Source organism: Artibeus jamaicensis, unplaced genomic scaffold (genome assembly GCF_021234435.1).
Source record: "Artibeus jamaicensis isolate MK-2021 breed Jamaican fruit bat unplaced genomic scaffold, CSHL_Jam_final contig_482, whole genome shotgun sequence".
Taxonomy (NCBI): Eukaryota; Metazoa; Chordata; class Mammalia; order Chiroptera; family Phyllostomidae; genus Artibeus; species Artibeus jamaicensis.
In genome coordinates, this window is record NW_026521857.1 from 3770310 (window position 1) to 3914488 (window position 144179).

The 144179-nt window shown below is 44.1% G+C and overlaps 1 protein-coding gene and 1 pseudogene across 1 annotated transcript; one reads left to right on the forward strand and one right to left on the reverse strand.

Moving 5' to 3' along the window:
• Window positions 1-23287: 23287 nt before the first annotated feature.
• LOC119051281 (5'-nucleotidase domain-containing protein 2-like) lies at window positions 23288-46319 on the reverse strand (annotated as a pseudogene).
• A 28151-nt stretch (window positions 46320-74470) lies between these two features.
• LOC119051280 (40S ribosomal protein S5-like) lies at window positions 74471-74874 on the forward strand. The gene has a single exon (XM_037147957.2). It carries the CDS (start codon window positions 74471-74473, stop codon window positions 74795-74797), a length of 327 nt encoding a protein of 108 aa, XP_037003852.2. The 3' UTR covers window positions 74798-74874.
• The last annotated feature ends 69305 nt before the right edge of the window (window positions 74875-144179 follow it).

The following is a 144179-nucleotide window of genomic DNA, read 5'->3' on the forward strand; positions in this document are numbered from 1 at the left end:
ATTCAATCTCTTATTGTTGATTATCGATGTTTTTTTCTCTTTCTTCTTCCTCCTTCTCCTGCTGTCTTCTATTATAAATGGAGCACTGATAAACATTCTTGTACTTATGTATCTGTGCACTTGCTTGATCAGTTCTTTAGGAAATATTCTAGAGATGAAATGATTGGTTCAAAGGAAAAGCGCATTTGACAAATACATTTTAAGGCATTTAGCATGTTTTCTTTTCATCCAACATCAGCCCTGAAGGTCAAAAATTGTTCTTCAAACATGGATGTTGATGTTGCCTCTTCCAAGAAGCCTTTCCTGACACTAAAGCCATGAGGAGGTGCCTCCCACTTGCCTGCCCAGCACCTGTTTTCTCCATCCCAGCAATCGCCATGCGTACCTGTGATTGCCTTGGACTAAGAGGGAGCACCGAGCTTCCTGAGGCATGTGTCTGAGTCTGTCCGCAGTTCTCAAAATGTATGTTAAATGAATGACTGAAAAGGAATCCTGACAGCCTTTATAGCTTGATGGCTGTTGCACAACTAAACATCCTCAACTAAACTCAGGCAAAAAAATAGAGAGGGAATTTCTAATAACCTTTTAGTCCTCATGTGAGGATATATTTACTGATTTTAGAAAGAGATAAAGGGGGGAGAGAGACAGAGAGAGAAACATCAATACGAGAGAGAAACATTTATTGGTTGCATTCCGTATGTGTCCTGACCAGGAACTGAACCTGCAACCTTATGGTGTACCAACTGAGCCATCCAGCCAGGGCAAGCTGAGTATAGTTTTGATGGTTCTTCACCTTGGATGACAAATACATGACACAAACATTGTGATCCCCCCCCCCCCCCACCCATGGCTGCTCTCCCAGGCTGTGTCACTATATTTTCAGTCACTGCACTCTTCCTAACCCTTCTCCAGTTCCCAGGGCCTCACAGTCAGGGCTGCTGGGTTGCACCACTCCAGCAGGACTCTATGGGAATATATCCCCCACCCTGGGAAGTAATAAAATGTAGCATCACCACCTTGTGGACAGGGCACAGTATGTGCATGCTAAAAACTGTTGAATGAACCCAGATATGGCCTCTGAATCCTTCCCAACATAGCACTTCAAACAGCTACTACACAGTGATCAGGTTTGGAATGCAAGACGAGGCTATTTGCTATGCCTGCATCAGAGAAACACAGTAAGAGGCTGCCAACACAGAACATATTTAATCATCTTTGCACAAGTGTGTGTTGGGTACATGCATAATGTGTATGAAAATACAGTTTGCTTAGAACATGCAATTCTCTCTTCTCCCTCCCAACCGATCCCTCCCTAAATATACAGTTTCATGAAAACCACACCTGCGACCGCTTACTGGAATGGGAAGGGGTCCAACGTGTGTTCTCAAATTTATAACGCTTGCCCATGAATTTCTAAACCACGGTTCCTGTTGTACACTACGGTGCCTGGCAGAAAGGAACAAAATATTTATACCCGGGCCTAACAGCGTTTTCATTGGCTCTCACAACCTGCGTCTGATTGCGTCCACGGTCATGGACATTGCCCTGCTCTCCCTCCCTGACCATTTCTCTTCTCCCCCATCACTGCCCACTGCCCCATCTTGTTAGCCTGAGGGAAGAATGAGACGTTATTCGCACTGCAGTAGAATTTGGCAAAATCCATCACTTGTTAATCTTTCCATGAAAATCAATTGGAAAAGTAGTCTGGGAGAGGGAGGGAGAATTTGCACATTTTATTTCTGTCCTCCAGGGTCTGTTGGTGTTGCTCAGCTTCATGACAGGCGAGGAGAGGCACTGTTTTACTTGCCGTGGAACATTTGGAAGAAATGTGGAAGTCCCAGTGTAAAGACCATTGCACAACAGACATCTTTTCAATCCAGTTCCCCATTTCTCTCTTCTGGAAAATAGCATTCATTTAGAAATGTCCTGTTTCTACCACATAGAAAACTATCTTACCTTCTCACCTGTCCTTCCCTGTGCAGACCCCTCAGCACCTTGGGGCTTAGTTGGGAGGCTCTAAAATGATGACATTTTATTATTTCTAGGAACTTACACTGAGTTTATAGTTTTAATGGCTCTACTGTCTATCTTGAGTCTGTAGCCTCTTTTGCTGATGAACAGGAGGTAAACTTTTAATTTTTATTTTAAAACATGTAAGGACATATTTTTAAAAGATTTTATTTATTTATTTTCAGAGAGAGGGGAAGGGGAGGAGAAAGAGGGAGAGAAACATCAGTGTGTGGTTGCCCGTCATTGGGGACCTGGCCTACAACTCAGGCTTGTGACCTGGCTAGGACTCGAATCAGCAACCCTTTGGTTCACAGGCCCACACTTCATCCACTGAGCCACACTGGCCAGGGCCTGAGGTAAACGGTTTAACTTGGCAAAAAAGAAAACAATAGCAGGCAAGAGAAGGGAAGGAAAATACTTGGCGTAGATAAACTGGAGTTTGGTTCAGTTAGGACCAAGGCACTGGGTTATTAAAAGATCCTGAACTAGATAAAATTTGGCCCTATGTTTTGTGATAAAGTTAAGACTATCCTACGGAAAATGCAAAACAGCCTTCATTGGAAGATTTTAAAACCAATTGAATGTCTTTAAACACTTTTGGAACTGACAGGATTTCTGCTGGTGAAAGACTGATGAAAGCAAGAACTTCAAGTTGCCTATCAGTTCACACAACCGTCGGAAGCAGTCCACAATATGAATTAAATTAATCAAAGTGGGGAAAAAGCTAATGACCCACTTGGGAACAAAAATAGCTCCTTAATGAAAGAAATGGAGTTAAGAAATTTATAGAATATTGGCTGATGTGCCCTTTGGAAATTATAAATTTGCAAAATTCCCTTATGTAATTATTAGTTGGAGTCAAATTATCAGCAAATCTGACCCTGGGGATGTGATAGGAAGGAGCATGTTAGAAGACCCAAACCCTTGCTCGCTCTTTGAAGGTGGAGCAGCTCTTGCTGCCTGAAAGCAGCGTGAGCTGGAGGCTGGGTAGAGTCTGAGTCAACACTGGGTTGGTTTTTCTCAGTTTTTTGTTAAAGCTCGTTGAGTGTTGGTTTCCTTTCTGTCTAGTTTTCAGACATTGGGCTCTGGAGAGCAGTAATCCTCCAGCCAGACTTTCTGAGAAGGTTCATGCTCAGGTAAGACATGAATTTTCCAAGACAATTTGACAGGCAGCTGGTCTGGGTAGATGTCTTGCTTTAACAATGCTTGTAGATGAAGCTGGGAGTGTTGCGGTGCAGGGTGCAGGGAGAGGATGCAGGCAGGCCCGCCTCACATACAAATGGTACCAGGAAACGGTCCTCAAGGGGGGTGACCGGCAGCTGAGCGTGGCTGTCTCAGTACACTCCTCCAATGACCTTATCCCCGACTGTTTAAGGACCTGGGAGTGCTGGGAGGGGCGCATGCAGCCTCTGCAAACTGATCCCTTCCCTGTCTCGTCTCTTTAGTGTCCAGGCAGCACAACAGGCTCTCGATACTGGATGTTGTCCTAAGTGGGACGGAGCACAGGTCCTGGTGAGCACAGCCCCCGCTTCACCATTTGTGAGCAGAGAGTCCTGGATCCAATACTTAAATCTGCAAAACTTTAATTTTTTCTTTGTTCCACAGGATGGAATTGTAACAGCTGTCTCATGGGGTTGCTTTGAGGACTACACAACACAAATAGGTAAAATGCTTATCTCAGTCTCTCAATAAATGTTCATAATCTTCATCATCTTAAGTGAATGATCAATAATAGTTCTTAAGCAATAATTATTTCAGTGCCACCTAAAAATGAATCTGTATTATGTATGTGTTTGGCCCTGTCTTGCGTGTTTAGAGGGAGGTACTATATAACTCCTTATTTGATAAACAAAGACAAGGACTTTAGAGGCACAATAACAGGGACTATGGCTCAAAAGAGAAATCACATACTCCGTGGTTGCCAAGGAGGGCCAAGAGAAGACCCTGGCTGTGGGGCTTTGTCTTTGACAGGATCCAGCCTCCCTTCTCATCTCAGCCAGCCAGCCTCCACAGACCTCGGGACTGCAGAGTGGGAATCCAGTGAGCTGCCTGAAGCTCGTGCTCACTAAGAATTTATGGAAGATTTTATTGCTATTTCCAACTGAGAACTTTTCTTCAATCATTTATGGAAAACATAAAAGCCAGTGGGAATCAAATAGGATAAAACAGGGTTGGAACCATTCTTCCAGATGTTGCACACAGCTGTTTTTTGCTTAAGCAGTGGGAGCAAGCGAGGAGAATATTCATTTGCTACTCGGGTCAGAGACAGCACACTGGAAAATCTCTCTTCCATAATTCATCTGGTCCCAAATAGAATGTGAGGTCAAATTTCAGGCCCTCGGCCTTTTTGACAGTCTTCTTCTTCTTTTTATCTCATGGGACTGCTATGAAAACTAGAAAGGAATCTATTCCATAAAGGAAAAAAATTCTTTCTCTGGGGTGGCGGGTATCGCGATTCCAGAAACAAAATGGAATGCCCCGAAGGCTGCCTCACGTGCCAGAACGCAGCTGCCTCTGCCCTCCGAGTCCACTCCGAGGAGCCAGTGGAGCCTTAGTCTGGGAACAAAGGGAACATTGGGAACGATCTTGATCCTAAACTTCATGATTCATGTGCAGGAGCAAAGATTTTTTTTTAACTGACCATCCTTTGAACTTCCATTGCCCCTGTCACCCAAAGGGCTTGACGGGGGTTGAGAACAGGCAGCCAGCCAGGCTGTTCTTCTGTCTCGATGACTATATAGATAGAAGCCTCTCTGGGGACTCAGTACCAAGAAGGCCTCGGTCCATCCCACACGGGCTATCTTTGAGTGTCCGGAAGAACGTGACTCTCACTGCCAGCAACAGAACTTCCTTACACTGTCTCAAGTCCATGTGTAACTGTAGACAGGACCACATGTGGGCGTTGATATAAGATTGGCACAATCACATGTTCAGTGTTCTTGTTTTCTGGTCCTAACACAAAGCCTGTTCTTCCTTTGGGGATATAACCCTGGAATGGTCCAGAGAGAGCTGAGTCCCTGCCTGAAGCTGGTGTGGTGGTGGTGTGGGGTGGGCTGGGAAGGTATAGGTAGCAGAGGCTGTCTCCTGGTAGAAAGCTGTGCTGGCTGATTCTGGGGACCCGGCCTCCTGAAAGCAGGGGAAAAGCCTGGGCTTGTACACTAATTGTCATCATGCCAAAGGGTCTAGCAGAGAGGCCAATGAAACAGAAGGATGATTCTTTAAAAGATGCAAGCATTTGCTTTTAAAGTGGGATAGGGGAAGGGTGGAATTAAAAAAGCCCTTGAGTCTGCTCATGGGAAAGATTTTAGGGAGTGATGTGGAACATAAAGGAAGTTTTAGGGGAGGACCAGAGACATTTAGAGCCTCACTGTTGTTCTTTTTGGGAATTCTTGTGAGCGATGGAAAAAGAGATGCTGGGGAAGAAAAAGCAGGAGTGAGAGAAGTCTGAGATGGAAAGGTAAAGGAGTCATGTGATTAGCAGAGTGGTTCTCAAACTTCAGCATGATTAAAAATAATATATATTCATTGAGGAAGGTGACTATTAAGTACATTTTCCCAGGGCCTGTTGAGGGTACAATGCAATAGGTCCAGGAATCTGTGTTTACAAATCCCCCTTTGTGATCATGATGTGAGTACTCTGCAGACCACGCCTTTAGAACCACCAGATTAGAGTCGTATTTGCTTAGGAGACACAGGTGGAGAACCAAGACTCTCAGGAAAACTCCTACCGGGCACCCAGAATGACTGAGGGCAGATGTTGCAAGAGCAGCAGCTGCCAAGGTGGCAGGTCTGTGTCTTGCAGGATCAGGCTGCAGTGCTCACGAGGATCTGCAGGGTCCCAGTGTGGACACAAGGACAGTGTGGAATGCATGGGAGGCTGGCGTGGAATGCGTGAGAAAGTTGCTCTGGGACTCCTGGCTCTACCAGTGTGCAGATCATTTAATGGTTTGCAAATGATTTAAAATCCCCCCACCAGAGTTCCCAGAGTAACTCCTCTTTATTCCCACCACAGAGGAACTGTGCTGTCCAACTGGTAACAGGCAAGGAGCCCACTGTACTGGGTGCTCGGGCCAGAACCTCGCTGGAAGTGACTCTGGAGTAGTTACTGCTTAGGAACTAACTAATTATTCATTATAATCCTAACAACAATTAAGGTTGTGTGGAATTCTTTCCATGGCCTGCCTTTTGCCTGCAGAGCCCATTTCTCAAATACCTCATTAGTCTTTTTATAGTCCTTTTTTCCTACATATTTTTCTTCTAAAATTAGTTTTATGTAAAAAAGAATTATGGTGAGAAATGTATTTATTTTCGCCAATAGGTGGCAATACTCAAGTTTCCCCTCTCCCTTCCCCCACACCCGCCCCTGTGAACTGCTTATTTCTCTTTTTCTACTTAAATATCCAAATCTATTATTATACTGGGATTTGGCTTCTTTATTCAGGTAAAAGTAGCTAAATAAAGACACGTACTTAGAAACTCATAACATTATACATTTAAGTGCCAGAATAAACTATAAGTTAAAATTGAATTCCTGATTTTTACCATGGATAAAGTTCAGAAATACTACCAAAGTTAAAAAAAAAGGTCCAGGAAAAAATGAAACCCTGTGATACAATGAATTGTACTAATGATTTTACATACTTAACATTTTAACCCTTACACAAACAAAACTGCCTGAATGGAAGGAGAGAGGTGAAATTATGATAAGTGCCCTTAAAACACAGCTGCTCATCACACTGCACCTTTTCCTGATGTCTCACTTAGCCTTCCCCAACGTCCTGGGGCAGGGGCTTAAGCTGCTGTGCACCTCCCAACTGCTGTGCTTAAATTGCTTCCGGAAGCGCAGAGCCCTCCTCGCTGCTGCAGATTTAGCTCCGGCCTGGGGAGTAGGTGCGGAGAAGTCATTTGCATCAAAAAACGCTGGCTGTCTATTCCCATTAGAACAAACACTTCGTGTTTTAGTGCAAATCGTTTTAAAAGGGCAGATAACTTATGGATGCAGGAAGGGTAATCCACAAAGATGTATGCAATTTTGTTCAGTTGGATGTCCTCGGGGCAAAAACATCAAGGATAACAAGTGTACTAAATACAAACAGACACAATCATAAAATATGACACCCGTGATTAAAATAACCCTTTTCAACAGTCCTCTACCCTTTGGAGAGAAGCTGCCCTGTTAACATCAAGACCTCCTCATTTCCTAAATTCAGAGGCAGGTTAAAACAATTATATTTTTCTGTCTTGACTGTATTCTTAAAAGGTTGTGAGATTCTGGGGCTTTAATCAGACTAGCCTAGAAAAAGAGCTGGTCAGTGAGGGATTAGCTCAAGGGTTGGGAGCTCAGGCTTTGGAGCAGATGGATCAGGTTTTGAATCCCAGGTCTGATACTTAACATACTATCTTCTCTGAAGCCTAGGGGGCTTCATGTACAATTGGGAAATTGAGTTGTTGAGAGGATTAAACACAACACAGCAAAACCAGAAACCCAGAGGTAAAGAGCTCCGTGCGTGGCATAGTGGCCTGGAATAAAAAAAAAGTGTATTGTGTGTTTTTCTGCCCTTAGTGCCTGTTTACAGAAAAGATTCGAGAGTGGAAAATCACAAGTACATGATGGGAAAAGATTTTTATGGTTTCAGAAAAAAATGCACCAAGATAGGGGTAACTATAGATAGTAAGAGGAAAATGGACTCACATAACGATGTAAGTCTGTGGCTGGCACTAATACAGGGTGCAGCCAGGGGGGCCCCCCAAAAAAAAAGATTTGGAAAGGTGTCCAGAATTCAAAGTGTATAGAAATATTGGAGAGACATATAAGATGTCCTCACCGCGCCCCCCCCCAGGGGGGAAGGGATGAATGGAGCCAGGCCATTGAGAGCTGTTTTGCACAGCAACAGTTTTGCAGCTAACCTCTGGAATGGTTATTTAACATATCTATAACCTTTAACTGGTTTCATAGATATGTTAAATAGGAGTGGCCAAGTTTGGGGCCGAGGCAGAGGGGAGAAGGTGGTGGCAGGGACTCAAGATGGGAACTAAGGGCTGCTCTCCGGAGTGAGAAGGGCTTGGACTCAGAATGTAACAAGGGGCTGCGCTCCTGAGTGAGAAGGCCTGTGTGAGAGCTTGAAAAAGACTGGCTCCAGGACATGAAGGGTCCCCGCTTGGCCAGATGGGGGAGAGCCACGCGGTTTCAGCAGAGTGAGGACCCCCTCTTGGTGAGGTGAAAGAGGGAGCCACGTGGTTTTGGCAGGGTGTGGAACCCCTCTTTCCCAGGTGAAAGGGAAGAACCACGCAGCTTTGCCAGAATGGAGATCCCTGCAGCCAGGTGAAGAAGAAAGCCACATGCTTTTGGTGGAGTGCGGACTCCTGCAGCCTTGGTAGAAGAGGCCCACGCAGCTTTGGGGTGCCCCCTTTGGCCGCGTGGCCTGAAAAAGCAAGAGAGACTTTGACTAGAACTGGGTACAAAGGACTCTTGCCAGTGGACCATGAGAAGGTACCACAGTACTTTGGATTAACTCGAGATCCTGCCTGCATGGTGACACAGCTGAAGGTGCCAGTGGCCTGCAACACAGACGTGTGCTCTTTTCCTGATTTACAGTACCTGGAGTTGGGACAGTGGGAGAAGGGAGCGCTGTGTGAGTGTAGGTGTACAACCTAAAGGACTTTGATATTTTAGTGGTGGCATTAGGCCTGAATAGCATTAAATAAACATTTTGTTTCCTTTTCACTAATCTCTGGCATTAAGAGATGTCTTTCCAATTGGCGGCGGACAGAAGGGCCCAGTAGATTTTAGTGTTTTGTTTTCGGGAGGGGCCCCTGTTGTATAGCAGTTTTGGGCATCCCTAGGTGGGCCAAATATTGTATTGCCCCTCCCTCGGACCTCCTCCTCTTGTTCGGTAACAGCACAACTGTTCATTGCTAAGGCGGAGGTACACCTACTCCTTTTCTCTGAGAATAACAGTTAACAGCTATCAAGCACTTACTTGGTGCCCGGTGCCATTCTAAATGCTTCCTAGGCATTGTTTCATTCATTCTTCACAACATCTTCATGAATAGGAACTAACAGTATTCCCAATACACAGGTCAGGAAACACAGAGACAGAGCAGTTAAGTAATTTGTTTAAGGTCACGCAGCTAGTAAGTAGTGGAACCGGAATTTAAATTCTAGCACTTTTACCGTCTATCTTCTCAGCCACCGCGCTGCGTGCTTTGGGTACTTACTGTATATCCCTCACAGCATCATGCGTGCACAGTGCTCTGCACCTCGTGGGCATCGAACATTTATTCAATGCTTATTTAAAGGATCAGCATTTTCTCTCAACATGGGGCAGAATGAAAAGCGCTGACTTGTTTCTATTAGATTTTAGGAAAATAGTCCAGGAAACGGCTGAGCCAGAGGACAGATGGCATCCTATCAAAGACCAATGGGCTAACGCCATGCATGCAGCCTTACGGGGCAGTGAACAAGTGACCATGATACAGGGTGCCGCCAAGAGGGGGGCCGCAAAAAGGGATTTGGAATGGGGTCCAGAACTCAAGGTGTCTAGGAAATATTGGAGAGACATAAGATGTTCTTCCCCTTTCCCCCACAGGTGTGAGTTGGGGGAAGGGACACATGGAGCAGGAACATGCAGGGCTGTTTTGTACAGCCACAGCCTTGCAGCTAATCCATGGCATGGTCATTTAACATATCTATAGCCTTTGGTGGATCACTTGGATATGTTAAATGGCTGGGGCCAGGCTTGGAGCCAGGGGGTTGGAAGTCACTTCTGCCCCTAAGATGTAACTGGGGGGCGGGTCCCCCAAGTTACAGTGCCTGTGTGGGAGCTTGGAGAAGATTGGCTCCAGGACATGGGGCCACACCTGCCCAGACTCATGATGGCAGCCCAGTAAATTTGGAATAATACAGGAATACTGGCAGGTGTAACTGACTGTGGGAGGAGTAAGAAATGGGGGTATGGAGGAAGGTTGGTGTGGGGATTTAAACCCAGACACAGCAGCCATTGAGGGAGAGCCATGCGTTTTTGGCAGAGTGAAGACCCCCTCCTGGCCAGGTGAAGGAGAGAACCACGTGGCTTTGCCAGAGTGGGGACCCTTGCAGCCAATTGAGGAAGAAAGCCACATGCTTTTGGCAGAGTGCAGACCCCTACAGCTTTGGTAGAGGAAGTCCACACGGCTTTGGGGTGCTCCCTTTGGCCAAGTGGCCTGGGAAGCAGGAGAGACTTTGCCTGGAAAAATGGGTACAAAGAACTCTTGCCAATGGACCGTGAGAAGGTGCCACATGACTTTGTATTAATTGAAGATCCTGCCTGAACGGCGACATAGCTGATGGTGCTAGTGGCCTGGAAACACAGACTTGTGCTCTTTTCCTGAGTTATGGTACCCTGAATTAGGGCAGGGGGAGAAGGGAGCTGTGTGTGTGTGTGTGTGTGTGTGTGTGTGTGTAGGTGGATATCCTGAAGAACTTTGATATTTTAATGAAGATGTTAGGTTACTAAATTAAGTCTGTATAGCATTAATAAACATTTCCTTTCCTTTTCACAAATCTCTGGCATTGAGAGATGTCTTTCTAATTGGCAACGGACAATTTAGCCCAGTAGGTGGTCCAGACGGTATTAGTATACCATCCTCTGGAGTCTGGCCGGTGTGTCTGTTCTGTAACAAACACACACTTAATTCTTCAATTCAGACCCAGAAAAATACTAGCAGACAATGCATGCTGATGAAAAATCACCCTCAACACAGTACCTACAGAATGGCCTAGAAGGTTAAGATCCATGTACAATTATCATAGTTAACATCTTGTAAAATGATCATGGTTTCATGGAAAGACCACAGGGTTCGAGTCTGATTAGACCTAAATCAGATACCTAACGCCAAGTCTTAGAAGCTAGGTGACCTTGGGTATATTATTTAGTCTCTCTGAGCCTTGTTAGCCCAATTTGAAAAGGGAGGAGATAATAAAAATAGCATTTGCTCCCAGCTTTATCACAGGAGATAAAAATATATGAAGCTGTTGTGTTAGCAGTAAACCAATGGAGAAACATGCATTATTAAGGTAACACCAGCTACTGTAACAGAATCCCCACCTCCCCCCACACACATATCTGTTATGTAATGCCACAGACACTTTTTCCCCAAAATGGGACTTGTTAATACTAAGGTAGCTTCATTCTGTATGAAAATTTAGAGATGCCAACTCTGTCTTGTGGTTCCTCTGTTCCCACAAGTCTGCTGTGGAAGGGGAAAGAGTGTGGAGAAGCCCCTGTGGGAATTTCCTATAGACCAAGAAGTGGCTCAGTCCATGGCTGTACCTACGTGTAAGGGATGCTGGGAAATTTAGTCTAGCAACGTGGCCAGGCACAAAAGGAAACAGTTCTGTGATTGCATTTCCGGCCTCCATCTTTTCACAGATTCGGTGAGTTAAAGCATAGGCGAGGGCTTTGTTTATCATAAAAAATGATAGAAACATTACCATAGATAATGGTAATATGATTACCTTACCATTGTTTACACAGATGTCTGTGATTGTTTACATAGATATCTAAACACAGGAGAATTTCAAATAATGGGAACTTAAAGCTCTCATTCAATTTTTTTAATCCTTACCAGAGGACATTTTTCTTTCCTTTGTTTTTGGAGAGAGAGGAAGGAAGAGAGATATATGTCCATGCAAGAGAGTAGCATCAATCGGTTGCCTCTCACACGCATCCAGACCAGGGATCATATGTGTCCGGACCAAGGGTCCTATCCATCCATGCCTGGACCAGGAGCAAACCCTCAGCCTAGGTATTATATGTGCCCAGACTGGGAATCAAACCCTCAACCTTTCGGTTACAGGATGATGCTCCAAACACCAGCCAGGGCTGCTTGTTATTGTTATTATTGTTTTGTTTTAAATATCAATACCAAAAACAGAACAGTTTGCTGAGGCACATGGTGTGTGGTGATGGTCCCACCAGAACAGCAGCCTCGTGCTGATTCCGTGTGGGTAGTAATGAGCAGATTAAAGATGACTCTACTAGAGGCCATTTAATCTTGAACAAAACTCACAAATCTCAAAGCACAATGCTGCACATTGCCTACTGTGAAGCAGACTCATCAGATAGAGAGGTCGAGAGAAATTTGAAAAACAAGGCATAGCAGAGTTCAGCCAATGATACAGATAGTTCTTTGCCAAAGAGCCGTTGCCTCCTCTTTCCCTTCAGTCTGTGGATGCCACAACAGCACCTTCTGAGGAGAAGTGAGTTTGCCGTTCCTCCACATGCAACCATAAGGGTTTGCCGGTGGAGAAAAATGCCATATATTTTAAATTATAACATGCTTTTTGCTTGTTTAGGCCATTTTTAAGGAAGTGAGTATGCATCAAATATACCAATTTTCCAGAAAAGAACTTCAAAAGTGACACGTTCATTTTATTTCCATCAGTAAATATTTTGGGTTTTCTTTTTAACATGTTATTTTTGTTTTAAGGTAAGCCTAGACGTACAGTCAATGGATGCAGAATGATGACAGATTTGTGATACATTCTCCGGTGGCTTCCAATGGGATATGTGTGTTACATAAAGTGTTCTCTAAGTCATATCCTTCTTAATTCCTTTATTTTTTTTTACCATTTTTTAAATTTCTCAGATTTTGTGCTATTCTTCACTTGAGAAAATACCTTTTTTTCAATTATTGTACTCTTTGGAGGCAAAAGATAAATTCTATGACTACTTGATCTAAAATTAACATAGTACATCATCTTGTCACTCTGCTTCACTGCATTATTTTTTTAACCTCTTATATATTTGTGTTTATTGTTAGTTTGCACCTACTTGAATATAAGCTCCATGAGGCCAGGAATTTTGGATGTCTTTGTTTTCTGTGCTTGGTCCCTGGAATAGTGCCTGCAACCTACTAGATGTTCGATAACATCGGCTAAATATGTACGTACATGAAAATTAGGTTGGGCTTTCTGGATCAGTGTTCGTTTGCTGTGTATATTATTTCATCTTAACATAAGGGATTTTTGTGTTTTAAGAAAATAGAGGTATTCCTTGGAAAACCTACACGAGGATATTGGTAATTTTAGGTAGTGAAAGGAAAATGAAATTTTAAAATGATCTAAGTTTGTGGATCATAGTGATATAACAATTGTTCATAACCAAAGCTGATGTACATCTGCTTTGTTTATCTAAGAACAGCAGTTAACAGCCATCATACACTTACTTGGTACCAGGTGCCATTCTAAGCACTTTATCTGTGTTATTTCATTTAATTCTCATATCTTCATGATGTGGTGTCTCAGAAAACTATCTTGGCCCTGCCCAGGCACCGGCATTCATGTTAGTACAAATGTCCCCTCACCATGTCCCCACCTGGCATAGGTGTGCAGTTACTCTCTGGTTTCCCCGCCCAGGCTCAGCCAATTTGAGAGCCACACTCTTTCCACATAGTTTGGATAGAGTAACATGGGAAACATGAGGAGAAAATGTATACAGGGACAAGTTAAATCACCAGCTTCCGAGGAGTAAATAGTTCTCACAGGAAAAGGGCACTGTGATCTTGGGTAGAGAGTGGGGAAAGTTGGGAGACAAATTTAAGAAACATTTAGAAATTGGGACTTCCGCCAAGATGGAGAAGTAGGTGGAGGGTCCACCTCGCCTCTGTGAACAACCAAATCTAAGAACAACTATTTTTAACAGCAGTCACAACCAAGCCACACGGAAAATTGACAATACGGAGTCCAAAGGACAACTAGATACTCGGCTGGACCGGTACAAGGAGCGAGGCCAGCAGCGGAGCAGGTTAGCAAGAAAAAATTCCCGGGGCGGTGCGCGGTGCGCGCAGGCAACCAAGGGCGCTGATCGCCAGCGAGCTGGCTGCCGGAGAGCACAGGGAAGAGGCGCGGTGGGTCGCTCAGTCGCGCGCATTTACGTGCGGAGAAACCAGTGAGAAGGGAAACCTGCGCGGTGCAGCAGGCTCACAAAATTAGGATCGGATAAGCAAGCCCGAGGCGTTTGAGTGACTGGATGCGCTGGGCTAGCGGAGAGGAACGCCATTGCTCCCTCTCTGACCCCGCCCCCCACACACAGCGTCACAAACCAGCGACCTGGGTCGCCCCGTCCTGGTAAACAACTAAGGCTTCGCTCCGCTCACTTAACAGCGCGAACAGACCAAAAATGGCTTTAGGACAACTCAGAGCCCCAGAACCGATAGACCTAAGTGATGAAGAAATAGCCAGTCTTTCAGATGCACAGTTCAAAACACTGGTTATAAGGATCCTTACAGAACTGGTTGACTTTAGCCACAAATTAGAGAAACATATGGAAGCTAAATTAATTGAAATGAATGGGGATACAAAAGATTCCAATAGTAATGGAAAGAAAATTGGGACTCAAATCAAGGGAGAGAACCGGACAGAAGAAAAAGATGATCAAGCAGAAAGGAATGAAGAAATAAGAATTCAGAAAAATGAGGAGAGGCTTGGGAACCTCCAGGACATCTTTAAACGTTCCAACATCCGAATTATAGGGGTACCAGAAGGGGGGAAAGGCACAACCACCAGTTGAAAAATTATTTGAACAAATAATAAAGGAGAATTTCCCCAAGATGGCAAAGGAAATAGACTTCCGAGAGATCCAGGAAGCTCGGAGAGTCCCGAGGGAAGTTGGACCCGGGAAGGAACACACCAAGGCACATCATAATTACATTAGCCAAGATTAAAATGAAGGAGAGAATCCTAGAAGCAGCAAGAGATAAGGGGACAGTCACCTACAAAGGAGTTCCCATCAGACTGTCAGCTGATTTCTCAAAAGAGACCTTACAGGCAAGAAGGGGCTGGACAGAGGTATTCCAAGTCATGAAATCCAAAGACCTACAACCAAGATTGCTCTACCCAGCAAAACTTTCATTTAGAATGGAAGGACAGATAAAGTGCTTCTCAGATAAGACCAAATTCAAGGAGTTCATCATCACCAAGCCCTTACTATATGAAATGTTAAAGGGACTTACCTAAGAAAAAGAAGATAAAAAAGATGAACAGTGAAAGGACAGCAAACTCACAGTTATTAAGAACCACACCTAAAACAAAAGCAAACTAAGAGGATAGCTAGATCAGGAGCAGAACCATAGAAATGAAGATCTCATGGAGGGTAAGCAACAGGGGAGTGGGAGGAGGGGAAGGGGGGGAGAAGGTACAGAAAATAAGTAGTATAGACAGTAGATAGAAAATAGATGGGGGGAGGGTAAGAATAGGGGGGGAAATACAGAATCTAAAGAATTTGAGACACATGTTCATGAACTAAAGGGGGAAATGGTGGGGGAGGGGTATGCAGGGTGGAGGGGAAGGGAGGGGGGAATAGAGCAAATGTAATGGCATAATCAATAAAAAATAAAAAAAAAGAAACATTTAGTGCTTTTCGGTTATACAAAGTTTTTCATTTCATTATCATTGGCCAATAAATAAATAAATACACACATATACTATAAAACATGGTAAAAATACTTTCCATTTTGTAAAGGATTTACTGACCATTCTTCTTAGAGGAAGAACTGACTCTGAAAATGCCTGTTTGGGGCAGGTGAGACTCTTTAGAAATGGATAGAAGATGAGGATTAGGGAGAAGAGTTCACTGCGTTGGGGAGAAAGGTTGGGTGAAGAGGAGAGAGAGTGAAAACCCAGTAAGATGGCTGGACCTGGGGCGGTGAGGGCCAGGAAGGCCCCACGGCAGCTGTGGTAGTGAGTCTTCAAGATGGTCCCCAACAATCCCTGCTTCTTGGTCTTCACGCCCAGTATCCACACACTGTGACCATCTCCCACATTGTGCCACACTTGGTCTGTGTGATTAAATAGAATGTGGCAGGAGCGATGGTATATCACTTCCAAGGTGAGATTATAAATGACTATGGCCTGGCCCTGGCTGGATAGCTCAGCTGGTTAGAGTGTCATCCCAATATGCCAAGGTTTGATCCCCAGTCAGAGTGCGTATAAAAAGCAACCAATCAATGCATAAATAAGTGGAACAACAAATTGATGTTTTTCTCTCTCTCCCTTCCTCTCTCTCTAAAGTCAATTAAAAATTTAAAAAACAACAACCACGGCTTCTGTCTTGGACTTTGGTCTCTCTCACTCTTTCTCTCTCTCCCTTCCTCCCACCCCCCGGGAGAAGTCGATTGCCACTCTGTGAAAAGCCAGGGAGAAGCCCATGTGTGGAATAGCAACGCAGAGTGGATGCCAAGGCCTGATGGTGGGTGGCTAGTGGGGACTCGGGATTTAATGCAAATCTTTACTTTTCCAGGCCCTAGGAACCCAGAGAAGGAGAATCATGAGCATTAACTGTAGGAGAGACAAGAATGAGCATTGCATATGAACTCTCCACACACAGACTTGCTGAAACACACTGTCCTTCCTACCAGTTTCCTCTTTCCCTGTACCTCAGATCTAGGGGGCTCCTATGTTCCTTTGAATGCGAACATTTTTTTTTTGGCCAGCCTCTTTGGTTGTGGCTACTTTCACTGTTACTACTATGTTGCATCTCAGCAGAGACGCATTTCCAAGGGTGAGGCTTCTCCCAGACGCCAGGCTGCTGCTGGTGCATGTGTTGGCTCACTGCTATCATCACAAATGGGGACACGGGAGCCCTGTCAGCAGCCTCTGTTGCCACTGGGATGGAAGGTGGGTCTCTTCTCACAGAGGTAGCATTTTTTTATTGAACTCCTTGTTCTTGCTGCTTTTAATTTTTTTAAACTATCCCTTTTTTTCGATGAAAGCGTTCCTGGCTGAATCAGAGGACAATAAATGGGTCTACTCAGTATCACACCCCAGAGAATCCCACCGCACCAATCTTCAATGTGTGCTTAAGATGGAAGCAGGAACAGCTCCTTCCAGCTGGAAGCTCTCCAGGGAATTTCCTGGGAGTTAGGCAGCAAGCAGCCTTTGCCCCTGACTGTTTTCCATGTACTTTTTTCCAGGGTCCCTGGCTCAGCTTCCAGTTCCACCTGCTCTTTACCACTCCGCCCGGCAGACCCAGTGTTCTCATAGGGCAAGCAATCCCTGCTTTTGTTCATGAGAGCTGGACAAAGACCGGATTTTAGAGCTGGAAGGAATCTTAGAAAGATATCTAATTTTGCTCCCTTGCTTTCCGCAGAACTAGAGAGGTGAAGTAATTTGTCTGTAGGTTCACATCTACTTAGGGGCAGAGCTGGAATCAATTTTCGGCCTCCTAGCATCTAAGTCAGAGTTCTTTTCACTGCAACGTTCACTCATTTCTCCAGAGGGATTCCCCAAATAGTAATTATCACCTCAGGGAACTGAGAGTGGTTTTCTGTAATATACATGTGGTCAGCAAAATACGGGGCAGTTTTAAAGTAACTAAAAATAGATGAGAAGTACATCTTTATCTACAAAATTGAATTTATGAGAGGAAGTATAATTTATATCCACCCTACAGATTCAAGATTAATCTAATATAAACAAGTAATGGTGAATTAACTCTTCCACTTTATTCTTGAGAATATGTATAATTGCTTTTTCTCCCTTGAAAATGAGTAAGATTTTTTATTGTTTCTGACAGCTTCAGGATTTTCAAGACAAAATGTGCAGTTTCTTGAGGTTGATATTCCATTCAATCCATTAAACACATGTTAATCATTTGCGTAGTTTAAGAACATCACACTTTTCTCTCTTAGGTTTCTGGGATGACTGGACTTGCCAGAGAGATGCTGAGGAGAAGGCCAGAGCCCTGGTGGGCCCGAGGAGGCGGTGAGATCACCAAGAACTGGAACTGTGTGTAACCTGTCCCTGGATCAGGGTGGCCCCTCCCTGTATAATTTGCTGCTTTTCGCTTTAAACATTGTGTAAAGCAGCCATGACTCAAGGTCTGTGGAAATTCTCTTTGCATCAGCAGGGTCATTTCGTCACAGGGACTCTATGTCTCTGGTCACGCGGTGCGCAGTGTTTCACGGAGCACTCAGACACACTGCAGGTGTGCATGAAGGAACGATGACGCCCGGTGTGGGGAACCGGAAACCCGCCGGGGCTTCCCCCTGTCTGGAGACCCCCAGTTCCTGAGAAAGAAGGTTCCATTGCTATTCCTCATCTACCTGTGGCATTGTGATATTTGGGCACTGATTGGAAGATTTAGAAGCCAGGCTTGGTTAATGGCAGGGGTGTCAAACTCATTTGCACCGGGGCCACATCAGCCTCGCAGGTGCCTTCAGAGGGCTGGGTGTAATTTTAGGACTGTGTACATGTAACTGCTCCTTAACAGTTATGCAAGAGCTTGGTGCTGCTGCTGGGTAGAAACAAGGTGCAAAGTTGGATAAAACAAGATTCGGCCTTGTGTTTGCCAGCTGTGGTTTAACGAATGTGTGAGAGGAACAGGAAGGCCTTGGTCTGGCGTCACTGAGTTCCCCTTGTCACACCTACCTGGGTGTTTTGGGGGGCAGCTGTTGCCTCCTGGATGCTCACTGGTAGGACATGGCCACTGGCCAAAAGTCTAACCTCTTAACTTACCAGTCCTCACAGGGATGGGCACGCTGTCTGTGAAGGGCGCCTCCCTCCAGGTAGACGGTTCTGCTCTCTGCTGTTTCGGCAACCACTTAGGCACCACTCTCTAAGGGACAGAGAGTGGGAACCTATGTAGCGGTGATCTCTGTGAGCAGCTCCCAGGATGTCAAAGTGACAATTTGATATAAGAAAAAATTCAGTTGCTTTTCTTTCTGGATGAACTCTAAGGCAGTCCATTAATGTGAAATGGGTGAGTACAACTTGGGAGCTGGGGGAGACTAGGTGGAAATATCAAGTCTGCCACTCACTGTGTGTGTGAGGCCTTGGACAAGTTTCAGAACATCTCTAAGCCCAGTTTTCTTACCTGAAAAGAAGGGGAAATGACAATACATACATCATGGGGCTGTTACAATGAAAAACTGATGAAGAATGCAAAGGGCTGGACTCAGAAAACATTACCTGTTGTCATCGTTGAGCTTTGTGATTCGGAAGATGACACAGTCTAGCGCCCTCATTTTCCAGATAAACAATCTTCAGCCTCAGAGATGTGATTGTTATGTTCTGAGTGCCACACAGGCATAGATAATGATAGTTAAGATGAGCTCTTTGGCCCCCTGAAATGCCTTTCAATGCCTTTCTACATCATGCTTTGAGTCAAATTTGAACTGTGCCTCCAAAATATACTGTGTATTTTTCCAAATACTTCTGATGAATGAAAGTGAATATAACCTTGTTTTATTTGTTGCCTACAACTTTGGATGGTATGCTCTATAACATCAAATCATGTGCAAATATGTGTTTAATAAATGATTGTTGACTAAATGAGGAAAGCTAAAGTTAGAGTTGATGGTGCCATGCAAGTTCATAGTAAAGACAATGCATTGTTTCCCCAAAAGACACAGTGAGGATAGCGAGTCTCGAAGACTGACATTTGAACTTATTTTTACCCTATTGTTTGCTGTTCCAAGAACAACAAGGAAACTCTTTTTAAAGAAGTGGGTGTAGTGAAAGTCAGACTGTACCAACTTGTTTGAACTGTGGGATTGACATAGAAGATCTGCCTGCCGACAGGATTGTGGGACCAAAGGTCACTAAGAAGGTGGATCCTGTGTAACAGCTGGATACCACATTGTCTACTGCCTGGAATAAAATCCCCTCTGCTCCTGCTCTGAAGCACAGCTTCAGACCAATTACTTAGGCCCAGAGTATACTTCCGATTCCAGCCTTAACAGACAAGTGCTGAGCCCATCAAGTTTTATTGCAGTCAATACATCTCCCTTCCAGAAGCAACTGGTCACAGCCATTTCCAACACAAAGCTGCTTGGGCCACCCTTTCTTCTTTTTATAGTCTGTTTCCAGACACTCAGTGACCCATAAAGTTAACTTATAACCAGGCCTCAGCCATGACCAGAGCTGTTGTCCTTGTGTGCACCCCTGGAGTCTCTTGGCTTCCCAGGCAGGGCCCATTGCCATTTCCCAGGGCGTGCGCGCTCGCAGGCAATGAATCACGCTGTTGGCCCCTCGTGGGGTCATGGCTTTTGGTCCATCCCCAGGACCTCGGTCCTTAACCCAAACTGTTTCTTCAAATATTCTCCAGACTCTGAGATTTCTGGTTTGGCCTCACGAATGTCCATACTGTGTTTAATGCCCAGCAGAACCCTTATTAACGGAGACGTGGCTCCTGGGGTCAAGGCCCACGGAGGGCTCCAGCCACCTGTGCAAACAAAACAAAGATTCAGTCGATATTTCTAGCTTCATGTCCTGGTGGTGTCGTTTACAACCAAATTAACTGTCTTCTTCACCTCCCCTTCCTCTCTGAATAGGGTGAGTATATTTATATGGTAGTGTGATGGTGAAACTTGGCCTGTAGTCAGGCAGAAATTTGAGAGTTACTTAATTTAAAGAAACTTATTCTGGTGTGGGGTTCATAAATGATTCCATGCCTGTGATTACTCAGTCACTTGACCTCCTAATTTAGAGGTTTGGATATGTTAGTAAAGTTCCTTGATTTTATCAGTGTTGTGAATAGTTAAAAGCAGGGCTAGGGTTAGAACTCATATCTGCTCACTCTCAGTCAGATGTTTTTCTCATTATACAATACTATGCTCCATCAAAATCTAATTTCATTTTGTGGCAGAAAGATTGACTTCACAAATAGGGAGAGGGTAATGAAATGGGTTTTGGTTTCAGTAAAGCTGGTAACTATTTCCCACAATATATTAATAAATGAAAAAATAAAATAGGAGTTAAATCTCATCGTAGAAATACACAGTGTTAGAGAATTCTGATTTACAGAGTGTTAGGACTAGAAGGCACTTTATAAAATAATTATCTGGCACCGTTGGTTTCACATGTTGCTCAGTGCAACTGTAGGGCACAGAGGTGCTTCACAGACCTTCTCTAAACAGGGAAGAGAGTATGCAGGACTCAGAGCCTTCTGCCGCAGGGCCGCAAGAGCGAGCCGGGCTTCATCTGATCTATATGTTGGGGTTTTATGTTAGACTTTATGCTAAAAGATGAATCCACTTTTAAAGACAGTTTGTAAAACTTAAATCTAGTTCAGCCCTGGCTGGGCTGCTCAGCTGGCTGGAGCGTGTTCCTGATCAGCCAGGGTTATGGCTGTGGGACTCACACAGGAATCAGCCACTGGGTGCATGGATGCGTGCAACAACAAATCGGTGTTTCTCTCTCTAAGAAAAAAAATTAATAAAATTTAGTTCAAACCCTTAACACAAGTGAGAAAACGGTGCCCTTGAATTGTTTCCTTGTGTGGTTGCAAAGCAAGAACCAACCACCCCATTCTAGGGATGAGGGAACCAAAATTCAATTCTTAAGAGATTTGTAGAAAGTTATGGATTTCATCAAGTGACAGATCCAGGGCCGGCACCAGGTGTATGTTTTTTATTGCTAGCCTGTGACTTCTCATCTCCTCGAATTATTTAATAATATTAAACATGTGGGTGATCTTATTGCTCCATGATCAAATTAAACTCCAAAAGGAATGAGGAACCAAATGGGGGAGGGTGAGGGAGCAGAAAAAGAGAAAACAACAATTAACTAATGTGGGGTAGGGGACTTACTCCTGGAATATGGAAAGAGGTTGATCCATTCTCCCTTCCTTTCTTTATGAGTCCTTTTCATTATGCAAGTTCCTTGCAGCAAAGCTATATCCCCACTACCTGAACAAATGTCCGGCACCTAGTTGGAGCTCAATAAATATTTGTTGAATCCTCATGACATCTTCAAAACCCTTTGCTGGTCAAGAACTAGAGTATGACATGTTTAAAGATCAATATATGTCAAATGAGCATAAACATAACTATTGAGTATAGTAGCTTTATTTCGACACATAGTGAGTGCACAAGGCCTGTTCACTGAATGAATCCAAGAACTCAACTGGCAGTGCTGAAATAAAGGAAGAAAACATGATGCAGAGTGGCTCCCCTACTCAAAGCTGCCCTGTCCTGGTGAATCCTCATGGTGCTTGGTACAAGGCCAAGTTCCCAGTGGCAGCTGGCACCACTGACCTCTGTCCCTGACAGAGGAAAGTACACAACCTACCCATAAACTGCTGGGTTGATGTTCAATTGCCCTCTGGGGTAGCCTGACCCTAAATGAGCTCTAACAGAAACAAATAAAACTTGGAATCAGAACGTTTTTATTATATCTTACTCGAGTGGTTAGCATTTGTTGTAGACTATCAAAGGGTACTGTATGACATCTTTCCCTGGGGAACTTTAAGAATAGGATGGCCAGACGCTGCAGGGAGAAATATTCTTGTCTCACCTTACAATGGTATCACAGCTTACACAGTCTTTCAGAGTCTTGAGGCAGGACAATGTATTAGGTGCTCTTACGAGGCCATCTGCTATTTGTATTTGTTTCACAGAAAGAAAACACAGGATGAACTCCCCAAAACAAAAGAAGTAAAAGAGCATCGCAAGACGACAGACACACACACGTGCACCCCATTAACGGGATGAAATGTGTGACCATGAGACCAGAAGAGTGAGAATCTAATGGAAACCATGCTCGCCTCTCTTGGTCCTGGTTTTACCCATGTCCTGGGACATACCTCTGACATTTGGTGTTGTGGGCTGGTTTATGTCAACATGGTAGGATTACTGTACAAGTTATTAGATGTACTTTTGGATGTGGCTTTCCATTTACATAATTAAAACCAACTACTAAGCTGCAGTTTTCCTCTGACCCAATTACTGACTTTCTTCTCTGGCCTCTTGGGGCCAGTGTTTTAGATCCACGAGGGGCTAAGGATGGTTCTGTCTTCAAACCTGCACGAACCAGACAATGCTATGAACTTCATTATTCTTTCTGTTTTAATACCCTTATTGGATCCAGGTGGTAGTCCCCAGTCTCCAGCACAACAAGTGGCTGGTGCAGGGAGGGAAATCAGCCTGGGCTCCAGGCGGGGATCCCTGCCTGCTCGTCCTCCGCTTCCCACCCCGCCGCCCCTAGGGTTACTGCTTTAGAGCGTGGGATTTGGGAAGTCCTATTTTAAAGCACTCTGCTGTTTTCCACCTCTTGCTCGTCCACTCTGCGCCACGGATCTCCAAGCTGAGACCGCCTCACACTGCCATTACCAGCCCTACTCAGCCGGGGCAATTGCCTGCCTCCACTCCCCGCTGCCTCTCCCTCGGGCTTCGCGCACGCACAACTTGACTCGCATTCCCATTGGCTGCTGCCTGTTGCTAACCCACGTGACTGGCGCCGGGGCGCCCCGCCCCCGAACCCCGCCCCCGCGGGCTCCGGCGCGTTCCGGAGAGACTCTCAGCGCTCCGTTGCCAGCCCAGGCAGCACGCGCCACCGATGCCCACAAGGTGGCAGTGCCGCGCTACTTGTGTCGCGCCTGGGGTCCAACAGCAGCGCGGGGAGTTCCTTGCTAGCACGGACCTCCAGCAAAAGTTTTAATGAAGGCAAACACAGCCGGGCCTCGGGCTCTCCCAGACCTCGGGTCTGCAGCCCTCCGATTTGGGGGATCGTCCGGGTGATTTACACTTCATTGCTTCGATGGCATCTCACGTCGCCCCCAACTCAGAATAAGGATTTGGGGCGTGTGATTGAAGTAGGTCTGTGGAAGTTTTCAGGAGTGTTTTGTTTGTTTTGCTTTAGAGACCTTATGCTGAGAATTGATTCTTAAAGAGACACACCAACAATCCGACAGCAATTCTTTGTGTCTTTCCTTGAGAGCCTTCCTTACTAGAGAAGCAATCCACAACCTCCCTTCCGTGGTAAAAGATCTAAACCTGCAGCATTTCAGAAGTCCCTCCCTGCACTGTGTCCTGGGGTTCTGACTGGCTAAAGGAGAGGAAGACACCAGACGGGGAGCCTGCTGCTCTGCAGCTGTCCCGGGATGCCCTTAATTCCAGGCACACGGAGAGATAAGCTCCTTTGACCTCATTTGACCCTGCTGCAGGCGCCAGGCATTCTCATTTAGTGTGTGAGGCATGGCAGGGTCCACTTTTCTCTCGCTCACTGGAATGTTTTTTTCCTTCTGTCACTTTTCTCATTGACTTATGGCTGGACCTATGTCCCCCACTGCTGTCTAAGCCCTCTCCAATCCCTCACTTCCAAGCTATATGATTAGAGGCTAGGGACCCAGGAGAAGCCAGCAGTGGACTTTTTTTTAAAGAGAGGTGTCCACATATTGTGCTTTTTCATCTACTTCAAGGTAAATGAGGATGGCTCCAGAGAACCACCTGGTGTCTCCTGGAGTTTGGGGTTCACTTATGTGACCTGAGAGTACAGAGCTGTTTGCAGTGGCCAGAGAAGGAGGTAGCTGGGAACAGCCTGTACTTCCATGAGCTGGCAAGGTAAACATGCACCAAGTAGTCTTCCTGTTGGCAAAGTGGACCTGCTTCCCCTGGTAGGGGCAGGGTAGGGTGAACAGCACAAACAATGACGCACGGAAGAAAAGTGAGTGGCTGCCCTGGAAGGGGACCTCTAACAGTGGGGAAGGGGTATAAAAAATCCTACAGAAGTACCCCACAAGGGAAAGTGGCAGCACTTGTACATTTGTTACCAACCCCAGTCACAGTTGAGCCCTCCTTGAAGAGCTTTCTTTGTCCTTTGGGTCCGGAGAGACCTGTACCACCAGCCAGTGACTGGAGAAGACTGAAGATCCAAGAAGAAACCAACACTGGTCATGTCCTCCCAACTGTCACTTCCCAAACCTCAGCCAGCTTCCAGTTGTCGCTGGTACCGACGTGGTAAGTTTTAATTTTGACCAGAGTAAACTTTTCAATGTCTGAAAAGTGAGGCGATTCACAAATCCCAGATGGGCCAGGTAAACTGGTCAAAGCAATTTCATTCAGAGGTGAGAATAATAACATGGATAGCGGCAAATATTCGTACTTTGAGTTTACCATGTATTGACTCATTTAGTCTTCATAACGATTTTGAGGAATAGATAGTCTTACTATTCCTATTTTATAGATGAAGAGGCTGAGACCCACTGATGTTAAGTAGGCTGAGACCCACTGATGTTAAGTAAGTAGTGCAAGGTCCATAGCTAGTAAATGGAAAAACCAGGAGTGGAATACAGACTTCGGAGTCCAGGTGTGGAACTAAAGTGCTTCCCTACCTGTGAATTTTTTGTCCTATTCTTAACCAAACTTTACCCAATTCCTAGACCCAGATCTAATTGTTCTGTCTAATAACCCTTCTTGGTTCTACCAGCTGAAAGAGCCCGCCTTGCTCTGTTTTCAGGGGTGTGGTCCTGGCTGCAGAGTGGCCATTGCCTTAGAGGCATCTAAGGGGGAATCAGCTTCAGAACCTGTGGCAACTGCTCTTTTGAAGGTGGACATGATGTTTATAAACGTCCGGAAGTCATTTGGAGTACAGAGAAAAAGCCAGTGATCAAGCTAAAGGAAACCATTTTTTGGTAGAAGGAAATAGAGTGCACTCTAACTGAATGAGACTGGATTTCTTCAGTGGTTCTAAACACTGCATCTAAATGGAAGCCCAAAGGAGAAAGCCCCCCGCGCCCCCCAAAGGTGAGTCATGGCTGCCTTGCTAGAAAGCATGTATTCTAAGGAATCTTTGCGGGTTAAAACCCATTTGGAAGTGTACGTTCTTTTTAACAATACGTGTATTTTCTAATCATGCTCATCACTTTATATTTAAGTCTCATTTATGTTCTTTTGATACAGCTAGATGATGCAATGTGAGGAAAAAGATTGTATCTTTTAGTTCTTTCATATTTCCTTTCACATGAAGTATGTAACTTGGTGACGTGCACATGGTAAATATGAAACACGTATGTTAAATTGACAAAGAACCTTGTATATTGGGGAAACTTTCTACTTGCGAAAAATCAAGTGGGGATTCAGGGCCATGCAGATGAGCCTGGGTGCAAGGCTGAAGAAAAGGTACAAGCGTAGAATAACATGAGAAGTACTTGGCCTATTTGAAAAGAGTGTCTCACGGGGACAGAGTTTATCTAGTGGAATCATGGGAGATATAATTAGAAAGGGATGTTTTATGGGCAGATTTAATCTTTATCTTCTAGGCCAGTTGTTCTAATTTTTTTTATCTTTAGAGAATTTTTCTCTGCTCTGCCCTAAGTAGGACCCCTAAACAGAAACACAATATAGAGCAGATAAAAGTAAAAGGTCTCCGGCTGAAGTCGTGGGAGACAGGGCTGGGGACTGGCTCCCTCAACACTATCCCTCAGACACATACCCCAGGCACCTCTGGGGAATCCTCGGGCTCCTCCAAAGCAATTTGAACCACTAGTATAGGCACTGGGGAGCCCTTGAATGGTGTGTTCCTTTTGCATCTTTATATAAGTACAGTCCCCAGCTTCCTGACAGTTCCCAATCCTGCTCTTCACAACTTCCAATCTCCCTTCTTTCCCAGGAGCGTTGTGAGACCACTGTCCTGTGGCATACCCTACCCAACAGCCATGCCCCTTTCTCCCTTGCCAATGGGCCCTGACTTTAGTCTGAGAGCCATGCACCCAGTGACACCGTTGAATCATGATTGCTCTAAGGCAGGAATTGGTCAAATCCAGCTGCCGACTCTTTTGGTAGATAAAATTTTATTGGAACAGACACTCATTTGTTTACCTCTTATCTGCAGCTGCTTTCATGCTACAATAGCAGAATCGAATAGTTGTGGCATTGAGCCTCTGGCTGGGAAAGACTAAATAATTTACTATCTGTCCCTTAACAAAAAAAGTTTTTAGGCAACTGTGGTACTCCCATTCTTCTATGCCAGGATTAGGGGTAGACATAATAACTTTTGACCAGAAAAAGTCAAAAGAAATGTAAGGTAAAGTTTTCTGGAAGCATCTAAAAATATTTTTTTTTCTTGATAGGGAAGAGAAACTCAAGGAAAAAGTTTTTTTTGTCCTCTTCCCTTCTATCACATGAGGATGTACTGCCTGGAGCTGTGGCAGCCATGTTGTTATCATGAGCCATAGTCAATGAGCCTGATTTCTTCATGGCATCATTAAGTCACCACACCTACTTCAGACCATCTACCTTCATAATTTTTACTGAGCAAACGATCAAAATCCTTAGGGTTTAAGCAAGTCTTCGGTGGGTTTTTGTCATTTGCCACTTTATGTAGAATAAGTTAGGGTATTTTGCTTGAAGTTTAAGAGCAAAAGGCAGAATGTTCTTGTGGAAATTGTGCAATGGAGTGAAGTATAACAAATCTAATGGCTACTGATAATGATGACTAATAATTATTGAAAGCTTGTAGTGTGCCAGTCACTATGCCAAGTACTTCACGCTCATTTTATCATTATCACAAAATCCTGTGGAGACACTTTTGTTATGGCCTCCATTTTCCAGATGAGGAAAGTCAGGTTTCAGAGAAATTTAATGACTATTTCAATGTCACACAATTAAGTGGTAGAGTTCAAACTTATGCCCAGGTCTGCTGAGTTCAAAAGCGAGTATCTTAACCATGACTTTCTACTGCTGTCTCTACTAACAGACCTGAGTTCCAATTCCAGCTCATCCACTTAGCAAGCAAGTTCCTTAATCTTCTTGAGCCTCCGATTTTCTGTAACATTCTGAAGATAACACAATACCTGTCTCAAAAAGGAAGAGTTTCTGCCCAGTGCCTGAGACACAGAGGGTCACTATTTTCCTTACGTGCTCGTTTCTTTAGGGGTGAATGGACGGCAGTAAGTAAGCAAGAGGAGTAGCCAAGGGACAGAAAAGATAGTAGCCAAGGAACACAAAACAGACTCAAGTGAGCAGAGAAAGACACAGCAATTCCTGAAACATCAAAGGGGGCCTGGAGCAGGGTCAACAAGGGAGAGCGAGATACAGAGAGAACCAGGACATTCACTCCCAGCTATGGGAGCGTTTGAACAAGAACTTGGCGGCCTTATGGTCGGCTGTGGCCTGAGAGCGCTTTCTAGTCTGCTGTCCTGTCTCAAGTTTCTTTGAATAATTCTAAAGAACCAAACAAAAGGAAATTCCTTGAGTTGTTATTATTCCCCTTCCTATAAAACTGAGTCATTGTGCAGAAGCAAGTGCTCTTCAAAGTGTAGATCATTGGTCCCATGGCCATTAATTAGCACATTGGTGTTTTTCTTACTGTGATAAGGCCATTTGCCCACGATGAATGGGAATCCGAGGACTCTGAGAAGGATCAGAGATTACCTTTGTGGTTAGTAGCTTTATTTTAGTGATTTCCTCTTTGAGCTTTACTATACAATTTTTAATGGAAAAGAATAATCAGGACCAGTCCACTCAAAGAGCTTATGGAAAACATATATGAAATTTAGAGTTTAAAAAAACAGATTTAACTGTTAGGACTATTCTTTAAAAGAGAACAAAGGAAAGCCAGGAAAACAACCCCAATGGCTTATTATGTAACATCCAGATGTTCAGCATCAACCAGGCCAGATGACGGGGTGACATTTTCACTCTTCATCTGGTTGCTTTGGCCTCACTCTAGATGCAGTGAAAGAGAGAGAGTCGTGTGAGAAGCTTGCTGGAGCGGCCTCATCCTTTCTGTCCATGTGCTCTTCAAGAGGCCCTGCATCTTTAAGTTTAGATGCGGCTGATTCTTAATCAACACATTCCGTAGACCCAGCACGGGCTTGAGAAACTTGCGGGAATCATCAAATATTGGTTTCAGGTAGACAAAGCAGTGGATGGAAGAAATGTTTCCTTCTCATTCAGATGTTTTAGGCTCAGATAGACCTAAAATTGTCACATCGTAAACATAGTAATCTAACATAATATTAAAATATGCCTCGGGGCTTGTAACGAGTGACAGCTGCTCTTCAGAGTGATAGATAGATGCCCACATTTCAACTTGCTTTGTTTGTCAGCGTGTACGTTTGTTCCTGCCAGAAATGCCAGCGCAGGGCAGCAAGCACATTCTGCTAGAATACAAAAACCGAGACCTGATTAGTGGAAGCGCTTGTTGAAAAAGCATTTTCACTGCACACTAATCTCTACATATCCTGTGGGGAAATCCTTTCAATCCCATACCTGATAAATAAATCTGGCAAGTGAATAAACACTCTGTAAGTCTCTTACTGATATATAATTCCACCTGTTATGTGAGTTCTGCCGGCCTCTGAGCTCAGGCTGCATTGTGTACCTTTCAGACTGACCTGGAACAAAGCCTGCCGAGGAAGAGAAACGTGTGCCGCGACCCTGCCTGGCACTGAGCACTTGACTGCAACCTTTCATAGGAGCCAAGGGGGTGTTCAGGGCTAATGTTGACGTCCTGGATTATGGTTGTTATTATTTGGCACTTTTGTTGAACTTGAATACTCCACTAGGCATTGTATAATACTGCAGATCAGAAACATTATGCTCTTTTTCCTCTGGTTTTCCACTTAGGGCAAGGGTAGGGGTCCTGCTGCTGCTACAAAATCCTTTCTAAAAGTTAGAATGGAGTCTCAGTGCAAACACTTGTTCTCCTTTAAAGCCCGTGCGGTCTCTCGGCCATTCTGCAGGAGTCTTGCAATGCTGCTCCACTGCCGTTCAGACACCCCGCATTACAGTGATTACCGTGTAGCTTCCTGAGGGCACAGCCTATGCTTGGCACGTCCATTATAAATTAGCCATTCATCAGTAATTAATGACTGAATGGACTTCAGTCCTTTGTAAGTTTGTGTGCATTTGTGTGTGAGGCATTGCCGGAGAACGATATTTAGGTTCCATTAAATTAGGGATTTATTTCTAAATGAATTAGGAAAATTCTCTCAAGTCTTTGGTACGACTCCAAAAGATGGCAAAGGGCCGCTGGCCACACGTAGTAACAGGGCAAACTATGTCAGTACCAGTGCGCTGCCCCAAGGCATGTCTCTTGTATCTGAAAAAGCACTGTGCTCAGGAAACCCCCTAGACGTCCCATCGGCTCACTGGACGTACACATGCACACATCAAACAGACCTTTACAAACCTCAGATGATTCAGGTTCACTGAGTGATGTACACAAGGAGCCACATGTGCATACTGTTGAAACAAGTTTCACGATGATAATGGTAAAAGAATCAGACCGATTGATTGATGTCTTATCAACAAAAGAACTCCCATTGGTTTTCCATTGCTGCCTAACGAATTACCCCCAAACTTAATGATTTAATACAGCAATTATTTATTACCTCAGTTTCTGAGGGTCAGGAATCTGGGTGTGGCCCCTGGAGGTGGTCGGGGTCTCATGAGGCTGCAGTCAGAATGTCGACAGGGGCTGTGTTCATCCGAAGGTTTGACTGGGGCTAGAAGATCTGCTTTCGGGATGGTGCACTCACATGGCCATTGGCAGGGGACCTCGGTTCCTCAGGACGTGGGCCCCTGCATAGGCTGCTTGACTGTCCTCATGATGTGCTGTTGCTTCCCCCTACTGGGTGGTCCGATAGAAGGAGCAAGGAGGATATCACAGGGCCTTTTATGATTTGGTCTCCAGAGTTGCCCACCATCCCTTCTCCTTTATTCTGTGCCTTAGAAATGAGTCTCTGAGTCCAGCCAGTATTTGAGGGGAGGAGAAGGCTTCACCTATTGAAGGGAGGAGCACCAGAAACTTTGTGAACATATTTTAAATACACCGCAGAGCTGTTGCTTGCATTTGACAAGGATGTTTTAAGCACCAGCTGGCCTTTCCCAGTTGAATGTGTAAATCCTACTTGCTCTTCACTCCATGAGGAGTCTGCCGAGGGTTACCCACTATGAGAAAGAAGTCATCTGAAAATCAGGACCTGTGGTTCACAGTGTTCGACCTTATAGCTTCCGCTTCGAAACCAGTTTTGTTTTCTCTGCCTGCAACACAGAGAGGCTGCTCGCTGACATCCATCTGCAGCCCCTCTGAAGGAGAGCGACAGTGATGCTTACTAGTAGCCATACTAAGTGTTCCACGAATACAAATTCATTAAATTCTCACAACCACCCCATGAGCCAGATGTTCTTATCATCATCCCGATTTTACAGATGGAGACATAGAAGGCTGAAGTCATTTGCCCCTGGTCACCTAGTCAGTATATAGCGACACAGGGATCTGAACGCAGGAAGTCTGCTTTCTCCACTGGGTTGGAGTGCCTCTCCCTTCAGGTGAACTGGCTTTCTCCACCCAGAACGCCTAAAAGTCAGGTTTATATGTATGTTGTGTAGCTTCTGCTTTAAGTCAGAATATTTCAAAAACAGTCTACAGCCCTGGCTGGTGTGGCTCAGTGGATTGAGCACGGGCCTGTGAAGCAAAGGGTCGCTGGTTCGATTCCCAATCAGGGCACATGCCTGGGTTGCAGGCCAGGTCTCCAGTAGAGGACAGGTGAGAGGCAACCACACAGTGATGTTTCTCTCCCACTCTTTCTCCTTCCCTTCCCCTCTCTCTATAAATAAATAAATAAAATATATATTTTTTTAAAAAAACAGCTCTGCAGAGTAGGACAGGACTGAAACCTGGTATTTCTCACCAGCACCACCCCTGGGCTCTGGTTCAGACCTCCCCGCTGCCATCCCTCATTCTGGGTTCAGGAAACCGTTCTCTGTCCTGCCTCTTCAAGCCTGGGGATGTTGATGGCTTCCTGCCTGTGGCAGGCAGGATGATGGCCCCTCTTACATGTCCGTCCTAATCCCTGGAACCTGTAAATGTGGCCAAGGAATTTTGTGGGTCTTAAGATCTTAAGAAGGATAGATTATCCTGGATTACCCAGATGTGCAAGCATCCTTATAAATGAGAGTCAGAGTCGGAAGGGATTTGAGGGTGCTGCGCTGCTGGCTTTGAAGCTGGAGGAAGGGGCCTTGAGCTAAGGAGAGTGAGCAGCTTCTGGCAGTTGGAAGCAGCAAGGAAACAGATTCTCCTGAGAGGCTCCAGAAGGAGTGAGGTCCTGCTGGCACCTTGATTTTAGCCCAGTAAGAATCATTTTGTACTTCCAACCTCCAGAACTATGAGATAACAAATCTGTGTAATTTTCAGGAAAAAAAAAAAACACCTCTTCAAAGATGATGAGAATTCACCCTGCTGTTTTTGTGTGGTACAATACCAGAAGAAGAAACTATATCTTACTAGAGATTATATAATTATATACATTGAATACATGCTTAAATTCCAACTATATAAGCCCTGCCTTCAAGAAACTAAGAAACTCATTGGGGAGAAAGTATATACACCCATAAGACAAACATAAGACTCCAGCAACTTTATTTAAGGGCAAATGTGTGCAGTGCTGATAACGCGCACTGGGAAAGCGTGAAACCAGGTTGGAGAACTGCCGGAGCCACCCAGCATCTTCTGAACCTAGCTGTTATCTTCCCACTATGTCAAAGGGCCGTGTGGGAAGCCATAAAATCATCTTGCTGACAGGCAGTCCCCAGACACACGATGTTCTAGAAGGTGTAAAACGATCCCCTTCCTTCCCCACTGGCCACCCTTTAATTGATTTACAGCAGCCTCTGATGAGTCCCCACTCTCTCTCTCTCACTTTTCTGTGCCATGCTGCGGCATCCACAACGGTCCAGAGATGGGGACCCATGCTCCAAGTTCCACGTGTGTGAAGTGAATCCAGAAATTCACGTACTTACTTCTCCCCCAGGGGTCTCCCTGGCACTCAACTTTGGTTCACCAGCCTTCTGAGATGAATACCCACAAGATACGGAAGCTTTCTCCATCTCATACCATTACTTCCCACAGCCTAACTTTTACTCACCAGGGTGCAAAGGGGTGAGTATCATAAAGAGGATGGACAATGAAGCACTCACCTGTGCCATGCCGCCTTCAGGGTCTGATGGAGTCTGATGAAGGGCTGGGGTGTGAGCCGGTGGGGTAACAGTTAAGAGCATCTCTGGCAGGGAGGAAGTACCCCAGAGCCCAGACGGTAGGAACAGGCTTGTGGTACAGTACTTGGCGCAGGTGGAGGGCTTCTCTAGGGAATATGGAAAAGATTGCAGGAGGCAAACGCGATGAAATTCGGATGTGCTGGGCATCCTGTAGTGATGAGTACACCTTCGGGGACCCATTCAAGGAAGTGATTGAATTACGTTATTTTCCCTTTTCAGCCCAGGCTGGGGCACTATTCAGGTGTGGCTAGAGAGATGGAAGGTGGTTTCTGGAGGGCCCCCCAGGACCACACGTGGGAAATTCCCAGCATCCCCCGCGCCCATGCTTCTCCCTACAGAGTTAGGAGTTAGTGCTGCCCTGGACATTCTGCCCCAGAAATCCCACGGGTGATTGCCAGGCCTCAGCAACAGTGGACATACGGACTAGGCGGCACCACATCCTGGTGCACGCAGGTATGTTCCAGGTGGGCTGCTGGGCTATTTGTCACATTTTCCAGGAGGCTGCCCGGAGCCCCACACCTGCTGTGATTTTTGCAGCTGGGCACACAGGTGTGTCCGACCATGTAAGGGATGATCTCGGGGCCAGCTGTCACCTTGCACTCTCATGAAAAACCGTTTGCTTTTCTAATATTCACTGCTGAATCTGTGCTCCCTGCTATGTGGATACCACATATAAACTATTTCAACCATGGTCTGTATGTTTAGAGACTAAGCCGTGAGTGCCTTTTTCCGAGCGAGCGTTTCATGAGGTCTGTTCGGAGGGGCTGGGTTGCATTTTGTTCCTCAGACAGAGTGTGGCATTTCTCTGGTCCCCAAGCTCTGGTGTGGAGAGGACGGTCTGATGTGGTGGCAGCGTCTCATTCAGAATTTCTGTCACTTCTGTAAGTGGAAAGAGGGATAGTTACATGTCCTGTAGATAGACGGGGTCCTTACTAAAATATTATTTGCGCTAGAGTGGAAGGTAGTGTGAGAAGTGTCCCTCTTGGCCTCCAGCCAATGAGATCTAGTGGATTGCCCAGAGGGTCTCGCTGCGGAGCTGAGCCACTCGTAGTTGGTTTCCGTGGGTCCCGGCTCCACCGGCAGAATGTGGCCACAGTGAGAACCCTTGTCCACAGTTCCTAAACCCAGAAATGAGAGAAAAATTTCGAGATTGTCCCAGTCTGTACTGCAACGAGAGGGGGAGGCTGCTAGATACAGTTGGGTGTATTAGGCAAAGTGGTTACTGCTTTTAGCTCTATTTAGAGGGTGACTTTTGGCTCTCCTGCTTTCTGGTCTTCCACACAGCTTCCGTAGTGAGACAACCCAATTTGCATTTAAGAGTGAGGTCAGATGACTGGGATTTGAACCCAGGGCCACTCCCTCCCACCGTGAGACCCAGGCAGGAGTTATTTAACATCTCTGAGCCTTGATTTTACGATCTGGAAAATGATAACAACAACAATCAAATCTATCTCTCACAGGCAATTTTAAATGAAAATTAAATTTTAAATTTTGAAATAAAAGCATAGAATTCACATGAATTTTTCAGTACCTGGCACTAAATAAGCAATCAAAATGCTATATTTTCTTATTCGTTAGAGTAGTAGTAATATATTTGTATTGTTTGTAATGAATTATAAGATTTAGAGTACATAAAATAGAGGTAATGCTGATGATAGCAAAATTTTAAAAAATGTAAAACCATCCCAACTTTTGGGTAGTAATTGGGAACGAAGCGTTTGCTTAGTCCTTTGTAGACATCAGCACTAGACTCAGCTCTGACGAGCTCTGTGGGCAGCCCATGGGAGAAACCCTGCCACCTGCTCTGGCGGGCACACGCAGGTGTGTGTGTGTTCACTAGCACACTGCTGCATGCAGTAGACAACTGCGTATAGCAGAGGGAAGCCTTCTGGGCTGTGGAATGAGAGTGTCTCGGGAGAAAAAGCTTCCTCGTTGGTGCTTCCTGATGGACGCGCAGCCCACAGAAGGACCTCTTTCGCACTCCAAAGCCACGTGAAGGCCCGGGGCTGATGGTCTTTCAACAACACTTTTTTCTTCCTTTGGATTGCTCTAAGCAAGGTGCCCAGGCATCTAGAAAATTAAATGAGAGAAATAAAATAATGTATCCTCTTTCCCCCTTGGAGTGAGGCATCCCTGCAGAAATAAAGTGAACCAAGATACTTACAGTAGGATCTGTGTAGGTTTTGGGGAACAAAAAGTGACAGCAATCATGTGTATGGCTTAAAATAGCTACACTTCAGGGTAGACCTGAAGTGCAAGAGAAATTACACCAGTGATCGTCCCAGCCACTTAAAGGAAGTTACCCTCTCCACTCAGCATCTAAATCGACTTGCCTTCTGATTGCAAATCTCTCACTTTGGCTACGCAGACAGTATCAAACAGCAATGTGCAGGAAAATTGAATTGGAAAGGGACAGAAAAGTTGGAAAACAAGGCGTATTATTAACTTTGATTGGAGTTCACACCTTTGGTTCACAAGGTGATTCTCAATAGCATCCTTCCAAGGGCGAGCTTGCAGGCGCCTGCAGGCGTGGGAGCCCAGGGAAGCTGGAGCCAGGGTGGAGAGGTGCGCCTCCAGCGCTGGGGGAGCTGGACTGTGTCTGAGAGCACGTGCTTCGTGTCACTCTTTCTCAGGAGCTCCAATGGTTCCAGAAGGATCTTTTATACTTCAGAAAATAAGACAGGTGCAGAATCAGGATTGTTCCAGGAGGAAGAAATAGTCATCGCAGTCTGTAGCACAGGAAACATTTTGGTGTGTTAGGGAAATTGAATGGAGAGCAGTATGCACGGAGAAGACAGAGCGGGGGTGGGGGGGGAGGCAGGCCGTAGGGAAGAGAGCCAGGCAAGGGCTGTTCCCTGCCGGGCAGCGCAGATTTTTATTGCAAGTTCAGTAAACCATGGAGGACCTTTACACTGAGGAATTACAAATGACGGGACACACGCTCACATTTAGGAAGATCTCTGAGTAACTTCGGGACACTCCCTGAAATGATAAGCTGTCAATAGTCCTCATCAATATTCATTCCAAGATCTGGGAGGCTGGCTGGGATAGTAGGGACCAGCCCGTTCCCCAATATCTCTGCTGGAGGGCACAGCACTTCAGAAGCCTCGCCTCACCACCTTCTGTGCCAAACAGGTCTTTATTAAACTTTGAGCTTGCAGTCTTCAGGAGACAGGGAAATATTCTGTATCTCTAGCTCCAGGTTGAGATATTGAAGGGGAAGGTCACAGATGAAATTTCATCCTGGAGATCATTTGAATTAGAAAGTCCCAAAAGTGTAACTAAGCTGGAGAGAACATAGAGACCACTTGGGACTAAGAAGTCTTCAAAAAGCCATTGAAGTTTTTTCCAGGTCCTTTTATGCCAGTCCAAATCTGGCTACCCTGATGTGTATGAAAGCAACAGAGCCTACTGTAAGGCTGCACCTCTCTGAAGCAAAAAAAAAAAAAAGGAAAGTATAGGTATACACCTTCGTTAGCTTAGGTTTAGTTGCACTGCAGTAACCAACAGCCTCTACTTTCAATGTCTTTGCACAAAAGCAAGGTCTTTTTCTCCCTCCGGCCACAGTTTGCAGGCCACCTGGACATTGCACTGTTATTTTGTTTCAGAATTTAGGCTGAAGGAGCGGCCCCATCTGGGTCATGCTGGCCTCATGGCAGAGGCAGAGGGCAAGGGCGAGACCATGTGTTAGCTTTCAAAGCTTCTGGCAAGAGGTGGCACTGGCCACAGTAAGTTACATGGTCAAGCCCCGTGTGAGCAGGGAGGGAAGTGTAATTGTTCTGCAAAGACCAGGGTGTAGGGAGGGGCACTGGATATTGTAAACAGAGAGTACAATGTAACAATGCCATTTTGCCTCTCTTCAGTTTTTACCAACTTTAAAGTGGAAATTCAGTAACATCTTACTTTACAAAGCTGAAAACTTTCAGATACTGTAATTCAGAATTTGATTCAGTCTCTGAGTGTTGTCATCACAAACATTCCTTTTTAAGGATAATTTCTCAAAGTCGGATATGAGCAGTTCAGAAATGATTAGACCCAATTTTACAAAAAGAAAAGAATATTGAATAAAACAGAGTTCTCAATGCCTAGTCTGGTTTTATGCCAATCTCTCCAAAATTTGAGACTGACTGTTAGAAGAACTTTTATGCAGAAAAAAGAGAAAGAAACTTGCATTTCTTTCTTCAAGTTAGAGTGAATGAAATGAAAAGAATTTATTGGTAACATAATTCTATTCAACATTATGTTTCATTTAAGAAAGTCCGGATTATGTGGTTAGCTATAGAATATGAAACTTTATTTTCACCAAGGAGGGAAAAAAATCCAGTTTATTTATGTGAGTCAAGAAAAATAGATGCCAAACATCAAATGCACGTCACACAGTTAAGGATTTCTGAGTTGTTGCCTAGGTAAGAATCATGCGTTAACGCAGCGGCCCATGTTCACTACCTCTTTGTTTCTACCCCATCCACCCAACCCCGCCCCAGGGTCTGTTCTCCACCCAGCAGCCAGTGTGGGCATTCTAAGACTTGGAGTCTATCATGTCCTTCTCAGAAGGCGCGCAGAACCCTCTAAGGAGACCCAAAGCTTTTTCTGTGGTGTTCTGTATCTGCCTTTCAGCCCTGCTTCCCGCTTCTCACCTCCCCCTAATTCCACGGCAGCCACATTGGCCTCCTGGCTCTTCCTCTAACCTGCCAAGCCTCTGCTGTCTCAGGGCCTTTGCACTGGCTGTTCCCTCTTCTAGGGACACTCTGCTTCCAGAAATCCACATGGCTAGTTCCTTTGCTTTCTCTAAGAGGCCTTCTCTGACCTTATTTAAAACAGCACCTACATTGTCTCTGCCCCTTTTTACCCTGCTTTATTTTTTTCTTTGCATGTTTCACTACCTGACATCATACGCACACAGCATCTCTATCTCCTTTCAGTAGATCGTCATCGCTAAGAGAGTAGGCATTTCATTTCATTCACTCTTTTATCCCTGGTGCTAAGGACAGCAAATGGCACATAGTGGATGCATAATAAAATTTGTTGGATGAATTAAAGGAACTATTGCTATATTTTTCATTTTATCAGATCTGTGCAAGTATTTAGTGTGTCAATGGCACAGAAACTAGTAAAAATATATTTCCCTGACTAGAAGATTCACTACATAAAAATGTTTTAAGAAAACCTACCTATTAAGTGTTTTTAAAAAAAGACAGAACACACAGGCCTATAATTTTCCCTCTTTCTGTTAATTTTCTCCTGCAAAGTCTTCATGTTTACGTACCCAGAAGCATGACATGAGATCACAGAATTCTGAATAATGGGTTGGACGAAACATGAAAGGGTGGTCTGATATTTTTCCATATGCAGGATTAACTGTCCTTTGTAAATTGAGTATAGTGGTTATAGTTATAACAACAATTAGGAGAGTAAAAAGAATGGCAAATACAGGGGTGACCAGGGGGTGGGAAACTACAGCTGAGCGGCGCAAAAGCAAACGTGGGGCCTAAACAGGTTGGAAGGACGGCTGCTGGGACGGCTGGGTGGAAGTAAGAAATGACTCACCGGGCCAAGACCAGCCTCCTTAGGACTCCGGACCTCATGTGGCCCAGACCAACAAGCCCAGGATCAGGGCAGATTTCCCGTGGCCTCGAAAAACCATGTCCTGAGTCCCCCCTCTTCGGTTTCGATAAAGACAACTGCAGCTGCTCTTCTCCCCTCACAGTCACCCGTGGTACACTGGTGACACCGCACACACGATCTGTGCCACCTGCAGCTGTCGTCCACACAGGGAGCGGGTGAGTGACAGCGCAAGGTGAGGGCTGATGTCCAGCTTCCCGCTCTAACTCGGAGATGCTGCAGGATGTGGGTCACGCTGTGAGTTGCGTTCTGTCCACCTCGGCCCACTCACTGAGAGAATAGCAGGATGGAAAGGATGGGTTGGATTTTCTTTGAAGATGTGATGAACCCCTTACAATGATGATCAATTATTCAGATGCTTTAATGATTGAGAGTGGAGGTGGTTGTGATTGGTAAAGTACCACCCCAAATGGGAGGCCTTGCCCCGGGGGCGGGAGTGGATTCTTGCAATGCTGCCCTGAGGAAGAGATCCCAGGTCCAGGGGCCTTCGCGGCCTTCCTTGCCAAGTTGGAGCACGTGGTGCCTGCAGGGTTTATTCTTGGCTGGCAGGGCCTGGAATTGGCTGGCCGAGGCTGTATCGCACCATGAAGCACATGCTTCTCCTCCAGCTGTGGGCTGATAGCAGCATCTTTCTCACAGGCCCCCCCAACTGAGATCAGGTAGCTTTGGGCAGCTGGGCCCTGGTGATGGACTTAAAGTTCCCCATTGCCCTCACCTTTTTCAGAAAGCCCAGGGGCTGGGTGCTTGTCCTAAAAGTCAAAGAAAGGATATTCACACACGTCAAATGCATAATCTGGTGCCTAATAGACGCCATCTCACTTAGCCTTGGAACAACCTTGCCCCGTGAATCCTATCACCCTCACCTCAGGGGCACAGAAGAAGTTACCATTCAGAGAACTGTCCCCATTCGTCAACACTCCCCTGCCCTCCCTTCCACACCTACTCTACCTCAAACCCACCAGGCACTGGGGCACCAACACAGAAGCCCTGACTCTGTCCTGGGGGAAACCAACAATAGCACCATGCTATTATGGAACTCGTTCCACTGAGGACACTCTTACTTTAAAGCCCTAAGCTTAAATTACTTTAGAATTTCATTTTTTAAAGGCTCCATGTATAAATCCCCAGAGCAGATCCCCCAAGTGAGAGTGCACCCTAAGTCTACAGCCTCATTCTCGGGGAGCGGGGGAGGGTTTAGGTATCTGAGGCCATACCACTCAGCTGACTGAGCCCCAAGCTATTGCCACTGAGGTCACTTATTTATTCTGTAATGTATTTCTACTTTGCCTCACACCGAAAGGACTTACGTCTTTCTGCTGCCCCTTTTGGGTGGCTTTTCCACCTGTGAGCTTTCTCGGGAAAGTGGTGTGCTTGGGAGTAAGTCCTCTAACCAGGTGCCCCGTGTCTGGTCCAGGAACACCATCCCCGGGGCAGAAAATGGGAGGAGGCAGGACTCTGCTTTGCTCCCCTGCCCCCTTGTGCTGTGAAATGGGGCAAAGCACTTCTGCCTTTCTCTGCACCTACATTTATAAAATGGACACAATGACCTCTTTCCTTGTAATGCAAGTGCCAGTGTTATTGACTTGGTACTCGTCAAGAAGAATTTCTCTGAGACTCCCATGCTGCCATCCTACCAGTGTGTCAAGAGCCAGCCCTGTCCGCTGTTAGTTCCTGTGGATGAAATGCTGTAATCCCCCTATTATTAGACCCTCTCTAGTCCACAGGGAGGAGGAGGAACACATCAGGGGAAACCAGGAATCCAGTCACTGCTCACAAAAAGGAGGTGGTAGTCTTCTGCTTCTCGGTGTTCCCATCCCTGCCTTACAACTGGAGACTTCGGCCCCCAGTGCTGTGGGAAAATAATCAAGAGCGTGGATATCAGCTGCAAGGGGCGTTGGAGTTTCCCACAGGACGAATGCCTGTGGAGAGAGAAGCAGTCCAGTGCTGGGTCAAGCTCGCTGGACTAACTCTCTGGCCCAGGTGGAGATACTGGGCTGCTCAATTGCTTGCTCGCTTGCTTTCTCTCTCCTTCTCTCTTCCACACCTTCTTTCCAGCAAAAACCGTTGTCTATAAAACTTTCCGTCTCTGACACTCTGCCACTATTTTTTTCTGCCTCAGTTCCTGCTTCTTGCCTTGTTGCCAGAGAAACCAGCAGAAAAAAGGAAACTTAGACACCAAGAGCACATCTCATATGCTTTAGGGGAAGAGAGGCCGATATTTGAATACAGTGGAACCTAGAGCTGGGCGTCTCTGGGCGTGTCCGAGCAAAGCAGCAACACCTTCGTCTAGCAGCACAGGGGCGTCGTTGGCAGGCAACCCAGGGAGGTGGAACAAATAGCTCTCAAAAATTGGAAAACACAGGTTCTTTGAACATAGGCTTCATCTTTTTTTAAATTTATTTTTTATTGATTATGCTGTTACAGTTGTTCTATTCCCCCCTTCATTCCCCTCCACCCTACCCCCATCCCCACCATTACCCCCCCTTTATTTTATGACCATGTGGCTCAAGTTCTTTAGATTCTATATTTCCCATGCTGTTCTTGCCCCCTCCCCATCAATTTTCTATCTACTGTCTATGCTACTTATTTTCTGTACCTTCTCCCCCCTTCTCCTCCCACCCCCCCGTTGCTAACCCTCCTTGAGATCCACGAATATGGGCTTCATCTTGAGCCAACTCTGTGACTTTGGGCAAGTCACTCAGTATCTCCAGACCCCAGAGTTCTCCGTCATAAACAGTGAGATAAGAATATCAGTGTCACAGAATTTTTGTGTGTATTCATTCATTGACTCAGCACATGTGTCTTGAGTGCTTGCATGCCAGGCACGGTGCTAGGTATTGGGCTCCTCAGGCCTTGCCTCCAATCAGTATGTTTCCAGTTTGCGGGGGGGAATGAACAGGAAATAACAAAAACAATAGTGTTGGATGAGTATAGTATGCTCCAATAGGAGTGAGGAAAGAGAGAGGAGTCACAGAAGTAGCACACTGTCCCCTCCTGTGCCCGAAGGAGGCCACAGCTAAAGTAAGAACTGACCTATGGCTGAAGCTGGCAGGCAGAGGGCTGCATAAACTGGAGAGGGTGTTACCGATGGATTCAGAACAGCTGGAATTGGGGGAGGGAGGAAAAGCAGCAAAGGTAAGGGGCACAGTGCTGGTGGAGTGATGGGTGCATGCCTGGAGATTTAGGCAGGCGCACCATGCTGGAATGGCGGTAGGAGATTCAAACAGCATTCTGGAGCAACATGGAGCCTTTGAATACTTTTAAGTGAAGGGAAGGCAAAATCCTATTTGTACTACAGAGAAGTCCCTTTAGCTGCAGTGTGGAAACTGAATTAAAGTATTTGGTGTCTATTGCCCACTTGTCCTCCCAGACCCACTTGCTACCCTTCTGTGCCCCAGTAGGCTGATCTACTTTGGAATGCATCAACAGGCCGCTCTGTTCTCTGGTTTCTGGATGGAGTCAGCCCATAGAAGGCAGGAGCGGGAGATGGGAGTGAGGAGGAAAACCAGGAGTCTGAGGTGTTATAGACACTAATGAAAGAGGGCTTGAGGAAGGAGGAAAGTACAAGCAGCGACTGCAGATATGAATGTGGAAAAGTGCAATTAGATCCAAGCGCAAAGACATGGCTGATCTTGGTGGATCTTGGCAAAGCCATTCCAACAGAGTCTCTGGAGACCAGAGGCAAGGTTCACATACAAGTGAATTGGTTATCTGAGGGGGTTGGCATATGGTGGTTTGCAGGTCTCTGTAAAGTCAGGGCTGAGGTCTGCTGGGATGGGGGGACTTGAGGATAACCACAAGGAGAGGCCTTCACGGAGTGTGTGCGTGTCTTTCTTTTCCTGCTCTCTGGCAGGAGCAACAAGCACCTCAGATCCTGGGGCCTGTTTTCTGGGTGAGGAGAGCTGGGGTCACAGAAGGGAGATAGAAAACTACAGAAACAGAGCATCCTTGTGCCAGTCCCAGCACCTGCACCCCCGGGCCCAGCACTCTGAGAGCTTGGGTTTCCCTTCTTCAGAGAAGGTTCTTCCAAGTGGATGAATGATGCTCTGGCCAGAGCAGTCGAAGCCCTCTCTCCTTCCAGAGGCCTTTTCCTTTACCGAAGCCATCCCGAGAGATATGAAAAGGCAGAGTTTCGATTCCATAAATATTGGTTGAGTGTTTAGGTACATCTCAGAACTGTACAAAAAGCAGTCTGGGTGTGCAGGGCCCACGTCTCTCACTTTTTTTAAGTTGTAGTAAAATGCACATAACATAAAATTGACCATCTTCACTATTTTCAAGTGTACAGTTCAGTTATGTTCAGTTTATTCATGTTATTGGGTATCCAGTCTCATACATTTTCATCTCGCAAAATGGAAAGTCAGTGCCTGCTAAACAGTAAGTGCCCATTTCCCCTTCCCTTCAGCCTCTGGCAGCCCCCATCCTGGTTTCTGTCTCTGTGAGTCCAGCTGTTCTACACACCTCCTATAAGTGGGGTTTCACAGTGTTTGTCCTGTTGTGACTGGCTTATTTCACTCAACACAATGTCCTCAAGGTTCATCCACGTTTCAGCCTGCGTCAGAGCCTCCTTTCTTTTTAAAGCTGAACAATATGCCGTGAAATGGACATACTGCAGTTTGCTTATCCATTCACCTACCAGCGGGCCTGTGGGTTGCTTCCCTGTTTGGCTGCTGTAAATTATGCTGTTATAATCATGGGGGCACAGATATCTTTTGGAGTCCCTGTTTTCAGTTCTTTGGTGTATATATCCAGAAATCGAGGGTCCTAGGATATTTGCACTTAAAAACATACTTAATTTTATTTTACTGTCAGTTTAAACCTCAGTGATTAATGGAGTTTTTTGGTTTGTTTTTTCAGTGAAAGAGACTATTTTTACTGCTTGTCTGGACAGACACCCAGAATAGGCAGGGCAGGAGGGGCTGGCATATAGTTTCACACGTAAAGGTGCCCTCCGTGGGTGTGGGCCATGTCGCCAGAAGGGCATCTTCATGCAGCCGGTGCAGACCTGGTGCATGCAGAGTGGCATCGCGTGCTGTGGGTGTGAAGGTGAAGTGTACTGGTAGTTGAGCAAGCAGCTGAGGGATGCCACGCAGAGGTCTGAGAAGTGCAGGAGGTGCTCTGAGAAGTAGGTGGGGTTGCAGAAGGTGTGGAGGATGCTCCCAAAGCAGGGAGTGTTGAACAGGGTCTTGGTAATGAACCCACCTCAGCTCCTGCTGTATTTTCACCGAGGCAGCCAGCACCTGCAGATTTGCATCATGCACCTGCACATCCATCTGCATGCACCCCAGCAGGCCTGGGAGCACCTGCTACCTTTTCACTGAGTATATGCTCAGGATGCAGATGTCATGCTCCAGCTTGGGGATACTGGCACCTGTGTGCACCAGCCCTGCCAAAGCCTGAGATCCTCCAGATCCCTGTGGAAGTGATTTCTGAAGTAGAGCACACTGGGGCTGTGTCATTCTGTCAGGCACAGAAAGGCAAACAGGTTTCCTGGTCAGTAGATCTTGCCCTTTTCAGGTTGCGATGTAGTCCCACTGCCCCGAGCCTTTATAATCAAGTTTTCTGAAAGACTTGTGTTGGTCAGTGAAAAACCAAGGCTTGTTCTCCTGGATGATGGCCACTGCAGAGAGTTGGCATCAGCTGGAAACCACCACGTGTGAATTTCCTTGCCTGCGGGGCCAAAAGGACTGTTGGTGCTAAGGAACAGGTGTTTCCACTGGCCCCTTCACGGCTCAGGAAATCAATGTCTCCCTCCCTCCCAGATGTACTTCTCCATGTCCCATTCGATTCACTGGCACATGAGGCCTTTCATGTGCATGTCTCCAATGTGCCTGTCACATCCTTTAGAGGCCCAGGAAGTGGTCTGCTTCGTGGGAGAACAGGGCCATCTCTGGGAGTGAGACATCCATGACCTGCTTGATGGAGGGACTCTTGCCTAGAAGTCTCTTATCTGGAACAGTGGAATGTGCTGCGTGTCCCCATACAGGTAGAGCCCCTCCTCAAGTGTCCAGCATATGCTGGAGGCCCCTGGCGGCCATTCCAAGTTGCACATGATGGAAGGTGTCAATCTTCATCAGAAAGCTCTTCTGAACTGAATGTCCTGGTGGAAGCCACAGATGACAAATTTGAGGTTGTGTTCATACTTTCCAGTGTGGTGGTGCTCAGTCAGGATGTCACACGTGGCACTGAGTCCCTTTGGGTGCAATGTAGACCTCAGCATTGTGTGGGTCGATGTTGGTGGTGTAGGTGGACCCTGGGATCAGGAGACCGCAGATCTCTGGGGACATGAGGATGTGCACCAGTCTCTGAAGTTCCTGGTAAAGAGCACACGGAGACAGAGTTTAGCGCCCACCTGCCAGATCAGTAGGCGCCAGGATCCAAGGTCCACAGCCAGAGCAGGAGGATGAAGGTCTGCTGGTCGGCTGCCTGCAGTGTCTTGGCCACATCAACCAGTGTCCAGTGGCCACCCACCGCCCTGCACCCTCCGTGCCTGGTGCGCACCACCTGAGCAGCCCCCAGCAATCAGCCAGGCTGCCACTCTCCAACGGCAATGTCTTTTAAAAAAATGGTATTGCCTTATGTCATATTTGGCTTTATTTTTTAAATTTTAAAATTTTAATTATTGTTCAAGTACAGTTTTCTGTCTTTTACTCCCATCCCAGCCCACCCTCTGAGAGCTCCCTTCTCCCATTTCCACCTCCCTTAGTCGTTGTCCCTGTGTCCTTTATACTTGCTCCTGTAAACCCTTCCCCTTTTCCCCTGAGATTCCCTCCCCTCTCCCCTCTGGTCACTGTCAGCCTGTTCTCTATTTCAGTGTCTTTGGTTATATTTTGCTTGCTTCTTTGTTTTGTTGTTTAGGTTCCTGTTAAGGGTGAGATCATGTGTTATTTGTCTTTCACCACCTGGCTTATTTCACTCAGCATAATGCTTTCCAATAGCAACTTCTTTAAATTGTGTTTTTAACTGATGGTATACATTATTTCTGTTCTTTATTGTACGACTTGGGATCTCTGAAACCTATAAGAGACTATCATGAGAGAACCCTGGAGTACTGGAATATTCCTTTGGAATACTTTTCTACTCATCAGACATTTACTTCCTTATTTATCACCTGGCAACTGGTGGTAGCCATGGGCAACTATTGCCAGTATGGCGGTCTTATTTCATTAGCATAATGTCAGGCTTTGTCCGTGTTATAGTATGTGTCAGAATTACTTTCCTTTTTAAGGTTGCATGTCTCCCACTTTCCCTTGGAGCATGTTTCTCAGTTCCAAAGGCCTTTCATACCCATTTTCCCCTTTCACCCTCATTTTCTCCATATTGCATCCAGGAAGTGGTTGTTACCCCCAGGTTGCAGCTGAGGAAGCAAGCCCAGCAGCCTCAGGACCACACAGAGAGCGCGGTCCTGGGAACGTAGGTCTCTGGGCCACTGTGCGTTCCCCGGCGCACAGCTCTACATGCAGAACCCTGCACAGTTGTGTATGCCACACCCCATATTCCATGCAGCAGGCTCCCACAGGAGGCGAAGGGGCAGGAGACCTCTGAGAGAGAGAGAACGGGTCAGTGACAAGTTAGCGATAGGACCAAAGCGGAAGAAAGGCCAGTGGTGGCAGGGGTCCTGGCAACAAGCTCACTCTGGTCACAGCCCAGTCAGTAGAGCTCCTCTTCCTGGGGCAGCTCACTTTTTGTCTGGGACACAGGGATTTTGCCAGGCCGGTCCCAGGAGCTGGGTGACACAGCTTTGCAGGAGCATCCAGCTCTAACAAAGAGAATCCTCAGAGTTGATAGTCAGTGACTAGATCTCCCAGACAGGAGAGCCTGTGATGAAGGTGCTGGTGTGGGCACACCGCCTCCCATGCTGTCAGTGGTATCAGAAGTTCCCTGAATTAACTGACCGAGCTACCATGGAAGGATTCTATCTGGCGCATCTTGCCGGGGTCAGTGAGGATTACCTTTGAAGCTGGTGTAATCACCTCTCTTACTTAGCATTCCTGTCCAGGCCAACAGACACTCCCAAGTAAGAATAAACTGTTCGTTTTGGAGAGTGTACTCATTGTGAGTGCTAGCTGCTTTCTGGATGCTTCAGGGAACCGAACTTCCAAGCAGTGAAGCTCCTGTCCCTGAAACAGCTGAGTAAACCAAAAGGCCGACATTTCAGTAATACTCTCGGACCAGGGCCTTGCCAGTGGGGAAAGTGAGCCTGGGATCGCACTCCTGGATTCCTACCGGGAAATGGCTTCCTGCGTTGCCCGACTCAGGCTTTTCATCCGCAGACTGTTCCGAAACAGTTGCTTTTTGTCCTGGTTAGTGGGCGGGTTATGCCACTTAATCATATATCCTGGTTAAAGGTGAGCTATTAGATATTATTCATGGAGTACAACTTTTCCACTGAATAGAATGCTGCCAAATACTCTGAACAATACATTACAAGGAACATAATCCAATGTATCTTTTAAAATACCGAAGGCACTTTTATTTCCTTAGGAGCGTTACTATGAACCTCGTGCTCCGAAGAATTAGTAAAACATGCAAATGCTGGTTAATAGGATGCTGGATAAGCAGCTTTTAAATGAATTTCCCCTGTCTTGATTCTGTCATATATTAATTTTCTTAACAGGCACTGAGTATGTTTGAAGCTGATTATGATTCAATAAGCTAATAGAAGAAAGTGACCTTAGCACTAACTTAAACTTCACATTCAACACAGAATTGCCCTCTCTAAACTTTCTGATAATTTTGTTCCTGTCTTTTCTCAAAAATGTCTGGTATCAAGGGGCTCACAGCTCCATTCCATTTATGAGTTAACGTTTGGAAAATCCCTCTTAATTCTCACCTCTGAAGCTATAGAGAATAAAGTCCATCCCTCCATTCCCCAGCTCTCCAGATAATTAGGACCTTAATATACCCCTGTCCCCAGTTTCCTTTCAGATTCAAAGACTGGCTCTGAAAGCCTTGGGTAAGTTGATTAAACTCTCTGTGCTTCAGTCTCCTTACCTGCAAAAGGGAGATACAGTGTTCTGAGGATTAAATAAGCTATTGTATATAAGGTGCTTGATACAGAGCTTGGAATGTAAAAACAGCCATATAAGTTAGGGTCATTATCATTATCATAACTTAAAAGTGCATCTTATCTTTAAAAGGAGTCACATCAGCCCTGACTTTTGTGACTCAGTGGGTCGGGCATCATCCTGAAGAGTAAAAGGTCACCAATTTGATTCCCCACCAGGGCACATGCCTGTGTTGCAGCCGGTCCCCTGTTGGGTCACGTGAGACAGGAAACTGATGGATGTTTCTCTCCCTCTCTTTCTCCCTCCCTTTCCCTCTCTCTAAAATAAGTAAATAAAGTTGTTAGGACGAGTCACACCAAGGCTTGGCCCATATTGGAGCTGTGGACACCAACACACCACTTCCCACAGCCCTTGTCATTGAATGGTCTTTGCATGAGGAGTTCTCATTATTTATATTTTTGTACCTCAAACTACCAGCAGCAGAGCAACCTGCACATGGTAGGTGCTTTTAGAATTTCTGGTCTAGGATGACATTTATCTTTCCGATTTGAAATTGGCTTTCTCAGGTTCTAATTTGTTTAACTACATACTTTCTCTCCAGGCTTGGCTTGAGGACTGCCTCTTCTGAGGGCAGCTTGGGTCCTTCTCGGGGGCATCAAGCTCACGGCACTGCAGCCCCTCCGCGCGCAGGAGCACCGTGCTGCTGGGTGTCAGGCAGGATCCCGGCTCCCTGGAGCCGTGCGGGCCCTCAGCACAGGGATGTGCTAATTGACTTTTCTGTATTCATTGGGTCCAGGAACATTTAGAGTAACACTCATTCTCTTCATGCTGTTGCCACTGCCACTGGCAAGAAATTATTCCTTTATCGGAACCACTCAGCATAGAGTGGGTACTTAAAAATAGTTCTGGAATGAATGCTATGCTCAATCCTACCTGAGTATCCTTACCTGTGACAAAAAGAAAAAAATGTGGCAAAATGAAGAAGAAGAATGCTAAAACTGAAAACTATTTCCAACTGATTATTATTGTTATTTCTGAAATTAGCAAAATTACTTTTCTGAGGTCACTTTTTTTCTATATTCCAAATGGCATTTCTGTGAAGAAAAATCAGAATTAATTCTAAATATCTTTCTTTATTTTTCTATCTTATCAGAGTTTAGAGATTCAACTATTTATAAAAATGCAATTCTGTACAAACTTGTACTTTATTTTTAACAAAATGAGATCACTCCGGTGCACAGGCACTGAAGACATTCCCACTGTTCCTCCACGCTGCCTGCAGGCCACTTCTCTCACTAAGCACAGCACTGAATCATTTCTTCCCAGGACCACACCACCTTCCAGTTCCCCACTCCAACTTCTCCACACAAGTATTTGAATGCAGTTTTACATGTGGTGGGAAAAATAAGCAAAAGCATCACAAACAAAGTCAAAAGCAATGGATTGGGAGAATAGCTGCAGGGTGCACCTATGCCAAAATGTTAGTATCGGTAAGTTAGTAAGACAAAGACAAAAACCACCATATAGAAATGGGCAAGAAAATAGGAACAGGTAATTCACAGGAAAAAAAAATACAAGTCTTCAATATATGTTAAAAAGCTGCTCCACTTGGCTATCAGTCAAAGAAGTGAAAGTATAAAATGTAATGAGATGTTCTTTATTTAACATATTGACAAGATTGAAAAGAATGAAAATAACCATGAACTGGTATTCACATGGGGTTGGGAAATGGACCTCTCAAGAAGTATTCAAGGAATATAAATAAGCATAAGGCTCACAGAACAGTTTAGCCATGTTCATTGAGAAGTTTAAAATGTTGATACTGATAATAACACAATTCACAACTGCAAGCATTTATAAATGCTTTCCTAAAGAATAAAACTGACAATTGTGCAGTGATGTGTGTAGGGCAACCATTGTGGTATCGTTTAGAACAACACAAAAGGAACCTGCAGCTGTGCAGAGCTCCATCACTGAGCTATCAGATAAATAAGTGATGGAGTACCCACAAAACAGACCACCAGGCAGCCATGAAAAAGGAGGAGGTGGAGGTGCGTGTCGACAATATACGTACATTTAAGAGAAAAAGCGGATTATAGAAAATTATATGGTGTGATGCATGCTTATTTTATGAGAAACATAGAAAATAGCTAAGAGCGGTTAAGAACACATTTATCTTCTGGTTTATACGTGTCTGTACTGCTTAATACTTTAACAGGTATATCTTAAACACATATTTTACAATAGAAAATATATCTACTCGTATTTTGAAAAAAGTTCTGGGGAACTGTTGCAGGTTTCTTGCATATACCCATGTGTGTGTATGTGTGTGTGCCATTTGGAATTAAGTTAATATCAGTGAGGCAGAAAACCAATGGAGATTCCTTCCAGAAGAGGTGGAAGTGCTGGCTGGGAGGGAGTAGAGGTGGCAATCACTGGCCACAAGGTCAGGAACTACAGCTGGAGTCAAGTGCCAGATGGTTTATACACAAAACACTGGTACCTGCATCCCTGCTGTATGCTGGGGAATGACTGGATGCTGGGAAGATGGGCAGTAACATCTCCAAATAATTTGAGTTTCAAAGGCTTCAGGGGAGGGGGAGTGTGGTCCCTACGAACTGGCCTAACCTTTCTTCTTGTGGGAGCACCTGTCATGAGGCTAAATCTTAATGAAAACAGTGTTTGGGCATTCACACCAGTAATTCAGAAAATAGTGACAGGATTTTTATTTCCTCAAACGTGCCTGACCAGTTGGTCTTCTCCACCCCCAGGCCAACCATCAGATCAGCATCTTTTTTTTATTTTTTAAAGAATTTTATTTATTTACCTTTAGAGGGGAGGGGAAGGAGAGAGGGAGAGAAATATCAATGTATGGTTGCTTCTGGTGCACCCCTTGCTGGGAACTGGCCCCTGCTGGGAACTGGCCTGCAACCCACGAATGTGCCCTGACTGGGAATCGAACCGCGATCGTCTGGTTCGCAGGCCTGCACTCAATCCACTGAGCTACATCAGCCAGGAGATCAGCATCTTTAATTTCCTTTGGGCCGTCTCTTGGGCATCCCACAGTGATCTACAACAAAACAAAAGTTTATCAAATTCTTCTCTGAACAAAGGATCCTTTCACTCGTATCTCTTATTACATCCTCTAATCTTCTCTGCTTTGGCTGCCATTGCGGTCACATGTGTCTCCAGCCACATGTGGCTCCTCAAGGCTTACAACGTGGCCAGTCTGTCCTGGATGCGATGCAAATGGAAGTACACAGGGGATTTGGAAAACTCAGTATAAAAACAAAGTAGTAAAACATTAACTTTAAATTATGATATTTTGGACATACTGGGTTAAATAAAAATATTAAAATAGCAATACTACTTATCTAGTTCTCTTTGCTTTTTACCATACAGCTACTGGAAAATCTCTAATTACCAATGTGGATGTATCACACTTCAGTTGTGTGAAGGCTACTCCATACTGCAACCATGGAGTTGTCCTTTATTTTCTTGCACTTGGGTTTCATACGAAATCTGTTGAGCAGCCCTGACACTGGCTGTCTTGGCCCTTTATCTTCCTTCTTCTTTTCCTGAGTCCCTGGTCCAGATAAGCCCATCCCTCTGTCGTGGCACTGCCTGCACCCACTTGCCTCCAGTTCCTCTCTATTCCGGGCCCTGACTCAGGAGCCAGCAAACTGACTCAGTCACCCGAGTAACTGAGCTCTAACCTCATGAAAACCCCCTTGAGATGAAAAAGAAAACAAATAACAAAATAAACTTTGTGATTAACTGCACTGTAGAAGGAGAGCTTCAACATGCTAGAAATGAAATAAGAAGCCACTCAGTTTTATGGGCTGCCCTTAGCCAAGCAAATGCCTCTGGTCCCCAGATGAAAAGCTCCTTGAGAGAGAAGAAGCAAGCCCTTTTCAAGCACCAGAGAGGGAAATGGAGTCTCTGACCTTCTAAAGCACAAAAAGATATCCAAATTCTCTTTTTAGTTTGGTTCTGGTTCAGTCTTCAAGACAGTCTTCAAAGGCCAGGCTTCCTTTTAACAAGGCTTTTGCACACACGCATTGTGCTTCCAGCCTCTGAGATCTGGGGATCAAGAATTGACAAAAAAAAATGTCCAGAAAATCTCATACCTTCCCTGTTCAGTGCAAAAACCAAAGGCAGGAAGGTCAGAGTGAAAATAGCCATTCAATAGATTAGATATTTGGAATAACTAGGAATGACCAAAGGTGAAGATTAATCAGTTCTTATTCTTTTCATCCACTTCTGCCTGTCCTGTGGGAGTAGCCAGTGCCGGCGAAGGTGCCAACCTGAAGCAAGCACACCTAGCTTGGTGGAGAGTGGAGACACCTTCGGGTCAGAGCACCTCCTCTCCAGCCACCAAAGCTTCTCTTCTTCTGCAGGGCTGGCCAATCCTCTTGAGGCCCTGGCCTTCCACCTCAGTGAAGGCTGAAAGTCACTCAACACCTGTGCAAGAACGTGTGGACTCCTAACTTACAAAGACTTGCTAGCTGCTGTCTAAATCTCTGACCTACAGCCACTTCAGAAAGAAAGGCAAGTCTCTTAACTACCAGGAGCTGTTCTCTGTTGGGTCCACAATGAATGACTATAGAATAACAAAATTGTTTCCAGAGGTTATTAATTCAAACTGATCTCACTTTCATTTTCAAAATAGTGCCTCAAATGTGTCCTTTTGGGTGGTCACACACCCTGGACTTGGGGAGCGAGGCTGCCACCACCCATGACGGATCTTCCTTCCAACAGTGAACACCACATGCAGGAGGCACCAAGCAGAACTCTAAGAAAGAATGTCAGTGGATTCCTTTTGCTGCATCCTGAAAATGAACTTTTCTTACACTCACATATACATTGCCAGGAATGTCCCACATTTCCACAGCTGTGAAGTTAGGCAGATATGCAGGTGTGGGTCCTCTTTCGGGGGGTGTGTACTGAGGTGGAAGGAGGTCCAATGCCTGCCTTGGTGTTGCCAGCAGATTTACAGAAACCTTTTTTCTCAAGCCCCAGCTGGCAGAGCCAGTCCCTTTCTCTGGAGGGTGGGCTCTGTGAATCACTGCCTCTCTGCCCACAGCAAGAAGAAAGAAGAGAGCATCACAAGAAGTCCTGATAACTGCCCCAATTTGCTGTGAGCACAGGGTGAGGTTTGCAGGTGCAGCCATAGATAATAAGCAGTCTCAAGCCTGCACAACACTTGGCCCCTGACAAAGGACAATTCATCCTCTGTGAGGGGTCCCTCATAAGATTGGTTTGAAACCCTCAGAAGATTCAATATATTTCAGAAGACATTGGGTTTGCACTGATGCATCCATCTGACTACAGTGCCTGCCAGATTTAGATTGTCCTAGAACATAAACCTAGAGACTGTAGCTGATTAAGAGTAAAGAGCTGATGCTTCTTCCTAAGCCATCTCTGTGACAGTACTGTGGAGGCATTTCACAGACATGACTCCATGCATTCATGACAACAGCCTCAACAGACAGTCTCATTCCTGTTTGACAGATGAGGTAACTATGGCTCAGAGAGACTGTTAGTCAGAAGAAGCTAAGTTACACTGTCATAACAATCTCAAAAACTCAACAAATCCCCCCCAGCAGGCAGGACTGGGTGGTTCTCCAGGGCAGTTGTTCTCCATGTGGTAGCTCAGAGACACAAGCTGCTTTGCTAGTGTTGCACCTGTCATCTCAGCACTAGGCTTCTAAATGAGCCCCAGCAGGGGAAGTAAGGGATGGAGAATCTCACTGGGGACTGCCACTGCCCTAGGCCAGGAAGTGACACATGTGACTTCCGGTCAGATGGACTGGCTTACATGCTGGAGGCTGGGAAGTGCTACCTTTCCAGATGCCAGGAAAGGAGAAGAGAACCAGATGTTGGTGAACACTGTCATGTCGGCCAAGGAGAGGCTAAGTCACTCTCACTGTCCTTGTTCCACCTCTTGTTTGTGCCCCATTCTGCCTGTCTCTAAGACTCTTCTCTCTCTTGTGTACTGGCTCCCTTGAATTTGGTGGTCCATATGTTGAAATCTGGAACCCTGGTGGTGCTCAATGTTAATGGTGTAGATTCAGCCATCAGGAGCGTTTGATCTCTCTCCCTTCCAAAATTCCCAGGGGGAGTACAAGTTAGCCCAGTTTGGGATACCTGTCCTCTCAAAAATAAATCAACTGTGGCATGGAGAAAGGCTGCTTTATAGGGATAGGCAGTTCCTGATTCAACCTTGTGGGTAGAAAGTGGGTAAAGGAGGCTGGCCCAGCAGAGTGTCATTAGAGATTATAAGAGATAGAATGAGGATTCTGATTCAGGTCTCTCTGACTCCAAAGCCCTTTTAGATGTGCTGTGCACACAGACTCCTTGCTATTTTAAAAGTCAAATAGGAGAAACAGTCCTTGTATATACAGAGACACAGACACTGCAGAAAACTCTGTGTCTTCAGACTTACTACAGTATGTACAAATTAGTCTGAAACTAAGGAATATGTTAATACGGTCGTCATATTTTACTAGATTCAAAATGTGGTGCAACCATCCCAAAGCTATACGATACAGACTATTTCTTTTCTTCTCAAGTGTCTAACATCCAGATCAGTAGCTCTCCAATAGAGTACCACTAGACATATAGTTATTTAACTGTAAGTGTACTAAAACAATAGTTTCCAAGGTGAAAACTGTTGAGGGCAATGCTAGGTTGGGGTATATCGGAGAGCTTTTGATATGGAAATGTGTCTTGTGAATTTCCAGGAGGATGTGATAACATACCACACTTCCTAGGCTTATCTGACCTCAGCTCCCTCTAGTTTGGCAGGATGTTCTCACCGGACACGAAATTCAGTCCTAAAGTACTAAGTCTGCTTGTCATGGGTGACTTCTCTTGAAGAAAATTTCAAAGGAATGCTTGTTTCAGAATATTCTGAGATTTGAAAGTAGCATTGTAATAAGAATGTTCCCACGTAGACCATGAGAAGCAAGTCTAATCTGAGCATATGTTCTGTCGTTGTCATCATCAAAAGTTACTTTCTAGATAATTGGTGTGTTTAATTGACAAAAAAAGCTTGGAAGTAAAGAAAACAAGGGGATAAAAATGGATGTGAAATGTGAAGCCACAGGGGAAAAAAACTCTTAATCTGAATTAAGTTTGATTTCACTTGTTTAAATCAGCGATTTTCAATGGGTGTGCCACAAGAATTTTTAAAATATGCAATACCTGGCTATTTAGTCAGGGGCACTGACCTCTTTCCCCTGAGATTGTCAATAAGAAAATGACAACAATTAACACAACAGGAGCTGTCCAGTGTGAATGCAAATGCCCTGTCTTGAACCATAAATATATAGGTCAAATACAAATTTGTTATCTTATTGGTGCCATCACATAATATGGTTGTGTCTGATTGGTTAATTCCTGGTACCCAAAGTCTTTATATACAAGTGTGGATAGGCACCTGATTTATTTTAAGTCACTTTGGAGCCAAAAAAGATAGATAATTACTATTATTATTTATTTATAAATCAATCAAAATTATACCTATTTTTATCAAATCAGCAAAAGTATATATTTCTTGGTGGGCTTCAGAATTTTAGTAATTAGTTTATGTGTGCCCTGAGGTGAAAAAGGTTGAAAATCACTGATTTAAATAGTCAAGAATAATGATATGATGGACAACTCCTACTGAAATCGGTTACAACTGTCAAGAAAATAGTATAAGAAGTTTCCAGCAATCTTTGGTATTTTGGGTTATATCCAAGTTTTGGATATTTTGGGGAATGAGGTAATTATTTTTCCTAGCCAAATCCGGTGTGGCAAGAGCAGTACTTTCTTTCCAAACTGCCCCCCCCACATATGGTTTGGCCCGGTGGGTCCACAGGTAGCGTAATACTTGGTGGCCCCATGGCACGGCTCAGTACTTCACTTCCCCTCCAGTCTTCCCTGCCTGCGTGGCTTTCGGTACAGTGGGAGGGCTTGTGATGCTGCTGCATTTCTCGTTCAAGTTGTGAATTGAGTCTGATAACCGAGCCAGATTCTGAGGCCTTGGGCTACCTGTGTCACAAGACATGGGGTAGGGGAAAGAAACTTCACAGTAACTATTTCTAGTACCAGTGAAACATGTAATTTTAGAATTAGTTGACTCAAAATCAGAAACACTCACATAATGAATAGTGTTTAAACAAAAACAGAAGCTACCATGCAAAAATACAGCTATCAGGAAATTCCAGATTTCAGTCATATCAGAGGAGTCCAGCTTCATGTTGCATTGGAGTCGCAGAATTGCCCAGAAGACAAACTAAGTAGTTGGCAGGTTTAAACACACATTTAAAAAGCTAATTAAATGAAGAAAAAAGTTTTGACAAAATTTAATAATCATTTATGGACAAAAACTCTAAGCAAAGTAAGACAAGAATTTCTTCAATCTGAAAATGGGCAAAGAGAAAAATTTAAAAACCTGCATACGGCTATCATATTTAGTGAAAAACTACTGAATGTATTCTGTTTAAGATAAGAAACAGGACAAGAAATCTGCTTTCATCACTTTTATTCAACATTATACTGGAGGTCTTGGCCACTGTAATAAGGAAAAAAAAAAGAAAAAAGTATAAAGGTTGAAAAGGGAGAAAAGACCTGCCATTAAATACAAATGACAAAACTGTATACATAGAAAATTCTAAGACATCTATGAAAACCAGTTAGAAATACCAAATAAGTTTATCATATTTTTAGGATGCAGGTCAATATATAAAAATCAAATTTATTTTTATATACTAACAGTAAGCAATTTTTTAAAATAAGATTAAAATTTTATTTATGATTGCGTCAACACACAAAATACTTAGGAATAAACACAAAATGACAAAATAATGCTGAGGGCTATTTAAGAAGATTTAAATTAAAGGAGAGATATACCATTTTCAGGAGCCTTTTTCCTTACTCAAGACTCAGTGTTGTAAAATACCAGTTCTCTAGAAATAGATGCATTCCCAATTAAAATCCAAGAAGACTTTTTTTTTTTGTAGCAATTGACAAACTGGTCCTAAAATTCCTATGTAAATGCAAATGACCTAAAATAGCCAAAACGACTTTGGAAAGAACACCATCTAAATTCAAGATCTACTGTAAAGCTATAGTATTAGGATATCGGTGTTATGATAGGTAAAATAGATCAGTGGAATTGAATGAAGTCCAGAAATAAACCCACGATATATTTTATCAGTCAAATTTTTATAAAAGCACCAAGCAAATTGAATAGACGGAGAGTTTTTTTAAATAAAAGGTAATGATACAATTGGATAGCTTATGCAAAATAAAAAATTAACTTTGATCTATACTTTATAACATAGACAAAAATCAACTCAAAATAGATCATACACCTAAATAAAACCCCTAAAACTATTAAACTTTTAGGACAAAAATCAAATGAAGTCTTTGCAAATTTAGTTTAGAAAGTAATTTTTTAAGTTACAACAACCAAAGCCCAACTCACAAAAGAAAAAAAACGACAAATTGAATTTCATCAAAATTAAGGACTTCTGCTTTTAGAAAAATACTGCTGAATGAACAGACAAGCCATTTAGAGAAAACATTTACAAATAACTCATCTGATGAAAGACTTTTATCCAGCATATATAAAGAAGTCTCAAAATACCATCATAAAATAACTTACGACCTAGCAACAAACACACAAAAGGTTTGAACAGATATTTCACCAAAAAAGATACAGAGATGGCAAACAAGTACATAAGAAATGCTCATTATTAGTCATGTAAGAAACACATAGTCAAACCACAATGAGACACCATTTCACTACGATGACTAACATTAAAATCCAACAACATCTGATATAGGTGAGCATGTCGAGCCACTGAAACTGCTGATGTAAAATCACTTTGGGAAACTTTGCCAGTGTCATTTAACTTAAACACATGCCTTCTCAATACGGCAGCATTCCACTGCTGGCTATTAACTCAAGAAAAATGAAAGCATATACCCATAAAAAGACCTGTGCATGACTGATAGATGCCAGCTTTATTCACAATAGCCAAAAATTGGATATAACCAAAGTGTTCCTCAACAAGAGAAGGTGTAAACAAAACAAGGTGCATTCATCCAGGGGAATACTACTCGACAGCAGAAAGGATGAACAACGGATCCCTGGGACAACAGAACTGGCTCTCGGAAACATGCTGAGTCTGAGAAGCAAGGCAGAAAAGGGCGCACACTGTGTGACTCCAATTATATAACATCCTATAACAAGCAAACTCATCTCTGGTGATGGAATTCAGAACGGTGGTCCCTGAGGGATGAGAAAAAGGAAATTTCTGGGGTGATGCAAATATTCTGTATCTTGACTGGGTAGTGGTAGTATATATACTTTCGCCCAAACTCACAGAATTGTACACTTAGGATTTGCACCTTTCACTATATATAAAACATACTGGAAAGAATAGTTGTTGAATCTAAACATCTTTTTAACTCTTGCTTAGATACTTTCTGTTGTGTTTTTGTTGTGGTAGCTGTTGATGATTTGGGCTTGAAAAAGAAACTCTTAAGAACAAACACCAAGTTGTATGTAGAATCGTGCATCCTATTTTGCAGAGGAGTTACTTGGGTAAATCAGTCTTGTTTAATTACGGACATACCGCATTGTGCATGGGGGAGCAAAGTGACTCGTAAGTATAGTGCCATCAAAGCAAATGACAGAGCCAGTCAGAGTTAAGGCTTTGGGCTCAGGCAGATTCAAGTCCGAAACCTGGCCCCAGCATTCCCCAGCCATTTGACTTCGGGTAAATTACTAAGCTTCTTGTCCCCTTAGTTCTCACTCTAGGCAAGAGGCATAATGTCTACCTCGCAGTCATTAGGAGAGCAGACAAGGAAATGCATACTGATTGTGGGCACGGCGTCTGTTAACAACATTAGGCATAAAATGGGGACTGCTTTTAGTACTGATACACAACACTGTAAAGGATTAGAGAATTTTATTTGGAAATTCGTCCAAAAGTTCCCAGAAAGATATCCTTAGATATTTTTCCCACTAAGAGTAAGTTAGAGTGTGATAAAGAAAAGAATGTGGTCCCCTGGATTCGCATCTCTCACCCCTCCACACGATTCTTTTCACCTCTTACTCCCATATTTGTCTTTCAGTTTCACCTCTAACTTTACCTCCCCAGGAGGGGAGGGGTTCTCAGACTGAGATTCCACACAACTGAGATGCAATACTGTATTCATTTTACGTATTGTTGAGATCTGGGTTACTTCAAGATAGCTTAAGACCTTAAATGGAAAAGCACGGAACCTTAGCATCCATTCACAGCGCAAGTGAACTGTGCCCATCTCGTGTGGTTTTGGGTGTCAGAGACTGTGCCAATCTGATGACACTCAAGATGCACAAACACAACCAATCAAATAGGTTCCCACAAAGGAGATAAGCTTTGAGAATGGCCCAAGTTGTATCCTGAGCTATGTCCACAGTGTCCTCTTCTGACCTTGGTCCCCAATGCAAGAGTTGGACAGCATCTTGTTTAATTATCACCTTTCACAGCTAAGGGATGACACTGCAAAAGCTGCTCACCTTTTCACGTCTTAGATCTGGGAATGGAGCTCAAGTGGTCCAGAACTCACAACTCTCCCACATTGCCAAGACCAGAGTTCAGCTGCCAGAGATTTTTTTTTACTTTGGTCCCAGTTCAGGCCTGATATGGGCATTCCTGGTACACTGCATGTGCTTGTACCCTACGGGCTTCTTTGACAGTCTGGAGCTCAGTCTTCTCCCTTCCCTGAATGACCACAGCATGCACTCTATTCCTCTCATTAACACATGGCCAGACCCGGCGAGTGCTTAGGTGCTCTAAAGTGAAGCAGACTTAAGTTCAAGTCCTGCCTTCCTCACCACAGGACTTTGGGACAGTTCGAATTTCTCGATCTCTGTTTCTATAAAGTTGGTCTAATAACAAACAGCACTTACCGTGTCCCTAAGGATTAAACGGGATAACATATGTAAAATGCTTATCAAAGGGCCTGGGACTTAATGCATTTCAGCAACTATTCTTATTGTGATTACTGATTACAATAATTTTTTTTGTATTGTTCTCCACCTGTTGTCTCTAAGTAAAAACTTGGAGACAGGGAGGTGCTGGGGGTTGGGCACAATGTCAGTAACCACTGAACACGTGATTGTAGTTGACTTGATAGGCTTTTTGATATGATATGAATTGCTATGACCCTCCGTATATTTTACATAATGAACAGGTGATCTGATCTAATTATTCTTACACTGCAATGCTCTTTCCCCAGATTTTACTTTGGAGACATTTTTTTTAGCTGTAGATAAAATACTTGTATGTATGACTGGTTCATATTACTCTTATTTTCTTTAAAAAATGCGTTTCTTTTTGGTAAGCCCAGGTCAAACCTTGTTTGGATATGAGGTGCTCTGTTCCTTCCTGAAAGAAGACGAGTGATCAAGGCATTATTTAGCAGGTTACAAAGATTTTTTTTATCCTCCTACTCATTCATTTACAGTGTATTGGTTACAGTAAAAAAGATGGCTATCTCCCCCAGAGGGAACACAGAGAATTGGGTGACAGGAAGATAGCAGGCTAGCTGGACCACTGCAAGAAGTATCCTTAGGTGACCCAAGCTTTTTCCTGAGAAAACAAAAATGTCCTCACTGCTAAAAACAGTGGAAGGTCACATGTCATATCAGGTTATGAAATGACTTCAGCAGGTGCCTCAAGAGAGTCCCCTGACCTTGGTGATGGCATGTCCTCTCCAGAGCTTCCTGTGAACCTTCCTGTTCAGGGACAAAGAGAAAGGCTCCTTTCAGCAAAGGTCAAGGTGGGCCAGTGTGCTTCGCCTTGACTTCCCGCTCCACACCTGTCAGGACTAGAACAAAGCCAGTGACCCCCATAGCCTTCATGACTAACTAGTGTGGCTTATTTCCCCGAGGAGAGATGCTTGCAACCATTTTCACATGCTTTTCACGTCCTTTTGAAAGAGGGTGGCGTGAGGAAGAGGGGACCAGGAACCTCGTTTTGATTTCATGAGTTTCCTTCCTTCCTCGTGGTCCCTCCACATCCGAGCCCCCGGGAGACACAAGAGACCAGGACTTAGAATCCTAAACTACACACATAAAACACTGAACAATCCCCCCAATCCATTTTCTCTGTTAAAATGGCTTTCGCGATTGCCATTCTCCAGGATTTAAGTTGTTACTTTTCTTTGGAGTGGCTTGTGATAAGTATGAAGTTAAATCAAAGTTTGAGATATAAAAACAAGGAATTTAGATTTGTAAAATTTGTTTTGTGTTTGGTAGCAATCTAATTTTTATTTTGAGCTCCCATTCAGCCAAAACTTAACACACAAATCCTGTTCCTTCAAGTTTACATCCATGCTCCAGGAGGCACACGGCACTGGCGTGTAGAGGGCGGAGGAGCCAAAGGGTCATCCTAGCCTGGGTGTTCTCACATCTGGCCTCTGAGATGCCCTTCTTCCTCACTCGGGTCTCTGCGGAAACTTCCTTCCCTCCCTCTTTCTGTCTCCTGCATCACCCTTGAGAGCACAGAAAACATATCACTGGTCCTAGTCCACACTGAGGGAGGGCTCTGAGAGCTGCCTCAAGCGCACCCACCTAGACGTACCTCACAGACATTTCTTCCACTCCTTACCTTCCCAGACATGGCAAAAATCACATGGAGGGAAAGGTGGGAATGAGTACCAGTTTTGCTTGCCCTGGCCCGAGGGGCACAGTTCTCTCTGCAGCTCAAGGGCTTCTGTGTCTCCTGTTCCTCACTCTCCTACTTGGGAGGGCAGAACTTAGGACCCAGAAGCATCTCAGCATTCTTCCCCTCCCTTCCAACTTTTCTCTTCTAGCCCACAAAATCTTTCTCTAGTCCTAGGGTGGGAAAACCTTGCTTTTACATAATCATATATTTTAATGCCCCACGTCTCCAATATTGTATTGAATTATTTTCCTCTTCTGTGGTCTGGTAAAGTAGTCCTAAGATCTGAATAAATGGGACCCCTGCCCCAGCGGTCCTCAGAGGACCCTGTGCCTTGAAATGCCTTCTTCAAACCTTTCTGAATTTTCCTTGAAATGTATGTGGGACCCATTCCCATCGTCTCTTCTGAAGCATTGTTGACCCTTTATTCCATGTGGGAACCCCAGGCTTTGTACCAATGAGATCATTCAAAGCTCCTGATGCTGGTCTCAGGTCCTAGAATGGTAGCTTAGTGAGAAGGTCACTTGCACTGGATGAAGCCATATTCCTTTGTCAGGATTGTATGAGATTGGACTATGGGCATGCTGGTGCTATGGACATGCTGATTTTGAGTGGGTCAGTGCGTTTATATGAATAGTTCCCCACCCCTGCAAAAAAATCTGCTTGGCACTTCACATACCCTAAAAGTGACTTTGTTTTTGCATCTCTTCCTTTCACTCAGACAATAGGCATAAAATATCAGGCTAATTCTAGGATAAAAGAAAGAGACACAGGGGTAGAAGAAAACACAGGGGGACACATCCGTAAACCTACTCGAATATGGTGCTGCCATCTCATGAAAAGTAGCATAGAATGCAGTCTGTACGGAGAGTCAGAAGATGAGTTCTATTTTTAGTTCTAGGCCCAACTCTACTACTAACCAGCTATGCAATCTTGGGCAAGACACTTCACTCCTCTGGACCTTTTTTTTAAAACTAGATGATGGATGGATAGGTGCATCGGTAGGTGGATGGATGGATGGATGGATGGATGGATGGATGGATGGATGGATGGATGGATGAACGGGTGAGTGGGTTGATGAATGGCTGGATGGGTAGGTGAGGCAGCTTCCCAGACAGACTGGGGAGAGGGAGGAAGGAGAGCTATCGGCTCCCAGGTGCTCTAGTCCTATTTATGGGATGAGTGCAGCGAATTTACCATTTCCCTGGTCATATTCCCTGCCCCCACCTCTTTGTCTGCTGCATTGTTTCAAGAGCAGCTTAGTGATGTAGGTGAAAAGATCACTCAGTCTGGGGATTAGACATCCAGAATTTTTCTTCTACAATATTTGTTATACCCTGGGTGATCTTTAGGAAATTCAGGAACTCTCCAAGTGTAAACTTCCTCACCAGCACAATGGGGTTGATGATACCTGTGTTGTCTGTCTTACATGGTTTTGTGGGCATCAAATATAATAATGGCCTCAGACAGTGCAGCCGGGAACCGCATACAAGGTCATGTTTTGTGATCTATTCTTACTCCCCTTTACAGTTGCCTGTGGGCTCGTTTAGGACTTACAAAAAGCATTGTTCCAAGGGCTTTCACAGCTCCTGAAAGAAATAGAGTAAAAGCGGTCACATAATAAGGCTGTGTTACCTGTTTTGCTCACCACATGTCAGGGAAAAGGACTTTTTTGTTCTCTTATTTTTGTTGTTAAAGCGCTGAAGTCAGGAGGTGTGTGGTTATTGCAGGGAGAGTAAAAAACAGGGGCTTGTCTTTTTGTTCTTTCATTTAATTTTTTCCAGGGGTTTATCTTTTTGAATATGAGTAGATTTCCACCTGAACTAACTGAGTCTGTGGAAAATTTCCAGTCATATGCTGAGCCAACATTTAAGCATTTGTGGGACAAATCACATTATCCACGGAGAGGTGACAGTGCTAAGAGGTGAAGAATGAAGTTGTCCTCCTGTTAAATACCCATAATGAGCGTGTAGGAGAAATGCCACAATGTATCCCTTTACCCCAAGCCAGTCACTTCTTAAATAATTCTTATTTTATAACATCATAAAATCTTAGGCTGTGCAGAAAGCTTTCAGTGATCTAATCTGGCTTTCCCCTTAGTTTGGTGGATTTCAAAACATGTTTAGACCAGCAGCATCGGAACGTTGCCTGGAAACGTGTTAGAAATGCAAGTTCTAGGTCCTGCCTCAGACTCACTGAACTCTAGACTCAGGGGATGGGACCCAGCAATCTGTGAGCAAGCCCTGCTGGTGATTCTTACAGACCCGACATTTGAGAACCAGGTTGTAATCCATCACTTCCTTAAATAGCATACCTGAGGGGTATTTTTCTATGGCCTCTACTTAAATATTTCCGGTGACAGGGAGCTCAGTACTTCAGGAGACATCTGGTTAGAAGTCCTAGCAACTAGATATTTTCTCATTATAATGAGATGAATCTGATTCCTTGTCACCCCACCCCCACCCCCATTGGCCTTGGCTCTACCCTTTGAATACAATTTAGATTTAGGGCTGAGGAGAGATCACTGGTAACTGGGCTAATTGTTCACATAGTAGGAGTTGGGTAAGAGTGAATAATACAAGGGTAAACTGGGAGGGCGGCCAGCGCGTCACATTTTCCTTTCAACCAAATAAAACAGCAAGATTAAGGGCTGTCCCTGGCATGTGAGATTATGATAAATATCAGTATTAATAACAATAGTGACAGTAATAATTACCCACAGCTAGATTTGGATTCAGGTCAAGAAACCATCCAAATCAAATTACATGTAAGAAAAATATGTGTGTTTAATGCTGGGAACATTTTCAAAGAGGAAGAAAAACTGGTGCTGTGAAAAGCATTTCACCTTCTAGTGGGGATAAGTGCCCTTTCCATTCCAAAGCAATGGTGAGGAGAAGGAATCCCCCAGAAGGGTGGAGATACTTTGTGGCAAGGCCCCAGCCCAGGCTGGTGGGCAGACTGAGCCTTTTCCTGCTCACCCCTGCACCAGGGATGCCCTGCTTGGAATACACTTGCTTGGCTAGGTCTTGTTACTGATGATTTTTTCTGTTTGCCATTGGCGGAAAGAAGAGACAGAGAGCATATAATACGCAGGAATCCTCCACCAGGGGTGCGCGGCCAGAGGCACCGCCTTGCCTACAGGGAGAGGCCCCTGGGACTCAGCCTGGCCTTCCTTCAGCCCAGTGGTGCGCTCTTCTTACTCCAGTCCCCCCGCCCCTCTTAGGACTGAAAGGGCTGCCACCTCTAAGCATTGCCAGGGCACTCTCGCAAATGACTCTTCCTCCCCCCATTTTGAGCCTGGAGAGTGTTTACTTCCTGTCAAACCCCAGGGACCTGCTGATTTTTCCCATTACTGCAAATTGCTGCTCTTGGGTGCTTTGCATTTGTTATTAAGATGCAATCAGGGTTTCAAAACTGATTAACCACCACACCCCTCAGCCCCCAACCCTCACACCTGACTGGGAGGCAGCAGCAGCCGTGGAAAGCAGAATACTGGCTGGCTGCTGTCTCTGGGGCTCTTCGTTCTGTCAAAGGCGAGTGGGTGTGATGCGGAGCTGGTGGGAGCTGGGGGAGCACCGGGAAGGAGCAAAGAGGCCCTGGCTTCTTTTGCGTGAATCCTGGGCATGCTGAGAGCAACTTGGTGTCTCCAGTTCCCAGGAATTGTGGTGGGTGTCTGGTGCTGTGACAGGCCGCTGGAACGAATGATGCCGGCTGGTGGCTGCGACAGCCTGACCAGTGAGGCAGAGGCCGGACTGAGCAGGGCCTTCTGGACTAACAGGCACAGAGCGTCTCTGAAGGCAGTGGCAGGATGATGAGCACGCTGGTGAGTGACTGAGCTCCCAGAACAGCTCCAAGCACTGCCACTGAGACAGCCCCCAAGTCCCCTCCCCACCTAAGGATTTCTTCTCCTCTCCTCACCCCTCATCAAACCTGCTCAGCCCCTTCTGCAGTTCTGTCCGTGCTCAAACCCAACAAATAGCACACAAATGCATGGCCACACGCTTCCAGTGCCTTCTGAGTACACAAACTGGCTTTCTTAAGGACATCTGTGACCCTTTCTCTACTCCCCTTTTCTGTTTTTATGTTTAAGTGTCTCCATTTTCATTAAACAAATGTCTCATCGGCCCTTGCCCTCCCTGAAGCTTCACTGTGGAACGAGACAAAGAAAAGCCCAAGAAGATCACGGCTGTGGAAATGTTACTGAATCACTGAGAAAGAAAAGGGTGAGCAGGTCGGAGAAGCCCAGCCCCACAGTGGCCCACATTCAAGCAAAGCTTCAAAACTGGATTGCTGGCTGAGCCGGGCTACCCTTCGCTGTGAGGTGCTCACGCAAGCCGGATCTACGCAAGGGATCTTGCAGCTCATGGGATGCAGGACCTGTGTCACCTGATTTTCATTAGATCTACTGAATGTATTTTTGAAAGAAAACTTGAAAACAGACAGGCAATCCAGGGTTCAAATCCTACCTGTACCATTTCCTGCTTCAGTTATCTGAGCCTGTTCATCTCCCTTTAAAACAGAGATAAAAATCTATCGGACGGGATTGTTTTGAGGCCGACACAAAGGTGTATATACATAGTACGTGGGATTTACTTTTTTTTCTTTTGTTTGGAGCAGAGGGATAGTTAAGACTGTTTTTTTTTCCTTTAAGTCAAATTATTTTTGGTACTCTCTAAAGACCAAGATGAAACATTCCTGAAGACCAGAAAGCATTATGGCCTACTAATCTTCACACGGAGAAAAAAAGCTCAGTTATTTAACTCCAGAGTCGCATATCTTATCTTTCGTGTGAATTATATTACTTTTTCCTGGCATGCTACTCAGCCCAAAGCTGAGAAAAGCAAAGCCCTGACCTAGGACCCTCTCTGGCTATTCAGGGAGTCCTCTTGGAAACAACTGCAAGAGTGGGTTGTAAGGTCAATGAAAGAGAAAGCTGAATGGTCACTGTCCTTGGCTCCGAATGTGTTTAAGGAGAAAGAGGATGGGAATTGAGAGAAACTTTATGGAAGAACTTTTCAGGAGTGTATATGGTAAACAGGCTACATGTGTGTTAGCTGGCCTTGTTCGGGGGAGCGGCGGGAGCCCCTGGGTCTTTTTTTCCAAGTGCAGAGTGTGGGGCATAGGAAAAAGGCCTAATGATCATGGAATTGAAGTCCCAAATTATAATTAATCCTAGAAAGAGAATGAAATGGAAGCAAAATTGGAAAAGATAATAGCCAAGAATTTCCCGAAGCTGAAAAAAAGATACAAAGGCACAGATTCTGGAAGCTTAGTAAACCCTGTAGGAAAAATACAAGGCGTGACCTAGGTATATCATGGTCAGATATCTTACTGCTGAGAAAATCTTAAAAGTAGCCAATTAAAAAAATGACATTACTTATGTAACTTTCAAAAGAGTAAATTAAGGCTACAGTTCGCCTGAACAACAGGCGCCCAAATTTGACCTATTAACACGTAAAGAAGCCTCAGCCAACAAGTACAGAATGTGCACTCATTACTAGTGCATTGGAGACACTTCCCAAAATGGATTATATGCTGGGCCATGAAGCAGGTTTCAGCAAATTTGAAAAGATTGAAGCCATTGTCTTTGGCAAGAGTGGAATTAAGTTAGAAATCAATAGCAAAAAAGAATCAGATGATGGTAAAATATGGCCTATTAACTTGTATGTTTACAGGAAGCATATAACCTTAAAAGCATATAGTAGAAAAGAAAAAAGGCTGAGAAGGAGTAATTTAAGTGTTTCTAAGAAGAAGTTAGGAGAGTAAAACACAAGTAGACCCTAACATAATAGAGATAAGAATTTATTGAAAAGTTGATTTTTGAAGAATAAGAAAATTAATAAATCCCTAGGAAGATGAAAGACTTAGTATTTGTGTGTGCATGAGTGAGTGTGTATGTGAGAATACAAATTTACAAATTATCAACATCAGTAATGAAAAATGGATATTATTAAAGATTCGTTATATTAAAAAGGATATTAGCAACAACTTTATGCCAATACATTTGATAATTTGTAAAAATTTTCTATCAGAAAGAATACTGAGAGACATAGGAATTTCAAGTAGTCCCATAACTATTAAAATTGGATCCATTATTAAAAATCTTTCCCTCAAGACAACTCCAGGCCCAGATGAATTTTTCATCAATGAATTTTTCCAAACTTTAATAAATCAAACTGAGTATATACAATTCTTCCAGAGAATAAAAAAAATCAAAAAACATTTAAAAAGACTTGTTGTATAAAGCTAGATATAGTTTAAAATAATGCAAGGACATCACAAGGCAGAAAAACTATTCATCAATCTCTTTCAGGAATATAGATATATAAAATTCTTTATCAAAATGTTCACTAGTCAAATCAAGTGATGTATAAAAGGAGCAAATCACAACCAATTTGGGTTAATTCCGGACATGTAGAAATAGCTTAATAACTGAAGGATAGCAAAAGTAATTTATCATATTAAGAGAGTAAGGGAGAAATAGAAATTGAATATAGAACAATGTAGAATATATAGAATAATCAAAATAGAATACAGAAGTTGTGGCCACTTAAGCAGATGCAGAAAAAGTGTTTGATAAAATTTAATATGCATTCTTAATAAGATCCAAACTTATCCAAATAAAAATAGAAGGTATTTTCTTAATTTGATAAAGGGCACCTGCAAAAAAATCTAATGCCAACATCATGATTATAATGATAAGGTACTGAAAACTATCCTTTGAGATTATAAATGACAAAAGATACCTGAGTTTCTTACAGTGTTGTACTAGAATTTCAAACAAGAAAAAAGAAATAAGAACCATGAAATTTCAAAAAGAAGAGATAACTATTGGTATTTGTAGATGATATGATTGTACATTTAGAAAAAGACTAAAGAATTTAAGAAAATCTATTAGAATCATTAGTTCAGCAATGCCACTGAATACAATGTTAGTATACAGTAATCAATTGTATTCCTATATATTAGCAACAATTACAAAGGAACTAAAATCCATACCACTTACAATAACATTCCAAAACATCAGATATCTAGAATCAATATAATGAAAAATGTGCAAAAATAGTATGAGAGAAATGGAAAGTCTTGATAAAGATGGAATAAACAGTATTCATGGATCAGAAGTTTCAATATTATAAAGAAGCCAAGTGATCTAAATCTTCAGGATATTTAGGATACTTAGGATGTTTTGTTTGTTTTCTCCTTGGGGAAAATGATAGGCTGATTTTAAATTCATATGAAAAGGCAAAGGATAATAGCCAAGTACTCATTGAAAACAAAACAATAAAATTAGAAGGTTTATAATATTAAGAGATAATATTCCTGGAGCAATTAAGAGAGCATAGCATTCACCTAAAATAGAAATATTAAGCAAGGTAGCAAAAAAAGTATTAAAAACAAACTTTATTCTTATAAAGTTACTTGAATTATGACAAAGTTAGCACAGCAGTGCATCGAATGAAGGATGTTTTTGGCCCTGGCCAGGGTGTCCCAGTTGGTTAATTCAATTCCCGATCAGGGCACATACCTGGGCTGTTGGTTGGAGTCCTGGTGGGGGTTCATGCAAGAAGGGAACCAGTTGATATTTCTCTCTCACATTGATGTGCCTCTCTCTCTCTCTCTCCTCCAGCCCTGCTCTCAGAAAGCAATGAAGACATATTCTTGGGTGAGGATTAAAAAAGAAAAAGTTTTTTTTCACAATGGTCTGAGTCAATTAGATATCTATGCGGGGAAAAAAGAATCTTGATTTTCATGTTACACAATATTAAGAAAAATCAGTTCCATGATCTAAGTGTGAAAGATAAAATAATTCAACTTGAGATGAAAAAAGTAGGGTGTAGTCTATGATCCAAAGGTAAGCAATTGTTTCTCAAACAGAACACAAAAAATAATAACCATAAAATTAAGAACTGATGCATTTAACTACATAAAAAAACTTAAGAGACTGAAAATCAACTCACAGAATGGGAAAAGATATTGGTAATACAATTGTCTGATAAAAATCTTCAATCCAGTGTAGATAAAGAAATTTTATTAATTGATAAGGAAAATATAGAGAATCCAACAGATAAGTGGGCAAAAGTCATGAACAGGGACTTCAAAAAGAACATATCCAAATGACTAATATACACATGTAAAAGTCTTAAATCTCATCTTTAGGGAAAGGCAAATTTAAACCATAATGTGACTCTGCTACACAGCTACCATAATGGCTAAAATTAAAAAGACTGACAATAATAAGTGTTGATGAGGTTGTGTGGTACAATCAAAATGCTCATTTCCTATATTGTAGTGTCATACAGTGTAAACTGGTGTAACACCTTGAAAAACTACATGTCAGTACCTACTAAAAGCTACACGTCCATATCTACTAAAAGCTGAACCTATACATACTACATTACCCAGTGATTCCACTACCAGTGTTTGCCGAGCAACCCTCTCTCAAGTGCAGTCTTCCAGTTCTGTCCCCTTGTATGTGGATATCCAGTGTGTCTGAGGGTCCAGGAGAGCAGTGCCTCATCGTGGTCATTCTCTGTCCAGGGCACCATGTCCTAGGACTTGGAAAGCTGCAAGCCCTCCTGCTGACCAAACAGTTCTGCCTTCCTTACTATCCTAACCGGGGCTGAGCCAAGTTGAGTTTCTCACAGACTTGGGAGGCAGCGAGCTGCTGCCTGGTGTGTGCTGTATTTTGTAACTGAGGCCCCAAAGAGGTTCTGCTTATGTCCGTCTCACAAAACCACTTAGCTTTTAAAATACCCCTCCCTCTGGCCCTGTCTCCAAGACCAAGACCACAGACCCCATGCTGTGTCTTTCCCCCTAGTCATCTGCCTTCACCTTCATTTAAGTGCAAACAGATGCCTGCAGGCTACTGGGGACCCTGATCGTCAGACACTGAGGTTCTAGGTCTCGCTTTAGGCCCACTGGGATCCCCCTACATGGTGCACCTGTTGGGAATGCTCTGGAATGCCAGTGACAAAAATCCCAACCAACAGCACCTTAAATCCATAGGCATGTGCTTTTCCTTTTAGAAATCTAGAGGTAGGTAGAGGCTAGTATTGGTTCAACTGCTCAGTTGAGTCTTTACAGAGCCAGGTATTTTTATTTCTGTTCACTCTGAAATCCTTACTTGTTGGGTTTTTGTTCGTGTCTATGGATTAAAAAGGCTACTGAAGCTCAACATGTCACAACCATGTTCAAGGCAGAAACAAGGGGAAGAGATAGTATAGCTTACTCTTTTTTCTCACCTGGGTTTTTCATCAGGAGAGAAATTCTTCTATACCACAACCCTCATCCTCATCAAACTTTCTTTTTCCTCTTGGGCCAGAACGGAGTCACACACAAAGGACCCTGGAAAGTGAATGTTTGGTAACTCAGAGTAGCTTTTGCATAGCTAAACAACAGTGCTAACGGGTAGGCATACAGAATAACAAACAGAAATGGTGTTAACCCACCTACGCACTCTGAATACCCAAAGTTGGATTTACCTGTTCAGCTTGTCTTTCTCTGGCAACAGATATGTACTTAACTAATCTTCCCCATGCAGCCTTTGAAATTACTTGCTTGATTTTTCTGTGTTTGCAATCAAAATGAGGTTTTCCTTTGGTAAATATAATGATTTCCTAATAAAAGTGCCAAATTATTTCACTGAGTGGTGACTTCAGTCTCTCCTCCCTGCTACTTGTTTGAACATCAGAGTTAATTCCCCCAATGTCATTCTAGACAGTTTGATGGACGAAAGGAAGGAGAAGCCTCTGCTCAATCAAGTATCTAATTAATGCAGGTGCAGTATGCAAATTGCTGACTTTCTAAAAATTCAAATAAGATAAAACATGCTTACAGCTGCTTGCACAGTGTCTAATCCCTTTTTCTAAATCTCTTCACATTTTCCCAAACACTACCTCTTACGTGTCATAAAATGCTATTTCTTCAAGACTGTTTCTTTTTTCCTTCTTTCCTTCACCCACGTTGCTCTCCTCTGACTTCAGTGCTCCTCTGCCACTCTTTGCTGACTGTCTTATGCCGACGAGGCACATATCCAGCAGCGAGAATGACAGGTTGCTGAACGTGTACACAAGTATTTAGTCTAATCCCAATACAGCCCTGATCTGGACATGGCACCTCCTCGTGAACAAGAGACTTCTATATACGTGGTGTTTTTACAGCCTAGTTGTTTCAGCATCTCTGAGTATTTCCAATTCTCTTTCATGATGCCTTTCTAACAAATATCGCGTGCCAGGAATTCGGGATTATTCTTCCCAATGTAGTCTAGGGAGTTAGACTGACAAGTTGCTTCTGTTTTTGTATCTACCTGTACTTCCTGTGTGCAGATACGCAGAGAGAATGGAAGATTGTTGCTGTTTAATGATTCCTTCAGTCAGAACATTCTGTGACCCTGCGCGCAGCTCTCAGTATGTCCGAGGGGTAATGTAGTAAAAAGCTAAATGCTGACGGGAAAATCAAGAGAGAAGAGATTGCTTAGAAAATGCAGGATGTGCTAATTAAGAGGAAGAACCTGCACATGGGGTTTTAGGACGCAGAGAGCAAAGAAAATGTGACTTTTAAGGTCAGACTCTGAGAGACGGTGAGCCCAACACATGAGTCAGGTGGCCATTGATCAGAGTTCCAAAACCAAGGTTTTTGGCTGCCGCCTAGCATCATTTTCTGCACCGAAGTCACCAAACCTGAGCTCAAGTCTGGAAGGCAGAGGGCAAAGGAAACGGCCATGAGAAGGGACCCCATTAAAGACGCTGCACGGCTGGTGCGGAGGGACTGCTGGTACTTGCAGTCTCTCCAAAATTTTTGTTTTCACAGACCTGGTTTCATTGGAACCTTAATTTTTTTGTTTTTGCAAAATGCATTGCTTGTTTGCATTTTTAAAAAATGACATTGTTGACATATAATTCACATACCACATAATTCATTCACATAAAGTTTAGAATGCAATGGTTTTTTAATATCTTACATTGTGTCTCCATTTAAATTGTGGTAAAATATATCTAACATATAATTTGCCACTGCAACTATTGTTTAAATTCTCATCTGAGGAATTTTTTCATTGCTTTGAGAGACGCAGGGGGAGAGACAGAGAGGGACGGAGAATTGATTCATTGCCTCTCATAGGCTCCCTGTCTGGGGATCAAACCCTAAGTATGTTTCCTGACTAGGAATTGAACCCACAATCTTTCAGTGCACAGGATGACACCCCAACCAACCAGGCCACCTAGCCAGGGCCATTTTTAAGTGTATAATTCAATGGCATGGGCTATATTCACGATGCTGTAGAACTGCCACCACAACCTATTTCTAAAACTTTATCACCCAATAGTATGTTTTCATCACTTTAAAAGATGCCTTCTTCGTGTGGGCAAACTGAGAAGAGATGCTGCTCCCACTGGGCTGTCAAAACCCAGGCCTGAGTATATTTGGTGGTGAACAGAGCGTGTCAGAAACTGAGCCCCTACAGACCCCTCAGTCCAGCACCATGTGCACCACACAGACATCTACAACCTTTACAGCAGCCCTATGGCTACTGCCACCTCAGCGTGAGTGCCCAGACAGAGCCAGGGCTTGTCCTCTGAGAGCAGAGGCAGCTGAGGGGAGGGGGAGGAGCACAGGCATCTGCTTGCTTGCTCCTTGCTGTGCAGTGATCCTGAGGCCGGCCTTGGGCTGTGTGCAGGCCTGTGCCTCCTGAACAGGACCACTTCCTGCCTTAACTTCCCGCCCAGAGGACCAAGGGACTCAGTCTACCTCCAAGAGTCCCTGATTCTCCTAACTCTAGTGGCAGCTTGGGGATCTGTGTAGATGTACAGAGTGGATGAGACTGAAGAAAGAGGCGCTCATGGAGATAAAAAGAGGGCCGAGGAAGGCTACTCTCTCAGGTGACAAATCTGTTCCTACTCCTTCAAATCAGTTTCTGGGTGACCATAACAAGTTCTCTAGGGCCCTACTCGTCTGAAGGCTCTAAGGGAAAAATCCTTCCTCATGTCGGTTAGCTTCTGGTGGTTCCAGCGTTCCTTGTCATTTGATCTGGGGGCCATTTAATTTGTTGACACTTGGGATAATCCAGAATGATCTCCTCCTGAGATCCTTAATTTAATTAAATCTGCAAAGACCCCCTTTCCAAATAAGGTCACAATAACAGCTTCTGGGGATTAGGACAGAGACATGTGTCCCCCTGGGGGGTTATCATTCAGCCCACCACCTCCCCCACTACCCTTGGCTGACAGCAGTGGAGAAGAAACTCTTTGATCCACCAGGGCCGAGACTGAGTGCCATGTCACCTCTGTTAACAGTGGTGGCAGAACCATGCTCCAAAGCTGGTGTCAAACAGGCCATTCCCGAGTGATGCAACCACTTCCATTTCAGGTCAACATCACATGACACAATCTAAGGACAGGTAACGGACTTCCTATTGGGGGTGTACTCACATGCCAGGACACCTGATGTTCTGGTTAGCCATCTAGTGATGGTGCTGTGTAAAACTGACTCATCTCCTCAGGTGGAAGCTAGGGACAGCATGAACTTGGGCAGAGTTCATGGCTCGTTGAGCTACTTCACTCTTTGATCACTAACAGCTGAGACGCCGGTGGGGGAAATGCTCTTTTTAAACAGATCTTTCTTTTCCTCAGAGCTGATGTAGAAATAGACCCTTAAGTCAGATACCTTGGGTGGAGTAGGCAGGGCCTTCCTCTGAGGCTTCCAGAGATATTTTCTGCCCACCTCTCCCATCCTTTACTTCAGTGAGGCAGGAACTGAGACTGAGCCTACTTTGGCGTTCAGAGCTTGAAGAATTGCAGGCCCAGAAAAGGGGTGGGGAGAATTCTCGTTGTTGTTTTTTTTCCCTAGATGTTTTCTGTGAAGAGAATTTGACAACTTCTTCACCTTAACTCCCATCTAGCTTTTTCCCTTTTCTAAGGATTTACTTCTAGATAAGCACTATCCAAATAAAAAAGAATTACAGCCCTGGCCTCATACACCAAGGTTGCAGGTTTGAACCCTGGTCAGGACACTTACAAGAGCCAACCAATGAATGCATATCTAAGTGGAACAACAAATCAACATCTCTCTCTCTCTATCTCTCTCTATTAGTAAATTAAAAAATTTAAAAAAAGAATCACAGAGTATGGCTGAAGGGTTTACTATAGGTGGTTAGGGGTTATACCTTAGATGGATATGTGGTCAACCCTTGAACAACATGGATTTGAACTGCACAGGTCCACTTACGCATAGATGTTTTTCAATAAATATGTGCAGTACTGTAAATGCATTTTCTTTTTTTGTAATTTTAAGAGTAACATTTTTCTTGTCTTTAGCTTACTTTATTGTGGGAATACAGTATATAATATATAAACATATCAAATGACTGTTTCTTACCCACTCACTGGCGAGAACCCCCTGCAGGTCCTGGTGAACGCCATCATCAAGAGTGGCCCCCAGGAGGACTCAGTCCGACTTGGACAAGCTGGAACAGTGAGGCGACAGGCCATGGATGTGTTCCCTCGGCGCCGGGTGAATCAGGCCATTTGGCTTCTGTGCACAGGTGCCCGTGAGGCTGCCTTCCAGAACATCAAGACCATTGCTGAGTGCCTGGCAGATGAGCTCATCAATGCAGCCAAGGGCTCCTCCAACTCCTACGCTATCAAGAAGAAAGACGAGCTGGAGCATGTGGCCAAGTCCAACCGTTGATCACTGGCTTCAGCCCCAATAAATCTGTTTGCCCCTTGGGCAGCACCACCAAAAAAAAAAAAAAAAGAATGACAAGACTAATTTGGAGCCTTAGACCATGGTCCACAGGGAAGGTGGGGCCGGTGAAAGGGTGGGATTGTCTAGCAGACAGCATCAAGGCTCTGCAGCTCTGGTCTGGTCTGCGTGTGAACGCTGGTAGAGCCTGTGAGAGCAGAGTGATGCCTTTGCAATGAATGGAAGTATGTGGAATTAACTATTTCCATCCTTGCTTCTAAATAGCTTGGTAGGATTCAGTGTGTACTTAATACATTTAACCTAGAAATGAAGGTCTCTCTGGCATAAATCCCTGCCTCAAATGGCTTTCACAAAATGTGTGAGTAAGATGCAAGATTAAACAAGAAAACCAACATTAATTAAGAACCAAGTATGTGTCAGGCACTGTGTTAAGGGTGTGTGTGTATGTGTGTGTACACATACCATCTCATGTCATCCTTGTAGTGAATCTCTGAAGTAGTTATTGTTACGCATGAGGAAAGTGAGGATCAGAGTTCCAGTGATTTGCCCAAGGCCATACAAAGTCATGGGCCTACATTCAAACCTGGGTCAGCTTCACTCAAGGCCCATTCATTCCATAAGCATTTTCTGCATGTCAACTCTAAGCCTGTTGCTGGTTTTCTTCCCCACAGAGTAGGAAGCTGACCTGCCTTCTTGGGTGTTCTTTCCTTTTCCTATATTCCTGTGGCTGGGTGTGATTGAGCTGGTTTTTCCCCAGACTACACTCTTGGGAAGATTCCACTCTGACTCATGTTGACTCTACTTTATTTAGAGCTTGCAGCTGCTTGTGGCTTTGCCTCCTGCCCCTCTAGCAGGCGGCATGTTGCTTTTGATTAAGGCAGCCACTCCTCTGGGGATAGCCCAAGGCAGGGCGGTACGTGCTGATGTCCCAACGTGAACAGAACTCAGTGGTGGGGGTGTGGAGTGTGATTTCTCAGCATGTTCTGCCCACACTCAAATCAGCTTTACGAGAGCTGCCTGGAGATCTGAATCACTCCGGTCCCCCGTGTCTTTCCTGCTCAGAAGAAGGTAGACTAGAATATCTTAAGTTTTAGGGAAATACATTTGTTTTACTTTTTTAAATCCTCATCCGATGATATGTTTATTGGCCTAAAAGAGAGAGGAATGGGGAGAGAGAAAGAGAGAGAGGGCAAAAGAGAGACATCAATGTGAGAGAGAAACATTGACTGGTTGCCTCCCGTATGTGCCCTAACCAGGGATTGAACCTGCAACCTGCTGGTGTATGGGGACGGTGCTTTAACCAACTGAGCCACCCAGCAAGGATTAAGAAAATGTATTTGAATGTCAAAGCTGCCCACCTCCTCACCATGCAGTCAGGCTCCCCACTGCCCTTTGCTCAGCAAATTTGGAGCAAGTTCTTTTGGAACAGCCTACTGATAATATTGCCAACCGTCCATTTCTGAGACTGGAGAATGGCATTAGGTCACAGAGTGACAAAATAGACACAGTAATTAGAGGAAGGCAGGTACAGGGCAAGAGGAGAGACTAGTAATCAAAAGTCTACATGGTATCTACGGGCCTTCTAAGATGTCATGCACCAAACTTGTTGAAGAGCTTCTCTTCCTTTCCATTGCATACTAGGGTGTTTAGGGTTGAAGGCACACTGTCTCATCACAAGGGGTCTTAAATAGTAGGTCAAGTTTCCGAGTTATTCTAGGCAACCTCAGTCTTGTAATTAAAGCATTAAGCTGGATTTCTGGTCCTTAAAAAACTTTTTTTCCTGCTTAGTAGGTGATAAGAATCATTAAAGTCTTGGGCAGAATCATCCCCCATTCAGCCAGTGGTGATAAAAACTCAGAGTCTGGAGACCAGGGAATCTGGCCACTACTTAGGTGCTGGGAATGTGGTCACTGCTCTACACCTGAGCTTGAACATCTTGGGCACAGCAGTGACAACACTTTCTTCTCAGGGAGGTGACAACAGGCCTAGCGTGGCCCACTGGACTCTAACCCTGAGGACACTGCTCCCTTGTTTTTGCTGCAATCCTACCCCTAACATGATAAGGGCTTGTCCAGTACATTTGTCCGGTGGATCCTTCTTGACCTGCCATCCTTCCTCCTCCCTCTAGTCTTTCTTCACATCCTATCTATAGAATCAGGACTGGAATTTGCATAGACCTGTCCAATCTATGTCACTTCTCCGTGTGTTGTGGAAATAGCCACTTCCGAAGAAAAATTTACCTTTACATAAAGCCACACTATGTGATTAGAAAGTCAGGAGCCAAAATGAAAAAAAGGGGAAGAAAGTTGAAAGACTCCAAGGGTGGGAAGAGAAAGTGAGGGAGAATGAAAGAGCAAGACTGAGCCCCACCCTAAAAGGGATTAGAACACCTGCAGCTTTATTGAAGCCTGCCAAATACCTCTTGTGCCGCTGAATGGTAAATGGGATAGAACAATGAGCTGGAATTCACAGTGCCTTTGAAAAGCAACTGCTGTCAGTCAGCAAGCACTCAGAATGTGGTAACTATTGCTTTCAGCCCAGAGCCTGTTCTGGCCCACGTGGCCCCATGACAGCTGATAGAAGACAACGAACCCTACACAGTGGTGACCTCTAGCTCTGATCCATGTGCACTCTGTGTGCTTAAAAAGGTTGTGAATATTTCTAGAAGGAAGATGAACACTGGGTATATATTTTATGAATTATATTGCAATAGGGTGCACATTTCATGGCCAGGTTTAGCCATCATGGCCACATGTATCTGTAGGTCTCAATCAAATTTCTCGGAGATATAAATGAGATGTTTATGACTATACCATTGCTGAGCCTATACTTTAGCAGTAAGTGCTCTTTTAACTAATTTTAGTATCTTTCTGATTTTATTTTTGGTATCTTTGTAATTTTATTAGAAGGCAATAGTGCTGCCTTCTAATCTCTAGGCTCCATCACAACTTCCCTCCCCACGATAAATGAATTCCCCTCTCTTGTCTTCTATTCTTTTCTTGGTTCAGTTCAACCTCCTTGATTATTCCAGATTTGCCTTTCTTTCCCCAAACCCAATCACGTCATTTCCATTTCATAACCTCCACTGGGCTGCACTTTACACTAGACAAAACTGAGAAGTATTTAGCCAGTCAGATGAAGCGATATGAAGTGAGTGGAGCCCACACTGGGGACAGGGCTGAGAGGCTGACCTGGCCACTGCTTATGGATGGGTCACTTTATGATTCATTCAGACAGAAAATTTTATTAAGCACCTGTTATGTACAGACAGTGGTCTAGGCATTAGAGATGCTGTGCTGAACACAAAACCCACCCTGGCCCTTCTGGAACATATTTTGCTGGGGATCAGTATCAGGGTCCTCCTGGGAAAGGCACCCGAGCCAGAAGCTTGGAGAGGATGGGCCCATGTGGTGTCAGGGACAGAGGTGAGGAAGGCTCCTGCTGATGAAACACGGGTGCCTCCTTGCTTGTTGAGGTTGGTTTTAGGGGCTGTCAGAGAGGGAGTGTGAAGAATAGGGCACTAGAAGATGCCAAGGGTGTCTCTAGAAATCTCTGGCTGCCTAGGCTCCCAAGCTGGATAGCTTGACAGATGGTCTGGCCTGGCTTTTACCTCAGAGCTTAAACTTACCTGTGTCAGGGTTGGGTCAAAGGTGTTGCTATGATAACCACTTGAGAAACAACCAGAACAGCTTTTAAAGTAGGTCCTCTGCCCAGGTATTACCAGCTTGTCTCCTCATTAGAAGGCTGCATTGCCTGAGACATTCCCCTAATGATTGACTTCAAGATCTCACCCTCAGTAGGCACCTTGTCACTTTTGAGGGAACTTTTGGCCACCTTTGGGTCTGTGCTCCCAGTTCTTTCAGCTGAATGGCCTCAGCATCCAAGGATGCTCTTAGGCTTCAGAAACTCAAAATCTGCAGACTTGGGCTCCGTGCTCATCTCAGCAGTAGCCAGCCTGAAAAGGCCCGCAAGTATCGGTGAGGCCCAGGACTGTCTCCTGTTTGCTTTCGGCATCTGGTAGTAAAACTGGGGAGGGTGGGGTGATGAGGGAATATTGTCTGACCCCACTATGATACAGGCATTCCAGGGCTCCAGAGAACTAAAGGTCTGCAACCCACTGTGGGTTCTTGACTTCATGCAGCAAAGAATTCAAATGTGAGCCAGCATGGAATTTAAGGTGAAAGAGAGTTTGGTAGTGAAGCAGTGAGGCAGAGAGTGGCTGCACTCTCTGTGGGCAGAGCAGCCCCTTCCCAGGGGACTTACTGCTTTTATTGAGGCTCCTTTAATGGAAGGGTGGGGCCTTCAATAAGCGGGAGAAATATTTCAGATTTTTCCTGGAAAAGGGTAGAGACTTCCCATTAGACATTTTGTGTTCTTATATGTTTTTTTTTTTATTCCAATAGTGTTTGGGGTGTGTTGTTTAGTATACTAACGTATTACAGTGAGTGTATTATGAAGTTAGGGGTTACTGCAAGGTGAAATTAGTCGCCATGTAGGACTGAGCTAGTCTGCCGGTTCTAAGCCATGAGTTTGTTGGGGGTTGGTCTTACTTTTCCTGGACAGTCCTTGAAGCCCTTACCAGTTACAGCCCTTTCCTCACATACCCTATCTCAGTAAGAAGGTTTTGACAGTGTGGCTGAGTTAGGAGCTGTCATAGAATCCTGGCCTGGACTGGAAGGGCCCTGTGGGGATCACAGACCCAAACATGGGGCTGCTGGCCAAGCCAGGCCAGACTGAAAGCTCAGAGAGGGTGTGAGTAGAAAGTGGAACATGGAGGAATATTGAGTGGAGAGAACACAATTACTCACCTTTTTAATGGGACACTGAGCCTATGCTGTGGCTGAGGAAGAGGTGTCACCTGTCCAGGTAATATGCCTAGTCACTCTAGTCTGAAGGGGACGAGCAAGACTATTGCTTTCCCCCCCCTGTTACGGACTGAACTGTGTCTCCCAAAATTCACATGTTGAAACCCTAACCCCACAATGTGACTATGTTTGGAGACAGGGCCTGTGAGGAGGTAATGGAGGTTAAGTGAGGTTATAAGGGTGGAACCCTGATCTGATGGAACTGCAGTCCTTACACTAAAGGCAGAGGCCCCAGAGAGCTCTCTCCCTCCATGCACACAGAGAAAAGGCCTTGCAAAGGCACCGTTAGAAGGTGGCCCTCTATTAGCCAAGGAGAGAGCTCTCGCCAGAAGCTGAACTCGGTAGCACCCTGATCAGGGACTCCTAGACTATGGTACGATGAGAAATAACATCTGTTGTTTAAGCCCCATAGTCTGTGGTGTCTGTAATGGCAAACCAAGCAGACCAGCGCATTCCCTCACTCTTTCTAAGCACTCCCAGGAATATCTGGGGTATTGAATAGGTCCTATTATTTACAGTTATGAGATAAATTTTGTTGAACAGGATACGCTGCAGCTCATGGCTCGTACATCAGATGTTAAGTCTGTCATTTATTAGAGACATTTTGAGGCTCTGCATGGCCCAAACCTGCAGTTCCCATTCTGCATATCTACAGCCAGGAGTGGTCCCAAGGCTCTGGGCTCCTGAATCTTTCTCTGTCTCTTCCCCCTTTTTCTATTCCCTCCTTTTTCTCCTCTCCTGCTCTTCTCCCTCCTCCTCCTCCCCCTCCTCTTTCCCCTCTTCTTCTGTCTTCAGACTGGTTTCCATCTCTAAAATGGTAATTGGCTAAAAAAAAAAATAAATGCAATGACAGCAACAAAAACATGTTTGTTTAAAAAAGACACAAGTGGGGGGGCGCAGTTTATTTGGATTTGTCATAGGCTCTCAGTGCATGAGCCAGGGCTTTTTTCAGATGGGTCCCTTCTACTTCATGTATCTTGGAACATGCATGCTTAATTCACTCTCCTAAATAGAGCTCTCTGTGAATAAAGAGGGAGCCAGACTATAAAAGCAGTTCAGTTTTTAAGGCAGCTAAGTGGACAGTTGGGCTTTTTTGAACTTAAAATCTTTTTAAAATGGTACTACATTTTATTTTTATTGAGTGACTGAAAAAATCCAGGAGGTGGGGCCTTTCACACTTGGAATTTTTGGGCATGGTCTATCATATTCTCCTTCAATTTTTCCACACATTTGGGGAGAAATCCGCACATTTCTCTCCACTCCCAGGCTGTCCTTCTAGTCTAAGCCCCTGTCATCTCCCACGTGGTCCACTGTCACAGCCTCCCTGCTCACTTATTTCCCTTCAGTCCACTCTAAGCATAGCGGCCAGGACAACCTGGTAGAATAAGCAAGATGAAGCCCTCTCTCTGCTCAAAGCCCTCCAGTGCTTCAAGTCTTACAGAGGCTGTGGGTTGGGCTGCCCTCACCCAGCCTTGCCTCCTCTCCTACACACACTTCACATACTCACTCAAGCCTCTCCTGCTGGCCTGATTCCTTTGCCAAGTCTCTCAGGGTCTATGCATTCACTGTTTGCTCTCTTTCTAGAATGTTCTTCCCCGGTTGTCTACATGGTTCCCTCTCTCACCTCCTCAGGTCCTCAATGACATGTTCCCTTCTCACTGAAGCTTTCCCCAATTTCCCTCTTCAAATGTGGACCCCAGCTCCTGCTCCCGGTGGTCCTTAAGCTGTTTTCTTTCCCCCCACAACACTTCTCATATACTACATGCTTTTCCTACTCATTTTGTCTGCCTCTATTCAGTGAATTTGGCCTATTGAGGGCAAGCATTTGTCTGAGTTCTACCTGCCACATGCCTGGTACAGTGCCAGGAACTGTAGTTGGTGCCCCAAAATAGGAGTCGAGGCCTCCATGGGAGGCCTCAGGGTGGTGGTCAGGAGAGGAACACCTGCTGGGTTTCCCTCCAACCAGAGGTGGAACCTAGAAACCCCACAGAGGTGGTCTCTTTCACTTGCACAGTGTATTTTGAAGACTTGTATTAGTTACCAAGCATTTACAAAACTGGTGACCTCATATAAAATCCAGATAGCTGGCATCATCTGAAAAACATGGGAAGATCAGATGTCTCCCTTCCCGTGACAGCAATGAGTGAAGCTCAGCAGTGGCCACCCAGGGAGCTCTCTGATGGGACACCCCCGCCCCCGCTTCTCTCATTTGTGCAGCCTCTGGTCCATGGTTGAGCCTGGGGAGGCAGGAGGAGAGGGGAGAGTGGGGTGGGGGAGTGGGGGCCATGCACCGGCACAGGCCCCAGATGTTGCTTTACCAATGAGGGAAAAGTGTCGCTGTCCTTTAGCTGCTCAACTTCCCACTGGCTGCTGTTCCTGGTCCCTCTGATCTTTGAGCTGCAGAGCCCCTTGTCACATCTTAGCTCCTTAGCAATGGCAGCCTGAAAGGTAGGTGGTCAAGAGTGGATGGAAGATGCTACAGCTTAAAAGAGAAAGAAAAACGTATTTATTGGCAGGGTGCACATGATTCTCTACACACATGTTAGAAGTGGAAGGCAGCCATAAAGCACCATTTTTGCCACATTGGGCAAACCTATAGCATCACTGGCTAAATACACTGAGCACATCTTACACATGTCAACCAGGGTGCTCACTGAACAGAGCTAATTATAGAAGAAAAAAAGACAAAAAGGCTTAGCATTCTACATCTAAGGAATTATTGTGATTAACAAGCAACAAGGAAAATAATATGACTATTCCACACCTTGTATTCATTATTTCCTTTTATATTATGTCTTTCTCTCACTCCTGCCTCACTGCACGTAGCTTTGCCCTTGGAAACGCTGAAGCAGAAGTAGCGAATCAATAGTTCCTGTTAGTAGGTTTAGAAATCACAGAAGACTTGTCAATTAGTTATAGACTTGTCTATTACTTATAAATATTTCTCTTTTACCTGTTATGCCCACAACATTAAAAATACAGGAATAGCCTTTTAACACATACAGATTACTCTGTCCCTTACCTTTAAGTTTCTTCAAAATTTAAAAAGCACACATCCCTCCCATCACACACGCTAACTAGTTGATTTAGAACTTAAACCTCGAGATACAAAAACCTCAAATTATGAGTAACATACATTTCTGCAATTGATTTCTTCTCTCAGGTTATTCATTGTAACACTGGAAAAAGAATTAATTAGACTTACGTGCATAACGACATACCCATTTGAAAAATCTAATAATGTGTTGAGCTGCTTGAAACTTTGGGTTTGTTCTGAAAAGAAGTTATTGTTTCACACAGCTCAGCATATTTGTTTCCTACAGTAGATGCTGAAAGTATATTTCCAGACTAATTGTTGGGCCACTGTTTATTTGCAGGTGAGAGAGAGAGACCTCAGCCAGTCAACAAGTTTGCTGAGCATGTATTATGTAACAACCATTGGGCCAGGCTGTCTCAGTCCGTTTGGGCTGCTGTAATAAATTACCACAGACTGGGTGTGTAAACAATAATTTTTTTTCTCACAGTCTGGGAAGTCTGAGATCAGGGTGCCAGATGATTTGGTGCATGGTGAGAACCCTCTTCTTAGTTATGACCTCACACGGTCTTTCCTTGGTGAGTGCAGGCAGAAAAATGCGGGGAGGTCTCCTGCCTGATCCTCTTCATTTTTTTAAGGACACTAATTCCATTATGAGGTCCCCACCCTCAGGACCTCATCTAACCCCAATTACCTCCCAAAGGATCCACCTCCAAATGCAATCACAATGGAGTGAGGGATTCAACATATGAATTTCATGGGGAAACAAACGCTCGGTGTGCAGCATAGGCCACGGGGAAGCAGAGATAAATGAGGCAATGAGACTCTCTGGGACTCTCACAGTTTTTGCAGAATTAAACAGATTAATAAAAACAGCACCTAGAAAACAAAAAGGAGTCATGAAAATACCTGGAAATTGTGGAGTAGGTGGCACCTCTTGATGAGCACAGGGGAGAGAGACGTGTCTCCTTCAGAAAGTGACATCCATCTGACAGCAGCAATAGGGCTGCTGCTCCCTTGGCTTCCTTCACTGATGCTGTTGGAGAGGCCTGTTCCCATTTTTGCTGTCACACTGGTCTCATTGACCAGTCTTTGTTGGGAACCACTCTGCCTGGTTTAGGTGTTGTAACTGCCCCCCAAAGATAAGGCTGAGTGAGCGACCTTCGGACCTTAAGCCACTAAGGAGACAAAGTGTATCTCCCTGGCAGGAAAGTCGCTTCTGCTTCATCCATCTCTGGCCCCCAGTGCTTGGTTGGTTAGTCAATGATGGGTACGACCCCTCAGAGTGGGGACAACCTAAGCCAGACATGATCACTTGGAGAAGCCCTCAGGGAAGGACTCAGGGGGCTGCAGCAAAGAGGGTGCGATGGATCCTCTCTCCCCAGCCTGAGTGCCCATTTCCATCTGGGAGAAGCGCTTCCTGGCTCTAATCCACTTAAGCCTAAAAACCTATGATGGGGAGGGTGGTGCAGTTCTCTGCTGGCTAGAGCGAGTTCCGGGGTGACTGAGCATAAAAAATAATTCATAAAGTCCTGTAAAGCCTGCTTTGCTAAGAGTGCTTTCATTCATATGATAAGGGTCCAAGCAGGAAATGAGTATGTCTCCCAAAGTTTTTGCAACCCCCTTTCCTGACAGACACTGACTCAGATTAAGCCCTCAGATCTCTTGGAAATGTTATCTATTGTTTGATCCTTGCTGCCTGACATTGATTGATGAGCTTTACCTGTATTCCTGTGTATTAGGAACCTAATAAAAGCCGTTGAAGAAGAGGTTCTTGGTCCTTCTCCTGTGAGAGACTGACCACCTCTCCTCCCCAAGCAGATCATGTCTTGGCAGTTTCATTTTCATCCGTGGTGGACGGGGGACGTGCGGGCAAAGTTGCCCCCACAGTCTTCTTGCTTCCCCAGAAACAAGTAAGGAGGATACATTGTGGTGCCTGACCCAGTGTGGCAGCCAAGCTCATTCCTCCAAGTCATAGTCCAGCATGTCTACAGAGGGTGCTCTCTCTGGCCACCTTCAGGACACTGGCAGTCCCCTGAGTGTGCCTGACAGAGGAATGCTGGGGTAAACGTGACACTCCCAACTCTACTGGGTGGAAGCCATCATAACTCAGCACGGACAAGCCCCAGGGTTCTGCCACTGGTGTGGCCCAGTTTGAGACATGCATCAGGGATCCCATCTAACAAGATAAGTAAATGACTGAATTTGGGAGTGTGGAAGGCAGAAATGTTTTATTTTAAGTCATGAAATGGAAGTGGTGTCTTTATATGAAGTGCCAGAGATGAATGGCAGAAATAGCCCCTGAAAATCTGTCTTGCTGCAAACTTAAGCTAATAGAATAAGGCCAGGGTGATTACCCACATGTGTCTCTTTTTACCTCTTGTGGTGCCAGGGCATAACTAACCCCCCACTTCCCCCCACTCCTTCAGGAAACCGTGAAATCCTCTAACAAACAAGAAGCCTGCTAACACTTCCTGGTGTCCAGAAGTTGCCTAGAGCTTGCATGTAAATTAGGTCCAGCCATCATCCTCTCTTTATTGTGGTACCATCTCATTTCTGCTGAATTTGGGGTCACTTCAAACCCTAAGGGCTGAAGACCCTCACCATTCTAATATACCTTTGTGACTGGCAATGCTTCCAGAAGGAGCTTCTCTTAAAGGAGTTTTGTCAGTAACGACGGCCCTTTAAGCAAGTTGCTGAATTCCAGTTTCCACATCTGCAGAAGGAGGGGATAGAATAAGATAGTCTCTAAGGTCCCCTCCAAGTAAAGAGAAGAAGAGTAGCATCGACTCAGACTCCTCCTACATACATCGGATCCTGTAGAAAGTAAATTGAAAGGAAATGGGAAGGAGAGACAGCACGTATTGAATTTCTCATTAGCCTCACTGCCTGGTTCTCATTAGTGAGCCTTCTGGGTTATGGGCACAAGGGCCAGGACTTGTTTTCATGGCTGACTAGCACATGTGAAATGTAGGCTATTTTTAATCCATATTATATGAGCTACACACTGTACTATCTTATAAAGTAATGGACAGTGCTCAAGGAAAAGCCCACCAGGATGACGAGCTAATCCTTGAGGGGGAAAATATTGCTTTTCTGCATAAGCTTTTGCTCTCTGCTTAATTAATCTCTAAAACTTTCAGGCCTTAATGAGAATAATTAGAGTTGACAATACCGAGCTTAATGCGCAACTACAGACAATGAGAATCGTGTTCAGTTTATAAGCGTCCCGGAGCTTGCTGAAAGGCAGGCTAATGTTATTTACAGCAGCCCCAACCCGAGGCCGGACGAAGGCTCGGACTTGAAATGTGCCCAGAGCTCCCTGAGGACAATTTCTCCGAGGAGCAGGGGACTGGAGCTCCCCCCTTTGTGGATTTCACTCCTAACAAACCGTGGTCTAGACAGGACCTGGCTAGAAATTCCCTTATTACCACCCCGGCCAGACTGCATTTATCATCACCTTGAATGTAATGCTCGTGCAAAACCTCCAGGCCTCTCCTGTTCACATAATGGATTGCGGGAGCCAGAGCACCAAGGAGCACTTACTGCGCTCCAGTCAGTGTCGGCCAGCTTCTGGAAATACCTCATTTTCCAGAAAAGCATTCATTTGTCAACAAAGGGATAATGCTAAAACCGTAAAGACAAATTGGACAGAAGGTGAGAAGAGGTGGCTGCTTTGGCTCAGTGCAGTGTCTCTGATTTGTTAGCCTCGTGCCACTGTCGGTCTTCTGCAAGAAAAGGTTTAAATTTCCTTCACGGCAGTTTGGCTTCACCCTCCCCAGATGGAGAAGCTAGAAACATTCCTCTGGGGCTGCAGGGTGACGGGGTTTATTTGTCTGTCCTGTGGGAGCTTCTCACAGAGCGATGGAACAAGCAGACAGGCTTGCGGTATTTCTGAGGTGAAGCTGCTGGAACTGGGCACACGGACTCGTCTGGGTCCCCAGGAGTGAGGATGGATTTCTGCACATTCGATTGGTGGTAATTAAAGCAGGAGGCGTGAAAGTGGTGAGCAAAGCTTCCTAAACTATCCTCCGGGTTTGCAGCACGAGTAATAATGTCCATTTGGAGGCAGTTTTTTCTCTGAACTGAAAAACAACACATAAGCAAAATGACTGCCCAGCACTTCTCAGTTTTAAAAGACTTCAGAATTCTTGCAGATCTAAGGAGATTAAAGCAAAGGGGTGCAACATGTTATTAGAAAGGCAACATGTGACCCTTTGAAAATATAAATCAACACACACACACACACACACACACACACCAGTGCAAGGACAGGAACTTCACCCCTGTGAATGGAACTAGCCCTGAGACTTTGTTTTTAATTTTCAATCAAGGATGTAAAACAGACTTCAAAGGGCATTTAAGTTGACAGTTTTATTTTCTCCTTGAGGAAGAGGAAAGATGAATACGCGTAAAGCCAGATCATGCTCAAAATAATTGCAGCCCTGACATAGCTAAATGAGTTTGTAAAAGAAAATACAGTGGCAATTGATCTTATTAATTAGAGATGTACCAGGATCGTAATATCCACTTATCCATAGACTGCCTGCAGCTACAAAAATAAAATGAAATAAAATAAAATAAAACCACTTTCTCTTGGGAAACACAATCTCTTTCCTTTTCTGCCTTAGAAAGTCAGTTGGGAAGAACAACACCCCCCCCTTGTTATCCATTTCTCCTCTGCAGTGGGAAGCAGCTTTTAGAGAACAGTGCGCATTGGTTTCCTTCCTGCCGGAGAGCCTGGGGTTTACACTGGGTTAGCGATGCCACACGTAGTGCCGCAGCTTGTCACAACTGATTGAACGTGTAATCTGACAAAGAAGCAAACAACAATGTGCTGCAGGAGAACGGGAGGGTGGTTTTTTCAGCCTGTGTGTGTCATTCACCTGTGGAGGTCCGCAGTGGGAGCTCATGGCAGGCAGGCCCAACTGTGTCGATTGCTCATTCTGTCCGCACGTCCCCGGAATCTTATTTCTACTACTAATCACTTAGCATATGGAACGACTAGAATGGAACAGCCTGGTGATAAAATGCTGAGTGAAAATCACCTCGGAGTGTGGACCAGCCTGGAACTATTGGAAGTAAAGCTGGAAGTAAAAGTTTACATAAACTTTCACTGTATTATTGTAGAAGAGAGGGAATGGGATAGAGAAAGGGGAAGAAGAGGAAAGAGAGGAGGAAGGGAAGAGATGGACAAATAATGAATCGATTGGCCCTGGCCAATGTGGCTCTGCTGGTTGGAGTGTCATCTAACCGAAAATTTGGGTTCATTTCCGGTCAGTGCACATACCCAAGTTAGGGGTTTGGCCCCTAGTCTGGGTGCATGTGATCTCTGGCCCTGGTGTATTTGGGGGGCAACCAACTGATGCTTCTTTCTCACATCAATGTTTCTCTCTCTCCCTTCCTTTCATAAAAGCAATGAAAAAGAATGTCCCCAGGTAAAAATGAAAAAAAAAAAAAAGAATAATGGATTAACTGTTTAGAGCTGGAAGGAGCATCTGATGCTACTGCAGTGGTGTCAGTGTGTGTGTGTGTGTGTGTGTGTGGTGGGGGGGCAGATGCGGGCAGGGGAACCGACATGGAAAGGTAGGCACCACTGTGCCTACAGCTGTGAGGTGAGTGGGAACGCAAACCCAGCGTTCAGTAGGTCTCCAAGGAGAGCAGGCTGGCAGGGACCTGAATCTTCCAGTTAAGGAAAAGCGTTCTCTAATTTGCCCTCAGGTACGGTGGGGGCCAGAGGTAGTCTAGCAGGGAGAAGAGTCGTGTTACTTGAAAACAAAGTAGGGCAATAGGTTTAAAACTAAAGTTGACCCCTTCATCTGCCAACCTGCCTGAAACAGAGGGGCTCGTGGCTCCAGACATGCTGGAATCATCCACACAGAGCGAAATAAACCAGTGACTAACTGGAAGGTACAAGCCTTTCAGAACAGTCATATTACAGTGGCTGTGAATTGACTTTATTGGAATAACAAGATTCAAATTATTGTAAAGTTCTGAATAATTTAAAGGAAGGCCTGACAGCTCCCATTGGGTGTAAGGACACCACAGCCCTTCCCGTGTTGCTCTTCCAGCCTGGAAGCAGGGGCTTCCGTGAGGTACGATGAACGCCTGTGGCCTCATCATGTCCCCTGGTGTAAGGACTGTTCTGACCCCCAAATTAATTAGAGTGGCTGCAGATGCAAGAGATACTCTGTGAGCTCCAGGGAAGGCCCTGGAAAAACACGGGCCCAGAGAGCAAGGCATATGGGTTCCGCCCGGAGTGGTCGGCAGGCCCCAGTCAGAGAAAGAAAAAGAATTCTCCCAACAGACCACAGCCCTGAGTCTCTTAAAATGGAAATGAACATTTAAAAAAAGACCTTTCTCAAGGGAGAAATATGTAGTAAATCAGAGCTTTTGAAAGACAACTGGGGCCTGTGCTGGTTTTTGAATAACTTGCCATTTAATAAATGTTCTATTTTTTGACCCTTTAGGGAAATATACAACCCCATCTGAAACTTACAGGCCAAAATAACTTAACTTTTTAAAAAATCTCAGTTTTCTAAGGTTTATGATGAAGACAAATAATCTGGAAGCTTTTATTTTACAGCTTCATGATGAGGCCAGGTCACTTAACAAGACAGAAATGGTTTTCTGTGCATACCAATTCGTCTTGGTCAGTTTTTGGCACGTCAAGTCCAGCACCCGTGGTCTCAGAATCCATGAAGAGAAGCCAGTGCTCACAGTGCTGAAGAACTATTTTGGGATGTCCTTTGTAAGACCTTGATGGCAGTGTAAAGTACTGATATGTTCATCGTGTGTTGTCTCTTCTAAAATGTGTGTGTGTGTGCACAGAGAATTTGAAGCCAGAGACCATAGTATTTCATTCATCCCCAGTGCTGGTGAGAAAAAGAAAGTACTCAATATATGTTAGAATTCAGTTTTTAAATGTTTTCTTCATCTTCCCTAATCCCTGTAATCTTGAGTACATAGTCCATCCATAACATATTCTTTTAAAAAAAGATTTCATTTATTTATTTTTAGAAAGGGGAAAAGGGAGGGAGAAAGAGGGAGAGAAATGTGGATGTGTGAGAGATACATCGATCAGTTGTCTCTTGCACACCCCCAACTGGGGACTCAGCCCACAAACAGGCATGTGCTCTGACTGGGAATCAAACCTATGATTTGTCGGTTCACAGGCCGGCACTCAATCCACTGAGCCACACCGGCCAGGACATGTCCACAATATATTCTTGTACACAGTGTTGTCAAATCTTACCTGTTCTTGACCATCTCTGGACTGGGCGCAACTGACCTGGAAAATTAGCATTCTTCTAACCAGAGCATTGAATTGTTCAAAGTCATGCAGCCTCCTTTTACCTTCCTTTTGGAGATAGAGTCTTATTTTCATGAGTCAGTGCAGCAACTGCTGCAAGCAGACACCTTCTATTTGCTCACGTCATTACATCACAACTTTCTGCTGAGTCTTGAGAGCAACCATGTCCACGACATCCAGCTGGCATTCCCACCAAACTAATTCTGATTGCTGGGCTCAGAGAATTCAGGATCTGAGGAGTGACTCAAAGACCACATGGAGTTCAGTTTTGCATGTTTCCTTTGAGTGCAGGCCAGCAAAGACCGTGGCCTCACATAATTTTTCTGCTGGGTGTGGAATGGTGCCATGGAAAGATGATTCATGAGAAGAAAATTGTCAAGTTTCTGCCTGAAACTGAATGGAAAAGAATTTGGTTGAAAAAAATCCCAGTCATGCACACAAAGACACAGAGAACCAAATTTATATCTTTAGCTTTGGGAATCTACATTCATTATTTCCCTCACTTGACTTGGAAATGGGTAACAATCTCGCCACAGAGCTCTTGTTGGGTTATAAATAAGATTTTCGATTTGCATTAGAGTCCGAGTGTGATAGTAGCTAATATTTACTTTGTGGTCCTCAGTTCATAAAGTGCTTTTCTTGTATATTTTAACTTCCTATTAGTTATGTAAGTATTTCTTAAATATTTCATGTAAGTATTTTTCCTTTGCCACTATTAATGGATGAGAAAATTAAATCTTTATGAGAGGTCACATGGGCAGTACCAATATAAACAATTTAGCCCAAGCCCTCTGCTTCCTGGGACCTTTGTTTAAGCAACAAGGTGACTTGGTACAACCCCACACCAGTTCTCCAACACCACTGGGTGTCCACAATTCAATTCAATTCTGGCACTATCCAGAATTTACATCAGATCCCACAAGGTCAAGGGCAAGATTTCCAGGGAGACTGCCCTTCCTTCAAACACCAGTCCCAGGTGGGGTCCCAGGCTACCCACATTTCTGTCCAACTTGTCTACAAATACAGAGTTTCCCGCACCCCCTCTGGTTTGAGAAGTCACTAGAATGACTCATAGGACTCAGGAAAGTTCTGTACTTCCAGTGACCATTTTATTGTAAAAGATGCACAGGAAGGTCTAGATGAGAAACACGTGGGGCAGGGGTTTGGGACATGGAGGGTGACGCAGACTCCGTGCCCTCTGCTCCTGGGATCCAGGCCTGTCCCCTCCCAGCCCATTGATGTGTTCACAAATCAGGAAGCTCTCTGAAACTCTTTGCCTCATATATTTTTAAATCAAGGTTTCATTATATAGGCATACTTGGTTAAATCATTGGTTACATGACTGAACTCAACTTCCAGTCCCTCTCCCCTCCCCAGGGGTGAGAGGGTGGGGCTGCAATTCCAACCTTCGAATGAAGTGGTCAGTTTTTCTGGCCTTGTGCCTTCCATGCACAACCTGAAGCTGTGTCAGGGGCCCTACAAGGAGTAACCTCATTAGCATGGTGGGGCTGTGTTGGTTGTGAATAACAAAAGAACTCGGATCACCCAGGCCCTTCCAAGGGCTTTTGAAGCTTTGCGCCAGAAACTAGAGATAAAGAACAGTTATGTTTTTATTATATCACAGTGGTCAATAAGTAGGTAGATTTCAGCTAAGGCTACCCAACACCTTTCTCCACCTGTGAAGGTGAAAGCTGCCCCTAATCTTAAGAGGTGGATCTATTCCCCTCCCTTGAATGTGGGCTGACCCTGTGACATGCTAACAAATTGCAAAGAAAGTGACATTCTATAACTTCTGAGCCCAAGCCTTAAGACAACTGGTAAGTACCACCTTTTCTCCTTGGAACATTCACCTTGGAAGTCATCGCCATGCTTTGAGTAAGCTCAGGTGAGTTATCTGCATGAACAGAGGCTATACTGAGAGAGGCTGTGGAGGCTCAGAGACGATCTTGGATGTTCCTGCTCCTGTCAATCTCCTGGCTAAATGCAGCCATGTCAGGTGCCCCAGCTACATCAGGTGGAGAGGAAAGAACCCCCAGATTATTCAAGTCAATTTATAGCTTTGTGAAAAATCATACATTTTTGTAGTTATAAGCCATTACATTTTGGGCAGTTTGTTACACAGTCGCAGGTAACAGAAACATGGACCCACTGAGATCCTTTTGATAGTTTAGTATTTTGGCAACAAAACCTCACAAAACATCCTTCCCAGAAGCATCTCAGTCATGCAGAATTCTGTTATGTAGAGAAGAATCTTAAAGGGAGGTCAATGTAAAAAACATTCGAGAATCATGTCCTATATTTTAAAATTATAATATTGAGCCTGATTAATTTCAATCATGCTTTCTCTAGGTTTCTTTTCTCTGTCTTCCTGTCACTGCCTTCCATGTACTTTTCTGTGTCCTTCCAGGTCGTTTACTTGGCAAGCCTAATATGAGGACAGCTCTAAATGAATGAAACTTCTTCCTAAATATCCACGTAGGTTTTGTTACTCATTATCAGCACCATTTTCAGTGCCTACATTTTGTAGAATCTGCAACCAAAGACCCACCAAAGCAGCAGTGGTATTAAATATATATATAAATAACACACATACACACCCACACACTTTTCCAAGAAGTTCAAGAGGAGAGAATTTGGTTGGCAGGGCATATTTACTCTACGTGGTCATTCGGGGAGCCAGTTCCTTCCATTATGCTGCGGTGCCATCTCCTGGGGCATGGGTCACGGCTGGATTCCTGTGGTTCCTGAAGGATGGCAAAGTCGTGTAGGAGTTTGTGTGCAATATTTTAAACCACGATCTGGAAATGATCTCCAGCCCTTTTGTCCTCCCCCAGCATCTTTGGCAGCCATGTGCCCAGGGGCCATTTTATCACTGTGGAAGCCACATACTTGGCTTCTACATTTCTACAGGAGAAAGAAGAATGGGTTTTGGTAAATACTTAGAAATGTGGGCCACTGATGTCTTGCAGTGTTTGAAGACAATCTCAAAAATAATTGGCATAAAAATAATTGAACAATAGCAGCATCACTATAATAATTAGATTGACTACCAATAAGACTAATACTTTTGAGGAACTATAATCCATTTTTGTTTGTATAAAGCCTGAAATATTTGTTTTAAATGCTTATTAAATTAGTTCTACTCATATGTAATATCCTACTCTTTTCATTACCTCTATCTTCTCCCGAGAGCCAAGAGTGGCAACGATGCAACAGCTCCTGCCTCCACAGAGCTGTGGAATAATTGGTGCACAGCGATTCTCCTTCTGCCTGCAGGTTACTTCAAAACGACTCCTCAAATACGTATGCACAGCTGTTGCCTCATTTTCTTGACTCCTAACAGCCCTTTCCCACCCTTGTATTTTCACTGGTGTTGACTTAGGAGGGAAAGTATGCACCTCATCTCCTTATTTTGTGTCACTTAGGAGTTGCCACATATCAAATAGACATATTTGATTCAGTAGCATACATTTAAATGTTTAAAATGTGAGGAGTGTTCAAGAGATGCCATTTCACTTAGCAGTCAGTGCTAACATCATTTTTGAAATGCTCCCCATTTCCGTGATGTAGCCAAAGCTTTATTTATCATCAGATCTGCATTTTATGATGTAGTTTTGAGCCAGCCAAACTCATCTAACAGCAAGCTCATTTAATGCAAAGTACATTTAAATGTGGCTGCTTTAAAATGGACCACCCTGTTTAAACGATCCTCTGGATGTAATTGGGAAAAGCTTGAGTTGCAGCGATAAGGGAAAAAAAAGGCGAACTAAATGATCTCCCTCTCCCTGGGTGATTGCTGATCATGCACCAATAAAACTGCTTATCAAGACATGATTTATTTTTAATGTAACTTTCTCACAAACAGTTTAACAGGACACAGTTTAGGAATGACACACCACATTCAAACACATGTCCAAAGTGAACAAGTTGTGGTTTCTGGCTCCCAGCGTCCCTTGTCCTTTCAGACAAGAGCAAGAGAAAAGAGAGAGAGAAAGAGAGAAAGAGAGAAAGAAATAGAGAAAGAAAGAAAGAAAGAAAGAAAGAAAGAAAGAAAGAAAGAAAGAAAGAAAGAAAGAAAGAATAGAGTTATAAGACGGTCTACACTCTAATTTTGACTTATATTCAGAAGCATCTTGTTATCTCAGGAGTGAACTAAGATTCTGTCTCTTAACTCTACTTGCATCCCAGCTGCAATGACGGATGGGAATGCGACTTGGGAGCTATTCACATGAAAGTCACCATCCAAACGAGACCTGGTAGTATTAGCATGCTTGTCAAATATCTCATCCCAGATACAACGAAGAACCTCACAGAGCTGCCACTTCCAAAGTCCTGGTGGATCCAAGCTTGGTGCAAGCCATTAAAAATAAAAGCCTGTTAAACTTTCAGGACATGCTTGTGCATTTTTGGGAGCCGCCAAGTTTTGAAGAGTTGAGCCAGTTCAGTGGTGATATCACCAGACCAGCGTCGCCTAGGCAATGAAAGTAGTTGCCATGGAAACCCCAATGCTGTGCCCATCAACAGCTTTACAATTTTGACAGTTCAGAAAGTGACTATTTAGGAATTTCAATTAGAGTAGAAATATACATATTTAGGTCAACAAAATACTTAGAAAGTCTATAGGAAAATAATTTAGATTTTTTAATTAGCAGGCAGACCCCCTAAATATATTTTTTGGTGGAAATAATTTGGGGGAATAATGTAAAGAAATATGTTAAAATTCTTTCATCCCCTTTTCTTCCTTGGAAAGGAAATAGGCACCAAGAATAAGTTGTGAAAAATGATCAGTGGATTTTTTATAACAGAGCAGCCACAATACACCATGCTTGTTAGGTCAGAAATTATGTATATCATCTAGAAATATGTTTTCAATTGTTTTTATCTGTAACCCCTCATATTTGTACAGTTCTGGCAGGGTATTTTTTCACAACTCTGCTGTAAGAGTTAGAAATCGAATTTCCTGTTTGTGTGAAGAGACATTGGGGCTCCAGAGGACGGGAGGTGGGCTCCCGACAGGGAAACCCCGGAGATTCCAAGTCAGGACCAAACCTCGATCGCACTGGGATCTGCGTTCTCTTCAGCTCACGGACGACAGCTGCCCAAGTGACCACAGTGACTTCCACACATCCTTCGAACAGAAAGTCAGGCCGCATCACAAAAGGAAACAAAACAAAACAAAACATAAAGCCATTTAAGAACAGCACTCAAATCTAAAATAGAACTCCAATCTATAACAAAAGAAAAGATTGCTGATATTAGAGATACCCAATGTTAATAACACTAATCTGTACTGGTTAACACTACCAGTAATACTAATAACAAACTAACTAGTAAACCATCTACGCTTGTTATTCTTGGTTAGTCTCCCCCATCAGATCCACGTTCTGCGGCCCCGCGGCCGGAGCACATGGACGGAACATGCCCTCCGCTTCTCATTGGTGTGGGAGGTGGAGACACAGGCTGGAGGTGAGACTTTCTCAGAGAGAAAGGTCCGTGTGTTCACTTCCTTGATCCCTGCCCCCCCCCCCACCAACAGCTCCAGCGTCGGACTGTTGATGTCCTCGGTTATTCCTCCCTCTGCCACTGACCCAGGACACCTGCGTTACCTCTGTAAATAGTGCTGGTTTTCGATAACTCTTCAGTCAAACTTTTTGTACCATGTGTGTCCTGCCCAGACCTGACTGTTAAAATAGCAAACATTTATATAAATGTTTGCTCTATCTTTGCCACTAGTCTCAGTTTTATAGACATTAACTCTAATCTTTGCAATAACCTTATGAAGTAGGTGCTATTACTATACTCATTTTACAGATGAAAGATTATGCAGAAACTCTTGAAACACTTTTCGCATATATTATTTCCTTTATCTTTGTGAATGCCCTGCGGGTTGGGGGTGGGAACTATGATACAAGAGAGAAAAATTGAGAGAGAACTCCAGGACTCACTGTCCAGTGGATTTTCTCTCTTCACCTTTTCTGTTACTTACCTCTAATCCTACACCCGCCAATGGGAGGTGTAGGATTTAACGTGGTTTTAACTGCACATGTAGCTTTCTGCCAGAAGCTCTCATGTGGAGAGCAGGAGAGTAAAGATTTATTGCTTCCGATGGCGGAGAGAAGGGCCTCGTGCCCACTTTCGGAGTTGCACTTGGAGTACAGTAGGTGTGACAGGGTGCTCAGTCCCAGCTCGGTGATGTTGGGTGCCCTGTGATGTGTTTAATCAGGGGTGAAGGGAGTGGGGAAAGGGACTGGGAGGTTCTCCATGAAAACCTGTGAAAAGGTTTTAGGAATTCCCACACCCAGAACAAGGACTGTCCCCAGCAGCCCACCAACGGCATCTTCTTGCTCCACCTCCACCGCATGCTTCCTCCCTCTGCCTGAACTTCAGGCTCCCCCTTGCCCTTTCGGGAAAGTTCCTTCTGTTTCTTTCTCAGGGTTTTTCTTGTTGTCCATTTTAATTAGACGTCACCTTCTGGGAGGAGTGAAGGAGACAGAGAAACACACTTGTAAGGTATGACTTGCCCTGGGTCCATTGCGCCCTGTGGGCGATCCTGGACACTTTAATTAGCAATAACAGGGACACGCCGCACAATCACTAAGGGTCAGCGACTATCCTGGGCATTGACCCAGAGAACTGAAACAAACAAACCAACACACAGAAGTCCTGACCAGGAAAGATCGTGAAGGCAAACAAGCATCTCGTGTGCTGTTGTTCTCTCAGAGCCTATCCAGAGCCTGTCACATAGAAGGTGCTTAACAGATATTTAGTAAATCAATGAGTGAGTACATAAATACATCTTTTATTTCCAGATAAATGCACACCTGCGGACAGATACAATAACTGACAAGGCATTAAAGAGGAGAGACTTGAGACAGGGGTCTACTGTGTGCAGTGGTGGGGTTCTCCTGATGGCTCAGGAAAGGCCGAGGCTGGCTTCCGACTTCCTCCAATGTCTGCAGCACTGCCTGAGGCCCAAAAGTGGGGAGCTCATAGGTCTTGCCTGGAGCTTGTAAAGGTGGGAAATGCTTGTTCACCATACTGTGCTCCTCTCTCCAAATGGGTTGGAGCTACCAGCCTGGTCAAGGATGCTTCTGCCCTCTTCCAGAATCAAGGGTGTGGGGTGAAAGGGGTCTAGCCCACCTCTGAAGATGAGACAACTTTGAGCAGGAGTTATCCAGCCACCAGGCTGGGTCCCAGGTCAATCCACAACTTGCAGCCGAGAGCTCAGCCCTCCCCCTCTGTTAATAGTCTCTTTTCTCCAGTGAAGAGTCACATTTAGCAACCTTGTTTCATGGCCAAAAGCACCCCGGGCACCCTTATTGGTTTTAGAGACGGGAAGAGAAGGAGAGAAACATCGATGCAAGGGAGAAACATTGATTGTTTGCTTTCCATCTGCACCCCATCCAGGGACGAACCACAACCCAGGCATATACCCTGACTGGGAATCGAATCCATGACCTTTATGTTTATGGGGCAATGCTCCAACTGCTCGAGGCACACCAGCCACAGCTGCCTTATTCATATTAAAGACTGTGCAGAAAACAAGAGACCGAGTCTCCCTGAGGCCTTGCATTGCATCGTGATGACTTCAGCAGAACACTGTCCACCGATCAGGTCTCATCCAGGGCTGACTGAGGCCTAGGAGGTCTGAGAGCCTTGGGGTAGACACAGACCTCAGCCCTGCCTTTAATGCTTAAGCCAGTGTGAAGGGCTGGGGGGTCTCTTCCTTCATGGAGAGGGGTTATGTTGAGCCAGGGACATTCTGGCCAGGGAATAGGTTAGATCAATCCTGCTTTATTTTTGTTTCTTTGGCAAAAAGATTGGCATCTAGAGCTTCCCCTCGGTATAGGAGATATAGTAGAAAAATATTTTTTGGTCAGAAAAATAGAGCATTACTTTTGCAATCCATGCTGACCCTAGACCTCGAAACTGCTCTCACCTCTGTCGTCAGACTCTGTGGTCCTGACATCCGTGCTCCCATGTGTGTTTCTCTGTTAAGCTGAGGTGGAAAGAAAGGACCAATTAATCTTCACTTTTAGGCAATTTTGAGGTTTTTCACCTTAAACAGCTATAAGACTTTTGGTTAAAAATAGTTTGACATTTGCTGCTTTGAAACAAATTGCTTACATTATTTAAAATATCTATCTAAAATAGTTGTAAACAACTGTTTACAAATAAATAAATAATGCATCGAATTGTAGTCCCACAGTACCTTCACATTCTGGTTCATGGTCACACCACAGCTCCCATGAGGTGGTTCGGCAAAGATGCCAACCCTGTCACTTCGATGCAGAGACCAGTCACAGCCCTGGGGTCCCAGGCCTCTCTCGGGGTGAAGCGAGCACAATTGGAACCAGAGCCTGCCTGACTCTGAAGTGTGTGCTCTTCAATTGAAATGCTGCGTTGAAATGTTAGTTTCCTTTAAGAACATCTGGTAAACCTCATTCTTTATGTAGTATCATTATAATTCCATTCAACCAGCATTCCTTCCGCCACTACCAAGCAGCAGGCCCTGTGTTAGGTCAGGGCCTATGGAGATGAGTAGCTCCCAGTCTAACTCAAGAAAATAGGCAGTCAAAGGAGTGTGTAGTGATACATCTTCTTCATTCTTCATCCAATTTAGCTTTGCTGAGAACTGTCAAAACCCATGCGAGAAACATCCATGGCAAAACCCACAACATGCACACAAACTGTTGCCCCGTGGGAGAAGGTGAGGTGAAGTAAATTTATATGGAACAGAAAAACAAAAAGAATTTCCCGGACCTTGTCTAATTAGCTTCATCAAGGTTTGCGGTCCACCTTTAGATGAGAGGCAGCAATGAAGCCAATTCTCTGAGGAGGGGCTCGGATGTCCGTAAAATCATGACACGGCTGCCCTGGACTCTCCAGGGTGGTTAGTGAGAGAAGGACAGGCACTCAGTGTCCTCTCCCTTTGGTGCTTCGAGGATTGCAGCCAGATCTGTTCCAGAGCCTTCCAGCTTTCTGCCGCCTCTAACTTAGTTCTTGAGTAGAACCAGCTGTAGGGCTGAATTACATTTTAACCTTATATATTAGAAAATTTAAAATACATACGTAAGTACAGAGAATAATTACCCAATGTACTCATCCTCCTCCTCCCAGCTTCGATATTGTACCTATTTAATTTCCCCTCTCCTTCCACTTTAGCATTTTTGTTGGTTTGTTGAAGATATCTTTTCACTGCTAAATACTTGCAGGAGTTAACATTATAAGCAGCAGTCAGACACAGGGACAGGGGCCTAATCTGACTTGCGCTTGGTTCCCTGAGTCCTGCCTAAGCTTTAGGGATCCTCGCTTCTAGAGAATGTTCCCAAAGGCCTCACTCAGTTAAACGCATCTGTTAATCGGGGCATTGCTTTTCACAGTTCCTTCTCCAGTGTTCTTATCATGTTTGCTTTGAGGATCTAGTTTGTGCGCCTCCACTTATGAACAAATCTGAATAGCTTGATTTGCTCTGAGAGAAAAGAAAAAGGAGCCCATCGACATTTTGAACGAACACACACAAAACAATCAGATGTGCGTAACTGAAGATCATGAAGCAAAGATGAGCACCGTTTACAAAGAGAGGGAATGTCCCGTACACTGAGATGAACAGATACTGTTCCTTGTGCAGCACGTCCTGAGTTGCCTACCAACCATCCTTAGTGTGGAATCAGAGATTTTTAGGACAAGGAAGGACTTTGGAGACTGACGCAACATCCTCACCAGATGATATTAAGATCCAGTGATCCAGAGATATGTTACCTTCAGAAAATTACTTGATCACACAGCTTGCTCTCTGATGCCAAAGCTGAGTAGCTAACCACTCTGCACACTGCCTCCAAATGCCAATGACAGACAGTATGAAGAGATGAAGAGTGACCTTTCTGAGAGTTTGGCAGAGAGTGAGCCTTGCTCTAAGTTTCTTTAATGGTTGACATTTTCTTCAAGGAAAACATTTCCTCCATTTGTAACCAATAAATAGTAGGTTGGTACCACACACATCCTAGATCATAGCACAGAACTGCCTGCAAAATGAGAAAATTGCTGCTTTTGAGGAAAAGGCCATCCCAGTGGCAGGTGTGAGTGGGCCCAGGAGGAAGTCGGAAGGCCTGGGAGGAAGGCCAGCCTTGCAAACCCCAGCTCCCTCCCCACTGGTAGAAAAGGAATTCCAGCAAGTGTCTGCCGGATGGTAGGTAGGGTGCAGCATCCATAAAGATGAAAGTATAAAAAGTTCACAGCTGTGGGAATGCCCCCAGCCCTAAGAAATTACCTTTGCAAGTTCCGCAGCCCTGACTTGCTTCTTGTGCCTCCAAGTTTGTGCCATGCCCTTTTGAATCACAGGACCTAGAGGTGGCATCCAGACTCAGCTTTCATTTGGTCATAAAGTGTGGCAATACCTGGATGTCCCCTGGAGCAGGTGATATTGATGCAAGAACACCAGCCACCCTGAGCCCCTCCACCCGTGGGGCACTGGCTGCCACCATGTGAGAAAGGAGAAAACTAGCTCTCTATAATATGGATTGTTGAACATTATGGACTACCTCAGAGTGAGTTAAATTCTCTTCTGTGACTGACCATAATTCACTACTACGGCCTCTCTACCAGATAGATATTTTTGAAATTACTAGAAAGGCAGAGGTAGGCCCAGCCCGGAACCTGCCATGGAGTTCCTTCCTGAACAGCTCAGGTCCCAGAGGGGCAAGGTGCAGTTTGTGACCTGCTTCAGGGACCACTCTTTACACTGAGAATGAAGCCTCAAATATTCTCAGCTTGCCAGCTCCAAGATAATTAAAAGCAGAGAGTAAATCACACCCTGAAAAACAGCCCTGAGTGCTTAAGTACATGTCTGTCACTGAGACTGGCAACGACACAGAGTGGAGGGGACCTGGGGTTTGCATTACACACAACACCCCGTGAGATCATTAGGACTACTTCAAGTCCAGGGCTTGCTGGGTAGCCACGGCCCCTCCCTTTTGCCCAAGTAAATGCAATCAGATTCAACTGGGAGCAAATTAGGGAGGCAAAATAAAGCACGCTTAACTGAAAACCAGCGAGAAACTCTACTGTCTGCTATTAGAAAAAATTAGAGACCATTTAACAACATGAGACCATTTTGTGTTGGAAATAAAAAGGCCCTGAATGGAGAGGGCCAGGCCAGAGCTGAGGTCCAGCATCCAGGTGAGATCAAATGTGGATCAAGGGCCTGGCCCCGGACTAAGCCGGGTTCACGTAAGTCCTTATTAGCTGATGAGTGGAGACTGCCCCGCGAACCAGATGTGTGAAAATTGGCTAAGCACCAACTTTCCAAATCCATGACATGTTTTCTCAGTAGACTTACTTGTATAATTTCCCATGTAAGAGGAAAAATAGCATTGGCAGCATTTTCCAAAAGACTGGCACTGTGTCAATTTCAGTCCTTCAAAACTTAGCGTTCTAACAGGGCATCCACAGCTGAAGTTGTGGCCAGCCTTTAAAAATTAAAAAAAGAATATATATATATAAATATATATGTGTGTGTGTGTGTGTGTGTGTATTTTTTCTTCCCTATTTCTTTTTAACCTCATAGTCACACCTCGTATATTAAGATCCTAATTTGTTTAACATCAAGGTGCTGAGCATAAAGGCACCACTAAACACTGATGGATGGGGGAGCTACTGGGGAGCAATAAATGGGGGTGGAAGGCCGTGCAGAGAGAGAGAAAGTACACAGATGATTTTCATTTCCTAATAGGCATTCTGCCTGGAAACCTGTATAAAGACCTGAAATATGTATTGCTCTAAGGACTGTGAATGTTTAAAATGTCATCTTAAATTAGTAAGTGTCTTTAAATCTTCACTCTTCTGTCACGTTTTAGTAATGTTTATTACACACCATAAATCTTATTCCTATTCACATAAATTGAGCCCTTAGTCACAAGGGAGACAAGTACTTCTCACTGATCTAAAATTCTGGAGCAGTGGATGACATCAAATATTATGACTGAAAAAAGCAACTCCAGAGGAAACTGGTTTGGGGAGAAGGAGCAACTATTTTTGACCTCCACTGGTGAGAAAGAATTTTAATATTTCTAAAACTCTGCTCAGTGTTTTTAGGGGTTCAGATAAATGGTCATGTTCTTGATGAAATTTGAAGTAAGTCATTTCCGATATGCCTGCATTTCAGATTGATTTCATGAAGTACAGTAATAGTGAAAAAATAAGTTGAGCAGTTACAAAAATTCCTTAAAATGGTACCACCAAAAGAAGCAAATGATAAAGGTTCAGGGTTATCAGCAGTGTGATTTTGGTGGGCATGAAAGGGTGGAGTGGGGAACAGACTCTGGGTAGGAGGCTCGGAGCAGCTGTCCAGAGTTCTGGGTTTCAGAGACCAGTGAGCCCTTCTGTAAATTTCAGGGCTCCACATATGTTTGGCAGCTTTTTATTTTTCCAAATAAGGATATTTAAAGAATGTCATTAACTATTATTTATATACTCTAAACAGTAGAGCCCTCTATTTGGAGTTTTAAAAATTGAGTAAGTTTAGCTTTACAGAAAACTTACCTCATGGTCCTTTATTTTCTCATTTTATGGTAAAATGTTCTTGGCCATGGAATGCAAGCAACCACTTTGGAATTGCTTTGAGTTTCAGGGTGACCTCTGTCCAGCGAGATCAGTATTTTAGGAAGGTATTGCCCACCCTGCACCTTGGTCACATGAGCTCTGCCCTGAGGCATTAGTCTGCTGGTGGCTTGGGTCCCCAATCAGAAGAATGTGCAATTTGAATACCTAGGTGTTGGTAAGGGTGACCCATCAGCTTCTGTTCCGCCAGGGAGGTCAGAGGTGGCCAGATGGAAATGAGGAATGGCGAGGTGCTCTGCACAAAGCCAGGTCCTCCCTGACTGCTGGCAAGTCCTTCTGCTTTCAAGTTTCAGTGCAAGAGACACTGCTCCTGTAAGTCAGTCCTGACCAATGCCCTTACCCCGAGACAGAATGGAACAATTGTTGGCAAACTTGGCAGAATAGTGCAGAAAACATTTTAAAAATGTAGCTTTGGCTCCCTATTCTAGAAATTCCAATTCAGTGACTCTGGGATGTACCCTGGAAGCTGGACTTTTAAAAACCTAAGACTGCCTGGGCTGCAGACGACAGCAGAGAGCTTATTTTCTCCTGGGCTCCCCTACCCCAGGACAGACTTGGTACCATATCCCTATAAAACTTGAAGCACAGACTAAATTGCTTTTCTCCCTTGGCAATTGTCCCACCCTTGCACAACACCAGTGCATACACAGACACCGTAAATTGTGGGAACTTTAGGCGGAAAAATGACTTACTCATGTTAGCTTCCACAATAGTTAATGTAATGCCTGGTACTTCATAGGGACTAGCTAAATCAACCTCTATGCATCGTGTATAAGTCAAGGTCATTTTTAACTCTAAATTTCTGCATTTCTCTGTTGGCATGGATAAGCAGTGAGCAAAAGTAACAGAAAGTTACTTTCTGTGCCGTGATGCCCTGGAAAGAAGGGGGCCTGTGTATGGGTCGCACAGGACTGGGAAACAATGAGCCACGCACTTTAACTTCCTTAGCTCCAAAATTCAATATAGGAGAACACCATTTTCTTTTGAAAATTAGAAACTGGCTTACATATTCCTTAATACTTAGGTCAAGGAATTATACTATTTTAAAGAAAACACAATTCCAGCCTATAGGCCTGGCCCCTGAACTAACAATGTTTTGTGATTAATCTTTTTAAATAGTCTTTGGGTTTTTCCCCCTCTGCTTTCCCACAAACACAATCCACTTCCTCACTGATGAGGCAGTTAACAGAAAAATTCTACACAAGACTTTACTTGACTTATTAAAAATCTTCCATTAAAACATATATGTTGTGACTTATACCTTGTCACAAAATGAGCTGACAATTTGAAAAAATAAAAACAACAATAAAAACACCACTAAAAAAATTAAAAGCTACAATGCTCATGATTTTTAAAAGATGAGAAATTGTAAGACTCCACTCACATCCAGTATACATCCAGACTGTAATCTGAACATTGCCTTCACTGAGTGGAATATTTTCAGTGTAAACCAAAGTTAATATAGATTGGTGTCAACTACCACCTGTCAAATGATGCTGGAAATTTGTGTCACCATGAGAAATGGACCACGAGAAATAAATAACCTCCGAAGCAGTAGTCTGCAAATATTGACACACAGGGCCGGGATTCTACATAAGTGACAGAGAACACGGCTCGGATATAAACATCGAGGCTTGCACATTTATGTGTCCTGGATGATCTGCTTTTCATAAATCTGCTTAGCACTAATGACTAGAATGCATTTTTAATAAATTAATTTTGAATAGATGGTGCTCTGGAGGGAAGTTGGGACTTGCCTTCATGTGATTAATACTTAAAATGGAAGCATCAATTTAGGATCACATCTGCCACTGTCGTCACAGAGAGTCCAACCGACATGACCCCACGGCGGATGACCCTGATCGCACACAGTCCTTAAAACCCTTCAGTGGGTTTTCACAGACATTATCATTTCGACAAAGGACCCATCGTGTTTAGAATATCTGTTAATTTAAGCTGTGTATCCTACAGTCACGACAAAAACGGTGTGGTCCACGTGCTTCCTTTGCGTGTCCCCACGGCGGACCTGCAAGGCAGCCGAGTGGGGCGCGGGCGAAGCTCTGTCTGTGACGACAGGGCGGAGAGGGTTTAACTAGGACAAAACGGGATCGGGCCGATGTGCCTGCCTTATCCGATTGACCTAAAAAGAACACAGTCTGCATCAGTCCCTGTAGGTTAATCCCTGAGATCCCAAACGCTCCAACAGAATGTGCACAGGAACGTCAACCCTTTTCTAGGTCATCAATGCCTCCGATCGGGTGGTGCCAGTGGGAGCAGCAGTGAAAGTCTTTGTTGGATGGCGCAGTTGCTCTGTTCCTGTACACAAGGCCTGACTGGGTCTCCTGAGACCTGATTCCCTGTGGTCGAAGGAATGCAGACTCCCAGAGGGCAAGGCTATTTCTGCTGTGTTGATGCTGGAACGCGCAGCACCTGCCGCAGGGTGGCGCTGAATAGGCACTTGGTACATTCGTGTCAGGGAATGGTTGAATGAATGGAGTCTGTGGTTTCCGAACAAGCAAAATAACTTCATGCTCTTTTATTAGCCAATGTCATAGTCAGTCTGTCCTCTTCTCTGCAGTGACCTATCTTCTCAGACAACTTGGACTGGTGTGATAATTACCATTTGCCTTACATAAATAGGAGATAATTGTATTCCTTACATTCACCAATCTCTTAGGGATACCCAGGGAACATTTTCTGCATAAACATGTTGGCCTCATAATAGCACCATCAGCCTTGTACTGAAAATTAATGACTATTTCATAAAATATTGAGACCTAAGACTGGCACTTAAAACAAGATTATCCTTTTCTTTTCCCTTAAAACCACTCCCTATTAGATAACTGCCAGACCTCAGTAGTGTTGTGAAATAAACCCACAAACACGCTGAGATCAGAGTGACATGGCGTGCCCGGCTCTCGCACCGGCGGCTGGCGGCGGGTTGGTTATTGCACCCATTAGCATGAGTTAATGAGTAAGCATTCCCTTCACTGTCACATTCCTCTCCTGTTATTAGCCCAAACCTGAACTTTAGCTTAATTGCAGAAGCCAGCCCGCCCCTGGCAGATGAGGGCATGGTCTGCATTGTTGTGATTGCATTCAAAACGCTAATTGGGGGGACCATGACAGATAACACGCTCCAGCACGGCCAAGTGCAGTAGGTGGGGTGCTGGAAATGCGATTCTGAGATAAAAACTGCATCTTCAAAAGCCCCGAGGATTTGAATTTTCCTCACATTTGCTCGGCTGGGCACACGAAACCAAATTTCTAAGCCCAAGAGGATCGTACATATCTAGCTTCTCACATTTGACTTTAGTCCCTTACCAACTTTTCTGAATTTGGAAGCGCTCACTTCTCTGACTTTGCATAGACTCGCCTCTCCCTGCCAGTCTCCTGGAGTTCTCCACGTCTCTCCCAAAGCTTCTATTGGTTTCTCCAGAGATTTTGCTTTGTTTTGCACTGAGCCAACTGGAGAATTAGAGATATTTGAAAAGGAAAAGACATAGGTTTTTGTACCTGTGACACTGGCTTTTGATTTTTTAACTGTGTTAAAATCTCCTTTGTATTTGCAGGGTGCTTTGGCTTTGGAATACTTAGAATCCACTCACCTTTTTGTATTTAGTTTACATGGCTCTAATACTAACTGGGTATCATTCCTTTCTGCTCGTATTTCTGTATCTTAAAAACGGATATAATCACACCCTATGTCCACCTGCTGCCTATATCAACGAGGATTTTTGGGCTGCAAATAAGAGTGAACAGCCCAACTGAGTTAAGCATGAAAGAGATTCTTGGCTTGTATAACTTGACAAGTTCTGGGAAAGGGTTGGTTTCAGACACATGGTAATTCAGAAGCTTAAAAGTCACAAGCCCTTGTTTCTCTCCTGCTCTGGGTTAAGCTGTGCTCTCCTCAGATCTGCTTCATTCTTAGCTGGGATCTCTCTGGGGGATTCAGGGGTTGTTAGTGGGTCAGGCTGTAGCTCCACAGGGCCTTCCTCTGAGTCTTGTTTCCAATGGAGGGGAGAGAAAGTGTGATTCCTGGACTTGAGTCTCACTGACTTTGACTGGCCAGACTTGGGTCATGTCCTCACCCAGAACAAATCACTGTGGACTGCATGCAGGTGGAATATGCTGATTGGATGATCCTAGATCACATGCTCCCCTCCTGGACAGAGCCTAAGATGGTCTTCTTTATGAGAACAATAAAGTCAGAGTGTTGGGGGGGTTCCCAAAATAAAATGAGGCTACTATTGCTTCAAGATGGGGGAGTGGATACTGGGTGGCATAAACAACCAATGTCTGCTAAACTGCCACAGGAAAAGGAGCAATGGTTGAGGTAAGTGCAGCATTTTGAGTCTTTTGGATTAAAAACCTGCATGAATTTACAAGATGCAGCAAAAATTTTTTTTCAACCCTGCCATGGAGCAATGGGAGTAGCATGTCATCTGAACTAAGTGTTATTTGGCATTTGTCTGAGTGAGAGTGTTGTGACTCAACTGAAATAACGTGACAAAACTAAGTTCAAACTGAGAATAAGTTCCTGCCAGACTGAGGTCTTTCTCTGCAACTTTGTGTTTCCCAGCTTGGGCTCAAGTAAGAAACCAGATTGTTGTGATAGATTGATCAACACTGCCTTGTCCTCCTGCGTTGTTCTTGCCTACTCTGGACTTTGGGAAGAAGTCAATTAGAGAAGTTCTTTAGCCAGGATCGTAATGAGCGGTGGGAGCATTTACATGATTGCTAATGGCTGAGTTTACACGATGCCTCAAAGCATCAGTGGGGATGTTTGGCAGCAGCACATTATGACTGTGATTATCACTATAAATTAAGTTTATGTTGATATAATTAGCAGTTAAAAGCTAAAGTAATATTTATCCTGATACAAGTTCTATCGAAGCCATATTAGTGCACACAGACTGTGAATGTTGATATGGTGGGAATAGTGTGATCTCGAAAGGCTTATTTTTCCGGAAATGAGAAACCCTATTGGGATATAGTTGGCCAGATTGCTTTGCAGGTTCAGAGTCCATAACTTAGCCAAGCAGCCCTCACTGAGGGTGCACATGGTCCTCTTTGGCAGCTCTGGCCTCAAACCACCCACTCTGCGAAGAGAGAGGAGGAGCTGAGACAGGAAGGTAACATCTAGGTAGACAGGGCAGCAAGGGTGAGGACAGGGTCTTGCCAGTTGTGGGTCACTTGTCACCAGGGCCACCGGGTAGGAGAATGAGTTACTTCATTACGATAACATGGTCTTCTTTGAGAAACTGACCGGGGCCGAGAATCATGGGTTTGTAGCCTTCCTTCTCCACCTCAGACTGGGCGGGGAAGCAGTTGGAGGGTGTGCAGTGTCAGGATGGCCCCGCCCCCTTCCTCCAGCGTGGGCCGGATCCCGCTGCCTCCAGGTTTGCAGCCGTGCTATCTAATCTGCTCTGGTTTCTTCTGCACACGCTACGTGTTTTCCTCATGCTGCCCTAAGCCATAGGACTGTCCCCGCATTGATGGGCTTTTCTGTACGTTAGGGATAAGGGACCAGGGCAGAGTAGGATAAGTGACTTTCATGAAGCTTCATTGCTAGTGAAACTTAGACTGGAGGCTGGCTGCCTTTGAAGCCACTCTGCTCCTGAAATATTCATCCAGCCCGCAACTATTTAGTCATTTAACACGTATTACTGAGGACCTGCCATCCACCAGGAACTTTCCTGGGGGCTTTACACACATCAGTGACCTGAGCAGGCAAAGACGTCTGTCCTGTGGAAGCCCATGTTCCCGGTCTGTCTGTGGGATGTGTGTGACCCAGCGAGGGACCCTGGCGTGCCCGTCACACGCTTGCTCAGAGCCCTTGTCCACGCGTGTGCTGCGGTCAGTGTGCTCTTTAGAGGCATTCACGGTGGTCTTATATCTCTTTGCCTGCAGGAATCAGAGGTGCCAGTTACTTAGCACTTTGAATACAAAAGGAAGGCAGTCAGGTGGCTTTAGCAGATTGAGGGAAATAGGGAATGGTTGTGTCAATTGGTCTTCAGTCTCTTCTTAAGTCAAGAAAAGGTGTTTACTGTGACTGATGAAAAGAGGGGAGATGTCTGGCATCCCAAACCCTGAATTCAGTCTTGGTTTAGGTTCCTAAGAGAAGCTACATTTCCTGAGGATGTGCTAAGTCCTGTTACAACAGGCAGGTGTATAGATCACCTCATTTCATCCTCGCAGAGGCCCAAATGCAGTGGGCATTGTATCTAAGTTTTCAAGTCCTCACCCAAGGATACATTTTTATTGATTTGGCGGGGAGGGAGAGAGAGAGACAGAGGCAGAGACAGAGACAGAGAGAGAGAGATAGAGAGAGAGAGAGAGCAAGCCAGAGAGAGATCAGTTGCTTCCCACAGGCACCCTGACCAGGGATCAAGCCTGCAGCCAAACTTTTGGAGTCCAGGCCGATGCTCCGACCAACCGAGTGCTCTGGCCAGGTCACACTGCATCTAATTTTTGGATGAGGAAACTGAGGATCAGCTGGTGAACGTGTCCACACAGCTCTACTTGCTGAGGTGGGAGTCAGACCCTGGCCTTTCTTACCCCCACGGCCAGGCTGCCTTTGCCCTCCTCACCTGGGCTGGAGGCACACAGAGGAAGCGAGGTGAGCAGGCCCTTCCCTCCCCCGCCCTGCTCTCTTTAGTTGCAGTGCCCCCGAAAAGGACACAGGTGACTAGACGTACAGTGGGAAGCAAGGAGAGACTGGAGAGGTGAAACCTGTAGAAAAGGGATTTCCCCTTTTGCTTTAGAAAAACTGTGTGGGTGCTAGCAGTCTCTAACAAGATAGGAAAAAGCCCCCTTCCCTCCCCCAAGACAGAGGAAGTTCAAAAGAACAGTTGCAGGTGCTGAAGAATCACTAAGGAAAGGAAGCGGGGGAGATGTGGACATCTCACATTTGGAGGTTTATCCAAACCAGCAACATCCGAGGGAGGGGTTCAGTGTTCGGGACGCCGGGTGCTGAGGCTCCACAGGTTCTACACTCCCTCTCCAGGGACTCTGGGTGACCCCGAAGGGGAGGGGTGGGAGGCATTGGGAGGGAATATTTCTCGGGCTCTAAGGAGCTTGGAAGGAGTGGGGGACTCCCAGGCACTGCTGGAACACTGCCTAGGCAATATCTGTTGATGTCATTTTCTCCTAATTACACGTCTTTTAAAAACAAGAGCGTTTGTGAGAAATGCAGAGGGCGGCGGTCCATTGTAGGTAGCAATGGGGGCTCAAGCCGAGTGAAGCACGATGCCCCCTTTATGTTTCTCGATTTGCCAAAAGTAACAACTGTGCTTCCTACATGAGAATTAGAATTTGCTGGAAGACTGTGGGGAGCCCCAGTGGCAGAGACAGACTGTCAGCCAGTGCTAACTCCCTTCTGGCCTGGGCTCACCTGGTCCTCCCAAACACTCAGGCAAACTTGGCCTCCCCCTTTCTCTTTGTCAAAGGCACAGCTGCACTCGGAAGCGTCCTGGACTGAGACAAGGGCGCTGGGTACCAGGCCCTGCTGTGCCACCAACAGGCTGTGTGAGGTGGGCTGTGGACAGGTCGCCTGGCACTTCTAGGCCTGGTGAGCTTTCTGTAAAGTCTGTTCTCAGTTCTAACCTTTTTTAAATGACACACACCGGCACACCCAAACTTTAGTGCCCAGTAAAGTGGAAAAACTTATTTTCAAGTGAAAACAAAGGCTCAGGCCATCCTTTCCTTCAAGTCTGCCCAGGCCGTCCTTCCTTGGGGCACCTCTGCGGCAGTGAGAGGGAGCGGGCCAGGGCCTGCTGGCTGGGCAGCGGGGGTTCCCGTACCCAGTCAGTATGTGTGTCTCCGGTGAAGCCCCTCCGTCTCTGAGGGCTTTGGGTCCTTCTCAGTGAAAGTGGCTGGAGAGTGGTCCCTGGCTCACAGGCTTTGGCAGGGCTGGTTGTGTCAGTCCATGTGATGCTCCTAGAGTAGGGCCTGGCAGGTACCAGGAGAAAAAGCTGTGTGTTAGCTGTTGTTACCTCACCAAACCATCTCTGGGTAAGCCTCTGGCTTGGTTTCCACTGGGATTCCTTCCCATCTCGTCTCAGCTCTTCGTGCTGCCAGCTTAGGCTAAGAAATTGTCCTAACAACAATCTTTGGAGATTCCTAGCAGAAGTCTCCTTTTCAGCTCTGCAGTAGTCAAGTCACAGTTTTCAGTTTCAAAAACAAACAAAAGCGGCCAGTCCAAACCTCCCCACTAAAATCACTTGAAAACACAGACATTAAAAGGCTGTTCTCTGGTGTGGAAGGTGATTCATGGTTTGGGTCTGAGCCCTCCTCCCCAGTAATAATCACAGAAGAGGAAGGGGCTGTGGCTGGCAGGAGTTTCTGAGGGAGAAGTTGGTGCTAACGGTGGTCTTACTCGTAGGGTGCTCCCTTGTCACAGAGCTGGGGGGTACTTGCCCATGCCAGAAACACCGTATCTGCTGCAGCTTGCTTGTTAGAAAACCAATTGTCCAATCTGTAAGGGCTGAATCACAAGAGAGTGTGACTTTGGTACTTGGGGAGAGGGAAGGTGCCCAGAAATCTAACATTTCCAGGTTAGATTTGTATTCCTTGATTGTCATTTGTTATTGTTTCTAGGAAAAATATATATTGATTGTCAAATCTTCCTTTGATAGTATTTTCTGTAAGCTTACAAATAAATAAGGTTTGAGTCTAGCCTTACGTTACACACACACACACACACACACACACACACACACACACACACACACACACAAATAAACTTCCTCCATTGCCAACAAATTGTTCACCTGCTCAATTCCTGCATTCTGGCAAGGCTTCGGTTTACTTCAATGGGCAAATTATAAATTCTTCCAAAAAGGGTATTTAGAGTGGAAGTGCTGAGGGCCCTTGGATTGTGACATGCGGCCAGGCACCACTCTGACGGGGAGAGATGAGGTTCCTGGGGGTTTGGGTGCCGCACGCCCGTCAGGATGACTGGACAGGAAGGGCTGCTGAGCTCAGACGGGGCGCCTGGGCCCAGGCCCTCACATCAGTGCTGTAATCAGCTGCACGAGCCACGTGTCCCAGGCTTGTCAGAAACAGCATGTTGTAAAACCTGTTTTCAAGGCACTGACATTGTCATGGTGTTTATGGGGTGTGCTCAGACTGATTTCCTGCCTCCCCAGGTGGGTTCTTAGTCTTTGTTTGACTGTGGAGAGCGCTGTTGATATAGCTGCTTAGAATCAGTGTTAGAGGTGGGAGACGGCCATATAATTTCTAGGCCTGATGACAAGCTGTGGGGTCCAGGGGAACAAGGTGGCAGCTTGATTTCTCTGCCTCTTGCCCCCTCACTCACATAGGATCACCGACAAAGGCTTACCCAAGGACCCTGTCTGTCAGCTACTCCTCAGCTAGCCATTTTCTTCCTCTCTGGTCACTCCCCCTTGGTGACAGTCTCTGTCCCCAGAGGTGCCTGAGGATTGCCCTGCACTGCCCCATGCTCCCTGGAAAATGACCACATCGCCTGATGCTCCCAGCGGTCTGTGGCCTGGGATGCCAGCGTGGAATCTCTCCCCTCTCTTCCCTCACCTGTCACCTGGGAACATGGATCACAGGGCAGGCATGTACTCTGTGCCTCTTCGGAAGAACAGCTCCCTCTGCTTAACTCATAGCTGTGCGTTAATAGATGTAGCTATTGGTGGGACTATCGAATGGCCAAGGCTGTGTGGGGTGAGCCTGCAGCAGCCTACTAGCTCGCCGACTCTTGTCTCAGTCCCTTGAGTACCTGCTAACCTCTTTTCTCCTCTTTAGTTCAAAACAAAACCTATGCAAGTGAGGTTTTGTAAATCTAATCAATTTGGACATGTCCACCGGTAACCAGACACATCACGCTCTGCTCAGGTTAAAAATAGCATTCCTGCAAACAGCGGTAGAAGTCCAAGGCTTTCCAGAGGTTGAAATGTAGTCTTAGGCGTCAGGAACATCTTTCTTTTTAAAATTTTATTGCACTGGTTTCAATATTTTTCTCACCAAGGCCCTGGTGGCCTGGAGAGCAGGGATGAGAATTAGAGAGCTGTTGGGTCATGTCTCTCTTCCTTGGATCTTCCAGCTTTGAGAGTGGAATCCTGCTTGCTCCTCTGTTCAGATGGATCTCAGGGGCCAGCCCACACAGGAACTATCTCCTCAGTGTTCCAGCTCCTCAACTGTTCCCTGCATGCAGAGGATGCATGCAGAGGATGGGGCACTTAGCGTCTTCAAACTCTCTGAGAGTCTGCTATCGATTCTCGGCAGGTTCTGATCAACCCATAAAGAGGAAAATGTCATAACTGATGATGAAGAATAGAGATCATCCCAGAAGCCACTTGCTTTTGGTCAGAAGTACTGATGTTGGGGGGACATAGCACGTGGGTTGCACTGAACTAGGGGATGGAGTTAGGGAGGAGGCAGAGAGCTCTGGCTTCACCCCCCAGCAGCACCACCCATGAGGAGTACAGTCTTCGGCAGCTCACTTCTCTGTAAAATGAAGACCACCCCTGTGTTCCAGGGACATCCTAGAAATCAGCAGTGAGGTGGATGGCACACACCTGCACGTCCCAGTTCACAGCAGCATTATCTGCAATAGTCAGAGGTGGAAGCAACGCAAATGCGCACTGATAGTTGAGTGGATAAACACATGTGCTATATCCATTGTTCAATCTTAAAAAGGAAGGTCACTCTCACACATACTACAGCATGAATGGATTTTGAGGATGTTATGCTGAACAAAATAAGCCAGACACTAAGGGACAAACACTATAGAATCCCACTCATATGAGGTCTCTAGATTAGTCAAATGGATACAGACAGAAAGTGTAGATGTGGTTGCCGAGGAGACAAGGGAGGGGGGAGGTACTGTTTAATGGTACAGAATTTTAGTTTGGGAAGATGAAAGTTCTGGAGATGGACAGTGGTGATGGTGCACAGCAATATGAACACATTCAATGCCACTGAACTATACACCTAAAATGATATATTTTACTGCTGTATCGTCTGCCACAATTAAAAAAACCGTAGGTGGCACAGCAGCAGAGTGTCAGCACACGGGTGCATGCCCGGCCAATGGCGGCTAATCCCAGCATCTTTAAGAGAGCGGATGCTCACACCTGGCTCCACTGCGACCCGGCTGGGACAGTTCACATCCCGCTCACTCTGTGTTCCACTTGCTCTGTCTGTAACAGGCACTGACAGGTTTCCCTGCTTTCCTCTGTGAGATCCAAAGAAATTTGTTGGATATGCGGCAGATATTCAGGATATGATTAATATAATAGTAACAGTAACAGTAATGAAGCTAAGATAAATTAAGAACTTCCTCAATTTGCTCCTTGGAAGGAGAGTTTCCCATCCCTCTCCTAATGGCCCCAGGCTGGATATCTGGGTTCTGTCCAGATGAAAACCTGGAAGGTAATGCCTGAGCAGTTGTAAGGACCATTTCTTTAGTTTTGGCTTGAAATCTGCAGCTACTCCTCTGCCCATGGGGGCCTTTTTCTCACAGAAAGTCCCCCCGAACAAGAAAACAGATTTTCTTCTGTCCAAAAAAATGTAGCCCCGGCCTGGTCCCCCCGAATTGGTCACTAAGAAAGTAAGTGCCTCTGATGCTAACAGAGCCCCGATTCATTGCTTCCAGAGCCTGTAGCGTTTTATTCGCGCTCTGCAAGCATAATCAGGGGAGCGATTCTGAGCCTTGTTAATCAGAAAGGGCCCTTTAAAAATGTCATGCTGTCAATATAAAACTTTGCTAAATTGCATTATAAATGCCAGATTCAGTCAACTAACACATTTAACACCATTTCTTAAGTACAGTTTAGGTTTTATCCATGCCAGGGAGAATGAAAAAATACCTCGGGAGAGCCAGAGCCCGCGGATTCATTGTGCTAAGCTCACTGACTCCAGAGAGGAATTATAAATATTCTATTCCAAATCCAACTACACTTTGAGCACTGTTACCAATAAGGTGTCTACCAATAAGCCCCCACCCCCCAAATTGTTGGCTTTAGAACTGGATGATTTTCATAGCTAGGAAGTTTAGAACAGGAGAGTGTCTTACACCTGTTTTTCATCCAGCAGAGAATTCCCATACTGTTGTTTTATACCAGAGAGGAAAGATTTTTGTGAGTCCAGGGCTAAGCGTTGTATGCAGACCTTCCCAGGGAGAGAGAGAGAGAGAGAACCTCACTAATATCTGTAAAGTCCATGATCACCCTCCACCCTGAAACTCCCTAGATTTGGGGACGTCTCATTATCAGAACTAACTCCTGCTTTTTCCTCCACTCCCACCAAAGAAAGCTGTTTGACTAAGTCAGTAGTGTCTTTTTTCCTGTGACCCTGTTCAGAATTAGGCTGGTTTACCTGGAAACTTCGACGTCTAAGTTTGACTAAACTGTGCCAGAGAGACCATGTCAAAGACCTGAAAATGGTTACCAAACATTATAATTTTTAAAAATTTTATTTATTGATTTTAGAGAGAGGAAAGGAGGGAGCAAAGGGAGAATGAGAGACAGACAGACATTAATTTGTTGTTCCACTTATTCATGCATTGGTTGATTCTTGCATGTGCCCTGACTGGAGATCCAACCTAAAACCTTGGTGAATTGGGGTGATGCTCTAACCAACTGAGCTACCCAGCCAGGACAAACATAATTTCTGATTTAAAAAAATGTATCTCAGAATAGCTAACTGGCTTTTTTCCATGGAACATGCATAAGCTTATACAAGGTAAACGTTTCTAATAAATATATATATGACAGGACAATACTTCTATATATTAACCAATTTCTCCCCTATACCTCTGCCTCTTCTCGCTTTACCTGTTTTTTTCTTCCTTTAAAGCTAGACTGTTCCATACCCATTATCTCAAGAAGCAATGACATCAGAAAAGCTTGAAGCATTTTCCATACCTCTAAATTTCAAGTTTTGCGTTCAGAAAAAAAATGCCAAGACTTTGCATGCATTATAACATAGCTAGCATTTACTTGAGACTTCCTATGTGCCAGGAACTATTGAAAGCATGTTTTTATCTTATTTAATTTTTATTAAAATCCAGCAAGATGAGTACTGTTATCATCCCTACTTTCCAGATGGGAAGACTGTTGTGCAGAGAAATGGAGTAGTTGGCCCCAAATGGCAGCTCTGGTGCTGAGCGGTTGTGCACCCACTCCAGTTCACAGGCTGCAGTCCAACCCCCAGGGTGATGGCATCAGGAGGAGGGGCCTTTGGGGGTGATTAGATCATGAGAGTAGAACCCCCATGAATGAGGTCACTGTCCTTATAAAATACACTCAGTGGAGATCACTCACTCCTCCTGCCATGTGAAGTTACAACAAAAAGATGACCAGCTAAAAAACAGGCCCTCAGCAGAGACTGACATCTGCAGGCACCATGACCTTGGACTTCCCAGCCCACACAGCTGTGAGAGATAAGTGTCTATTGTTTATAAGCCACCCAGTCTGTATTGTTACAGCAGCCCCAACAGGCTGGACATCAGGTGACTGGCAGATCTGACTCATTAACCCAGGAATGTGTCTCCAGAGCTCACGCTCCTGACTCTGCACCAGTGTGTTGTTCCTAGGCAGGAAGTTCCCCAGAGAATGCACTCAGTGTAACCACCTGTGAAAGGAAGGGACTCCAACAGGATCAAGTAGGTGCGGAAGTTGGGCCATGCGGCAGTCTCAGTGAAGGCCTCGGCTGACCACAGGAAGAGCTCTGAAGGCCGAATGGCCCCTCAACATTGTTTCAAGCTGGGGCAAAACATTGGGATCTTCACACTCCTTCATCGACCAGTCATTGGATGAGGGCCACCATGAGAAGGGGCATGCCTTTGGGTTGAGGAGAAAATCCCCACGAGGGTTTCCAGCTGAGGGCTACCTGCCCATAACACTCCCTGTAGCTGGTATAAGTCCCTCAGCCCCAAAGGGGCTCTGGGTGGCACACCACAGTGTCCACTCCATGAAGGAAGACCCCAAGGAGGAATGTGATGGATAGCCTTGGCCTGATCCCACAAGGGAGCTCTGAGCATCAATTATGTTTCAGAGTTGGTGCCAACTTGAAATAAGAGAGCTGAGCTTTTATACAATACCTCTTCCCCCAGCAGTCTTTGACTAAATATCTCCCTGGGAGTAGGGGGTTGGATATAAACTCCTAGACATTTTAGGCTCTGCCTGTGAGTGAGTGAAAGCAACAGCTTCAACAGCCCCAGGGTGAGGTTCAAAAGAGAGTGGCAGGCAGAGCATTCAATGAAAATGCACACAGAGCCATGGATGAGCCCAAAGTGACAGGGGCAGGGTCCCTGTGACCTGGCCCAGGCACCCACATATCCACTACAGCCTCTGTGCATCTGAAAGGATTCCTAAAGCTGAAGGTAAGCATAAGCCAGAAAGGGAGATGGGGCTACTCAGAAAGGACCTTGCATCTGCTGAGAGAGCCAGGAGTGTTGGGTGAGCCTGGGAATGGCAAGAGGAGCCTGTGCCCCTCTCAGGGAAGCCTGGCAAGGGAGGTGGACTCCAGGGCAGAGAGGGCCGTGGAGGGTCCCCCTAGACAAGGTGGTCTTCAGCCTCTCAGAGTGGGAGAACACAGAGGACCCCATGGACCTGGGAGGAGCAGGGAAGCCGCTGGAGTTCTCGGTGTTGCAGGAGTGCCAGAACAAGCCTGTGAATGGGAGAAGAGAGAACAATGGACTTACATGGCAAGGTAGAGCCAACGCATGGATGGACGCTGGGGGCCGGGCCAGTCGGTGCGCCTCTCCTGCGGATGCCACCATGAATACAGAGCCATGGGGATCCATACCCTGCCTGACATCCTGGTAGGAGAACATTGTCATCCTGTAATTTGCATGCAACCCTGGGAGAAATAGGGAGCCCTGAACTGACCAAGAATATATTCCAAGCACTTGGACAGAAGAGGCTCAGAACACAAATAAGTTAAAGAAAATGAAAGTTACATTTCTTACGTACCTACATTTATGGGCTGAGTTTGGTTGCTGCCACATGTAGTAACAATGAGCAAACTCTTTTAGACACCTCTGGATATGGATGCTTCGGACGACAGGTGCTTGCCATGCTTGTTTGAGCTGAGCATCGCTACCATTCAGTTGAAGTTTCTTTTCCTTGCAGAACAAGGAAAGGTACGGTGATGCACCACACAGGAACTCACCCACCTGACTGAAGGATGGAGGATTACTCATGTTAAACACAGGCTCCCCTGGGAGGGAATACACTTCGTGACAGCGCTGAGATTACATGTCTGCTGTTTTGACATCGTCACCCAGTCACCCGGCCCAGAGCTGAGGGGACACACACACACTCCCACAGTGCCAAGCTGGCATATATCTTTTCTTCAGGTACTTTTTGTTCTTTCAGTTCACGGTAGCATGAAGGAAGGAAGAAAAGACATAGTAGCCTAAGAAGTGTGTGTATGTGCGTGTGCGCACACGCCAGCTTGTCCTTCTTTGCGCCCAGGGTCTCCAGCTATAGTTTCCTGCTTGGAGCTTTTCTTGTCTGTCTGAAAGCCCCCTTCACAAGTTTAATACTGACAAGGGGAACAATGAGAAGCAAGCTGCCTCTTGGAAATGAACAGAGAGAAGTGACTGATTTGGGGCTGCTTTGGTGGGGTAAATGGACTATAAAATGCAATTTTAAATTAAATAGGTGCTTTATGTGCAACACAATATTGATTTTGTTTCCACAGGTGGAGGCTGAAGCATTGTATGCATCCATTTGTGTGTGTGCGTGCGTGCACCTGACTCTGTGTGTGTGTGTGTGTGTGTGCGCGCGTGTGTCAGACAGTTTGGGAAGAATGTAGGGTGAATTTTAATTTAACTTCATTGCCCAGAAAAGACATAATGATTAATATCTTAGGTTTCCAACTCCCCTGGGCCTCGAATAATGACTCTCCCCTGCTAACCTGTGTGCTTTCGTGGCCCTTGTTAACCCCCTTCAAAAGAGTCCCGCGCTCCCCAGGCTGGTGACTGCGACACCCCCATCAGCTGTACCCTCTGCTGCTTCATCCTCCAGCTCTCATCCGTTTCCTGACAGTGGTGTGACCAGACAGGCCACTGCTCACACGCAGAAGCAGAAAGCTCTTGGTTCCTGTCTGGCATATTGCCATCAATAGCCCTTCTGACTCTCCAGAAAGCACAAATAAGATGTCCAGGCCACATACAGGGGCCCCAGCATTCTTCCTCCAAAGTCCTGTTAGGAAGACACCTTCAGTAAGGTAAGAAAGGGGAGATGGGAGGCCAGAGCGGGCCCTGAGCAAAGCTGGGAGATGGGGAGGCTTGTCTTCACTGCCCTCAGTATAACCAGCAGGGAACATCCGTGTACTCCTTTTAAACCCTTTAAGAAAATCTTGCATAGCCTCAAATCCAGGACCTAATATTTTCTGGAATCTTCCTTTGAGCAGAAGTGTGATCAGATTACTCACTTACACTAAGAATTTAATTCATTTGAAGTTCAAAGAAAAAGCCCTTGAAACATATTTTTAAATTGTTGATGGGGATGAAGAGAAGAGGTATTCTCCTTTGCATTGCTTGTGGGGGAGAATTTGGTGCATTCAAGTCTTAATCGATATACCCCTTGACTTAGTCATTCCCATTCTAGTACTTTACCTTTACGAAATAATTGGGAATATGCACAAAAATGTACATACTTAGATTTATTCCAGTGCAATTTATAATGATCACAAACTGAAAAATGGCCAGTTTTTTTAAAGGAGTGCACTAAAATTCAAGACGAGCCAACTTTCAGAGAAGAGGAGGGTTGGTGAGAGAAAGATAAACATGTTTCATGAGGCTGAGGTTAGAAACACAATTGGGCAGCCTGCCTTTGACATTTGTGGCTTGGAGCAAAAGGACAAATAAAGATCCATATTCCAGATGTCCACAATTCGAAAGTTATACACTATGCCAACAAACAGCTGAACATAATGTTCTAACATCCTACCTTGACAAGTGTACCTTGAAAACAGTCTGCAGTGCTGGACTTTGCAGAGCTTTGTGCCAGGAAATGCAGCACAGAGAGAGCCACACTCTCATTCCAGGTCCCTTGGCCCCCAGGCCCTGACCCACCCTTTCTCTCTTTTTACCCCCTTGTGTGCCCTGCGTTTTGAGGAACCTTACTTACACTTCACACGTGCGAGCCCACCAGCTGGCCCATTCGAGTCCATCCTCACACCCGGGAACAAGCAGTCTAGGTTATTCTTTTGGATCCAGAGGTAATTACACCAACATGGTGAAAAACCTTTGAGAGGATAGACCCAGGAAGGGGTTCGCACAGGCCCTCAAGTGGGCATGGGCCATTTGGGCTGGGAATTTAGGGATTCTGGTCAGCTGAAGTGTGGTGTAGAAGGGGAGAGTATGGGTTTCAGAGGAGCACATCCCTTCATCTCTCTGGGAAGGGCTTGGATGGGAATGAGGCACAGCAGGGATCCCAAGACAGGGCCTCCAAAACAAGGGTATCAAGACAGGGCCTGAATCAAAGACTGATAAAGCAACTAGACTCTGGGAAGGGACTTGCATTAGTTTCCTGTGGCTGTGGGAACGTGTTACCATAAACTACATGACCTAAAACAATAGAGCTATTTCTTTCACACTTCTGGAAGCCAGAGTCTGAAACCAGGGTGTTGGTAGGGGGAGCATCACGATCCCTCCGTAGGCTCCGAAGGTGGATCCGGGCTTGCCTTTCCAACTTGTGATGGCCCCAAGGTGTCCCTTGGCTGGTGGCAACATAAACCCAGTCTTTACCTGTGTCTTTGCATGGACCTCTCTCCAGTCTCTGTGCCTCTCTTCTTGTTATAAGGACATAAATCACTGGATTTAGGGCCACCTTAAATCTAGAATAATTTTATCTTGAGATCCTTAACTAAGTGCCTATGCAAGGACCCTATTGTAAGGCTGTATCCGGAGGTTCTAGACGGATATGAATTTGGGCAGGGGAGACACTAATCAACCCACTGCAGGGTTAAAACCTGAAAATAAAAATTAAAGAGAAACCAAGAGGTTACTTTGCTTCCATCTCTTGTTCCTGCTTCACTCATCTGTGTCTTAGTCAACTGTTCGCTTCTGCTTCCCCTTGCTGTGGGAATATATGGCTGTCCAACAGCTACCAAAAAACTGTGCATGACCCCACAAACAACTGGGGGTCTATAGGCCTGATTCCAAATTCCTGGGAGAGAGAACTTGGATCATGGGTCCACTCCAGACGGACACATTTGGGCTAGAGGAGTAGAGGCAAAGCTATACCATAGCTTTGGAGCAAAGGAGATCGATCAATTCTCTGGGTTGGCTTGTAGACTAAAGGGACACCCGAACAGTGTCTAATACATTGAGAATTGGTTAAATTATGGTAAATCTATATGAAGGAAGACCATACAACTATTCAAAAATTGTTTTAGGACAAATGCTAATGGCAAGGTAACGTGCTGTTAATTAAATAAGAAAAGCAAGTTATAAGACAACATGTGTGTCATATTGTACCTGTGATGTTAATAAACATGTACAGACACTCAGAGAGACATATACATGTAGAGTTAAGGATAGAAGAATGTACATCAAGATATTAAAATTACTACCACTAGCTGATTGATTATGTGTAGATTTTTTTCTTAGTTTTCTTCCCAAGAATTTACTTAATAATTGTTTAACATTGTATCCAGGTATGCTTTAAAGAGGATTTCTAATATGAAATAATGACTTATAATTTAGACATAAGTGAGGGAAAATTGGGGGTAATAAGCCTAGGGCACATCTATTGGGTATTTGCCTAATAAACAGAAAAAGATTTCTCAGTGTTTGGCCTTTCACTGGCACCATCTGTATCCAAAATCTGTATCCAACGGGGGCCATATTCCTCCATGTGGACCAGAGAGGCAGGGAAAGTCAGTTTGAAGAGAGGAGAGAAAAAGTGAAGTCGATGTCAAGGCAGAGACAGAGACAACAAACCCAGAGGCTCTGCACAACTTCAACTCTCTCCAAGATCGGCTGATTTTTTTGTTTGGGGGATCATTCCGACGCTTCTTTATATTTCTTGTGTTTAAACTAGAGTTGATTTCTGTTGCTTGCAAATGAAAAGTTTTGACCAATATAGGATCCTGCACAGTTCCTCCAAATGACAACTCACAAACAACCATGAAAAGGTACATCTCAGGAGAGTTCAGAAAGTAAAATCTTTGTATCTGAGACCCAACCTTCTGGATAAAGATGTGTCCTTGGATGCCTCAGCAGCAAGCCAATGAATAAAGAAAAAGTTATAATAAAAGTCAGAAGTTGATGAGAAAGAATAGATGAGCAGGAGGCATATCAAAATGAAAGCCAGGGGAGAGGGAGACAAGGAGGGCCATTCAAGGAGGGTAGAATCTAGGATGTCACTGAAGTTACTTTTAAGGCTCCTCATCCCTCACCTTTGGTCATCTTCGACTCATGGTTCCATGAACAGTCAGCTTGCCTTTATAAAGGCCAAATGAGCTCCTGAATTAGTTTTTTGTTAAGTTGACCTTCATAGACATCAAGTTGACCAACACACCATCTAACCCCTATGTGTCTAAGTTTGTTCCATTGGTGTCAGTGACCATATGAAGGCCCAGAATACTGGATCTTTGAGACAGATGTTATTTCTTAGCACCACCAACAATGAGTAACTGCAGACTGGGCAGTTCTATGTGATCCCAAGTCAATTTTCTTTATTGACCACAGTCCAAACCAGTATCTCACAAGTTCCATTTCCCACTATTCTGTAAGAAAATTTATTCCAGGGTTCATTGAAAAAGACATCACATCTGTATGGTCTTAGATCCTAATGTGCTATTGTCACTGTTTAAAAATAAATTTCATGTTAATAGATTACTATTCATTGAATAAACTGAGAATTCATGAGTCCACACTAATAAAACTTGAAAAAACTTTAAATCTGGACATAAAGGAAAGTGGAATGCCATCTCACAAATGCAAAGGGAATGATAAAATTAGAAAATTATCATTTGGCCAACATAATTACAATTGATTCGGACAAGAAACATCAATGGATGCTAAAACTAGTACTTGAGAGCTTCATGACAAAGAAGATTTTGAATTAATTGTAAAGTGTCTCCCCATGAACTCATTATTAATTACAAAGAGGAAAACAGTAACTTGATAGTGGAGAAACCCAACAGACTGAACTTTAACTAAGTGATCAAAGTTAGGCTCACCACTAATGGAGCAAATTGATAGCATGTGCCTTCTGATACAGTATATGGGGAGGCGAGGGGGTATGTCCCTTCTGTGACACTCCTGACCAAAGTGCATAATCTGAATCTAATCATGGGAAACATGAGACAAATCCAAATTCAGGGGCATTCTAAAACAACATCAAGGTCATGAAAGACAAAGAAAGATGAGAACTATTTCAGTTTAAAGGGGACCAAAAAGACAATTAAATTCGGAACGTGATCCTTGACTGATCACCTAACAAGAAAAAAATTTTTGCTGTGTTATAAATGACACTATTAGGACAATTAAATAAATTTGGACAGGTTTGCCAATTAGATAATACTATCCAAATGGTTTGGGGGCAAAGGGACACAATCCCCACAACTTAAACAGTTATAAAAAAATTATATATCTTATTACATATAGTTTTAAAATTATATATAAATATTCATATCTATTTATCTATTTATCTATTCATATCTACTTATCTTCTATCATCTATCTATATCATCTACCTATTGTTTATCTATCCATCCAGAGAGAATGACAAAATGAATGTGAAAAGGCAAATTACTAACATTTTGGGAATCTGGGTAAAGTACTTATGGGAAGTTTTTTGTTCTATTACAACTTTTCTGTAAGCCCAGAATTATTTTTAAAAAAACCAAACAAACATACAAGTCCCCTAGGACCAAGCAGTAGTGGCTTGTTTTTCTAAGAGTTGATAAAATATTCCAGCAAAGTGTCAGCTTCAACTTCATCATGGAGATTACTCAGTTCATTTCCTAAGTCCCACTGTTACTCTCCCAGCTGCTGGGTGTCTGTCAGCACTGGCCTTGTCCCAGGCTGGGGACACACCCGGAGGCCCTCCATGTCTATGTGCACAGTTGTGATTTGCATGGGGTTGGGAGCTTCTGCAGTCCTGGCTTAGGAGGCTGTCCACACGTCTTCTCAGCACTCTGACAATGAGGGGCAGTCCCTCCCAGGGGCTGCTGGGTGGGAAGAGAAACCTGCTCCCCTCCAGGAGGACCTGAACATAACGCTGAAGGAAGGAGGTGAGGTGGAAGTGAGGGGAGAGTCTTAGCCCTCTGTCAGCCTTTATAAATGTTTTTAAAAGTGTTTTTTCCCTAACCAATCCTATCAGATATGTCTTCTTCTGGGCTTCCTAGCACTTTAGAAGAATTAGTTCCTCCCTATTACAATTTAAAACATCTCTTGACCCTACTCACCCATGCATGCATACACACATGCACACTTGTGATTGCACATATAGTTAATGAAAAGTTCTCCCCACACAAATCTTCCCTGGGGGCCCATCTCAGTCCTACATTACAAGTACCCAGACTTTTCAGCTTTATTGTGGTTTCCCTGAGGAATCATGACACTCCCAGCAAATATTCCGCCTCCAAAAGAAAGAAGGAAACTGAACATCCATGGTTCAGTATGATATCTGAGTATAGCTGTCAGTCAGGGACACTTAGCAGGACTCCAGGTATGAACAGAGACATGCTGGTTTTCCAGGAAATTTTAAAGGCCAGGTATAAGATATTTGCATCTGGTTCTGCTAGACACATCATAAAACTTTGGAACATATATGCCAATAGTATATGCCAATGTCCTTCAAAGTTAGTTGTCTCTCCTTAGGATTTTAATAGGAAATTCACTGAGAGTATAAAAATACATATATTGAAGTCCCTGAAGAGAAATAAGTAAAACACTTCAGCCATAATGCCAGGCTGTGAGGTCATCATGCTGCTTTGTACACGGTTTGATATCAGCAGGATGCAGAGAGGTCAGGAGCTGGCCCTCAGATACTCACTGATGAGAACTCAGAGGTGCCCTCTACAAGTCTTACCTGGACAAGATTTGTCTTGAGATGGGGTTGTCAGGGGCTAACTCTTAGAGTTGGTACAGAGATAATCATGTCTGAGAACTGGCTAAGTCATGAGGCAAAAAACCTGCTGGTTAATGGTCACTCTGTCTTCTATAACAGACACATGAGACTCACAAACAGGAGGCACCAGCAGGGGGAGGGGGAGAAGGCATACAGTAGAGGGTGAGAGAGGTCACAGGTAATTTGTGATGACAGTTGTTTTGAATGCATCTTTCGAAAAAATGCTTTTCCTTGAAATGCTGAGCTCACTTAGGGTTGTGAGTCATTAATAGCAGGGCTTTCTGCTTGAAGGATGTTGGGGGATAGTGATGAGCACCCCAATGGGAGAAAACCAACCTCAGTGCACTTGGTTGAAGAAATGCTGCTCTTGGTAGCTGGGGAAAAAGTTGAGACTGAGCAACAGGGTGGATTGACAACTGCTTCTACTGCGTGACTTACCGCAGCTATGTTCTGAGGAAGTTGTCCAAATCTTTTCTTAATTTGTATCTGTGTGGGTTTGCATCCTGGCCATTCATCACATAAAGGCATTTGTTTCAAAGCCAGACTAAGCAAAATTCCTGGAGTATGCCCCTCTGCCACTGGACATCATAAAATCTTATATTGCGGCCAACTTAGTTAAAGTTTCACTTTAAAACCTTGTTTTAAAATGACTGGGAAATCATCTCAGGGCAAGCCTGGAAAACTGCTGGTGCAGTTAGTCAGATTTTGTTCTCAAAGTTTGGGTCCAAAGGTCTTCCGATAAGTAACTTAGTTATCCCCAAACAGAGGTCAAGCATTTACCCAAACTGCAAATTCTCCAAACCACAAACTAAGTTCTGTAACTCAAAAATAATGCTTCACAATGTTTAAATAATTTGCCATATGTTTTCTCATCTCAATCTCACAAGAATTTTTAATAAATAAATGTATGTTTTTTGACATTTCTTTTTTTAATTTAATTTTATTTTTTATTGATTATGCCATTACAGTTGTTCTATTCCCCCCCTTCATTCCCCTCCACCCTACCCCCATCCCCACCATTACCCCCCCTTTAGTTTATGACCCTGTGTCTCAAGTTCTTTAGATTCTATATTTCCCATACTATTCTTGCCCCCCCATCTATTTTCTATCTACCATCTATGCTACTTATTTTCTGTACCTTCTCCTCCTCCCACTCCCCTGTTGCTAACCCTCCTTGAGATCTTCATTTCTATGTTTCCACTCCTGATCTAGCTGTCCTTTTAGTTTGCTTTTGTTAGGTGTGGTTGTTAATAACTGTGAGTTTGCTGTCCTTTCACTGTTCATGTTTTTTTAACTTCTTCTTCTTAGGTAAGTCCCTTTAACATTTCATATAATAAGGGCTTGGTGATGATGAACTCCTTGAATTTGATCTTATCTGAGAAGCACCTCATCTGTCCTTCCATTGCATTAGCCAAAATTAAAATGAAGGCGAGAATCCTAGAAGCAGCAAGAGCGAAGGGGACAGTCACCTACAAAGGAGTCCCCATCAGACTGTCAGCGGATTTCTCAAAAGAGACCTTACAGGCAAGAAGGGGCTGGAAAGAAGTATTCCAAGTCATGAAATCCAAAGACCTACAACCAAGATTGCTCTATCCAGCAAAACTTTCATTTAAAATGTATGTTGTTTTTCAAAAAATATTTCTGAGCATTTCATAGGATTACATGGGGGAATAGACAAATATGGCCTCCACCCTTAGAAATGTAGCCTGTCCTGGAAAAAGATAATAATTATAAACCCACTTACTTCTAAGGTTGAACAATCTTTCTTTAGTTTTACCAGGGAGAAAAATGAAGCTTACTCAGGGTTGGGAATAATTCTCATGCCCAGAACTAGAGCAATGAGCTATTGCTTTTTTAAAATTTTGTCATCCTATTTCTTAGGGCATATAAGAAATTAGCTTCACTTTGATTATTTTATTAGATAACACCTTTTTTTGTCACAAAAATTTAAGCTCAGAGGAGAATTTGCAGTATAAAAATAACAAATATTATAGGAATTTGTTAAATATAGATGATTTCTTCCACCTGTTCTATTATTTTTGACCCATTTTTGCTGTACTGATAAATTCTGATAAAATAAGAGTTCTTGTTTCCATGACATAGAATTTTAGTAGTGCTAACACTTGGAGAAGGCATGACTAAATGTAGCTTCTCAAAACTGTCCTTCTCTATAACATGTCTATTACCAAAATAGCCATATAAAGAATATTCACAAGGGGAGACTATTTACTCCTTTCTGTCTGCTCCATATCCGGCACACAGTGGTAAAGAAATGGTAAAAAAAAAAGAATGATTGTTTTCAATATTGTTTTCTTTCTTTCTTCAGAGAGAGCATGATCTTAAATGATATAAAATGCCCTGATTATTCATTCGAACCTATCCAACCCATAAAAACCAATGCCAAGGTGAAATAGTCTTGATTCTTATACATAAAAATTTCAATTAGCCAAGCTAATTAGGAGGGCTGATTCTCAAATAATTCCCCAAATTAACAGTACCAGAAGTGTTATAATAGGATGTCTCAGAAGATCTTTCCCAATAGGAATGGTTTGGTTGAGAGTGAGTCAAATTGTATACACACATATTTGGAATCATCTTGAAGCATGTTTCAAAGTGCCGTTGACTGTGTGTCTTTTACATGTTTCATTTTAATGCAAAACGCATTACCAATATTTTCTATGATGACATTATTACAATTTTTAAACTTTTGTTGTTGTTCTACTAGAGGGAAATTCAGGCCTGAGTAAAAAGGCAGTAGCCAAACAAGTAGGAGAGAGGAAAGAACAGAGTTCCAAATAGGAGTTGGACCACATAACTTGGCAGAAGGTAATTGAGCATGTTTTGTGGACTTCCAAGGAGTTGTGTGCTTCCAAATTGTTGCATATACTTGTGTCATGAATGGTTGAGCATGTACTTGGAGCTCTAAATTAGCACCATTTGGCTTTGGTCCACCCTAATGGCATGGACCTTAGCTCATGCTATATTGTTGACCCACTTGAAAATATGGAAAAGAGATAGAATCAAGTCCCATGCATACAGTGATTGGTCAGAACCTATAGCTTCAGATTGGATGGTTGGTGACACTCCTGGTTGGTTGCTTAATACATTTGATGAAGTTGAAACATTGCGTTGTGAGTTCCTTTTAAATCTAAGAATTAGTTCTACCACCAGAAAGGAATGCTTGAAGAAAAATGGGCCAGAGTCATTACTGAAAAAAGTGACAGGCTGTATTTTGTAGAATAATATTGTTTTCTTCTTTTATTTATTGCCCAATAAACTGAATGTTCATGGGAAAGAAATTTTAGGCACCCCAATATTTCTTAGGAATGTATTTTTCTACATATGTTAGCACACTGTATCTGTATGAAGGATTGTAGACAGAAATATTGTACTACAATCTTCATTACAAATATGAGAAAACAGAAGGACAGAGAGCTTAAATAACTTGTTCAAGGTATGCACATTAGTTAGAGGCCAAAGCTAAACCCAGGAATCAAGATTCCCAGTATTCTATATGTGACATTATAAACACATGCAGATATTCCAAATCATATTCCTCTCTCTCTCAAGTTCATTCTTGATTTAAGTATCTTTTTTTCTGGAACTAATTACAAATTTACAGTTTAGATGCCAAGCCAAGCCCCCAAATTACTGCTTCAGGCACTATCAGGGTAGATATAGGTGGAGATCTTCTGACTCTTCTCTACCAAACTCCTCAGGGACCACGGCTTGGATGTGTGCTCCATTGCATATGTGCATGTGTGTGTGTGTGTGTGTGTGTGGCTCATGGACACATCTGGGGCATATTTTGAGAGAAGGCATGGCATCTGCTCCTCCAACTTCAACAAGATTACTTCCCTCTTTACCTACTTACATAGTGGGCTTCTGGTTAAGACTTTGTTTGAAAACAATAACGAAATACCTGTGGGGTCAAGGATTCCTGTTACACAGATACTTTCTCCTGAACCCCAGAAGAAAATATTCTGTTTTAACTGTAAATTATTTTTTATGGTATAGAGCCTGTATCACTGACTCCACATTGGGTTTTTCTAGTCCATAGGCTCTACTCATTATATAATGACTGGCTTTTGTTAGTTGCCTCACTTGCTGGTATGTTTAATGATCAATGTGGCTAACAAACATTACATGAACAGATTCATTCTATTGTTCATGCATTCCTGAAAGTCAAAACTTTACAACAAAGTAATATGTTAATGCAGAGAATTTACCAGTTTAGGCCACAAACTTTGATCCTTCAAAATGACACATCAGATAAAAGCCACATAAGGATATTACTCTTGGTAGTAAATAAATCGACTGGACCATGCCAATGCCCAATCTGCAGATCTGGGCATCTGTGGGCATCCCCACCCACCACTGCACACCCCAACACACTTTTGCCCTGACAGCAAGTCCTGACTTGGTAGAAGAGGAATTGTGGAAGGTGTCAGAATTTAAATTGCAAATTCAGATAAAAATGACTTGGTGAAGCTAGCTCCTTCTTAAGTAAATAATATACCTGAAGGTATCTGAAAATTATCTCTCTTTCATAAGCATATAGTTTTGATGGCCCTGCCTTGAGATAAACTACTATGGAGAGATCATACATATAGATGATTTTCTATCGCAAGATAGACTAATTAGCTCTTTCTCAGGAGTTCATTTTGAGATCAGAGAGACCATGAGATTAGTGAAATCTGAAGTGGGAAAGGACATGTTACTAAGGAGAGATAAACCAAATAGCATGGTGATATTTGAGAGAGATGCTGAAGACAAACTGAACCAATGTTATAAATTTAAAAAGAGGCACAAAAAGCTAAAATTTGGGATCTTAAGCTGTTTTGTTCCTGTCTTGTTCACTTGCAAATAATGCAATGAAAAGATATAGCACATACCACTGACTTCTTAAAGGCAAAGTTTGTGTCTTAATTTCTGCATATATTATGCCTAATATAGAACCTAGCACATATAATCACTCCTTAAATGTTTATCAGTTTCCAATAAATAAATGAATATTTATGCATGTTTCTCTACTAGGGAAAAAGATATCTTATTTTTTAGGTTGACACATTCCATGGTATTTCATATAAAATTAGATGCTGTTTTTATCTACCATGCATGGAACTAACCATCCTGAACAAAGAAATTGCCTTTCTCAATTCTGATGCCCTTAGACATAAATTAAGATAAATATTTAACCATCCTCCCCTATGCACTTGTGGATCTGTGTGGGGTCCTTGAACCGGCTAAATGAACACTGAATGTATACGTTAAACTGTTCATCTTTCAGTACAGAGGAGGTTAAACTTGGTGCAAAAAAATACTCTTCTTCTTCACCATTAACATGAAGCAAAACAAAAATCTACAAGAGTATTTTGAGACATCAGGTTCATAAAGAACTTTGACATACACATATGAATTTTATGATGAGCCTTTGACATTTGTACAACTATGCATTCATAAAGCTATATGAGAAATTCTTTAAACAACTACAACCACACATACATTTTGCTATTTTTCTGAAGAAAAAGAAAGATATAGTATTTTCTAATCTGTGAAGTTTCCATTTACAGAAAGGGCTAAGTTAGGAAAGAAAAATTCAGCCATAGACAGGCATTATACTAGCCAAATGAACCAAATCAGAAAAGGAGAACACTATTTGCAATTTAACTAGCCAAGTTAAACACGACACGATTAGAGCCAGTCTTTGGGGACCAAGTCAGTAGTAATTGCACCTTGTTTAACTTAGCCAATTAAAGGCCAAACTCCTTTCTAAATGGGCTATTTTCAAAGCAATCACACCTTTGCACTCAGAATTTTTCCAGCTTGCCATTTTTAATTTAGGTATTTGACTACTTAACTGATGTATGTGTACATGGACCCATACCTAAATATCTGCACATAATACAAAATTAATATGCATTTGTATTGGGTAGAACAATTGGCTTCTTATTATAATAGCCCATTTAAACAGCTCAGGATCATATATGTTTTTACATGTCCAATAACTTCCAACATCTGAAGAAAGTATTTAAGTTTTTAAATATATTGCCTAAGGGAAGATTCCTAGAAAAACAACTATTATAACTTGGAAAAAAATAACCTAAGCAGCTAGGATTTTAATATGTAGAAAAGGTAGAGAAAAAATTAATGTTGTTTTCTACCAACTGTAAGTGTATCTTGATTTACTTTGTCACCATGCGTTGGTTAACGTTTATTGAATGCTCATTCTGTTCAGGGAACTGCTCTTGACTAGGTGATTGCAACCAAAGTCCCAGAAATTATTTGTCTTTAGAAGCATCTACTCTAAGAAATAAGCAAAAGGAGACCCACGTTGTGTGTAGCATAAGTACTAAGGAGTTGTATCCTAACTTTCTACAGTGGGATACAACTATACACATTAGTGTTAAGATCAGATTCAGAAAAGGAAAAAACAAAACAGCTGGGTGAAGGAGATTGGCATAACTCTATGAATTGAGTCTGATGGAGTTAGTCAGAAAGATTTTCTGGGGAAGTCCAGCAGAGTCATCCCTGGAAAGAGGGTAGGAGCCCTTAAAACTAAAGGAAATAACTGAAAGTTAACTTCATTAAAAAAAACAAAAGAAGAAAATAGATGCTCTAAACTAAGAAACATATCTTTCCAATGCCTTTGGGAATTAAGGAAAGATATGTTTTACATAAAGTGTGAATTCACACACAAAGGCTAGAAAAGATACTAATTTTCAAGATCTAAGGACATCTTATGCCTTGCAGAATAAGCAGTTGCTCAAGAATCTCAAAACCATGTTGTATGAATTATGGGAGTTTTTTACAATCAGCTTTTTCCCACACATGTTTCATTACTCATGGAGATGAAAACTTTAACATTGTCACCTGTCTTGATTAACAGAAAAACCTGATCACAAAGGGAGGCCATCTGAGTTCAGGGTAAAATTCTGGCAGAAGTGAAATGAACACTCCTAACCTGAGGGAGTGTGTTGGGGCTTGGTGAGGTGAGCTGGGAGAAACACTGGATCCTTGTCCTCCAGCAAAAAGGACTCAAGCCTCTCTTTCCTTTCCTTGCTTTCCTTGGATTGGGTGTGGAGTGTGAGGTAGAAAGAATTTCACCCTTAAAAGGAGGTGTTACTGTCATTGGTCACATTTTGTGATATTTCATCGGCCAACCTGCTGGTGGGTGTAATAAATGGAAATGTTGAATGTAAAAGATGGACTTGTCTCTGGACTACTCTGATATAATCCCTCTTATTGCGAGTTTAAATATTCTTTTTTCTTCCATGGAACAGAGCTCTGGCTGACCTAAAGCAGCTTTGTTTAAGTGGTGGCCAGGGTTCTCACTTATTTTCTGGATCTCTGGAAGTTAGGATTGGCTTTTCTTCTCTTTAGAGTGATATAGTCTGAAATCTTAGGCTTAAGGAAAGAAATGAACATCACATGGAAGGTTTTCAGTGTGGGGGGAAGGAAAGGAGTAGGGAAGAAAGGTACAGGGAAGAAGCATAATTGATAGGTATAAAATAGATGGGGAGAGGTAAAAAATGGTATAGGAAATATAGGACTCAAAAAACTTATATGTACAACCCATGGACACGAACTAAGGGGGGAATACCGGAGGGTTGGGGGTGCTGGGCACAGAGGGGATAAAGGGGGAAAATTGGGAAAACTGTAATAGCATAATCAATAAAATATACTTAAAAATAAAAGTAAAACTGCTAATAAAGTGATATAAAAACAAACTAAAATAAAGGAAAATGTATAGGGGGCCAACAGTGAAGGGAAGCAAACTGGAATTCAAATCAATGGTGTGGAGCAGGAGGAAGAAATAAGCATTCAACTGGAATAGAATGAAGAAACAAAAATTCAAAAAAATGAGACGAGGCTCAGGAACCTCTGGGACAACTTTAAATGTTCCAACCTCTGAACCATAGGGGTGCCAGAAGGAGAAGAAGAAGAGCAAGAAATAGGAAACTTATTTGAAAAGATAATTAAGGAGAACTTCCCTGATCTAGCAAAGGAAATCTACTTCTAGGAAGTCCAGGAAGACCAGAGAGTCCCAAGAAGCTGGACTCAAGGAAATACACACCAAGGCACATCACAACTCCATTACCCAAGATGAAAGATAAGGAGAGAATCTTAAAGGCAGCAAGAGAAAAGGAGACAGTTACCTACAAAGAAGTTCTCATAAGACTCTCAGCTGATTTCTAAAAAAAAAAATCTTTTTAGAAGCAGACAAGAAGGGACTGGAAAGAAGTGTTCAAAATCATGAAAGGCAAGTACCTACATGCAAGATGACTCTATACAGCAAAGCTATCATTTAGAATGGAAGGGCAGATAAAGTGCTTCCAAAAAAGTTCAAGTTAAAGCGGTTTATCATCACCAAGCCCTTATTATATGAAATATTAAAGGAACTTATCCAAGAAAAAATATATAAAAAATATGAACAGTAAAATGACAATAAACTCACAACTATCAACAACTGAACCTAAAAACAAAAACAAAAACTAAGAAAACAACTAGAACAGGAAGAGTAGTATGGGAAACGGAGAGGCCAAAGAAGTTATATGTACGACCCATGGACGTGAACTAAGGGTGGAGTAGAATGCTGGTGGAAGGGGGAGGGGAGTGCAGGGCAGAGGGGATTACAGGGGAGAAAAAATGGGACAACTGTAATAGCATAATCAGTAAAATATATATATTTTATTTTATTTTTATTTTTTTAATTTATTTTTTTATTGATTATGCCATTACAGTTGTTCTATTCCCCCTTCATTCCCCTCCACCCTACCTCCCCATCCCCATTACCCCCCCTTTAGTTTATGACCATGTGTCTCAAGTTCTTTAGATTCTGTATTTCCCATACTATTCTTGCCCCCCCATCTATTTTCTATCTACTGTCTATGCTACTTATTTTCTGTACCTTCTTCCCCCTTCTCCTCCTCCCACTCCCCTGTTGCTAACCCTCCTTGAGATCTTCATCTCTATGTTTCCACTCCTGATCTAGCTGTCCTTTTAGTTTGCTTTCATTTTAGGTGTGGTTGTTAATAACTGAGTTTGCTGTCCTTTCACTGTTCATGTTTTTTTAACTTCTTTTTCTTAGATAAGTCCTTTTAACATTTCATATAATAAGGGCTTGGTGATGATGAACTCCTTGAATTTGATCTTATCTGAGAAGCACTTTATCTGTCCTTCTATTCTAAATGAAAGCTTTGCTGGATAGAGCAATCTTGGATGTAGGTCTTTGGATTTCGTGACTTGGAATACCTCTTTCCAGCCCCTTCTTGCCTGTAAAGTCTCTTTGGAGAAATCAGCTGACAGTCTGATGGGAACTCCTTTGGAGGTGACTGTCCCCTTAGCTCTTGCTGCTTCTAGGATTCTCTCCTTCATTTGAATCTTGGCTAATGTGATGATGATGTGCCTTGGTGTGTTTCTTCTTGGGTCCAACTTCTTTGGGACTCTCTGAGCTTCCTGGATTTCCTGGAAGTCTATTTCCTCTGCCAGATTGGGGAAATTCTCTTTTATTATTTGTTCAAATAAGTTTTCCACTGGTGGCTGTTCCTTTCCCCCTTCTGGTACCCCTATAATTCAGATGTTGGAGCATTTAAAGATGTCTTGGAGGTTCCTAAGACTCTCCTCATTTCTTTGAATTCTTGCTCCTTGACTCTTTTCTGTTTGGCCATTATTTGCTTTCTTCTGGTCCACTCCATTGATTTGAATCCCAGTTTTCTTCTCACCACACTTAATTCCCTGTGCATTTCCCTTCATTTCATTTAGTGTAGCCTTCATTTGTTCCTCTAATTTGTGACTAAAATCAATCAGTTCTGTGAGGATCCTGATCACCAGTGTTTTAAACTGTGCGTCTGAGAGTTTTGCTATTTCTTCATCACTTAGATTTATAGGCTCTGGGGCTTTGAAACCTTCTTGAGCCATTTTTGGTCTGTTCGAGCCCTTTAAGTGTGAGGAGCGGAGCCTTGGACTCCCAGGTCGCTGGGTTGTGACGCTGTAGTGGGGGCGTAGTCAGAGCGGGAAATGGCAGCACCCTCTGCTGTTTCTTGCCACTGGGTGAGGAGCAGAGCCTTAGGTGGTTCGGCTTGGCCACTCAGAGTCGCTGGGTTATGACGCTGTATGTGGAGGTGGGGTCAGAGCAGGGAAATGGCAGCGCCCTCCCTGCCGCTTACTGTGGGGACCCGCTGGTTCCCGGTCCAATCGCCCACTCCCTTGCTTGTCTATCTGCGCACAAATGCGCGACCACAGTCAACCCGCAGCCCTGCTCCCTCGCTGTTTCCCTGCGGTCGCTGGCTTGGTTGCTCACTAGGTCCAACTCTGCACCTGGATTCCGCGTGCCTGAGTCCATCTGACCGACTTTTCCTGTGCAACCCCGCTCCACCAGCTGCTGGTTTCGCCCCTTACTGGTCAGGCTGAAGAATTTGTTGTTAACAGACTTCCGAAAAGTTCAATTTTCTGTGTTCTGGTTGTGTTTTCTGTTGCTAATATTTAGTTGTCTCTAAACTTGGTTGCGTTAGAAGGCATGGCATATCCACCTATGCCTCCATCTTGGCGGAAGTCAGTAAAATATATTTTAAAAAAGAACAGAGGTGGGACTAATAAGAGCACTGTATTAGAGGATAAGCTAGGTAATTTCTAGATTTTTTCAAACCCTAAAGAACTCCGGTTCTTTAAAATAATAGGGAATGCAAACAAGTGTGTTGTTTAAAGGAAGAAAAAAGAATGAATTAAGATTCAATGTTCGAAAATATAAGAAATGACTATAAATCAATAAGAAAAAGACACAGAACTCAGAAATGTGAGACAAGATGTATAAATATACAATTTATAAAAGAGAAAGATTTCCAACTTTTATGGGAATCAGGGAATCATAAATTAAACTGATAAGTTTTTATATCCAACATTGGTAAAAATGTAGGCAGTTTGATAATATCAAGTTTTGGTGAGGTTATGAAGAAATGAAGTGAGTGCTGTTGCATACTCTTGATGAGAATGTAACAGGGTACATAACCTCCTAGGAAGACAGTAATAGTCTGTTTCTATTAAAATTTAAACTGCATATTCCCTATGACCCAGCAGTGATTGAGATGGTAGATTATGTTTATATCAGGGATATGCAAGACTCATTGAATATCAAGAAAAATATGATAACTTCTATTTCTATTTAACTTTACACCATCTTCTTACATTTCTTCTTGAGGGTCTGTTTTGTGGAGGGTGCTGTACAGCACCACCGAGATGCTATTTCAGGGCAGAGGCAATGGTTCCCTAGTGGGCAGGAAGGGCTGCTAGAAGCCTAGTGGCTGAAGTTGCTAGGGAATTGCACTCAGCCTGTGGGAGCTGCCTCATTCATCTTCGGCAGCCTGTACACAGTGACTGGTCAATGTAGGCACAGAAAACCTCCCCGTGCCTCAAGGACCATTTGAGCCCTCTTGGGCCATTGTGCTGCAGTCTACTCTCTCTGGGCCCCACCCTGCATTACCTGGAGAAGTTCCTGCACACTAATCTCAGAGCCCCAGTGTCTGTTTCCTGGGAAACTAACCTAGGGAAGTTTTATAATGAACACATTAGCACAAAAGCACATACAGATAATTTAAAAATATTTAAATGCACATATATTTCTGCACATGTCCCTAAATGTTTTTTACTGATAGGTTGCATGATAAGCTTAGAGATAAATGTGTATAATGAGGTGAGTTGTGTTCCCCACAAATGTAGGGGGCACAACTCAGAATGTAACCTTGTTTGGAAATAGGGTCATTGTAGATGTGGTTAATTAAGATGAGGTGATGCTGGAGTAGAGTAGCCTCTAATCCAATATGACTGGTGTCCTTATACAATGGAAATTTAGTCACAGAAATGCATGCACAGGGAGAATACCATGTCCATATTGACTTCGTGCTACCACAGCCAAGGAGCCACAGGAGGCCAGGACTGAGACCTGAAAAAGGTCCTTCCCCGGCGGCTTCAGAGGGAGCATGGCCTTGACACTGAGATCTTGATCTTGGACTCTAGCCTCTAGGACGGTGAGACAAGAAGGTTCTCCTGTTTAAGCCTCTCACCTGAGCAAATGAACACAATACCTGGGAGAAACTGTCATAAATATGTATTCTTTGCAAATTCATAATAGCAAAACAAAATGAAATAAACAATTTAACATTCATCATCAGCAGGGGGTTATATTGGAACGCAGTACTACCTGTTTAGTTTTTCTGTAAAATCTAAAACATAAAGTCAATTAATATAAAAATTTCATCTAGGGCACATGAGTTAATAAAATGTGGATTCCTGAGCTCTGTCTCCAGAGCTTCTAATTCAGTAGGTCTAGGGTAAAGCCAGGTAATTTTCATTCTTACTAATAAGCATCCTGAGGTGATTCTGATGCTTTGGGATCCCACAGGCTAGAATAAAAATCAGGTGTACATTTTAACACCTGATTTACACCTGAAACTAATATAAAATAATATCAAAAGCAAACTGTAATTGAAAAGGGGGGAAAAGGAAACAAAGACATTTATAAATTTTAAGACATCCAGCCATACACATTTGGTTAACAAAGCTGATTCCTAAAATCTTTCCAGTTTTGGATGAGGAGAAAGGAAGGAGAAGAGGTGATATAGGGCGTATTTCCACTGGGCTGGCTGATCCAGGGGAGTGCAACTTCCTGTCAGGAGGCTGGGCTCCTGGGAGCTGGCCGGCAGCACCTGACACCTGATGGCCAGTGTCTCCCCTTCTCATCACCACAGCTTGGCATACGATTGGCTCTCCAGCTTTTGACTGTATTTTGAGAATTGTGTTATAAGTAATTTGTCCCCCAAATTATATTGAGTTTCTTTCACTTAAAAAGTTTATGCGCGATTTGTAAATATGGCATATTTAAGCCTCTTCCTCTCCCTACTGCATACACTACTCAATTTATTATTCCTTGTTCATGCTCCCATAAGACTGTGCATACACAATTACAGCAGTTATTATAACAGATTGTAGATGTGTATTTACGTGGCCCTATTACTGGCTTGAAAGGACTCTGAGCCTCCTCATCTTGGTAAACCATGGTTTTCAGTGCCATATTCAGTACAAATTATTCATTCATTCATTCACTTATTTACTTATTTGTTGAGAAGCTATTATGTGCTGGGTGTTCTAGCTGTGAAAAAGACTATAGTTTTTTGGCCTTAGACGTTTATATTCTGGTAAAACAGATCATTGTTAGACTGAATTGTCTGTCCCAGTCTCTACAATCTGATGAATGAAGAAGCCAAAGTAAAGTGTGATTATTTTAATTGTAAAATAAGACACCTCTATACAATCTCTAAAACTGAACTCAATTACAAGAGCAGACTTTTAGATATGCTCAAAACATACTAGATTGAAGACTAAGATTTCAACCATGCCTGACATCAACATTACTTTCCTTGTTTCCACATTGGGTTAATGCTATCTGAACTTCACCACCAGCTTCCGGAAAGGCTCAGCTAGATTTGGGGTCTTCATGGCCATAATGTGGCATCATTGCCAACATCATCCTACACATGGCTTTGGAAACCCTGGTCTCATTTTAGAAGAGTATACTGAATACCTAAGATCTTAGCCTTTGAAGCACTCACAATAGAAGAGAGGAGAAAAGAAAATACATCATCTGTAGTCTCATTTATTCCTTAAAACTGAAGGAAGCTGATAAAGAAGAAAGTAAGCCCCAAAACTAAGGGAGGATGAAGCCAATGACAATATTGAGGTAAAGAGATCATTACAGATACAGGACACAGCTGGAGCCTATGTAAACTTACAGAGGCCTGGGCATGGGAAGGAGAGAAAAGGAAGAGAAAAGCAAAAGAGTGGTAAAGGAACTGGAGTGGGAAGGGTTAAAAGTGGACAGGGAGCAACCTGGGGAAGGAAACAGTCATTAGCACGCCTTGAGCACTGCAGTCAGTTGCATGGCAAGTAATTTTCACACATTTCTCATTTAATCTATACAACAGGCTTTGAAATGAGAACACTGAAGTGCTAAGCTTCCTAGTCCTCTGAGGGGCTAAACTGGATTGACACCCAGATGGGCTCCATACTTGACTCGCTACAGGTGGTTTCCTGCTGAAAGGCAAAGACGGGAGCAGTTCTGCCCTCTTCACTGGGAGCCTGGGAGGCACCTGTGGGCAGGAGGACTTCACGGTCCACAGGTTCCGTTCCATCCAGGTACTTCTGATCACGACCTGTGGAGCCTATGCAGGGACACCGCCTGGGCTCCCAAGGCTTTTCACTTAGTAGCAGGGCCTCTTCTAGTGTATGAAGTGACTTTGTGCCAACTGGAAAAAGGCACCCTCTCTGGGTGGATGACTCAGGAAGAGATGTATTTTTGTTGGGGTCTGTGACCTGACCCAGGCAGTTTTTTGGGGTGGCCCCGGCTGTTCTCTGTTTTTTATGCACGAACTACACAGGCACCTGTGGGGCTGGTAGAGCTCTGAACTAGTGAGAGGGAGAGAATGAAAGTGGAGGCAGGGCCAGGTGTCCATCTGGGTGGCAGGGCAGCTCATATTGGCTCCACAGTGTAGAGTAACTGCGTCAGACAGCAACTCTCCTCTTTTAATATCAGGCACTGAATTATTCAAAAGTTCTTTGGGAAGCTGGTCTTCCCCACTTCTATTAATCAAATGGCTAAAGCATAAATTGGCTTTCAAAAGGTAGTTAGAAATGCATTTTATCCTTTAAAAAGAAAGAAGAGAAGATGAAGTGCCAACCACAAATCTTCACAATGGAATACCCAAGAAAGATAGACAGTAATGATAAATAGCAGAATCTTTGTATTGATAATGTGCCTGTCTGTGAGTAGTTCAATGCCTCTTTCTATATTTTTAACTGTACCCATCATACCTCTTAACCTGCCTTTGAGACAGGGTGGGCAGGTATTGTAATTACCATTATTATACGAACCAACAGAAAAACAAAATGCCTCTACAAGCTCACATAACACATAAGCATCTGAGGGAAATTAGAATTCAGCCTTCTGATGTCCATTCTCCATAAGATCATGTACATACAAAATGACCCAAAATGGCAGGCCCAATGCCAAGATTTAAGATCCACATGTGTACAAGACTCTTGGATGAGCATGGTGAGCAGCTTAAGTGAATATTGCTCCATTTATTATTAATAAACACCACAGTACCCACATTCTGGAAGCCCATCTAGAAAAGACGTCACTGCCTGCCCTGTCACACGGGACCAACCGGCTTCCAGTGGAACCTTAGGCCCTCCAGAGTCCGCATACCACAGATGCCCAAGTGACCTGTTAGGCATTTGCCCACTCATAATAATTACTATTTCACTAGGACTTTACTGTTTGTGGGGAACCGTGCTAAGCATTTGGTGTAGTTCATCTTCCAAAACTCTTAGCACAGCCTTGTGAGGGAAGCATCGCTGTCCCTACTGAACATAGATGCTAAAGGACCCAACCAATTCTGTGCAGCTCGTTGAAGGGCAAAGCTGAGACTCAGTTCCAAGAGCTGCCACTAGACTCCAAAGAGAGGGGTCTGAACTGATAGCTCTATGCTATGCTCCCTCTGACCAAAGTATGTCCCTAAAATTTAAACACCAGTTCTTTTCCACATCCCTGCAAATAGTAACAAATGCTGCTGTCATGAATAAAATCAGTTGTATTAGTTAGGGTCCTCCAGAGAAACAGAACAAAGAGGTCATATACATATGTAAGAGGGCATTCATGTTAGGGACTGGGCTTACGTAGTTACGGAGGCTGAGAAATCCCACAGTCTGTTATCTACAAGCTGGAGACCCAGGAAAGCAGCAGCATAATTAGTCTGAATCCAAAGTCCCCTGAGAACCAGGGGAGCCAATGGTGTTACATCTGAGTCCAAAACCCCCCAGGACTAAAGGCATCGATGTCCAAGGGCAGAAGAAGATGATTGTCCCAGCTCAGCAAAGAGCAAATTTGCCCTTTCTTCAGATTTTGTTCTGTTTGGGATTTCAACTGGTTGGTGGATGACCGACCACACATATTAGTGAGGGTGATGTTCTCTACTCAGCCTACCAGTTCAAATGCTAATCGCTTCCTGAGACACCCTCAGAGACACATCCAGAAATAATGTTTCCCCAGCTACCTGGGCATCCCTTAGCCTAGTCAAGTTGACATAAAATTAACCATCACATAACTTTAATTTCCAACCAACACTTTCAATGAAATATACTAGACTAAACTGGACTAGACTATATAATATTAGGGTGCATCCCAGGCAATAAAGGAAGTTAGTGTTTTGCAAAATAGTTATCTGTGGGTGTGTGTATGTGTATACATGTGCACACACTACTGGATGGTGATATAAGGTCTATTTTTAATGGGTCACAGCAGAAAAGCCTGAGAAGCACCAATTTAGGGGCCAGTCTTGGCTGTCACTCAGCTTGCTTGAGACTCCCTTGTCCCACTTCAAAAAGACACCCTGCTTCTTGGGACACACCTAGGTGGTATTGGTGACATGTGTACCAAAGATTGACAGCAAAAACTAGAAATCTTCCTTTCAACTCTGTATGCCTCCTGGGCTTTAGTTTATTTCCTTTTTAAAAAAATTCCATGTGGGTCTCATGTTATAGGAGCTGGTTGTGGGTCTGTGTGATCCAAAGTTCATGGGGGCAAACCTGGAGTCCACAAGTGACCCTGTGGGGACAAGATGGAGATGGAGAGGCTAAAGAATTAATAATTCAATAATATAGTTGTGGAACAGGTTTGGAACTTTCAAGAGTATGAGAAGAACTTTTAAACTTTAAAGTAAGGACATATGGGCACTGGCTTTGCTGAGTGAACTTACCTCTGAGCTAAGCCAGCTGAGAGCATGAAAGCCACTGTGGATATAATTCAGAGGTGCCTAGTCTATGCTGTACCTCCCACTGGAGTCAAGGTCAGTGTCACATGGGAACCATTTGGCCCCTGGGCTACAGTAGAGAAAGGAGAAGCAGAAGCCCCCACTGGGAGGAGATTGAGTCCAGAGACACACACATCTATAAGAGGACACTTCCATCCTTCAGTCTCATTTTCAGAGTCCCAGGGGTGGTGAGGAAGGAAATGTGAGTGGACCAACACTGAGCACAGGCTGGGGTGGGGGCACAGCCAGTCCGACTGCAATACTTTCTCTCCCACTGTCTTAGTCAGCTCAGCTACTGTAACAAAAGACCACAGACTGAGTGGCTGAAACAATGGACATTTCTTTTCTCTTAGTTCTGGAGGCTGAAAGTCTGAGTCGGGGTGCCAGCACAGTTAGGTGTTAGTGAGAGCCTTCTTCCTGGCTTGCTAATGGCTGTGTTCTCCCTGGGTGCTCACGTGGTGGAGAGAGAGTGAACCAGCTCTCTGGTGCCTTATTTATTTATTTAAATCCTCACCTGAAGACACTTTTTCATTGCTTCTAGAGAGAGAGAGTAGAAGGGGGAAAGAGAAACATCAGTGCAAGAGAGTAGCATTGATCATTTACCTCCTGCATGCTCCTGGACTGGAGATCAAACCCACAACCCTGCAACCCACATACGCACCCTGACAGGGAATTGAACTCCCAACATTTTGGTTAAGGGATGACGATTAGCCCAACCAACTGAGCCACACTGGCCAAGGCTCTGGTGCCTCTTCTTATACAGACACTAATCCTATTGGATCAGGGCCCTTCAGTTATGATTTCATTTAACCTTCATTACTTCTATAAAGGCCAAATCTCCATGAACAGTCATGTCAGTGTTAGATCAGTATTAGGGCTCCAACATGCAAATTTGAGGAAACATAATTCAGCCTATAATTCAGTACCCCAATTTTAGCATACACCCTAACACTACACTGACCTTCATTCACACCTGCCAAGAATCACAGGAGCCCTGCCAGCTGAAAGCAGGTGGTATTACCTGGGTGGAGAAAGTATTTACAGAAGTCAGAACCTGCGCCATTTGCAGGGATGGAGGCTCAGCCTGGTGTGCTAAGGAAAAATGACCTGACTCCGGTGTGGATTTCCCGTCGCTTTTCCATCCCAGGGCCATCCTTTTGTTTTCCCCATGACAAAGATAGAAAATTGAAATTAAAACCTCACCTGCATACATTACACAGACCTACAGAGGGTACGATTATAGGGTTTTTTCAGTCTGTAACTCATGCATTTCATGAACACTTGAATTTTTAACCAATGTGAATAACTTTGTAATTAAAAAATAACACTTTATTAAAAAAAAAAAACAGCATAAAAACACTTTCCAGAAACACACATAGTAATAGCACAAGCAACTCACTGAGAATGTGCAGGGGTGATGAAAGCTCTTGGCTCACCTCCTGTCAAGTGCTGTGAAACGGTGGGGGCTGGAGAAGGGGGCGCCTCGAGGGGGCCCTTTTCCAATCTACTACATGATTTCAGAGGGGGCAGTGAAAGGCAGTTTCTCCACACACAAAGAAAGTTGGAGAAGCAAGTTAGCTGCTTTAAAGGTAGTGATAAGCCCGTCTGGGCCTTTGACTGGAGGTGAACTCAGACAAGACACACCCTGGAAACTTCTAGCACCTTCGTAATTCCCAGGAACTCCTGTCACCTGATTAGGTTGGGGGCTGGGTTTTCATGATGCAATCCCACACTCGATGACCTTTCCCATTGTACTCACTGTGGCTGGAATCCGTGACCACTCTCAGCTGTGTCCTGAGTCCAAATAAAGCATCCTGTCAGTTGGCAAAGCCCTGCATAGCATCGGGGTGGAAACAGCAGCCTGCAATGATGAAAGGGCTTTATTAGAGCCCTAAGTGTGGGCAATGGGAGGACGCTGAGCCTCGGCTTTATTAAACCATAGCTCTTCCCCACTGCCACCTTGTTACTGCCAGGGCGACTGTGAGTCTGAATGAGGAGCACCCGGGGCTGAGGGGAGAGTTTTAAAAAGGAAAGATGAATCCGAATACAAGAGGGGGTGCCTCTGCTTATTGATGCACAGAAAAGCTTAGGTCTATTAGTCATACAAAAAGCAAACATTATAGAGAAACTCAAGGACTCACGCTCTGGGATGGCTAGGAGACCAGGCCATGCTCAGCTGCAGCCAGCACTTGAGCCCCATTTCTGGAAAAAGGGCTCCCTTGTGCATTTTGAGAAGTAACAGAGCCCTGGCTTTGAGGGCTCTTATTCCCACAGGAGTTTCCAGTGCTTGTTTGCCAAGAGCTGTGGATCTTTCCAACAGGATGCCATTGGCAACCCAGGCAGCCCTGTGGTTCCTAGGATGTTCTGCTACAGAAAAAATCCAGGCTTTGCTGCTGTGAACTCCCCATACAGCGCCAGAGGCAAGGACCTATCCAGAGTACAAACCCCAGAAGGAGAAGAGCTCTGCGGTTCCTGAGAAGGATCCAGAAGGTCTTGCTGACTGACCTGGGCTCTCTCTCTCCCCAATGCCCCATTTGCTCCTTTCACACAGTGCAGCCCTGTGCTAGGGCCATCGATGGGCCACCTCACCCTTTCTAGCTCCC

Bases quoted from the DNA above. Each gene is read 5' to 3' on its own strand.
- LOC119051280 (XM_037147957.2), top strand. From the start codon at position 74,471: ATGACTGTTTCTTACCCACTCACTGGCGAGAACCCCCTGCAGGTCCTG.